We start from the raw sequence: 136,383 nt of genomic DNA, 5'->3' as shown, positions 1-136,383 counted from the left end.
GCCTTTATCTCAATGATTGAACCCACCAACATCAATTAAGCCCTTTCTGATGAGTTTTGGATCTTAGCCATACAGGACGAGTTGAACCAATTTATTAGGAATGATATTTGGGAGCTTGTAGAAAGACCTAAGGGACAAAGTATAGTTGGAACCAAGTGGGCCTTTAAGAATAAGATGAATGATTCTGGTTTGGTGGTTAGGAATAAGGCAAGATTGGTGGCTAAGGGGTACAACCAAATAGAAGGGATAGATTTTGAGGAGACCTTTGCCCCTGTAGCTAGATTGGAAGCCATTAGAGTGCTATTAGCCTTTATCTATTATAAGGGATTTAAGCTTTTCCAAACGGAAGTTAAGAGTGCCTTTTTAAATGGGGTAATAAAAGAGGATGTGTTTGTAGAACAACCCCCGAGTTTTGAGAGTTTCCAATTTTCAAATCATGTTTTTAAATTAAAAAATGCCTTATATGGATTAAAGCAGGCATCCAGAGCTTGGTATGATAGGCTTAGCACATTCTTACTAGAGAGGGAGTTTGTTAAGGGGACCGTAGACACCACCCTTTTTTTTTGAGAAAAGTAGGAGATGAGTTACTCATTATTCAGATCTATGTTGATGATATACTTTTTGGATCTTCTAAAAAAAAGCTATGTGGTGATTTTTCTAAAATAATGAGTAAGGAGTTTGAGATGAGTATGATGGGAGAGTTGTCCTATTTTTTGGGGTTTAGCATAAAATAATTGGATTATGGAACCTTTATAAGTCAATCAAAGTTCATTAAGGGCATCCTAAAGAAATATGAAATGGATAAAGCCAAGCCAATAAATACTCCCATGATTTCTAATATTCAGTTGGATAAGGACATTAGTGGAAAATCTGCTGATCAAAATAAATATAGAGGGATGATTGGATCTTTACTTTACCTGACTGCTAGTCGACCTGATATAACGTTTAGTGTTTGTCTTTGTGCTAGATTTCAAGCTGATCCTAAAGAATCCCACCTGACTGCAGTTCAGAGAATTCTTAGATATCTTTTGGGGACCCAAAACTTAGGAATCTGGTATCCTAGGTATAACACTTATTTTAAGATTATTGGATATTCTGATTTTGATTTTGTAGGATGTATGGTGGATAGAAATAGCACTTCTGGAACTTATCAATTCATAGGACAGTCTTTAGTCTCCTGGTTTAGTAGAAAACAAAACTCTATTGCACTTTCCACTGCTGAAGCTGAGCACATTGCCTTAGGAAGTTGTGTGGCCTAAGTCCTTTGGTTGAAGCAACAAATTCTAGATTTAGGATTACCTATAGACACAATTTCAATCCTTTGTGATAACACTAGTGCCCTCTGCATCTCTAAAAATCCTATACAACATTCAAGGATAAAGTACATTGACATAAGGCATCACTTTATTAGAGACCATGTGACCAAGGGACACATTGAGTTAAACCATGTGGCAACTGAGAATCAACTGGCTGACATCTTTACTAAATCACTGGCCTTCGACACTTTCAGCTCTTTAAGGACCATATTGGGTGTGATTAACATAAATTCATGAACTTGATTTATACTGATTTTTTATCTGTTATTTATTTTTTCCTTCTTGTTCTTTTCTTCTTCTGTTGTTTTATTTTTTGATAGTTTTTCTTTGTTTATTTTTGTTGGCTTTTTTTTGTTTTTCGCATGCTTTAATTTATTTTTCTAAATCATCGCTAAAGTAATATCGTATGTCTTGTTCTTATTTTTTAAAATTTGTCGTCAATGTTTTACATCTCTTAATCTGTTAAAGGGTAAAAATATACGGTTGATTGTGTCTCTTTCTCTAACCTATTTTAGTGGTGCAATTTTTTTTAAAACAAAAGTCTATCTCAAATTACAAACTGGATTATGAAATTGAGATCTTTTTAACCTTGCTATAGTAACTCTAGCTTATATTTATAATGATCAAAGTCTTTATGTCACTTCAAGATTTCTCTTTATCCTATCATTGCATTTTTCAAACAATTTTTTTATTCTGTTTTGTGGTTTATTCTTCCATATATTAGAGAGTGAGTTTTTCTTCTCTAATATCTATAATATATACTCAAAACCAAGATTATTTAAGAGTTTTTGAAAGAGAATCTAGCTTACAAAAATAAATAAAAAAAGTGGCCAATGATGCCAAAAACAAAAGATGAGCAATGATGCCAAATTAAAAAAAATACACAAAGTGTATCAAAAATCAAAAGATGCGCAAAGCATCATTCAATTGACAAGATGCATAAAAGGAGCCCACCAAAAGCAAGCTCTCCTCTCTTTTCAAAACTTTTAAAACTTAGAAGAATTCATGTATCACTTAAGAAAATCAAAGGCTTGATTTCGAATTTTGCGATTGTGACATATTACTTTGATACATTATTCTATAAGATATTTTTCTGAAACCAGTAGTGAATGGATCTCCTTTTCATATTCAATTAAAATTTTTGAGTTAGGTCTTTTGATTTCAAAATACAATTTTGCCCTGAGAAAAAGTCTGAGCTAAGGGTAAACATGATCGAATACTTTATCTCTTTTCGGATTTTTGACGTTGTTAACTCATTAACATATAAGTTTTTATAATCAATCACATGGAGACTATGTTATATTCATGCCATGATGAAAAAAAAAACTTTCTTTTAATTCATTTTTATGACTTTTTTGCTTTATTTTCCTCCTCCTTTTTGTGATGACAAAAGGGGGAGATGTTTGTAATATTTGTTCTAGTTTTTGATCCCTTACACGCTGCTTTGAACTATTGTCCATCATCAAAAAGAGGGAGATTGTTGCGAATCTATTTTCATGGATTATGATTTTGATGATAGCAAACACTCCTGTTTTTTCGACGACTGCCTTGCGTACTAACATTTCAGGACCACAAGACAAAGGGCAATCAGAATCAGCTCAAGATTGGGTAGACTAGGTCTGAGTCAGTTTGTAATATACTTTTTTCCTTTCTTGAGTCATTTATAATCTTTGAGGTGTCTGACGCTAAGTAACCCTACACACGCACACTTGAGTGATATTTTCTATCTGAATTTAGAGATTTCAAATTTTGCTCACATCGGTCGGGATGATATTTATATCGGCCGGGACGATCGGTTCAAAAATAAAAATTTTAATCAGGGCACCATGGTTAAGGCAGCCATCATTAAGCCGATCAGCCTAGACGATAGGCTCAAATCAGAAAGAATCTATCGCCATGATCTATTTAGGTATTCTTTATTTTAGGACATCGACTAGAATGATATACTATCGACCTGGACGATGTAGCACAATTATGCCTAAATTAATCTAATAATTAAAGAAAGTAATTAAGGTTGATTCCACGATCACATCGATCGTAACGATGGCATGGACGATTGACATCGGCCTACTTCAATTCAGGGTGATGTCCAGGACGATTTGGCTCGAATTTGAACTAATCGTCCAAGATGATATCCTATCAGCCTGGACGATGTGATCAAAATTACTCTAATTGTCCCAAACTGACCAGGTTTATTGAGCAAAATTTACGCTAATCGGCCAGGCCGATACCCCTATCGGCCTGGACGATAAAGTTAGTTTGTATAAAATAAGAGCTATTCCGAAACTCTTCTATTTAAGATCTCTTGCTCTACCATAGAGGAGATCTTTTGCTGCTGTCTTGACCTGAGAAAGCCTAGAGGAGAGGGAGAGAGAGGGGGAGAGAGAGAGGATTTTATGAGGGGGATCTTGTGAGGGGGATTCAAGCATTGTTCCACTTTTTCTTCCACTAGAGTCTCTTGTCCTTGGAAGGGTAGAGAGAGGTGAACTGCAGCAATCGATCAAGGTTCTCTGCCTGCTTCAGGAGGAAGCAAAAGGAGTTGGGTTCTCTGCCTTGCCAGGGTTGGCGGAAATGAGTTTTTGTGAGGGCTTCTCCGCCTTGCTGTGGGAGAAAAAAGAGAGTCACTTTTATAGTGCAATACTCTGAGGGTGCCTCTAGGGAGTGAACGTTGGTCGAGTTGACTAAACCACTATAAATTCTTGTGTTCTTTTTCTACTGCTTTTGCATTTAATTTTCTGCACTTTGATTTACGTTGTGGTGAATCTTGGTTTAAGTTTTGCATTTTGATTGTAAGAATTTTTAAAATACCAATTCACCCCCCCCCCTTCTTGGTTAGTCTTGGTCCGGTTCATAGGGCTTAACAAACTTTCAATCACCACCCTACTAATATTAAGGGCTAATGATAGTGCTCCACATCAAATTAGTGCCATAATAAAGACCCTCCAAAGTGGTATTAATGCTCAAGGAGATAATACTGATAGGCTAGTAAACCATTTGTACTATTTAATAAAAAAAAGAATGTTTTTAATTTTAAATTAACTTGTCTTTTTAAAAATTTACCTTTTGAAATTAGCAAGTGAATCAACGAACTAAGACCATACTCATTTATAGAAAAGTAGGTTACTCTGATGTATCTAACATGTTCCCATCAAAGAATATGATAAGAATCAAAATTGCACTTGCTAGAAGGATGTGAGAACTATATAGCAGTGGCTTGAACCAAATAATGGTCAAATTGCAACTTTCTTCTCCAATGATAGTATCATGAAGTCTTATCATTAGAGAATATATCAAGGATATAATTATTCTTGATGAGTTCTTTCATTGAACTCACCCTGTCCTATCCATATCATGAGGATCACTTGCCTTAATCAAACTAGCTCACTCATAGTAGCTACCTGTGACTAAGGCCATTCACCTATTATAAACATCCCCAATCATAGATTTGAAGCCCATAACTATGGATTTACTTAGGGGTGTCAAAAAATAACATGACATGAAAACTCGACTTGTTGCAACTCAGAAATCAAGATAGAGATTGTGATTTTTGATGATAGCAATATAATATTATCATGATGATTTTATTATTTCTCCTAACATATATTGGATATTTCTATTTGTTTTTGTGTGTACTAACATTTTAGAAAATTTATATAATACTCTATATTATTGAAGACTTAAAGACATGGTAGAATAAGATTTCATGTAATAGACTCTACATATCTTTATTTTTATTTCTTGAATCTGGCAAGTGTGATTGTAATTGAGTAACTGTATACACACATAGGGGGAGAGGTTAATTTTTTTAATTATGATCATAATGTATGATATATATTTATACTATATGATTTAACATACTTTTCTTCCAGAATGCAATTAATCAAAGCATAGCTTAAAATTTTTGATCTGTTCATACTGTATGATATCAAGTCATATAGATGACTATCAAATAAAAAAATTATATTCATACCAGATCATATTAAATAAATAAATTGATTTTTGAACTATTCAATTAGTAGGATGTCAGGTCGTACAAACAACTAATACTGTACAAAATTTATTTCATACTAGATCATACTAAATAAACTCATTCATTTTTAATTATTCATATAGTATAATGTCAAGTCATATAATTGATTGAAAGAGTACAAAATTAGGCTCGTACAAGATCATATCAAATAAACACATTTGTTATTGAACTATTCATACAATATGATCTGAATTCATACAGATGACTGATAGTGTATGAAACTATGTTCATCACAGTTCGTACCAAACAAAGCCATAATTTTGAACCATTCGTACCGTATGATTTATGATTGTACAATATGAATGTAAGCTAGTTCACTTGAAATTTTTTGGATGGTTTTTCATGTGTTTTCTATATATTGAGTAAAAAAAACTATCACTCAATCCTTTACTTCGAATTTCTCTTGAGATTTACTTTTTGAGAGTGTTTTTGGGAGAGATTTTGTGAGTGAAGAGTGAGAGATCAAGAGAAGGGAAGTTGCGAGGGATTCACAAGATTACCAAGAGGGATGATCTCTTTTCTTCTTCAAGTTTCTACCTAACATATTTGGAGTCTGTTGAGAGAAGATCTTCAAGACTGGATCAAGGTTCTCTACCATTACCAGAAGGGTGCAAAAGGAAATGGCAATTCTTTGCCTTCACCAGGAGGGTGAAAAAAGATGTGTAGGTACTCTGACTTCATTAGGAGGGTGAAAAAGAACAAAAAGGTATGATGCCATCACTTAGAGAGTGTAAAAGGTGACGGTTCTCTATCACACTAGGTTGGTGGAAGAGAGTTTGTAGGGAATTCTCTACCTTACTGTGGGGGAAAAAGAAAGTCACATGTGTTTAGTGTAATACCTGGAGAAGGAGCCTCTAAGCACTGGATGCAGGTCTAGTTGAACCAAACCACTATAAAATTTAGTGTTCTTCTATTACCTTTATTTTTCCTAATTTTTAATTTACTGTATTTAAATTTTGTGGTTAAAAAATATTTATGGTAATCATTTATATAAATAACTACATGTTTTAGGATTAGTGAATTAACATTCAAAAAAGATTTTAAAAAGTTTTCAAATATCCAAGAATTTTTATAATAACCAATTCCCCCCCCCCCCCCCTGTTTGGTTAGCCTTGGGACATTTCTATAAGGTTTAACAACCTACACGAACTTTCAAGTGGTATTAGCACAAATTTCAAAAATTAAGATTTTGAAAAGTTTTTAAAAAATAACCATGGCTAATTTTGGAAACTAGAATACTACTGAAGGTTATTCATTCACTAGACCACATTTATTTGATAATATTTCTTTTGATTTTTGGAAAATTCGCATGTCTACTTTTTTGCAATTACTTGACTATCGCATGTGGATATCAGTATAGAAAGATTATACTATACCTACTAGAATTATTGATGGCACTATAATTGAAACACCATTTATCGATTGAACTGTACAAGAAAGAGAATTAGCATAGTTAAATCAAAATGTTTAAACAAATTTTTATGTGCTTTGAAGTATGAGGATTATATGCGTGTTTCTACTTACAAAACTGGAAACGAAATTTAGGATAGACTCTACATAACTTATGTAGGAACAAATGAGGTAAAATAATTGAGGTTGAACATTTTATTACATGGCCATGAAATATTTCACATGAAATCGAATGAGTCAATTTTTGATATGTATACATCATTTACTCAAATTATTACCTCATTATATATTTTAGGTGGAGAACTTACAAATTAAGAAAAAGTTAATAAAATTTTATAATATTTACCTACTGCTTATGATACAAAGATAAATGCCATAATTGAGTCTAGCGATAGGCACCTAAGGCATGGTATGAAAGACTAAGCATTTTCCTACTAGAAAAATATTTTGTTAAAGGGAGTGTGGACGCCACTCTCTTCATAAAAAGTGTAGGAGATGACATTCTCATTGTTCAAATTTATATTGATGATATCTTAATTGTATCCACTAATAAGAATCTTTGTGATGAATTTTTAAATACAATGAGTAGGGAATTTGAAATGAGTTTGATGGGAGACTTGATTTACTTTCTTGGTTTTAGCATAAAGCAGAAAGAGGATGTCACCTTTCTTAGTCAATCAAAATAAATTAAGAACAACTTTAAGAAGTATGAAATGGACAAAGCTAAATCAATAAGTATTCCCATGAGTTTCTCATGTTAGTTAGATAAGGACTCTAAAGGAAAATCTATAGATAAAAATAAATTTAGAGAGAAGATTAGATCCTTATTTTATTTAACTATCAGCAGACCTGATATCATATTTAGTGCTTATTTTTTGCAAGATTTCTAGCTGATCCAAAATAATCGCATCTGACTGTTGTTAAAAGAATTCTTATATATCATTTAGGAACTCAAAACTTAGAAATTTGGTATCGCCTGACACTTTTTTTAAAATTATTGGATATTCTGATTCAAATTTTATAGGATATAGGGTTGATTGAAAAAGTACTTCAAGAATTTATTAATTCATTAGATACACTTTAGTCTTCTATTTTAGCAAAAAATATAACTCAGTAACTCTTTCTACTGCTGAAGTAGATAATATAGCCTTAAAAAGTAATGTGCCACAAATTCTTTGATTAAAATAATAACTTATAAGTTTAGGTTTTTCAATTGATACTATTCTAATTTTTTGTGATAATATAAATGTCATTTGCATTTCAAAGAATCCAATCCAATGTTTTAGGACCAAGCATATAGACATAAGGTATCACTTTATTATGGACCATGTCACTAAAGGAGAAATAGAGGTACTTTATATAGCTACTAAAAATCAACTTGCTAATATTTTCACAAAACCACTAGTTTTTTAAACTTTCAGCACCATAAGAACCATATTATGTGTTATTGATATTCATGCTTGAAAGTTATAATTTTTCAAATTATCTTTGTAGTATATTTCTTTTGTGTTTATGATTATACTATGGTTTCTATTTTTGGTTTATTTTTATTGTACTTCTATATTTTGTGATTAATTTTTTTTATTATTTTTTTAATTTTCTATTTCATGGATCTTGTTTGATTTGGTTTAGATAAGTATCTTAATCATCATGTAAATTTAAAATTCCTTTTCCATTCGTACTTTAAAAACCACCTTTCATATTGTACGAATTCTCTAGTTTTTATATGATTTCTTTTCTAAGATGGACAAAAAAATTGTTTTTTTATAATCGTATAATACGAACACATCATCATTTTTATGAAGTTAAATTTTTTTATCTATACGAATATGGCGGCCGTTCCTAAAATTAATTTATTATGATTTATGACGATAATTTTCAAAAATCATCACAGATGAATATCTATTCGTCTGTACGATCAGGTTTTATCAAAAGTCATACAAAATGACTCATCAGAAAGGAAACTTTATAAAAAAGATGTTTCACTATAGTAACTATTCTTGACCATTTTCATTCGTATGTACGAACTCAAGTTCATATTATATGAACTCAATTTTGTATTGTAGGAAATTATCTGATTTCTATAAATTGGAAGTTGTTCTTTGAATTTATTCAATCTATTCCACATTCATTCCCTTATAATCCTTATGTTCAATCCTTCTCAAATGGTAAGTGGTAGCAAACGATCACGTCCTGACAAGGGATGTTAATCTCATTTTGAATGAGATGATAACTTTCTTTCAAGCAAAAATGAACAAGCCTATGCTCGATTTGTTCAAGCTAAGATTGCTCCTCGTCTTCTTATTCAAGAAGATATCAACTTTTAAATTATGCCCCTCTTTAACTCCACTCAATTTTCATTCATTCTCACTTTGATCTACACTTTTAATTCTAACACCTTTTATTATTTTCTCACCATTTTGAGAATAAGAGAAAAGAAAACCATTATATCCTCATATGTCTTTCACCAACATGTTCAAATCACTAAAGAGGATTTTTCCACCTTTCTACATCTTAGAACTGAAGGAATTAGGGCTCACTCTATGATTTTTAGAAGTGATTTTGAGTGGAATATTATTAATCAAACTCTTAGGGGAACACCTTCAATCCAATACTTATCCCTTGTACAAACTTTGAATCAAATGTTAGGATCATCCAACATGTTTTAAGAACCTCTATTATTCTGAAAGCTGGTGATCGAATCAATATCACTCCTTTATTTAGTATAGTCATATATTATATCTTGTCAAACACTCCATTTGATGAAGCCTAATTGATTTTGGACTACATCAATAACCTTATTAAAATTAGACTCCCTACCACTAGAAGGAAGAAGAATGTGGTTTTGGGATACTTGTTTGCCTACATTCTTAAAAAGAAATACAATATTATTTGTCTTGATCCCCTATATAATCTTCATGTCTATGTTAATGATGCTTCATTTCATATTCTTTCCCATCGGGATCAAGGGGATGAGGGAGATGAATTTGATGAAGAAGGACCTACACCAACACTTGCTCCAACACCTGCACCTGCTCCTGCTCCTAGACTTGAGCACCATTTTTATCAAGGAATAATCCAAAAATTTAATCATCTTGAGTCTCGTTTTGATCAATGATTTGATCATATTAAGACTCGCTTGGATCAGCAGGATTTTATATACAATGAGGATATGAGCTGGGTGAGAGGACAGGTTGATTCAATTAATACTTAAGTAGCTACCATCAATAGCTACTTTACCTAATTCACTCCTCCATAGCCTCCTCTTGATCAAGATCCTTTAAGTTTTTAGTTTAGTTGTTGATTGTTCTACATTTTTGCTATTCAGTTCTTGTGATGTTGCATCTAGATGCTTTAGATTTTACATTATTATATTTTCTTTGTATTTGAGTCCATGTTTTTTTATATTAAAAAAATTTGGTTATTGCTATATTTTTTTCCATTCTTAAATTGTTTATGAGTTATTATTGACTAATCTAGAATGTTGATATAAAGGATGAACATTTTAAATTTTTTGTATTACAACGTTAATTCCTTAGAAAAGTTTTTTTCTCTCAAACTTTAAATCCAATTATAGTTAGATTTAAATGAAGGGATCATCTTCATGTTTCAATCGACATTTATCTTATAGATATAATTATTGCAAAAATTATGATTTTTTTTAATTTTCTTATTCAATGTGTTGATTTTATTATTAACTGTTAGATTTTATTTTATGATTTAATATTCCTTATATGAGAAAGTTTTTCTTTTATTTGGAAGATAATCACAAAAGCTAAGATTTGCTGATTTAGGTTGTGGAAAGAACAACATGTCAAAAGATGCACAAAATGTGCTAAATTTGAAAAGATGCACAAAATGAACTCAACCATAAAAGATGCATAAAGCATGCCAAATTTGAAAAGAAGCACAAAATGAGACCAATCAGGAAAATGCATAATGTTCGCAATTCTAGTCGATAAAGAGGCATAAAATGAGCCCACACTATATTTGGTTCATATATATATATATATATATATATATATAAGAAAAATCCATACATTAACTAATAATTTCAACTACTGAATTTGAAATTATTTGATTTTTATATAATTATTTTTGTGATAATTATTCTATTTGATATTTCTACCTTCTAGAATGAATCTTGAACATGATCACATATTTTTATCTTAGTTATTCCTTGAATTAAAAATGAGATTAAAAAGCGTTTTTTACATAAGGAATTTAATGTTGTTCTTACAAAATTTAAAATTATTTTCCTTATCAACTTTTAGTTTCATGCATAACATCCGACTTTTTTGGGGGATTTCTATATTTTTTATTTCGTTCTCTTCACTTTTTGCTAATGTCAAAAGGGCAAGGTATAATTTGTGGTTATTTGAAGTCTTCTTGGTCTCTATGTGTGTGTTGTGGTACTTTCTTTTGGTGTGTCTATGTTTATTATGTGTTTATCTTGTGTATTTCTTGCAAGAGAGTTTTGTGTTGTGTTTAATTTATAATAATAATTAAAAAAGGAGGATGAAAAATTTTTCCCAATGATTTCTATTTTTTCATTCATTGAGGGGGAGCTTAGGAGAGAAGAAATTTTTTTATTCAAATAATAATGATTTTTGCCATCATAAAAAAGGGGGAGATTGTTGCAAATCAGGAATCAAGATTGAGAATGTGATTTTTGATGATAGAAAAATATTATTATCCTGATGATTTTATTGTTTCTCCTTGCATATATTGGATATTTCTATTTGTTTTTTTTGTGTACTAATAATTCAGAAAAATCATATAATACTCCAAAATTCATGAAGACTTCAAGATATGGTAGAATAAGATTTCAAGTAATCGAGTACGTATATCTCTATTTTTTTCTTGAGTCTCAGTAAATATGATTGTAATTGGGTAGCCGTGCACACACACATAGGAGGAGAGTGGTAATTTTTTTTTTTAAGTATGATTGTATTGTACGGTATCCATTCGTACTGTATGATTTAGCATACTTTTTCTCCAGAATGCAATTAATCAAATCATGACTTGAATTTTTGGAACTATTCATACTATACGATATCAAGTGGTACTAATAACTCACAGATTATGAAACTATAATTATACTAGATCATACCAAATAAATAAATTGATTTTTGAATTATTCGTACAATATGATGTCAGGTCATATAGATGACTAATAGAGTATAAGATTTGTTTCGTACCAGATCGTACAAAACGAACTCATTTATTTTTGAACTATTCGTATAGTACGATGTCAAGTCATACAAATAACTAACAAAATATAAAATTAGGTTCATGCAAGATCGTATCAAACAAACACATTTGCTTTTAAATTATTCGTACAATACGATATAAATTCATACAGACGGCTAACAGTGTACAAAACTAAGTTCACCCAAGTTCGTACCAAACAAAACTTTAATTTTCTGAACTATTCGAACCGTACGATCGTACCATACGAATGTAAGTTGGTTCAATGAAAATTTCAATTTTAGGATAATTTTTCATTTGTTTTCTAGATATATAGTCCAAAAACTATCTTTCTATCATTTTCTTTGAATTTTTCTTAAGAGTTACTTTTTTATAGTGTATTTTGGAGAGATTTTATGAATGAAGAGTGAGAGATTAAGAGAAGTGAAGTTATGAGGGATTCCAAGGTTACCCAAAGCGAGGATTTCTTTGTCTTCTTCAAGTTTCTACCCAACATCTTTGGAGACTCTTGAGAGAAGATCTACAAGATTGGATTAAGGTTCTCTACCTTCATTAGGAGGATGAAAAAGTATGTAAAACTGTTATCTGCCTTCACCCGGAGGGTGAAAATGGACGTATAGGTACTATACCTTCACTAAGAGGGTGAAAAAAGATGTGAAGGTACACTACCATCACTTAGAGAGTGTAAGAGTCTACTGTTCCTGCCACACCAAATTGGTGGAAGATAATTTGTAAGGGCTTCTCCACCTTGTTGTGGGGGTAAAAGGACAGTCAATTGTGTTTAGTGTAACACATAGAGGAGTCTCTAAGGAGTGGATATAGATCTAGTTGGATGGAAACACTATAAAATTTGTTGTTTTTTGTTACCTTTATTTTTCTCGCATTTTTATTTTATTGCATTTAAATTTTGTGGTTAAAAATTATTTATAATAATCATTTATATAAACAACATGTTTAAAGATTAGCGATTTAACATCCAAAAAGTTTTTAAAAAGGTTTTCAAATATACAAGAATTTTTTTAATAATAACCAATTCACCCTCCCCCATCTTGGTTAGTCTTGGAATAGTTCTATAAGGTCTAAAAACCTACACGAACTTTTAGACTTCAACTCGACCCAAGTTTTTCGGGTTAGGGTTGTCTCTTTTAAAAAAATGGGTTATGTTCGAGTCCTTAATTCTAACAAGTTTCATTTTTTTGGGTTGGGTTCTGGTTAACTTGAAAACTCGATTGTGACCCAAAATGACCCGTGATGTCAATCGAGCTTGTTTACTTCCAACGCAACAGTGCTTTGTCACGGACCATTTCTTTTCTCGAACATCTCTTTCGATGGCGAGGATCTATGCATGCCATTGCAATGCCATTCAGGATGGGATTGAGCAGATTCGCTAGTGGAAGAAGCACAACGAGATTGTTAGATCGTGCTAATTTCCTTATATCCAAACAAAACCCCATTGGAGGAGGCTAATTGCGTTATGCCAAGAAGGCGCTAATTAAGATCCAACAAGGATTATGGCCACTTTCAATCCCTTTCATAGAGCATTTCTCAATTGTGGTTGCTGACTCATTGATTATTGCCCTCGCAGCAAGCGAGCACCTGTATTCACAGCCTATCACATTGACTTGTTGCAACTTACAATCCCACAGGAAGGAAAGTCGTTGTTGCATGAGGTGAGGAAGTCTTTTAAGTGCTAGTTAAAAGCCCTACCTCACATGACTAGTCGATGACCAAGCAACTCCGGGTTAGGTCGGGTTGACCTAAAATCGAATAAGTTTGGGTTAGGGTTAAGGAAATTGATCTAAAACTTTAATCAGGTCGGTTAGACCCACACCTGACCTTCAAACCCATTTTGACACCTCAAAATTTACTGATTAGACTCATCCATGAACTGTAGACATCATAGTTCAGTGGTATTCCCTCATTCTTGGAAATTGATTCTCGTTCAAAGGAACTTGCTTCTCACAAACTCATATTGTAGCTTAGATTCTAAAGGCTTATCCAAGATGGTCACCCTTCAAGACTCTCATAAGGTGCTCGCTTGAGGGGAGGGGCCATGTAAAAGGAAGGAATCCATTTATACATTATCCAACGAACCGATGAATTATTAGTATTAGTTTGCATCAGCCAAATCATGCACCATTTTTTTTCGTGAGTGTAGTCTTTCTTTTATTTTATTTTTAACCTTATAAATAAATGGCAAAGATGAGTATTTTAGATTTTTCAAGCTATTATGAAGACTCCTATAAATGCTATAGCTATCTTCTTACTCTCCATACTCCCTAGTGTCACTCACAAGTTATTTTTAGCTCTGGCTGCCAATAACACTCAAGTGAGAATGTGTGTCATTTATGAACAAATTTTAATTTAACACTAATTTTTTCTTATCTAATTGTGATACCATAAAATTAGAGATTATAGGAGACTTTCTCTGATTTCTTATTTTAAACTGTAAGAAAATTAAAAATTAAATTAATATGTAATAAATAATAAAAAATATAAATTAAGATAAAAAATTATTATTCAATTAATATAATTTTTTTTGGAACATTTAGGCCATTTAAGACAAAATCATACACACAACGCATATACATAGACTCGAATCCTGAACCTCTTAGTTGGAAGCCTAAGCTCTCAACCAACAGGATAAGGAGAGTTGTATAATTAATATAATTAAATCACACAATTTACAAAAATCCGAGAGGGGCGAGCGCGAGCGGCTCGGACGTCGGGAAACTGCTATCCTCAGCTTTAACACAAACGGGTCGACCCGTGCCCTTACCACCACGTGTCCTCAAACCATGCTCTGCCCGTAGGATGGATAATATTTCTCTCCTCCAGGCCTCTATATGTAGAGACCTCCTATATGTATACTCCTCACGTTCTGTTGATCCTCTGATAGCCATAAACTCTTATCCTTTGGGAGAGATGGATCACGCTGCAGACGCTCATCGGACGGACCTGATGACGATTACCAGATTCGTGCTTAACGAGCAGTCTAAGCACCCGGATAGCAAGGGCGACTTTTCCATTCTTCTCAACAATATCGTTCTCGGCTGCAAGTTTGTTTGTTCCGCCGTCAACAAGGTCGGATAGCTGTTTTCCTCGCGCTTTGCCCTCTATTATGAATTTGTATCCTACCGTTATTCGAGTGCTAAATCAACTATTGCCCCTCATCTGTCAAAAATTGTTTTTGTTTTCTAGTTGATATTGTTGTTTCTTATATTTAGCTTGTGTGATTGGCCTATTCGGCTAAATGGTTCTGCTTTTTTATTAAAATAACTAGAGATCATAGCAAGTTCGACGTCCAATATGAATTACTCGATTTAGTCGTTTGATGTTCAAACATTAATAATCTCCTTTTTCTTTGAGGTTTTTATTAAGTTCGAGGTTTAATGATTTTTAACAAAAATGCACGCATTTTATAATTTCTGATTGATTTCAATCCCTCGTTCTATTTTAGGCACTCTCCCAATTTGACCAATGATTTGATTAACTGACTTTGCTGTTTCCATGAAGGAAAGGAGCTTTCCAATTTGAAAAATAAAATGACTAATTACCAGTAAAAAACGAATGATTACTTAGGGGTCTTACTATTTTAAATTTTGTCACACATGCTCAACTTAATAAACCCAACTAAATTGCTAATTAAATCATAAGGGTTTTGGATTTCTTTGTTGATTTTGTATATTCACATATGGCTTTATAAGTATTCAGTAAATAACCTGACACCTTATAGCAGGAACTTGCTCACAGGTTGTGTTGAATCCAAATTTGTCTTTTGGATGATACCCGACTTTACTAGCTGATTAACTTAGTGAGTTTTAAACCTGTTAGTGAGAATGGAGAGTAAAGTGGATAGAGAGGAGGTAAGTAAGCTTGTAGAATCTCCACTATCTTAATAAAAAAATAGAGTCAAAGATCCAAAGTCTCTAATCAAAAGTGAGAAAGAGTTTAGAAAAAGGTCCTAGACTGCTCCTTGTCACCTTCTATTTATAAGATTTGTAGGGCTACAACAACAGATACATTGAGAAAAATAAAAGAATGCTACACGCTAATCTAAGTTATGTGTCCTCTCTTGATTAGCTAAAAAAGGGTGGACTCAATGGCTGGGTGAGATCTCTCGTTGGGCTAGTTTGAGAGGGTTGAGTAGACGTAGGGTGAGTTTGTGGGCGATTTTGAGAGGAGATGGATTTGAAGTTGGTGAATCATCTTGCTGGATCAGCATCTGTCGTAGGAGGTTCGGGGTCACCTTGTCATGAAAGGTGAACATAAATTCTTGCGAGGATAAAGAGTCTTTGAGCCTAAAAGTTGCAGCTTTGTGGAATGTGAAGTCTCTGGGGTTGGCACTTCCTTGTAGTCGAGTATAGTGAGTTGTGAGGATTTTCTTGGTTGCCATCATTTGGGTGAGCTTCTTGGTGTGGATAGGCAAGCGACTCCTGTCATTCTCATTGGGTAAGTTCATCTGCTGGTCAAGGAAGATCCTTTGAGGGATTTGCTCTCAAGAGGGGAAACCCTTATCACGACCAGATCGTTATATGTCAAAACACCAGAGAAGGCAATCATAGATTCACTCAGCCCTTTGATAAATGAGTGACAAAAAAGGCGAGAGAATGAATATTAAATTCGGCTACCTAATATAAAAATTGAGAAATAAATGCGAATTTATTATAGTCTCGAGGACCAAGTTGATATTGCATTGATGACGTTAACATGGCATCACACTGTACCGAGGCTTCTTTATAAATTTGAAGCTGGTGTTGAGGGAAGTTTATTTTCTTGCTCATTGTAATCAGTGAACCTGTGAGTACTTTGAGATATAAACCTTATCATTGCGGCTCAATACCATAGCCAAGCATCTAGGTTGACCACGTTTCACCAAGGAGAATTGACCTTTACCGAACACCAAGTAGATGGTTGCAGACTTTTTGACAACCTCTTCAAGTAAGGAAGTTGACAAGGAGGAGGCTTGACAAAGAATTATTTAAGAGCCAAATTGACTTGTAGATATAGTCAAGGCAGAGAATCATTAATGCACAAAGTTCTTTTCCCTAAATATGGTTCAATTTTTGATGAAGAGGCTTCGGTAAAAACAGGTTCTGCTGCTTGGAAATTAATTTATAATGGAGGGGAATTTCTTAAACCTATTGTCAAATGGAGAATTGTCAATGGAAAATTAGTTGATGTCTTCAAAGATACTTGGTTAATGGATAAAAGAATTCAAAGATGGCCAACCTTTGTGCAGTCGATGGAGAGCATGAATTCATTGGTGGATATGTTCATTTGCAAAGGTTGCTGGGATGTCAGGAAGCTTAAAAGATACTTTGGTTAAGAACTTGTAAATCTTATTACAAGTATACAAATTTCATCTGATTGTTCATAATACCAATTGGAATTCATTCTTAGGAATTCTAGTAAGTCAATTTCGGCTTTGGCATCTGATGCTTAGGAACACTATAACAATTATTTTACTGGTCGGACCTGGTTTAAAAAATCAAAGCTCATTCCTAGAGTGGAAACATTTTGATGGAGAGTACTCAACAAAGCAATTCCAATAAACCAATTTTTATGTTATAGAAGATTACAAGGGAATGACGATGCCCAAGGAGATGTGATGGTGTTGAAGATATTGAGCACATTATTACTAAATGCAGGAAGCTAAAGGACGTTCAACAATTAAACAATTGGGGATTCAGTATTCCTTATTTCACTTCTTTTGATATATGCTGTAAATGGTTGGATAATCAAAATCATTGGCTGGTTAACCTATTTTGTAACACGGTATACTTATTGTTGAAAGCTAGGAATGAGTTTGTTCATGGTGGATTAGTGACGAGCCCATTAGTGATTGCAACCAATGCTGCGAGTTTTGCTGCTGTTTCAAATTCTTTTAATTGTTTTAAATCAGGTATCTGGGATGTTAATCAACCTGTCAGATTGTTGGATAATCATTGGCATCCCCTCCACCCTATTGGTTCAAAGTTAATGTAGATGCTTCCCTATTAAGGCCCTACAAGGCTGGGATTGGTGGTATGACTACAAGAGGAGATTCTTGTTGGCATTTGGTAATGATTGTGTTCATTCGGGCATAACTAGGTTGGAGCTTTTAGCTATTCAATCTATCAAGGATGTGGCTAAAGATTGGATGTTGCTTACAAGGGACTAATCATCGAAGGAGATAGCAAAAACATTATCAGATTCATTCAGACAACCGTTAGGAAAGCCAGTCAGGATTTGGGAGATATCTCTTTTATTAAAGATTTTAATTATGTTATTTTTAATTGTGTAAATAGGGAAGACAAGTTAGCTAATCTTTGTGCTAACTAAGCTATTTTTAGTTCTTTTATTTAGGAAGATAGTCATGAATAAGGTTCCTCCTTTTATTAAATTGTTGAAGGAGGAATCAGATGCTATTAGGTTGTAGTCTATTTTTCTTTCTTTAGTTATTAATGAAGCTATTTGCTTTTCTCTAAAAAAAGGAGGCTCGACAGCTGGCTGAGCCAGTTGAACTCCGTGCCTCCTTACAAAGAAAGCTAAAAAAAAAGTTAAAATAAAAGCTGGGGAGGCAACCATTGTTGCGGGGGAGCAGATTGCTACAATTGTCAGTGAGTCGCCTATTGTTGTTGTCCCTGTTGTCTTAGTAGGGGTAATCACAATGGAAGATGAAGATGATGAAGCTTTTCTAACTTGGGTGAAGAGGCGAGCAACCTTTCGGGCAATGTTTAAAATTGCGTAATCAGGTATTGAGGTGTTTTTCGTTCGTGAGGCGAGGCGTAAGCCTCAAGGCGTTTTTGAGGCGTAAGCCTCAAAATCAAAATATTGCGTAAATATAAAATGATAAATTATGTATATACTAATGAGTAAATAATATATAAAACATAAAAATGCATAAAATATGAAGTGAAATCAAAATATCTCAATAATAAGACAACATGAAATATAGTTCAACTCAAACTCCATCCTTTATGAGAAGAATATATTAGTGCAATATATTAAACCCCTAAACATAACAATTACTACTTAAAATAATGAATACAACAATATACCGGTCTGCCGGGGATCCAAGGGGGCGCTGCCCCTTGGTGGGGTTCGACCTGCTTGTTTTTAAAGTTCGTAAGTTGTTTATATGGAAAGATACTGAGCGGTACCGAGCATGTACCGAGCATATACCTGCTCGGTACCACTCAGTATCGAGCATATACCTAGTGGTACTGAGTATGTACCACTCAGTACCGAGCATATACCTGCTCGGTACTGAGCGATATTGGCTCGGTACCGAGCATGTACCTCGTGGTACCGAGCATGTATCTAGTTTAACTTTTTTTTTTTTTTTATAAATTTTTAGAGGCGAACGCCTCTCAAACATGAGGTGAGAGGCGCGCCTCAGTAAACTTGAGGCATACGCCTCAAATCTTGAACTCATTGCATAGACTTTGAGGCTTAAAGGGGCGAAATTGCGATGAGGCGCGCCTCTTATTGCGTAATTTTAAACCATGCTTTCGGGGACCAGCATTGGAGGCTGTTAGGGAGATAACTCCACCAGTGGCCATTTCGCGGGAATCACTTCATATGGAAGATAAGTCTAAAAATGACAAGTTTGGTCATTTAAAGATTGTGATGCCAGGAAAGGAAGTACCTGCTATGAGGGAGCCAGTAGCATGTGTGTCATCGAGTGAGCTATTGCAGTGTTTGCCAAATGGATAAGAGATGAAAGCTCTGGTGTTGTGGACAAACTTCAAGTATTGCAGGAGAAATGCATCATGGGATAAACTTTTTTATGTTCCCATGCAACTCCTAGACTAAACTTCTGATGAAACATCTAGTTGTTGATTTTGGCGCCGACTTTGGAGGAGCCCCAAGATGTGGGACATTTGGCTAAGCCTCTAGCTGTTTTATCATGGTCGGTGGAGTATAAGAGGTTGACGTGAAAAAAGATGTAGTTGGTGATGCAGCTTTGGCGATGACAGAGGTGCAAAATGTGGCATTATCAGTTGAGCAGATGGAAAGCGAGTTTGTTGGGATGCACGTAGATGCTCGTGATGTCATTCTCCTTTGGACAAAATGCTGACTTCTTTTCTCTCCTAAGATCAATCTCTTTGGAGGAGGTTGTTGGGAGGCTGGCAACTAAAGAAAATGATGAACCTCAAAGTGTTGGCGAGCCTAATACTCGTCAAGGAGAACTACTAGGAAGAATTTTGAAAATTATCTAAGCTTTTTTTCGCGACAGGTGAATGAGAGAGCGATCGTGGGACGAGTGCTAATGAATGATATGAGGGCGAGTGTTGGTAGCGAATATGATTAGGCCTTATTGCCAATGTTTGGTGTTGATCACTCAAATAGGTTGCCATGGTGATTTATTATAGAATAAAATGTCTTGGCAAATTATTACTAGACTTCTTGAATCACTAAGAATTGCGTTGATTTGCTTTAGCTTCTACAAATTAGCTTTAATGCTAATAAGAGCTAGATCGTTGCTTTTTTTGTGAAGTTGTTTTAGGCGGGCCTTGCTTTACACTGGACTCTTGATCTTCACGGGGGTATCCACTCACAATTGCCAATTATGGAGGAATTGCATGCTACTCATTGCAGATCTTATCGCAAAAGGGAGTTGACACGTACTTATCATCGCCTTTAGTACCAGAGCATTATAGGGGGCGTCATATTGAACGGCTATGCTGTATCCAATAATTGTTTGTGAAGTGTGCAACTTACATGTATAATTTAATAAATGATATAAGACGGGATAGCAAAGTAAGGGTAAAACATTGCGAGTGGATAGATATTGAACCCTGTTACCAAATACTTGGTTGGGAGAGTAAATGCATAACTACCAATTTGCTTTGTAATGTCGGCATAATTATTGCCTCTTTCACTCAAAGTGACTACATGGTTCCTGCCTGGTCAATTATTGTGTTTTAATGTATCCTTAATGACTACACGATCTGTGAGGGCTTGATTATTGTCCCCTTTTTACTATAGCATTGGGGTAGGCATATGTACAACATTAATGAAGGTTGAACTAAACGCTCATTTTAGTTCTTCAATAAATATGGTGGCGGTTGCTTGAGATGGACTCAAACTTCCTATTCTCATGACTCCAAGTAATAGTGGAGAGAGAGAGAGAATATATTTGCATTTAACACTTATTTGATGGCTGCCTCAATTGTTGCATATAGTACATCTGCTATAAATAGGAGAGGTTGACCCATTGGGCGAGACTCTTGCTTGAACTTTCTGCTCGCTCTACTTTCCCGGCCACTTGCGACTTCAGCGTATTTCATGGCCGCTCTCTGGAAATATGCAAGCAAGTTTGGTGGGTAGGAAGACATGCCGAGATCATGGCTAATTGATGAGTACGTCGAATTTGTCTTCAAGATGTATTATTACTTGCACAGTAACTTTACAATGATGTCGGTGACTTGTAGTTAGCTAATCAATACATTCTTCGAGGATAAGCTCGTCATCCTTCTTAATAACTTCGAGTTGTGGCTACGATTCCCTCCTTGGGTCGAGCTTGAAGAAGTATTTTATTATTATAGAGCGTCCCCACACAGGTACATCCAAACTTAATAATGACGGTGGTATCCTTTGCATTATACCTATGCGAGCACGACCTTATGTGGTCGCTCTGCTTATTCTAAAATGTCTTCACAGTGAAGGCGTTCCAGGATGGTTGTGTGCAAATCCCATCGATTATGATGAAGACAGTCAGCTTGGAAAATAAGGTGCGAGACTAGAAGGTAAAGTTCATTGTCATTCAGAGCATAGTTCCCTGGATGGTGCTGGCTTGCTCAGCTGTGTTCACTAAGAAAAGGCGATAGTGCTTGCTATGACTACGGAGGAGAGCACACTTGCAATCCCCAAGGCCGAATTACTAGTCATCCTTTGTTGCAACTTGATTTTTATAACTTTGTTTTTATATCATGTATGTTTTTTATGATTCCAAAATATTATTGTATTGATTACTGTTTCTCCTAATATATATTGAAAATATTACTTTTGTTATTTTTATGTACTAATGTTTCAAGAAAATCATACTCGAGACAGTTGAAGACTTCAAGTCAGATTAGATTAAGGTTTATTGTTTTTTTGAAATATGTATTTTTATACTTTCTTAAGTTTATGAGAGTATGATTGTAATTGGGTAACCATGCACACACACACGGGGAGTAAAAATTTATAAATTTTTCAAAACTAATCGTACTATACAAATTTAGATCGTACGGGATGCTTTGATCTAAGGGTTCCTCCAAAAAGCAGTTAATCGAACCAGGTAGGAAAATTTTCTAAGTCTTGTTCGTATTATATGAAGTTACCTTCGTACAGACGACTTCTAGAGTATGAAATAGATACGTACAAGTTCATCCCTTTACTCCTAATTTTTTTTTGAACTGTTCATACTCTAGAAGTCATCTGTACAATGTTTCGTTTGGTATGAAAATGGATGCAAACATTTCTTACTCTAGAAGTCATCTGTACGATCCTAGGATGTACAGTACGAACTGTTTAAAAAATTTACCAGTTCATATGGACAAAAAGATAAGTAACCATTTCGTACTCTGAACGTCGTCTGTACGATATGGATTTTGTACATTATGTTATCCAGTGTTTGAAATTGGTTCGTACTAAATCATAACAGGCGAAACTGTTCAATTTTGAACTGATCGTACTGTACAACGACAGTTCGTACACAGGTAAATCAGAGTACGAAATCAGTTCGTACTTGATCGTACGAGCAAATTTTGAAGTGTTCGTACATACGATTGTCGATCATACTGTACGATCATGGACAGTCAAATTGAAAATTTTAATTTTTTGGACGATTTTTCGTGCCTTTTATTTATATAGTCCTAAAAACGGACTGTGGTTGTATGCTTCTTCATTTTTTCTTTAAGAGCAAGTGTGAGAATGCTTTGGGAGAGTGTTTAAGAGTGTGGAGAGAGATCTTACAAGTGGAATTTGTGGAGGGTTTAGAAGGTTGCCCAATGGTGAGGATCTCTTTATAAGTCTTCTCAAATCTCTTCTTTGCTTCTTTGAAATTGCTTGAGAAAAGATCTTTGGAGAAGATTCAGTTCTTTGCCGACACCAAAAGTGTGTGAAAGGATGATGGTTCTCTACAGACATCAGGAGGGTGTGAAAGGACGACAGTTCTCTGCCAACACTTGGAGAGTGTGAAAGGATGATAGTTCTCTATCGACACGTGGAGAGTATGAAAGGACGATGGTACTCTACCGCACCGAGGATTGGTGGAATAGAGGTGTTTTGTAAAGGCTTCTCCTCCTTGCTGTTGGAGCAAAAGGAGAGTCACTTTGGTACTACTGCAATACCTGAAGAGGGAGTCTTCAGGGAGTGGACATAGGTCTAGTTGGACCGAACCACTATAAATTTCTGTGTTTTTATTTTTTCACAATTTTATTTTTCTGCATATTTTAATTTTTGTGGTTGAAAAGTTTTTTAGTTTGATAAAAATTTAAATTGTACAAAAAGGATAAAATTGTTTTCTACAAAATTTTTAAGAGGTTTTTTAAATTACCAATTCACCCCCCTCTCTTGATTAGCATTAGGACAATTGCGTTAGATCTAACAACCTATACGGACTTTCATCCTCCACTATGCCACGTACCATAAAGTATATTAAAGTTTTTATGGTTAGTCTCTTGATTTTTTGAGATATTTTGTTTAACGTTGAATTCACATTAACATAGTCATTTTCTTATTCCGTAGAGAAAATAATGGGTTGTGATTTTTCGCATGACCTGACGACTTTGGGGATTGTCTTCGAGTCCGCGGTAAAATCCACTGAAAGGAAGCGAGCAGCGTCCTATGAAGGGCGTGCAGAGCTTGCGTGAGGAGATGCACCTCCTTCTAAGAAGGCAAAGATGGACTCCGAGGAGGCGAGTTCATAACTGCCTTTGGTTAAGAAGCCGCAGGCACGTATAGAGTAATGAGATCCACTGATGAAGGGCATCACAATAGTTTAGGCTGCCACAAAAGCGAAAAACGCATAAAGAGTTTGCGTTACCATTGTGGCTAGCAAGGGTAGAGGCCTGCCAAGCCATTCGAATCCTCTGAGAAGTCAAGTGACTCATTACAACAAGGTGAGTCAAGCTCGTCTGAGGGTGATGAGGAGGATGAGGGGTTGCCTGGCAGTGCTGTGACTAGGGGCAATTTTTCTTTGAAGAAGTCTTGAACTTGCTTATGCGAAAACTTAGTCCTCAGAATGTCAGCTAATCTGCGATGAACTTGTTGGGTCATGCATGGTAGAGTATGTTCTTACTTTCTCACTAGCAGACCCATTATGTGGGGCAAGCCGAGTCTCTGGATAGAATCTATAAAGAGGCTAAGAGATGCTTAGAGGAAGAGCGAGTATTGAAGGTCGACTATGCTAAAAAGTGGCACTCACCTTTACTTCCTTCTTACTTTTAAATTCGTTCTATTACATATTTGCATGGTTATAAGGGGCACTTGCCCTTCAATAAGGTAAAATAGGGGCATCTCCCCCCGGGAACTTTTAAGATAGAGCGAGTTAGTAGTATATATTGGTAAATATAGTGTAAATAGAAGGAACTAAAATAGTATGAATCGAGGAACCGAAAATAAAGTTGTATGTGTACTCGTTCGTGGGGAATGAGAACAGTTAAAATAAAATTAGGGGTGTTTGTCCAATAGTTAAATAAGAAATTGCCATGTTTTTGACTCAGCGAAGTAAACTGTATGAAGTAATTTCATATGTACCTTGGTTCAGGGCTTGAGCGAATTTCAATGCTTGATTGGTATCCTAGTAAATGCGTCATCATGTGTGAGTTCTTTTTGGATACGTTATCTTCATATTCACCACATACATGATTCAAAATAGATAGTTTAAATATTGGGCCGACCAAGTGTACTTAAACACACCAATTATTATATGCATGCTACATAGGTTATTATTTAGGTCACCTGATGAGTGATGAAGAGGCTTACGATATTTTGTGCGAGTGAGTCTTTTTCTCGTTGATTTGATGTAGTGTAGATTTTGAGGTAGCCTAGTTGGCTATGACTCTAAAGAGAGTGATCTTGTCGCTTTATGCGAAGTTGCCTTTGGTGGGCTCACCTTACATCACACTCTTGGTCTTCATGAGGTATCCACCAAGACTCATTGGCTATAGGAGACTCATGCTCTACTCATTTATTAATCATGTTGCAAAAGGAGTCTTCCTATAGGGTTGATTGCTTGGGTATTGGCCATCTACAAAGGACTTGCATGCTACTCATTATGATTCTTGTCGCAATGGAGGAAGTCAGCTTGTAGTGGCTAAGCAGTTTTGTAATGAAGTTTGACGACAAGTTTATTTTGTGGAGGTACCTATGGAAGTGCGAATAAGTGCCTTTATAAAATTTGGTTTGATAGTTATTATTTTTATAAAAAAATTTCTTTTTCTTTTTTTATTCTTTTTGTTGAAGCGGCCTAGCTTATTAAGATAATTTTTTAGATTGAAATGTTACTCACCTTAGGTACTTAGTAGAGAATAAGAAGCAGATCTCACCCAAGCGGCGACTTACCATTGCTTTGGGGCTTTTAGTCCCTCTGTAGTTTTTCAATGCCTGGGGGCTGCGACTCTCTTATAGGGAGTAGTTCAGCTCGAACTTCAGCTTGAGCTTGGGTGGGAACTTGGAGCTTGCCCAAGACGAGAGTGGCCTGCTCATTTGTCCTTGTCGTCTCGATTTTCTCGAGTATTAGGGCGACTCTCCTACATGGGTGAGCCCTTCTTCTATTTAGGCCTCAAGGTACATGAGTTTCCCAAGTTTTATTATTAAGGATTTCTTTTTAAGTATATTTGTTTTTTTTTTGGAAAGGACCAGCTTACATATGAGAATGAAAGTAAAATAAAGGAATCTTTTATTGCTTGTTTGAAAAAGAATACAAGTAATGTCATATAAGGGTGTGGACAAATTTAAAATCAATATCACACAAGATTTTCTTTAAATTATATTTAGGTTTCTTTAGACAAATTTGCATAGATTGACATTATACCATCTCGAAGTGGTATATGCAAGTAGCACGAGGAAGTTCCTCTTCCCTTGGTGCTAGTGTCCTTGCTATGCTGAAGAGCCTTGGTTGCACGGGTGTCCTATGTTGCTCAGGGTGCTAGAGAATAGCGATAACACAATGAGTTTGGTTTTCTGTTCTCATATCCTTGGGACAAATTCTTTCCTGCTCTCTTCCTTGGCGAGGATCTTTCCTTCGGGCAACTTCTTGATGGCGAGTGGCCAAGGAAGATTTACCTACCATATTATACTCATCATTTACATGATTGTTATCCAACTTCATTAGTTAGGCTAGTGTTCTCGGATGCCGTAGATCAAGTGCATATTTAAAATGATCTTCTTGTAGTCTCTTAGTCAAGGCCTTGTGTACTTGTAGTCTCTAAATCCTTCACGTCCATCATCTCCTTTTAGAACCTCATGATGAAGCTCCCTAGTGACTCGCCAAGCTCTTGCCTCTTCTTTAGCAAAGCCTGCGAGTTCTTTTGGTGTTTTTGGGTGCTAGCGAATTTCATGAAGAACAATTGCTTGAATTTAGGAGAGGAGGTGATCATCACCAGGCGCAGGCGAATGAACTATCTTAGCACCGACTCCTTAAGTGCCATGAAGAAGAGGCAACACTTGAGGGCATCGTCTATATCTAGTAACAAGGCCATAGATCCACAGGTTTTCACATGATCTGTGGGATCTGTCTTGCCTCGATACAACGCCAAGTGAGGCACATTGAATTTAGGAAACATTCTTGATTTGGCGATTGCCTTAGAGATGATAGTGGTCTTGGTCGGTGGGCTTTCTTCTTTATCACTCGCCTTGGTGCGAATGCGAGTATAATCAGGGATTGGCATGGGGGAAAGCGCTTTCTCTGAACGTCTTGGGTGAGCTGTCGAGTCAAAGGATCCCTCAGGCAAGCTATTAGCTCATGCTTGTCCTTGGAGACAATTCAATACACCCTGAATCGTCTTTGTTAGTTTTCCATTTCTTGCAGGTTATGACAAATGTTGAATTTGGCATTCTCCATGTTTACTGTGAGCTTATGTTGAGGTCGCTCATTAAATTGAGTTTGTGTTCTTATCATTGGTATTGATCCATGCTTATCGCACCTAGGAGGATATTGAATCTGAATTTGTTAGTTGGATGATACATGACTTCTCCAGTAGGCCAATTTAGTGAGCTGAGAACCTTTTAGTGATAATGGAGAGCAGAGAAGTAGAGAGGAAGAAAGAAAGTTATTAGAATCTCCCTATCTCAATCTAAGATTGTAGAGAAAAGGCCAGAGATCCAAAATCTCTAGCCAAATGTGAGAAAGTGATTAAAAAAAGGTCCTTTATTGTTCCTCATCACCTTTTATTTATAGTTTTGAGAGCTACAAAAAAGACTACTTAGAGAAAAATATAAATACAAGCTATATTGAATACCCATATAACCTACATATTAATCTTAGACATATGTCGCCTCCTATAATGGATACCTTTACAATGATCTGACGAGCTCGAGAGGGGTTTGTAAGCGTAGAGTGAGTCTGTGGGTGAGTCCAAGAGGAGATAAATATGTGGCGGATGAATTGTATTACTAGATCAATCACTATCGTAATTGGCTTGAGGTTGCCTTCTCATGAAAGGCGAGTAAAATTATTCAGGGATAAGAAGTCTTTGAGCATGATAGTAGTAGCTGAATGAAATGTGGTCGATTGGGTAAGCTCTTCCCTGTAGTAGAGTGGTGAGCTAGAGTGGAGGATCTTATTAAGATGAGTAGTATTGCGGCAAATTGTGAGGAACTTGGTCACTCAGCATGGGGTGTGCTCCTTGGCGAAGGTGGGTTAGTGATGCCCATCCTTGTCCTTGGGTAAGTTTCTCTACTAGTTTCGGGTGGGACTTTAGAGGGATATACTCCTAAGAGGTGATACCATTATCACAATCAGGTTGTTACTTATCAGATACATGAGAAGGTGATCATGGATACACAGGTAGAATTTGCCTAGATGATATGGATGATCGCCAGCCTGAAACTCATAGGAATACTCGCCTAGGCCTACTAAGGAACTCACCCAACACAAGGTGGACCAAGACCCCCATGTCAACTACTCATCACCCACCACATGCTAAGTAGCCACATGCACCAGTTACTTCCTCCAGAGCAAGCATCCTTCATCCAAACTTAGTTACAGGATAATGCCTTTTCAAGGAGCCCTCAACTTGCCCTATCATGATCGCCCAATCTCCAAACCTGCCTTATTCACAACCATAAATCACTCGCTTTCTTATTTAAGCGATCCAGGACTCAGGTTAGGGCCCTAGCACTTCTAGAGCATTCAAGCATGTTCTCCTCAGGAATTGCTTGTAGGCTTCCTCACGCCTACCGATACTACCAAACTCGCCCAAACAATGAAGCTGATATAGTGCACACTTGGTACCACCATGCTCACTTTGATACAAATTGAGAGAATTATACAACCCTCGCCTCCTCAGCCAATTAGGAGGCAAAACGTGTCTAGGCTAGTGTGTATTATTTTATGGGGGGTCTATGTAGCATTGTAATTTTTACTTTTCTCTATATTGCCTTTGTTGTAGTCCTTATAGTCTTGTTAATAAGGGGTTATGAGGAACAATTTAGGGCACTTTTAATTGATAATATAATGGATACTCTGCTAGTTTTTTTATCATTCCACAGATTGTTTTCTTTTCTCTTAGGCCTACTAGTAAGGTCTGATGTCTTCCTTGGACATATTTGGATTCAACAGATTTATTGAACAATACATTGATGCTTAGATATGGGTTTTCAAAAATGCTATTTTTTCTAGGAAAATGCTTGTCTTGCCATCTTCAACAATCACTAATAGTGGTGGGTGACCTTTTGCGAGGATAGGTTGATGGAAATGACTATATATGTTTAATTTAAGGCATGAGAATATAATTTGGAGTTTATGGTTAAAGGTTTGGTGTTTAAAGGGGTCTCGTGTGAGGAATGTCGAGACTAGTTTGGCTTGGGTTAGTTTGGGTTTATTTGGAATATCACTTTAGAGAATTGGTTTTAAGTGGTGTAAAATGCTAAAATTTATAGTGAATGACTAGCTTAAGGATGTTAACTTGTAATCAAAAGTAGATGATAAGATTTTGTTTAGGTTAAGAGGGTATCAAAGTGTAGGGATCAATACTTGGTTTTTATTTTTGTTTGTCAAGAAGTTGAAGGTAGGGATTGGGTTGGATGTAAGGTTTTTGTTTGTTTGTTTGTTTGTCTTGGCAGATGCTTATGAAGTGGAGAAAGAGATATTCAGAGTTTAGAGTGGGGGATAGAGATGATTAACACATGCACTTGAATCCACGAAGCACAAAGAAAATGAGAAGATGTTTTCTTCATCAAATATCTTATTCAAAGTTAAAATATTAAAATTCATATCAGTTCTCTTGTATCGGCTTTACAAGAGTTTCAAACTCCCCTCATTTCAAACAAAGAGGAAGGAAAGTTTTCGAGGAAAAAGTATAGAATCCGACTACTTAATGAAGAAGGAATTTGAATAAAAAGTGATTATATATTTTTTCATTTCAACAAAGTCTCTGTATGTTGAAGTCCAAGCTTTATCCCATGATGGAAATAAATTTTCAACATTTATAAGTTGAAGTTACATTAAGATTTTTCATGATTGGGCACTTGCAAGGGTCCTTGATTGTACTCTTTCTCTTTGTTCTTGCAATTGGACCGTAGCTGATTTAGTCATTTAAATGAGCCCATCCATTCAACTTTCGAATTGTAATCCAATATTCTCAAGTATTTACATATTTCCCTTTTATGATTATTTTTGAGAATGAGCTCATATTCTGCATCAATCACACTCCTTAGCTATGTATAATTTTCTGCATTTTTTCTTAACAGGCAGGCCTAGCAAAACTCATAGGACTTGCTGGGGATACAAATGTGCAGGTAAGTTTTAGGTTGAATAGGTGCTTAATTAACAAGTACTATTCTAATAAACAATTTACTTTCAAATAGAGATTTCTTTATTTTTGATTCACATAACTAATTCTTGCTTGACTTTTGAAGCTTAGGGTGAAGAACAGAAGAAATTAGATGTTCTTTCAAATGAAGTTTTTGTTAAGGCTTTGATAAGTAGTGGGCGTACGGTAAGTCTGTAATCTTTGTAATTAGTTTTGTACCATTTTATTTACATATCTATCTTTTTTTTTTCATGCTAGTCTTGTATAATTTCCGGCAGTGCATTCTTGTTTCAGAAGAAGATGAGGAGGCAACATTTGTTAGTCCACCATTGCGTGGAAAGTATACACTAATCTCATTGCTTGATTATTTTTAGTTTACATAATAAAAAATATACAACTACAATTTTTTTTTGTGATAATGCAGATATTGTGTGGTTTTTGATCCACTGGATGGTTCCTCTAACATAGATTGTGGTGTTTCAATCGGAACAGTATGTTGCTCTTCATTTATATTTTTGTAAATGAAGTCAAAATCCTTATCCGTTGTCCAAAATTTCATTCTTTGGTAAAACTTCGCATAACTATTCTTGGATGGAAATATTGATATGCTCTACAATTTATCTTAGATCTATAAATTCTATCTTTAGTCATGTCTTTTTGTTTGTTTCTAGATTTTTGGGATCTACCTAGTGAATGACTTAGAGGCAACAATAGATGATGCTTTGCAACCAGGGAAAAACATGCTAGCAGCTGGTTATTGCATGTATGGAAGTTCTTGCATGGTAAACTTATTACTCTTGCTTGGTGTACGTCTTTCCCATAACAATAGAAACCTTGAAATTCAGTGAAAATTACATAACAGAGCAGTAAGCACGTTTCTTATTATTTTTTACAATGTATATTTTCCTATCCTTGTGTTCATCTAATTCTATTTTATTCAGTTGTGATTTTACAGATAATTCTATTTTATTAAGTTGCAATTTTACTAAACCTTGAAATCTCACCTACAGCTTGTGCTAAGTACTGGGAATGGTGTAAATGGTTTCACCCTAGATCCATCTCTAGGGGAGTTTATACTGACCCATCCAGATATTAAGGTAAGGTTGTTCACATGAATAAATCATTTGTCCATCTAACAAGCTGAATATTTGTTGGCTCTGTACTACCCTTGTTAATTCAACTTAAACAAAATAAGCAAAAACCTCAGTGTAATGTAAACTTTGGATTTGGAATAAGAATCTTTACAGCATTATTTTATATTCGGTATAGTGCATGCTCATTTTCTGAAGTTCATGCACCTCTCCGTTAACTACCTATTGCTAGTCTTGGAATACATAATTGTTTATTAAATTTTTTAAGTAAGATAACATCTTGAAGCCTTGATGCATGAAACATTATCCACGCATCTTTTTTTAACTGAGAGGTGACTTTTGTTTTTATTCTGCAGATACCAAAGACAGGAAAAATATATTCAGTAAATGAAGGAAATGCCAAAAACTGGGATGGACCAACGGCAAAGTTTGTGAACATAAGCTAAATGATCTTGCTTATTAGACGTTTATACTGCTTTCTTATTAGATACTGGCTGATAGGTACATAGAAAATTGCAAGTTCCCTAAGGATGGTTCATCACCGAAATCTCTTCGTTATGTTGGAAGGTGATTGCATTTGTTGACATTTAATTTTTACAATTTTGAAAAGTACTTTTTTACATTATTTAAATGTTATGTTTATGGAATTCTTCCTTTGTGTCACGATCCGGCCTAGTGAGCTCGCAAAAGGGCGAGGCAGGAACGAAAGTCGGACAGTATGAATTAAAACATTTACATAACTTTATTAACATGTCTCCAAACATAAAGAAAACATGCTCAACATAATGAAAGAGCCGCTAAAGAACTCAAAGTAAAATTTTTTCGTTTCATTCATCAATCAAAATCAACATATACATGAAGATTCATTTCAAAATGAAGGTGTTCAAAACAAAACTAACCATCAAAATTATCATATACATCCATCTATAACAAAACAACAAAAACTCAAAAAGGAACCTGCCGCCCGTCGTCTCCCTACGACGGTAAGTATGCGGTGGTTGGTCCGCCATTAATGATTTGCAGGATCTCCTGAAAATTTCCCACAACATGGGTGAGCCATAACTCAATAGGTAAATGCTTTTCGATTAAATTTCAAAAAATAAGGTAAAAAGGTAACATGTATGCCAATGCTTCTAGTGTAGGAACAATAAACATGTCATAATATTTAGCTAGCATGCCTCTAAGTCATCAATTAAGTCTCTTTCCTTGGATAAGCTTGCAATCAATTTTCTTATACATTGCATGATTTATTTTCATGATTCATGTGATGCTTCTTATATATATATATAATATAATATAATACATAATTTATAATCACTCGTCTTGGAAGTATATTTGTACTGATCAGGTACACATTAATTGGCCATTCCTTTACCATTTGGTTCAAAAGACCCCATTTATCATTTGGCTCAAAAGAGCCCCATTATCATTGCTCAAAAGAGCTCCTTTACCATTGATACTTCCGCGTCAACATGAACATGCATATATTCTTTACTTAGTTATAAAAAGAACTTTAGCATCTCCTTAATGTAGATAGTCTATTGTTCCATAAGGTGCTACATGATTACATAGTTTCATGAGAAAAGAGACACGAGCTATGTACTTTCTTTAATCATCACATAAGAAGGATACAATTGCATTACAAACTACCACATGAGAAGGGCACCTGCATTGTAAATTATCACACAAGTAAAACATGTGCATTATAGTAGGCATATGGTCAAGTGTCTCTAAATCTTTATACATGAGTACATATTATTAAGCTAATCATAAGAGCATGTTGTATGACATTTAGGAGCATGTTAGGATGTAGAAGATAAATACAATTGCAATAATGCTAAGAATTGTTGGAGAATTTTTGTATCCTCTAACGGATTGCATATTTTACAATCGAGTACGGCATAAGAACATGATATATTACCGCGAAGGGTAAAAAATATCATTTATTTATGGACTCAACTATAAAATTTACAATTATTAACAGAGATTCCCCCACTCGATGTTTGATCGAGTGGGGTTTATTTATTTCTGGGGTACAGACGTCCCATAAGGGCAAGCCCCTATGGTTAATTACATCCTAAGTTTTGCTTTGGAAAAACTTTTGATTAAACTAGTGGGTTTCTTTCTTTTTGAATTCATTTAAACATTAGCTATGATTTGATTTTTGAAATCCATGAAAGTCTTAGTTAAAGGATTTGACCTTTAAAAATTTCAAGGAAAATTTGATCAACTTAGAGTCAAATTTTGGAATGAGAGGTAAAGGAGGTGAGGTAGGAGCACTTGATTCTGAGGGAAACTCAGAGGTGCTCAAACTATCCTATGTTGGGCTTTACATTTTAGCAATCTAATTTTGGTTTAAATTGACATTTTTTATTAGAAAGTTGGGGCTTACATTCCTTTAACATATGTTGTAAGAATTGCCCGAAAGGTGAGGGCTTATAGGGTGATTTGGAATCAACCCATGCCTCGGACCCTAAGACTAAGGTGAGGACTACCGATAGGTAGCGCCTCAAACCTAAATCTAACGAGTGCAAAAGAGACTTACAAATTACACCTCACATGAGGCATAATTTGCCTAACCTTTGGATTTACTGTCCCGCCTAGAAGGGACTACCAGCTAGACCCACCTAGTCGCTTTTAAAACTATGCCATCCGGTCTCAATGAAAATGAAGAGTGGGAAGGCTATTTTTCTATTTAGAATGTAGGATTTATAGCTTAGCTTTGAGGCTAAGATGCCTAAGTATGTGGGTATGCATATGTTGACTCACAAAAAGAGAATTTTTTGTTAACTAGTCCTTAAGTGGATGCATTCTACATATGACACACTTTGGCTATGCATGATTATTTTAAGTTTTAGAAAAACTCAGCTCTTTGAAAGAGAGCCATGCAAATTTTTTTTATTAGAAAATCATGGAGCCTAATTTTATTTTTAGGTTGCTTACATTTTAAGAGGGTAGAAAATTTATTTTATCTTAAGAGCCTAACGCAACAGAGTCCAGGCCACACCCAAATAAAGAAAAGAAAGAAACTTAGGAGAAAGATGCATTTCTATTGTGCACCTAGTAAACAAACAACGCATGCTTTTGTATATAAATAAAATACAATAAGTGTAGATAGAGTCCAAGTTATTACAAGTATGTTTGGCAGCTGAGTTGCCTGCCATTATACAACCCAGTCAAATTAATAGACTCTACTTGTGGGGGTCTTCAAGCTTTAACATTCAGAGAGGTCTTTGGACTTCATCTCCAAAATAGTACATTCTCCTTCGATCCTCCCTTCTTTTTAATCAAGCCTCACAAGTGTTACATCCTAGATCTAATCAAATACTTGATATGAAATAGAAAAAGACTCAAATCTGCAAAACAGAGTTAGGAGGCAGTTTATATAATAAGCACATAATCATTCCAAAATTGGCCTAGCACTTAGAGTGCTAAGTGCTAGGCCCCTGCTTCTACCCTATTGGCCATGCCTCTTGGGGGGTTTTAAGCAGTGCCTGCAAGCAAATAGCATTATGATAATCATGATTTAATTTACCCCCTTTTGTACATGACCACCTGCACAGAAAAGCATGTATATCTTTCTATACTAACCACTTAAGGGCAAGTGCCCACAACGCAGACAATCCAAAAGTCAATCACTCCATAACATCAATCACATGCACACACAAAGAAAAATCCTAATCCTAGTGTGCCTAAGGGGTTGTGCACCTAAGTGTGTGAGGCTTGTGTGGTATGTCACACTAAGGATTCTCCTAGAGTTTGTGTCTAAGGGAGAAGCGTCCAACATATGAATTTTGAGCTTAATGTTGGAGGGATTCTCTTCCTAACTTTTGGAGCTAGGAGAAGAGTGAATTATTTTAGCTTTGAGGCTAAAGAATGGGAAGAAAGAGAATCTAACACATAGCTTTTGGGCTAAGTGTTGGAAGAATTCTCCTTAGCTTTTGGGGCTAAGAAGAGAAAGGAGGAATCTAACATTTAGCTTTTGAGCTAAATGTTAGAGATCTCTCTCTAGCTTTTGGAGCTAAAGAGAAGGGAAATCTCCTTCAACTTTGGAGTTGGGAGGAGAGTTAGGAACAAGCTAGGAGTTTGACTCCTTTGCTTAACATATAATTATTTTGTTGAGTTTGGTTCAATAAGTAAATGATTTTGGATTAGAATACTTGTTGGTTTTGTTTCAATAAATAGATGATTTTTAAGTGTCTAATCACACAACGTGGGTTGAATGAATGAGATTTTCATACACCTTTTAAGTTGTAGAAAGAAAGGAAATTCCTCTACAAATTTTTGTTTGTAGAGAGAAGAGGGAGAAATGCAACTTGAAGGTTGCAATGTGGAAGGTTTTCCTTGAACATTTGATGTTCAAAGAAAGAGACTCACATTCACTTAATTTAGGCTAAGTAAATGGAGAGATTCCCTACACATTTTGTTTGGTAGAAGAATGGAATGTGCAACTTAGAGGTTGCAATTCATGAATGTCCTTGAACACTTGGTGCTCAAAGGGGGATTCATCCTCCCAACTTGGGTTTGAGAGCATGAAGAAAGGTTTAAATGCTCTCATACAATCTTAGCTTGTAGGAAAGGGAGAGGGAAATGCAACTTAGAAGTTGCAAATTATAGAAATCCTTTGAACATGTGGTGTTCCAAAAGAGATGGGTACATTCTCCTAATTTTGAGTTTTAGGAGGATGATAGGGTTTTCCTACAACTTTTGGGTTGTGGAAAGGGGGAAATAATGTGCAACTAATAGATTTCACATTCATGAGTGCCCTTGAACTTGGACATTTTGTATCCAAAGAGAGGTTATCATCCACTTAAGTTAGGCTAAGTGAATGGAGGACCTAGATTTAAATACCAAATTTAGAGGATTCATTGGTTTTGCGTTCCATTGAATGAGTGATTTGCTAGGCTCCTTATAACTTTGGGGTTAAAGGAGAGAGATGTGACTTTGAAGTTACAAAATCTCATGAATGCTCTTTGAGTACTTGATACTCAAGGGGAAGGTCATTCACTTGGTTGAACTCGAGTGAACAGGGATAGATGCTCATTTGTTAATTTTATGACTCAACAAATAAAGGAGATAGCTTAGGATTTGTTTCTAGGACATAGAGCCATGTAACGACACTGTTTGGAGCCTTTGGAGACTCCAAGTCATTCATGGGGGAATGTGTGTTGGTATTATGTTCCAACAACAAGGTGGGAAAACTTGGACGTTGGTTCCAAGTTGGAGAGAATTTATGCAATACCGTATTTGGAGCCTAGGGGTGCTCCAAATGTTGTTACATAAGAGATGCAATTTGTAGTTTTTTGAACTACAAATTAGGAGGGTCATCTACCTGCATAGATTAGACAAATGAGGTAGGCTAGATTTAGGATCCTAAGCCTAAGAAGGGAATTCTTTTATTGATCTTTGTGTCTCAACTGAAAGAAAGAGGTAGCTTAGATTTTTGGTTCTAAGCTACAAGACTTTCATATAATGATAGGTTGGAATTTAGAGAGTTCCAAATCATCACATATGAGAGAAGTGCTCGTGTGCTAATTTCGTATTATTAGCAAACAGAGAGGAGACCTAGGATTTGTTTCCTAAAATCTTGATTCATGGACTATAATAATTGAGACTTAGAGGACACCCCAACTACTAAGCATGAAGGACATGCACATAAGGAAGGGAAAAATTGTTGGTTGATCTTGTCTCAACAAACAAGAGGTAGATGACTTAGAATTTGTTTCTAAGATTTGACCACCATGTAATGACGTTTGATTGGAATCTTTGGGGATTCCAAATTATCATACATGAGAGAGAGGAGCATTCATTTGTCAATTTTATGTCTTAACAAACGAAGGGAAAGAAAAGATTAGTTGGTTTATGTTCCAACACAAGGGTTGATAGCCTAGAGTTGGGTTCCAAACTACAAAGATTCATGTGTGGGTACACTTGAAGACTTGAGGGACTTCAATTCATCTTACATGAGAGGATGCTTGTTGGTTTTGGGGTTTCAACAATAGATGTAAGAAAACTTGGATTTTGGCTCTAAGTTTCTAAAGATTGTAACATGATGCATTAAGGATTTTTAGGAAAATTCATAATGCAAGGCATGACAAAGGTTGATGATAACTCCTAAGATATGTTAGGAGTCAAATGATAAAACATTTGGAGCATTGAGGGTGCTCCAAAAGTCATGCAATGATATGTGTTTAGGGCCTTGAGAAGGTTCCAATCACCATGCTTTTGGAGAGATGGGTGAGTGCTTGTAGAATTTGTATCTACAAGCAAAGAGAGTTGAACTTAGGATTTTTGGGATCCTAGGTTAAGATTTATTCATGCAATAGAAAATGGACGCTTTGAGATGCTCCAAATTTTCATACATGAGGAAGGGAAGACTACTAGAGAGCTTCTAACTCAATGAAAAAGATTTCCAAATCAATTTTGGCATGATTTGGATAGAAAGATTGATACATACAACTTGAAATTTGAAGATAACCTATAATATTATCAAAGCTCTACAAGAAGGTGGTTTTCCCTAAATAGTACCTAATATAATTCGGAAATTTGAGAGCTTTTATTTGACCATATTATCGTGCAAATTAAGAAAAATGAGTTTAAATAATCCCTTAATATGATGGAGCATTGATCATGGGCCTTTGAGGTCCATGAAATGTTCCAAACCAAGTTTAGCAATATTTAGGATTAAATGAGCGCATTTGTAAATATTTACAAACTAATACTCATTAATCTAAGTAATAAATACATAACATATGGCTTGAATCTCAATGGAGTGTGAAACATGCATTTGAAAATCTTATGGATCAAATTACTTTTGTCATGATTTGATTCATTAAGAGTATAAAGATGAGTTTTCCAAGCTTTGAAAGACTTGCACAACAAAAGTAACTAGCCATAAATTTTTATCACAAGCTATACAACACATCCAAAAGCTAGGTTGCTCAAACACACTTGTTCTAGGATTTTTTTTGAATTGATATTTTGAGGTTCATATTAAATCCCATAAAAAGTCATCACAAATATTTTGAATATGTTGTAGAGATTATGACAAACTTCACATGCTCCACTAAATTTCTAGATCATATATCTACTTCGCGCATGACACTAGTGTTGTATAAATACATGTACACAATGTGAGATTTGAGTGGATATGCAAGCTACACGCTCAATTTGGCTACGAAAAGTAATATAACCTAGGCTTGAATGTGGGTGAAGGTTATGCCATACGATATGAGTGCAAAATCATTCATTTGAGGGGGGTTGGACGCCAATCCAACATCTCTATGCGCATTAAAATCTTCTTGGGGTTCTCACATGAGAATCCACAAATGAAAATTACCAAATTTTCATTGATTTACAAAGAGGATAGCCGAAAGGGGGTTTTGGGAGAGCTAAAATTGAAGTTTCTAAGGTCCTAAGGTTCGGGGGCATCAACCACACAACAATTGGCCTTGGGGGACCCTAGGTTTCACTAAGTTTTAGTGGTATACCTCTCTCGGTTTGTGCTAGCGCTCCAAATTTCTATCCAAGGTCCGCTCCAAGCTCCAATGTCACTCCAAGCTCCGATTCAAGCTCCAAAGTCGCTGTCCAAGCCGCTTCGGAACTCGCCGCTGCTGTCCAAGGCGCTTTGAAGGCCCCAAATCGCTGTTTGGGAAATTTAGGAACCTTCTTTTGCTATTTGGAAGTCTCCGACAGCTTCCAACTTTCTACGAATTCGCCGGAGTTGAGAGAGGAAGGAAGAAAAAAGTCATTAACTTCGTTGATTTTTGAGAAAGAAAGTGAATGGCTGTTTCAACTTTTGATTTGCTTCCTTGGAGTGAGAAGAAGGGCTCAGTTTCTCAACTCCACCTCTTCCTTCACTTAAGAGAGCCGCACACCTGCGGCTTTGGCTCGCTGGAAGAAGGGTGACAGGCAGCAGAGAAAGCGACGGCACCACCTGGAGGTTTGGCTGAAGGTGTCGCGTGCAAGGGTCGAGCCGAATGAAGGCCTGGGTGCGAAAATCCCCCGTCTCCCGCTCTTTACCTCTCTCTCTCTCTATCGCTCGTTTCTTCTGGATCGGGATGGGCGAACTAACGAAAAACAACGGGGAGCCTAATGCCGCTCCTCCCATCTATTTCGTTCACTTGGAGACGCACGCCTACCACGTAGAGCTGCCCAAATTGTCCCATCTCCCCTCGTTGCAAGAAACGAGAGAAAAATCTACTTGAGTAAATTTTCTACTCAATTGATTTGAAATTGGGTGGGATTTGGAGCTCAATCTTAGCCCTAGATCTCAAAAAGATGTTTTGAAAGTCAAATTCAGCCTAAATTAACAAATTAAGGCTGAAATTGAGTTTGAATCGAACCCGACTTGGATCGATTTGGGTTCGATCGAGTTAATTTGATGAAATTGAACTGGAATCGGCGTCGAAATGTATCGAATTGCGTCGAATTGGGCTCGACGGTGTTCGATTTAGTTTGATTTGATTTTAATTGAATTAAATTTGATTTAATTTGAGTCGATTTTGCCTCGACGACGGTCAATTGGGTCGATCGACACGATCGAGCCTAGTCGGGCTCGATCGAGGTCGGGTCGACACGAAAAAAAAACATCAACAAAAGGACCCCCAATATGTGTGGTGAACGAATAGAAGTACGCCACACATATTGGCGTTGACCAAAGAATGATCAAACGAGATCTTCCAAATCAAATTGAGTATGATTTGGAAGGGAAAGAGAGATCTATGAGAGTCTAAACTTAAATTTAGACGAGATCTACGAAAATAAGGGGATTTCTATATATCACCTTAAGAAAAGAGTTTTAGATTACTCTTGGAAGAGAATTTAGAAGTATTTTGGCAACTTCTAAATTGGTTTCTAAAGATATTTGGTATATTTAGAAATAATTTGATTTGGTCATAATACATTTGATAACTTTTAAAAGAACTTAGGGATATCTTTCTATCACCTAAAGGCTAGGGGTATTTTAGCTACCACTATAAGATTTTCAAGGATATTTTGGCTATCACTTGAAAAGAAATTAGAGGCATTTGGTGTCTCTGTAGGGTCTTAGGGATATCTTGCTATCTCCTAAAGGTTAGGGGTATCTTGGCTACCACCTATAGAGTTCTCAATGATATTTTCACTATCACTTGAGAAGCGTTAGGAACATTTGTTGTTTCCTAAAGGTCAAAAGGCATTTGACACCTATTTGGAAAGCTCTAAGAGGTATTTTGGCAACCACCTAGAGGTAAAGTTTATCTTATTTTGGTAAGATAAAACTCAAAAGGCTAAGGTTAAGAGTGTTTTGACTACTACTTAAACCTTAAATGTATTTGGTGTAAGATCATCTATTTTTGACTAGATAAATCTTAACGTTTGGGAAGACTAAAGGGTATTTTGGCAACCACTAAAAGTCTATATTTGGGTAGATCTATGATGTTCAATTTGGGTAGAACAAGATCTAAAGGAATGAGCTAGGAGAGACCTTAGAAGGTTTGAATTCTACCTAAACTCATAATTAATATGAAGACTCCTATTTGGGAATCTGCACTTAGCATTTGACACTAAGATTTGAATTTGACTTTCATTTGGAGAAAGATAAATTTAAACTTCCCTTCATTTGAAGAAAGAAATAGATGAACTTTCTTTTGAACTTTCACTTGGAGAAAGACGAACTTGATTTTTCATTTAAAGAAAGTCGTATTCTCTCTTCCTTTTGGGAAACATTCATTCATAGAAATTAAAATTTGCATACAATCAATTGTAATATTTCTTGAGGTAACGCCCATTGATAGGCAACATAGGACGTTCACCATTACAATCAATCAACTGATAAGATCCACCTTGACAGGCATTCTCTACTACAAAAGAGCCTTCCCAAGTAGGTTCGAACTTGCCACCTATTTTGCGGTAGGCTATAATCGGTCTGCGAAGAACTAGGACCAAGTCGTCAACCCTAAAAGTCCTAAGACGGACCAATTTATCATGAGCTTGAGCCATGCGGGCTTGGTACAACTCGAGGTTCTGTTGAGCAAGCAAACGCTTCTCATCTAAACCATCGAGTTCCTCCAACCTTAGTTGGGCATTTTGTTCACTTGTAACTTCATTGTTTATTGCAATTCTAAGAGATTAGAGTTGTAACTCCAAAGGGAGAACCGCCTCCGCTCCATAGACTAGAGCAAACGGAGTGGCCTATGTTAGAGTTCTATATGTGGTCCGATAGGCCCACAACGCCTCAACCAACTTTTCATGCCATTGACGTTTGTTCTCATCTAAGGTTTTCTTTAACAACTGAACTAATATCTTATTGAAAGCTTCAGCCAATTCATTAGCTCGAGGATAGTATATCGTACTATACCTCCAATCAATGCTATGTTTGTTAACAAATTGATTAAGCTTGGTACTTTTAAAAGCAGGATCATTATCGGATATGATTCGACGAGGAACGCCAAACCTGCATACAATATGGTCCTTCAAAAAATTGTAGTACATGGCTAGTTTTGACTTCTCTTAGTGGTATGGCTTCAGCCCACTTTGAGAAGTAGTTGGTAGCAGCAAGTATAAACCTATGACCCTTAGAGGAAGGAGGATTTATAGGTCCAACAATATCAGTTCCCCAGCTTTCAAAAGGCCAAGAGGCTATTTTTGGGTGCAAAACATTTGGTGGTTGATGCAAAACTACCCCATGTACTTGACATTGATGACATCTTCGTGCTATTTCAACACAATCTTTAATCATTGATGGCCAATAGTACCCAAGCCTCTTAATTTTCAATTTCATTTTGGGGCCTGATTGGTGGGCGCCACACAACCCTGCATGTACCTCGGTCACTATCTTGTGGGCTTCATCCTTCGAAAGACATCTCAACCACATTTGGTCAAATGTTCGCCGAGACAAGGTGTTGTTAATTAGTGAAAATAAAAATGCTCTATTCTTTATTTGGTGAGAAATAGACTTCTCCTTCGGTAGTTTACCATTTTGGAGATATTCAATGAAAGGTTGGCGCCAATCATCCTCATCATCTACCACAAATGAAAACTCACCAAAGGAAGAAGGTTCATTCAAATTTTCAAAGTCAATAGGAGACAAAATTTGGCGATTTTGAACTTCTATTTGGACTGAACCCTTTTCAGGGCATGATATTTCCTTAGCAAGCTTTGCTAGAACGTCTATCATAGCATTTTGACTATGCGATATCTAACCAAAGTTGCATTAGGAATTTTCTCAAACAGCTTCATGGAATATGAGTGGTATTTAAGCAAGTTGAGTTTTAAAACTTTGTAGGTTCCCGCAACTTGATTAATTACCAACTGTGAATCACCATAAATTTTGATTTTTTTAATTTCCATTGATATTGCTAATTCTAAACCAATTATCAGAGCTTCATATTCTGCCTTGTTATTTGTACAAGGGTCCGATAAACTGTAAGAATATCGCAATAAGGCTATATCAGGTGTTATGAATATCAAACCAACTCCAGCCTTACCTGGGAGGAGACTTTGTGGTTCAATACCTCTTTGGAAAGAGGCCAGACCATCAAAATCCAACTCCCAAGCAGGGCTTTCATGGTCATCCAAACTCATTATTTGTTCATCAGGAAGATCGTCATTCAGGGGAGATCCAGCCGGTATTGGGTGTGCTGCTAGGAAATCAGCAAGAGCTTGCCCTTTGACAGCACGTTGGGGAGTGAAAGTAATATCGAATTATAGTATCATGGCCCATCTGGCTAAGCATCCTGAGAGTGTTGAACGGGTCATGAGGTACTGAAGGGGATTGACTTTAGATATCAGATTTACTTTATGAGAGAGCATGTAATGCCTAAGCTGTTTTGAACAGCAAAGATGAGGCATAAGCAATGCTTCTCAATGGAAGAATAATTCATTTCAGTAGGTATTAGAGGTCTGTTCAAGTAGTATAAGGCATTCTCTTTTCCTTCATTGTTGGTTTGAGCCAACAAAGCTCCAAGAGACTCATCTGAAGCTGCAGTGTAAAGGATCAATGGCCTCACCGAAATGGGAGCGGCCAAAACTAGAGGGGACAAGAGATAGCGTTTTATGCTATCAAAGTCTTTTTGACAGCTATCGTCCCAATAGAATTTTGAATCTTTCTTTGAAAGGGCTGCAAAGGGTTGGCATCTACCAGACAAATTGGATATAAAGCGTCTTAGATATGCCAACCTACCTTGGAAATATCTTAGTTGAGTGAGACTTCTAGGAGGTTTCATTTCCAATATTGTCTTGATTTTAGTAGGGTCAATTTCAATGCCACTGTGTCGAACAACAAACCCAAGAAACTTCCCTGAAGTCACCCCAAAAGCACACTTCAAGGGATTCATCTTGAGGTCATATCGACGAAGCCGTTCAAATACAACCCTTAAATCAAACAAGTGATCATCTCTTTCTTTGCTTTTGACCACGAGATCATCGATGTAGCATTCAACTTTATCATGAATGAGTTCATCAAAGATTCTGGTCATTGCATGCTGGTAGGTTGCACCAGCATTTTTAAGGCCAAAAGGCATAGCCTTATAGCAGTATATTCCAATAGGTGTTCTAAAAACAGTATATTGCTTGCCCTCCGGGGCCATTTTGATTTGGTTGTACCCCGAAGACCCATCCATAAAAGAAAAGAGACAATGAGAAGAAGCAATGTCAATCATGAGTTCAGGGATAAGTAATGGGAACTCATCTTTGGGACACATTCTATGCAAGTCTCTAAAATCAACGCATACGCGAATCTGTCCATTCATTTTCTTAACAGGGACAACGCTGGCCAACCAAGAGGGGTATTTCTCCTCTCGAATAAAACCAACCTCAATTATTTTTTTCACTTCTTCAATCACTTGTTGTTCAATCTCCAAACGCATCCTTCTAGGAGCTTGTTTGACTGGAACAACATTTGGTTGAATGGCAAGTTTGTGGACTGGTATGTCTGGATTTAATCCTGGAATTTCATTATAACTCCTGTTGACGAATATTTTCGCATCGACTGGACCTTGATCTAGCCCGACTAGGCTCAATCGCACTCGATCAACTTAATCGATCATCGTCGAAGCAAAATCAGCTCAAATTAAACCCCGATTTGATTAAATTAAAGTTGTTTTAGTCAAATTAAATTCGATTTAATTTAATTAAAATCAAATCAAACCCAATCGAGCCCCGTCGAGTGTCGTCGAGTTCAATTCGACGCAATTCGGCACATTTCGGCTTCGATCCGAGCCCAATTTCGTAAAATTGGCTCGATTTGACCCATTTCAGTCCGAATCGACTCTAATCGATTCAAATTGGGTCCAATGCAAACCCAATTTTAGCCCAATTCATCAAGTCTTAGCTCAATTCAAATCTCAAATCAAGATTTGAATCAAACGGCTTAGATTTCCTCTTAAATCCCGCTGCTCTGTTTTCTGTCAAATCCCCTGGTTTCAGCGGCTACAGCAAAAGATCCACTCGAGTGCGAACTTTTCGCGTGTAGGAGCGGGAGAGATAGAGGAGACGAGGGATTCGACTCCTTCGTGCTTTTGTTATGTTCGTCCGTCCCGATAGAGAGAAGAGGAGAACGGAAGAGATAGAGGAGACGGAGCCCTACCCCGCATGCAAAAGCCCCGTCTAGCCTCCTCTCCATGCGGAAGTCGCGTCCGAGCCCCTTCTCGCGTGCAGCGGCCCCGTCCGGCTCCTTGTGCGCGAAGTGCCGGGCCGATCCAGCCAGGACCTTCGGCCGAACCTCCTGGAGGATTCGGCTGCCTCTCTGCTACCCTTTGCCCTTCTTCCAACGAGTCAAGCCGCAAGTGTGCGGCTCTCCTAAGTGAAGGAGGATATCAACAAAGTTAGTGGCTTTTCTTCCTTCCTCCAACTCCGGCGACTTCGCGGCAACAAGGAAGCTGTTGGAGATTTCCGAGCAGCAAAAGAGGGCTTCGAAACTCTTCAAACAGCAGTTTGGAGCCTTCAAATCGCTTTGGACAGTGGTGGTGACGTCCGTAACGCCTTGGACAGAAATTTGGAGCGCTAGGACAAACCGGGAGAGGTATACCACTAAAACTTAGTGAAACCTAGGGTCCCCCAAGGCCAATTGTTGTGTGGTTGACGCCCCCGAACCTTGGGACCTTAGAAATTTCAATTTTTGCTCTCCCAAAATCTCCCGTCGGCTGTCCTCTTCGTAAATCAATGAAAATTTGGTTATTTTCATTTGTGGATTCTCATGCGAGAACCCTAAGAGGATTTTAGTGCGCATAGAGGTGTTGGATTGGTGTCCAACCCCCTTCAAAAGCATGATTTTGCACTCATATCGTATGACATAGCCTTCACCCACATTCAAGCCTAGGTAGGTTATGTTACTTTTCATAGCCAAATTGAGGGTGTAGCTTGCATATCCACTCAAACTTCATATTGTGAACATGTACTTATTTAACACTAGTGTCATGATCAAATGGAAGTATGATTTTGGAATTTTGTGGAGCTTGTAGAGTTGTCATAAGTCTTGCAATATATTCAAAATAATTGTGATGACTTGTTGTAGGATCTAGTGTGAATCTCAAAGATTCACTTCAAAAAAAAAATCCTAGAATAAGTGTGCTTGATTAACCTAGCTTTTGGATGTGTTGCATGGCTTATGATAAAAATTTATGGCTAGTAATCTTTATTATGCAAATCTTTCAAGAGTTTGGGAACTCATCTTTATGTCCTTAATGAATCAAATCATGACAAAAGTGATTTGATCCCTTAAAGGCTTTAAGATACATGTTTCCCTACTAAATCATGATTCAAGCTATATGTTATTTATTCCTTGCATAAATTAGTGAATGTATTAACTTGTAAATTTTTATAAATGTGCTCACTTAATCCTAAGTGTTGGTGAGATTGATTTGGAGCGTTTCATGGATCCCAAAGGCCCATGATCAATGCTCCATCATGCTAAGGGATTACTGAAGCTCATTTCTCCTAATTTGCAAAATAATATGGCTAGATGCAAGCTTTCAAATTTTCAAATCATATTAGGGTCAATTTAAGGAAAGTCACATTCTTGTAAGAGCTTTGATAATATTATAGGTTGTCTTCCAATTTCAAGTTGTAGAATCAATCTTTCTACCCAAATCATGCCAAAATTGATTTGGAAACCTTTTCATTGAGTTGGAAGCTCTCTAGTAGTCACCCCTTCCTCATGTATGAAAATTTGGAGCATCTCAAAGCGTCAAATATTTCATTTGCATGAACAATCTTAACCTAGGATCCCAAAAATTCTAAGTTCAACTCTCTTTACTTGTAGATACAAATTCCAGAAGCAATTCATCCATTCATCCGATGCATGGTAGTTGGGACCTTCTTAAGGCCCCAAAACATGTATCATTCATGACATTTGGAGCATCCTCAATGCTCCAAATATTTTGTCATTTGACTCCTAGCATATCTTGGGAGTTATCATCAATACTTATCGTGCCTTGCATTATGGATTTTCCTAAAAGATCCTTAATGCATCATGTTACAAACTTTAGGAACTTGGAGCCAAAATCCAAGTTTTCTTACATCTCTTGTTGGAACCCCAAAACCAACAAGTATCCTCTCATGTAAGATAAATTGAAGTCCCTCAAGTCTTCAAGTGCACCTATACATGAATCTTTGTAGTTTGGAACCAAACTTTAAACTATCAACCGTTGTGTTGGAACATAGAACCAACCAATCTTTTTTTTTTCTCTTCATTTGTTAAGTCATAAAATTGACAAGTGAATACTCCTCTCCCTCATGTATGATAATTTGGAATCTCCAAAGACTCCAATCAAACAACATTACATGGTGATCAAATCTTATAAACAAATTCTAAGCCATCCATCTCTTGTTTGTTGAAACAAGATCAACAAACAATTTTCCTCTCCTTTTGTGCATGACGTTTGACGCCTTTTCAAAACTTCAAATGCCTCATTGCACGTCTCTTAGCCTATCTTAGGAGCCATCACCCACTTTCATCATGTGTTGTTTTATGGATTTCCCTAGATCCTAAAATACATCATGCCTTAAACTTTTTATCTTAGAAGCAAACTGTAAGTTTATCCCATTTGTTGGAACACAAGAAATCAACATATTTCTTCTCATGCAAGATATTCTAAAGTATCATTGCATATGTCCTTTAACCTTAGGACCAAATCTTAGGTTCCTGCCCCCCTCTTGTTTGTTGGTACAAAATCAACAAGTTAATGATATTCTTCTTTCAATCCCTAAGTTGTAGGAAATCTATCAAACCATTTATTCATTGGAACACTAAACCAATGAATGATTTATCGGTCTTAGGATTCAAATCCTAATCCCCTTTCTCTTACGACTCAAAATTGTAGGAAAATATCTAATCCCCCTCATTCTCCTAACCCATGTTAGGTGAGTGAATCCTTTTCTTTGGGCACCTAAAAGCCTAATGAATTCTCATGAATGTGTATTATCTAAGTTGCACATGATTTCCCCCCTTCCACAACCCAAAAGTTGTAGGAAAATCATCTCATTCCCCTAAAACTCTAAGTTAGGAGAACGTGTACATCTCTTTTGGACACCAAGTGTTCAAAGAATGTTCTTAACTTGCAACCAAGAGTTGCATTTCGCTCTCTCTTTCCTATAAGCCAAAATTGTAGGGGAGCTTCCAAATCGTCTACTTGTCGAGTCGAAATCAACAAATAGTTCAATCCAAAATCATTTATTTGTTGAACCAAATTCAACAAATAATCCAAACTCCTAGCTTTCTTCTATTCTCCTAACCTAGATTAGGTGGTTGTTCCACTCTTTGGACACTCAAAAGTCCAAAGAATTCTATATTTGTAGGCCAAACCTATACATAATTCTTTATATTTGCTTATTCTAAACCTAGCAAACTAAATACTCTTTATTAAACGTAAAAGTTCAATGATAATCCCTCCCGATTTGTAACCTCAAAGTTACAAATCCCCTTTCTCTTCTATAGACTCCAAAAGTCTTAGAAAATTTCTTACCTTAGCTCAAAGCCATAGATTCTTTCACTTTCTTTTCCCTTCTGCTCTCCTAAACCCGAGTTAGGAGAGTATACTCCTCTCTTTGGACACCAAATGTCCAAAGGAGTACTCGGAAGGTTGCAACCCATGAGTTGCACCTTACTCTCTTCTTTACAAACCAAAAAAAAAATGTAAAGAAATTCATCCTTCCTACAACTCAAAAGTTGTATGGAACCCTCTTGCACTCAACTCATGTTGAGTTGTCCAATCTTGTTCCAAATTATCTTATTTGTTGAGCCAAAAGCAACAAGTAATCTCACCCCAAACATAGGATTCAAAGTCCTATTTTTCTCCATCCTTCCAACTCAAGTTGGATGGATGCAATTCTCTTTTTGGACACCAAAGTGTCCAAAGACTTTTATGAATTTGCAACCCAAAAGTTGCATTTTCCCCTAATCCTCCTCCAACTCTAAAGTTGTAGGAGAGTTCTCCTCTCTTTAGCTCCAAAAGCTAGAGAGAGCTCTCCAGCATTTAGCTCAAAAGCTAAATGTTAGATTCTTACCCTCTTTTCTTAGCTCCAAATGCTAAGGAAAAATCCCTCAATATGTGGGTCCAAATGCTACATGTTGGACACTTCTTCCTTAGACCCAAACTCTAGGAGGACCCTTAGTGTGACATACCACACAAGCCTCACACACTTAGGTGCACAATCCCTTAGGCATATTAGGATTAGGATTTTTCTTTGTGTGCGCATATGATTGATGTTGTGGAGTGATTGACTTTTGGATTGTCTGCGTTGTGGGCACTTGCCCTTAAGTGGTTAGTGTAGAAAGATATAAATGCTTTTCTGTGCAGGTGGCCATGTCCAAGAAGGGGATAAATGTCATGATTATGTTAATGCTATTTGCTTGTAGGTGCTGCTTAAAACCCCCCAAGAGACATGGCCAATAGGGTAGAAGCAGGGGCCTAGTGCTTAACACTCTAAGTGCTTGGCCAATTTTGGGATGCTCATATTTATGTTATATAAATTACCCCCTGACTCTGTTTTGCAGATTTGAGTCTTTTTCTATTTTTGCACCATATATTTGATTAGATTTAGGGTGTAAAACTTGTGGGGTTTGGATTAGAAAGCAAGGAGAATCAAAGGAGAAAGTACCTTTTTGGAGATAAAGCTTGAAGATCTCACAAGTAGAGTCTGTAATTAATTTAACTGGGTTGTATAATGGCACGAAACTCAGCTGCCAAATCTGGTTGTAATAAATTGGACTTTATCTACATTTCATGCACTTTATTTATAAATAAAAGCATGCGTTGTTTGTTTATTGAGTGTGCAATAGAATAACATGTCTTTCTTAAGTTTTTTTTTCTCTTGTTTATTTGGGTGTGGCCTGGACGCTACTACGTTAGGCTCTTAGGATAAAAAATTATATAAGTTTTCTACCCTCTTAAAATGTAAACAACCTAAAATGAAAATTAGGCTCCATGTTTTCTAATAAAAAAAAGAAACTTGCATGGCTCTCTTCAAGGGGCCAAGTTTTCAAAATTAAAAGAATTATGCATAGCCCAAAGCATGTTGCATATAGAATGCCTTCACTTAAGGAGTAGATAACAAAACCTTTCTTTTTGTGAGTCAGCATTTGCATACCCACATATATAGGCATCTTGGCCTCAAAGCCAAGTTATAAGCCATACCTTCTAAATAAAAAAAAAACAGCCTTTCCACTCTACATTTGCATTAAGACCGGATTGTATGGTTTTAAAAGCGACTAGGTGGGTCTAGCTGGTAGTCCCTTCCAGACGGGACAGTAAATCCAGAGGTCGGACAGGCTATACCTCTTATGAGGTGTAGTTCGTAAGACCCTTTGCACTCGTTAGATTTAGGTTCGAGGCACTACCTATCGGTAGTCCTCACCTCACCTTAGTCTTAGGGTCCGAGATATGGGTTGATCCCAAATCACCCTGCAAGTCCTCATTTTTCGGGCAATTCCTCCAACATGTTTTGAAGAAATGTAAGCTCCAATCTTCTAATAAAAATATCAACTTAAACAAAAGTTAGTTTCTAAAATGTAAAGCCCAATATAGGATAGTTTGAGCATCTCTGAGTGTCCCTCAAAATCAAGTGCTCCTACTTCACCTTCCCTTGGACTTCACTCCAAAAATCTGATTTTAAGTTGATCAATTTCTCCTTGAAATTCCTAAAGGGCCAAAACTTTTAAACAAGACTTACTTGGATTTCAAACAATTAAAATTTTAGCCAATGCTTAAATGACTTCGAAAACAAGCAAAATCACTAGTTTAATCAAAAGTCTTCCTAAGCCAAAACTTGGGATGTAATTAACAATAGGGGCTTGCCCCTATGGGATGTCTGTACCCCAGAAATTAATAAACCCCACTCAACCAAACATTAAGTGGGGGAATCTCTATTTTAAATTGTAAATTTTATTATTGAGTCCATAAGGAATTGATATTTTTACCATTCGGGATAATATATCATGTTCTTATGTCGTACTCGATTATAAAATATGCAATCCATTTGAGGATACAAAAATTCTCCAACAGATTTTCTGGCAACTCCGCTGGGGAGGATGTCTCTTTTCATCTAAACTAGTGGTTTTCATTTAGTTATTTTAAATGTTGGCTAAATGGCATTTGCAAAAAAAAAATCAAATTTTGTATTGTATGCCTCTCCCTTAACAAATTTGGGTTGAGTGCAAATCAAGTTGAATTTTTCAAATCATTTTTAAATTGAGAAAGATGAACTTTGGTTTTCAAAATTAATCATTTAAAAAAAAAATTAACATTCTAAAATTCCCATTTCAAAATCTCATCTCTTCACCATTATTGTTGTGGTTGTATGAATCTACAACCAAACAATATCAAATGGTGTGAGGTTTCAAATTCAAATAAATTCTTTCATCATCCGTTAAATTCGAGTCACTGTTGTGAGTGGTCAGTAATTCAAGTCAGTGGTCAGAAAATCCAGAAAAAGTGCAATGATTGGTTGATGTCATGATAATTGGGTTCAAAGAGATACAACAGAGGGATTGATGTCAGAAATTTTAATTTTCAGGATATCTGTTGGGATTCAGTTGCTTGGGAATTCAGTAGAGCAGAAATGGAAGACAGACTGATTTTTAAGTTTGGTGATCAGTTACAGTTGTCTTTTGATCAATCCCGCTTTGCTCTCAGGGATATGATCAAATTTGATCAAGGTTTTGAGGATATGGAGATTATTTTTCAAGGTCCTACACCATCAGAAGCTAGGACTTTGGAAAACCAACCTTCATCTGAAAAGGTGTTGTAAATAAACATGCCCACTAGGGAGAGGTCACCTACTCAGGATAGTAAGAAGAGGGTGGCTTAGCTGTCTCCCAAAGCTTTAGCCTCTCGACCTTCTATTTTTAATAGGTTGACCTTCCCTAAGGTCCTGAAATCAGATGAAAGACAAACAGCTTTGACTCCAATGTTGCATAAGCAGAAGTTTTTTAAGAAAGTACCTGAGCTAGTTCAGCCTTTAGTAGTTGTCCCAGATGTCTCAGAGCCTAAGGGTCCTTTTCAGTTCAGTTAGTATGAGGAAGGGGGCAGTTCTACTTATTTCCAACTAAATCTCAAAAAAGAAATAAATATAGAAGATCTAAAAAGATGATGGAAAAGCAAGAGAAAGCTGAGCGGAATGCTGAGATGATGGACCTTTCTCCATGAGGGGTGTAGGTTTTATTCTCTTTCTTTGTTTAGGGGAGAGGAGGATGTTAAGAAGATAGTTGCAACACCCCCTAAGCCTCCATCTAGAACTTCTGAAAGTACTCCTGATGAGATGAAAAATAAGTAGGAGAAGGGTATAAGAAGAATTTTTCAAACGGTGGCTGATCACATGCACACCGCAAAAGAAAAAGTGATTAAAGCCATGAAAAACACAATCACTAAGGATTTTGCTAAGTTACTTCTAAAAGAGGTTAGAGATCCTGAGGATAGCAGACTGATTGTAGAACCGACCCAAAGGGATAGGCGCCGATTTTCTAGGCAGCCAGCAGTGTCTGCTTTGACAGATGGGTATAGTTCTGGGCCCCGTCAGGAGAGAGCAGTTGATGAGCAGATTGTTTTGGTTGATTACTCAGCACCACCGCCTGAGATCCGTGTCAGACCAAAGGTTTATCACCCTAATCGCCGAGTGGTCCCTCGGACTTCTCTTTCCAGATCTGTTAAATTCGATGTTCCCACTAGGTTTAGGAGGTCTCTAGAAGAAGACCGACCTCCTACTCCTCTTGATGAGCCACACTCTGGGGGTCGCATTCAAACTCCACCTTTAGATGGGGTAAATGTGGGACAGAATAAACCCCACACCTCCTCATCTGGGGTGAAGGAATAATGGAGACCCAAGGTGGTGGCTCCATCAAAAGTACACTCTTCCTCCACTCATGTTGATCCTAATGATAAAGGGAAAGCACCAATGGAAGTGAATAGTTATGAGAGTACCACCCTTCTCATGTCAACCCTTCGATGGGCAAAACTATTGAAGAAATGTTGGAATATTTAAAGGATAGCCTTAGAAAGATTGATGGGGAGGAGAAGAGGGAAAAAGAGGAAGAAGAGCATAGAAAATTGATTGAAAATTTTAATCCTGATGAGGATGATCTTATGGATGAGGAAGATATCTATGTTCTCCACTATAGCAGAAGAGGATCCTCTCTTCCAGGAGACCCTCATACAGATGAGTTGTTGGAAGTGCAAGTAGAGGAGGAAGGGAGTGAAAATCCCCAGATCCGTGCCTTACTTCAGCAGTTGAAAGATAAGGATACTCAGCTCAGTGATATGGCTAAGAGATTAGATGAGATGACTTCTGCCATGACTGCCCTTACTACTCAGCTCTTGGGTCCCCAAAAGGTCCCAAATATAATTGATAGACCTTCCACTAGTGCAGAAAAGGCTAAGGAGGTAGTACAAGTTGATGAGGATATTGAGAGTCAAGAGAAGAATGAACCTGGGCAGTGAATCTCCAACCTTCAAAGGAAGATTTGAAGGATTTCATCAGTCAGTAGATTAAGGAGTCTATGGCACATGGGAAAGGAGGTCACTCTATTCAAAGAGGAAGACTTTATCCCGAGGAGTTTGATTCAGTACAGTACGCCAAAGGTTTTGTTGCCCATTCCTTCAAACTTTTTGATGGCGTGGAAAACCCACGTCAGCATTTAGCTCACTTTAGAGCTGGGTGTTGTAATGTGGGTGGCAGTGATGCCCTTCTCTTCTGATAGTTTGTGAGCAGTCTTTCTTGGGTAGCTTTTGATTGGTATGCTGAGTTACCAAATGGCTCAGTGAAGACTTTTGCAGAGTTGGAGTCCTTATTTGTGAAAAGATTTGCTGGGGCCCAACACCACATTACAGTGGGAGACCTTGTAGTGGAGAAGCAGAAGCCAAATGAGGGGTTGGTGGATTACATTCTTAGGTGGAGGAATCTTAGCCTAAAATGTGAACCACAACTCCAAGAACAATATGCCATAGAGATCTTACTAAGGAACATTCATGGTCCAATAGCACTTATCCTTAAAGGGTTCGCTATTAGGACATTTGAGAAATTACTTAGTAAGGCATGTAGTCTTCAATCTGAGGCAGCTCAATTGTCATTCCTTAGAGATAGCAATAGTGGTGATCATGCTAAGAAATTCAAGCAGAAAATAGTTGAAAGAAAAGGCAGTGTGTCAGCATTATATTTTCAAAAGGGGAAACAGATTCAGATTATTGAGCAGCAGCAACCTAGAAAGATCACTGAGCAGCAACCTAGAAAGGATAAGGAGAGGGTAGTCAAAAAGCCCGATCATAGGGGATTGACAGAAAAGATCAACCCACAGTATTCTTTTAGGAGAGATGCTACAAAGAAAATCTTCAAGTCCTTGACTCAAGATGACAATTTTCAACTCCCTAAACCCAAAAGACCAGCAAATATTGATAAGAGCAATGAGTTAAACTATTGCCCTTATCGTAGGATGCTGGGTCATATTTTAGAAAATTGCTATGTCTTTAAAGATTGGGTTGAAAATGAGTACAAAACTGATAGGATGAGTATTCCTAATGTATACTTAGCAAACCTATCACAAGGGTCTGCTAAGGTTATTCATGTGGAGGTCATCCCTACCAAGGGGCAGAAAACAACATCAACCACTACAATTTCCCCTCCTAGTGTTCAACCAGAAAGGCAGTGTTGAGTTGCTTACAACTGCAGAGGGTTGACAGTTATTCTTGTCCAAATCTTCCATGAAAATGCTAAACAAGTTACCTAACACCTCATTGAAGTTTCCAAAAAGAAAATGCCCATACAAAAGGCATTTGGAGTTCCTCCGAATAACTCAATGGAGGGAAAGGATCCTCCACCTTTGAAACTTCTTAAAGAGAGTTTCAATGGTAAAGGGAAAGGAAAAAGAAGAACCATTTTCCAAAATCAAGCAAGTTATTCCTCCAAATGGCAAGGGGAAATCCCCCAAGCCTCTTACCCTTTCTGATTTCATGTATGTTCCAAAGGGTGTTAGTGAAATGAACAATCCTTTCGCGTATGCGCTATCTGTCCATTCTGAATCTGAAAATGAACAATCTATAGCTGAATCTTCTCAATTGCCTGAATCAAGTGAATCTAGTTTTGATGATGATCTACACATGTACAAAATGCAGGGAGTAAAGATTATCATTGAGCCTGAGTCACCTGATTTATAGACAAATCAAGTGAAAGAAGAATCAGATTCTGAGGTTTTGGTTGATGTGACCTCAACTTCTGAGCCTGAAAAGATAACAGAAATTAGTCTCAGAAGTAGTCATGTTGTACCATCTCCAATGGCATCTAAGAAAGATAAATGAAAAGAACTTATCAACTAAAATGAGGGCGTGGTTCCACCAACACTTGCTCCACAAGAGAAAGTGGGTGGTGGACCACCAAAAGTGGATTATAATGTGCTAGCTCATCTTAGGAAACTCCCTTCGAGATTGAGTATATATGATGCTCTCGTGCTTTCTCCTAAAATGTGAGAGGCTTTGGTCAAGGCTCTACTTGATCCTGAAATTTGTTTGGCTCAACTCGCAGAGTGTTCCTTTGAGGAGGTTTACACTTCAAAGAAATACCTGGAGTAATCTTTTCTGATGAGGATTTACTTCTAGGTACTTCAGATCACAATCACCCACTTTACATAACTGTTGATGTTGATAACTTCAAGTTGAATATAGTGCTTGTTGATTCGGGTGCATCGGTCAACATAATGAGCCTAAGAACTTTAGCCCATCTCAATGTTGACACGCAAAAATTAAGCTCCGACAAAATGATGTTGCGTGGCTTCAATGAAAAGGGGCAAAGGGTTTTAGGCTTCGTCAATATTTCACTTTTGATAGGGGATTTGAGAACTGAAGCTAAATTCCATATCGTTGATTCTGAAACTTCATTTAAAGCACTTCTTGGTAGGCCTTGGCTTCATGAATACAAAGTGGTTCCTTCCTCTCTACACCAATGTATGAAATATGAGAGGAATGGTGTAGAACAATGTTTAAAATTTTGTATTCGGGTATTGAGGCGTTTTTCATTCGTGAGGCGAGGCGTAAGCCTCAAGGCGTTTTGAGGCGTAAGCCTCAAAATCAAAAGATTGCGTAAACATAAAATGATAAATTTTTTATATACTAATGAGCGAATAATATAAAACATAAAAAATCATAAGATATGAAGTGAAATCAAAATATCCCAATAATAAGACAACATGAAATATAGTTCAACTCAAAATTCTATCTTTCCCAAATCTCAGTACTTTTCATTAACATATAATTTCAATTTCCAAAAACAAATAGCAATGACATATCACATAAGAACTCATAAGTGATCAACACTGTCATCACTAAGGAGTTCTTCATTTGAATCATCATTATGATGAACTGCTCTCTCTCTCTCCCCTTTCTTCTCTCCTATAGAGTCCAATGTTGGGCATTTACTTTATGATTTATGTAAGTTTTAATATATATAGCGTGAGGCGTAAGCCTCATGTCAGTGAGGCGAGGCTTGCCTCAAGGCGGGCCTCAACCAAGTTGAGGCGTAAGCCTCATAAAAAAAACTCGAGGTGTAAGCATCGAGGCGTTTTTTACTGGAATTGCACAAAGGCGGGCCTCAAGGCGAGCCTCATATTGCGCAATTTTAAACCATGGTGTAGAACACTGCATAAAGGGAGATTTGAAACAATTTAGTGTGCATGAAGTTGGGAAATACAAAGATGCTTCTTACTTTGTTCCAAAGAGGCTATCAGTATTTTTTAGATCTGTGGTACCAACTGAAGATCAAGTGGGAATCAGTGCACCTAAGGAAAAGTCTCCAACTGTCCAAGAGCACCCTCAAGAGGAGCTTGAGGAAAAGATTAGATGGAATTCTGCCCCTCCTTCAACACAACGAGGAGCTAGGATGGCTCAATGTGCTCGTGGGAGAGATCGTGGTAGAGGAGGTAGAAGTTAAGATGGGTGGAGGATGAAGGCCACCAAAGCCTCATCTCCACCACCTACTCCTAGAAGGCCTATCATCCATGTAGGCTCAGGGTCCAATACAAAAGCTGAGTCAAATGTGATGGGTAGTTCAAAAGATGCTGCTTCAAAATGGGTTATCACTGAAAAACCTATTTGGAACATTAAAGAAAATTTCCCATGTGATGAGGACAACTCTTAGAAAGAGGTGTCCGATTTCACTACATATGAAAAACTGAATGAGTTTGTGAAGACTAGCTTCTTTGTCTGAAAGTACAATAGAAGATTTAAATGTATGTGTTGCACCTAAGTTAGAAGAAGAGGTGGGGAAGAAGCGTGTTTTCTATAAAGCACATCAACCCTCAAGTTCAGAAGTGGGTGTAGAACTTGAGGATCTTTCTTTGAATGAAATTGTATAACTACCTTTTGATTGATATCCTGCTAGTGTTAAAAGTTTAATTTAAAGAGGTTTTGCCCCTTCTATGTGGTCCAAAAGTGAAGCCCAACAACATGAAAATATATGGAATCCAAAATACAAATTGAAGAAAAATAAATATGGTGTTGGCTTTGGTACTGTCGGACCAATAGATGATGATGACTACTATTTGGTTGATACCAACAATCTGGAATTTGATATGATCTTTACAGAAACCTACAACGCTGTTGGGAGGTTATGTTTAGAGGCTAGCAATGACCCAGATTACCCTCAAATTAGGGATGTACCTCCTGAATTTGAGGAAGAAATCAAATCAATAATTGATGAACTTAAAGAAATCAATTTGGGTACTGAAGAAAATCCATGCCCCACTTTCATAAGTGCTTTGTTAAATGAAACTGATGCCAAGGATATGGTACAACTCCTGACAGAGTTTAAGGACTGTTTTCTTGGAGTTATGATGAAATGCCAGGCTTAAATCCAAATATAGCAGTCCACAAACTTGCCATTCAACCAAATGTTGTTCCAGTCAAACAAGCTCCTAGAAGGATGCGTTTGGAGATTGAACAACAAGTAATTGAAGAAGTACAACAATAACATCAAGCCTTTATCCCATTACGTGGGGTCGACTACATGAATCCTTTTTCTCAATTGAAGAAATGAAAAAATTAATTGAAGCTGGTTTTATCCGAGAGGAAAAATACCCCTCTTGGTTGGTTAGCGTTGTCCCCGTTAAGAAAAAGAATGGACAGATTTGCGTATGTGTCGACTTTAGAGACTTGAATAAAGCGTGTCCCAAAGATGAGTTCCCATTACCTATTCCTGAACTCATGATTGACATTGCTTCTTCTCATGGTCTCTTTCCTTTATGGATGGGTCCTCGGGATATAATCAAATCAAAATAGCCTGGGAGGATGAGCAATATACTGCTTTTAGAATACCCATTGGAATATACTATTATAAGTTCATGCCTTTTTGCCTTAAAAATACTGGTGCAACCTACCAGCGTGCAATGACCAGAATATTTGATGAACTCATTCATGACAAAGTTGAATGTTACATTGATGATCTCGTGGTCAAAAGCAAAGAAAGAGAGGATCACTTGTTTGATTTAAGGGTTGTATTTGAACGGTTTTGTCGGTACGACCTCAAGATGAATCCCTTGAAATGTGCTTTTGGGATGATTTCAAGGAAGTTTCTTGGGTTTGTTGTTCGACACTGTGGCATTGAAATTGACCATACTAAAATCAAAGCAATATTATAAATGAAACCTCCTAGAAGTCTTACTCAACTAAGATCTTTCCAAGGTAGGTTGACATATTTGAGACGCTTTATATCCAATTTGTCTGGGACGATAGCTGCCAAAAAGCCTTTGATAGTATAAAACGCTATCTCTTGTCCCCTCCAGTTTTGGTCACTCACATTCCAGGGAGGCCATTGATCCTTTTACACTGCAGCTTCAGATGAATCTCTTGGTGCTTGTTGGCCCAAATCAACAATGAATGAAAAGAGAATGCCTTATACTACTTGAGCAGACGTCTAATTCCTACTAAAATGAATTATCCTTCCATTGAGAAGCATTGATTATGCCTTATGTTTGCCGTTCAAAAGCTTAGACATTACATGCTTTCTCATAAAGTCAATCTGATATCTAAAGTCAATCCCCTTCAGTACCTCATGACCCGTCCAACACTCTCAGGACGTTTAGCCAGATGGGCCATGATACTACTTCAATTCGACATCACTTTCACTCCCCAACGTGATGTAAAAGGGCAAGCTCTTGCCGATTTCTTAGCAGCACACCCAATTCCAGCAGGATCTCCCTTGAACGACGATCTTCCTGATGAACAAATAATGAATTTAGATGACCATGAAAGCCCAGCTTGGGAGTTGTATTTTGATGGTGCGGCCTCTTTCCAAAGAGGTATTGAACCACAAAGTCTCCTCCCCGGTAAGGCTGGAGTTGGTTTGATATTCATAACACCTGATAAAGCCTTATTGCGATATTCTTACAGTTTATCGGACCCTTGTACAAACAACGAGGCGGAATATGAAGCTCTGATAACTAGTTTAGAATTAACAATATCAATGAAAATTAAAAATATCAAAATTTATGGCGATTCACAGTTTGTAATTAACCAAGTTACGGGAACCTACAAAGTTTTAAAACCCAACTTGCTTAAATACCACTCATATGCCATGAAGCTGTTTGAGCAAATTCCTAATGCAATTTTGGTTAGAATATCGCGTGGTCAAAATGCTACGGCGGACGTTCTAGCAAAGCTTGCTAAGGAATTGTCATTTCCTGAAAAGGGTTCAATCCAAATAGAAGTTCAAAATCGCTAAATTTTGTCTCCTATTGACTTTGAAAATTTGAATGAACCTCCTTCCTTTGGTGAGTTTTCATTTGTGATAGATGATGAGGATGATTGGCGCCAATCATTTATTGATTATCTCCAAAATGATAAACTACCAAAGGAGAAGTCTGTTGCTCACCAAATAAAGAATAGAGCATTGTCATTTTCATTGATCAACAACACCTTGTATCGACGGTCATTTGACCAAATGTGGTTGCGATGTCTTGCAAAAGATGAAGCCCACAAAATAGTGACCGAGGTACATGCGGGGTTGTGTGGCGCCCACCAATCGGACCCCAAAATGAAATTGAAAATTAAAAGGCTTGGGTACTATTGGTCTTCAATGATTAAAGATTGTGTTGAAATAGCGCGAAAATGCCACCAATGCCAAGTACATGGGGTAGTTTTGCATCAGCCACCAAATGTTTTGTACCAAACAATAGCCTCTTTGCCTTTTGAAAGCTGGGGAACTGATATTGTTGAGCCTATAGATCCTCCTTTCTCTAAGGGTCATAGGTTTATACTTGCTGCTACCGACTACTTCTCAAAGTGGGCTGAAGCCATACAACTGAGAGAAGTCAAAACTAGCCATGTACTACAATTTTTTACGGACCATATTGTATACAGGTTTGGCGTTCCTCGTCGAATCATATCCGATAATGGTCCTGATTTTAAAAGTACCAAGCTTAATCAATTTGTTAACAAACATAGCATTGATTAGAGGTATAGTACGATATACTATCCTCGAGCTAATGGATTGGCTGAAGCTTTCAATAAGACATTAGTTCAGCTGTTAAAGAAAACCTTAAAAGAGAACAAACGTCAAGTTGAGGCGTTGTGGGCCTATCAGACCACATATAGAACCCCAACACAGGCCACTCCGTTTGCCCTAGTCTATGGAGCGGAGGTGGTTCTCGCTTTGGAGTTACAGCTCCCATCTCTTAGAATTGCAATAAACAATGAAGTTACAAGTGAACAAAATGCCCAACTAAGGTTGGAGGAACTTGATGGTTTAGATGAGAAGCGTTTGCTTGCTCAACAGAACCTCAAGTTGTACCGAGCCCGCATGGCTCAAGCTCATGATAAATTGGTCTGTCCTAGGACTTTCGAGGTTGGCGACTTGGTCCTATTTCTTCGCAGACCGATTATAGCCCACCTTAAAATAGGTGGCAAGTTCGAACATACTTGGGAAGGCTCTTTTGTAGTAGAGAAGGCCTATCAAGGTGGATCTTATCAGTTGATTGATTGTAATGGTGAACGTCCTATGTTGCCTATCAATGGGCGTTACCTCAAGAAATATTACAATTGATTGTATGCAAATTTTAATTTTAATGAATGAATGTTTCTTTCAAGTGGAAATGTTCTTTTCATCTGGTTGTGGACTGGGTCCGGATTATCAAAATCTCGGTCCAAACTTTCAAATCTTTCATCTTTTTCCCAAAAGAAAAAAAAATCACCTTTCCCTAAAAGGAAAGAAAATCCAATTTTCTCTAAAAGGAAAATCAAGTTCATCATTCTCCAAGTGAAAGTTCATCTTGTCTTTCCCTCAAAGGAAAGTTCAAATTTATCTTTCACCAAATGAAAGTCAAACTCAAATCTTAGTACCAAATGCTAAGTGTAGACATCCCCAAATAGGAGTCTTCTTATCAATTTCTAAGTTTAGGTAGAATTCAAACCTTCTAAGGTCTCTCCTAGCTCATTCCTTTAGATCTTGTTCTATCCAAACTGAACATCATAGATCTACCCAAATATAGACTTTTAGTGGTTGCCAAAATGCCCTTTAGTCTTCCCAAACGTTAAGATTTATCTAGTCAAAATGGATGATCTTACCCCAATTACCTTTAAGGCTTAAGTAGTAATCAAAATACTCTTAGCCTTAGCTCTTTGAGCTTTATCTTACCAAAAGAAGGTAAACTCTACCCCTAGGCGGTTACCAAAATACCTCTTAGAGCTTGCCAATAGGTGCCAAATGCCTTTTGACATTTAGGAAACTACAAATGTTCCTAACCCTTCTCAAGTGATAGTGAAAATGTCCTTGAGAATCCTTTAGGTGGTAACCAAAAAACCCCTAACTTTTAGGAGATAGCAAGATATCCCTAAATCCCTCCTAGAGACACCAAATGCCTCTAATCTCTTTTCAAGTGATAGCCAAAACATCCTTGAAAGCCTTGTAGGTGGTAGCTGACATACCCCTAGCCTTTAGGTGATAGAATGATATCCCTAAGCTCTTTTAGAAGTTATCAAATTTCTTGTAATCAAATCAAATTCTCTCTAAAGGTATCAAATATCTTTGAAATCTCTTATACAAGTTGTCAAAATGCTTCTAATTGATCCAAAATCTTTTTGGAGATACCTAATATCTCTAGAAGCCTCTTAGAAGCTGCCAAAATACTTCTATTCCAATCAAACCCTCTCTAAAGATACAAAATGTCTTTAGAAACCTCTTTAGAAATTACCAAAATACTTCTGAACTATCTTTTAAGAGTAATCTAAAACTCTTTCTTTAAGGTGATAGATACAAATCTTCTTACATTTGTAGATCTTGCCTAAATCCATGTTTAGGCTTTCATAGATCTCTCTTCCTCTTTCAAATCATACCCTATTTGATTTGGAAGATCTCGTTTGATCATTATTTGGTCAATGCCAAAATGTGTGGCGTACTTCTATTCGTTCACCACACATATTAGTGGTCCTTTTGTTGATGAATATTTTCAACAAAGCACTTATGAAAGTGGGGCGTGGATTTTCTTCAGTACCCAAATTAATTTCTTTCAGTTCATCAATTGTTGATTTGATTTATTCCTCAAATTAAGTGGGCGCATCCCTAATTTGAGGGTAATCTGAGTCGTTGCTAACCTCTAAACATAACCTCCCAACAACGTTCTAGGTTTCTGTAAAGATCATATCAACTTCCAAATTATTGGTAATAACCAAATAGTAATCGTCATCATCTATTGATCCGACAGTACTAAAGCCAACACCATATTTATTTTTCTTCAATTTGTATTTGGGATTCCATAGATTTTCATGTTGTTGGGCTTCGCCTTTGGACCACATAGAAGGGGCAAAACCTCTTTTAATTAAACTTTTGACAGCAGCAGGATACCAGTAAAAAGGTAGTTCTACCATTTCATTCAAAGAAAGATCCTCAAGTTCTACACCCACTTCTGAACTTGAGGGTTGATATGCTTTATAGAAGTCACACTTCTTCCCCACCTCTTCCTCTAACTTAGGTGCAACACATACATTCAAATCTTCTACTGTACTTTCAGACAAAGAAGTTAAAGTCTTTACAAACTCATTCAGCTTTTCATATGTAGTGAAATCGGACACCTCTTTCTGAGAGTTGTCCTCATCACATGAGAAATTTTCTTTAATGTTCCAAATAGGCTTTTCAGTGATAACCCATTTTGAAGCAACATCTTTTGAACTACCCATCACATTTGACTCAGCTTTTGTATTGGACCCTGAGCCTACATGGGTGATGGGCCTTCTAGGAGTAAGTGGTGGAGATGAGGCTTTGGTGGCCTTCATCCTCCACCCATCTTGGCTTCTACCTCCTCTGCCATGATCCCTCCCACGAGTACGCTATGCCATCCTACCTCCTCGTTGTGTTGAAGGAGGGGTAGGATTCCATCTAATCTTTTCCTCAAGCTCCTCTTGAGGGTGTTCTTGGACAGTTGGAGATTTTTCTTTAGGTGCACTGGTTCCTACTTGATCTTCAGTTGGTACCACAGATCTAGAAAACCCTGATAGCCTCTTTGGAATATAGTAAGAAGTATCTTCATATTTCCCAACTTCATACACACTAAATGGTTTCAAATCTCCCTTTATGCAGTGTTCTACACCATTCCTTTCATATTTCTTGCATTGGTGTAGAGAATAAGGAACCATTTTGTATTCATGAAGTCAAGGCCTACCAAGAAGTGTTTTAAATGAAGTTTCAGAATCGATGATATGAAATTTAGCTTCAGTTCTCAAATCCCCTATCAAAAGTGAAAGAGTGACAGAGCCTAAAGCCCTTTGCCCCTTTTCATTGAAGCCACCCAACATCATTTTGTCGGAGCTTAATTTTTGCGTGTCAACATTTAGATGGGCTAAAGTTCTTAGGCTCATTATGTTGACCGATGCATCAGGATCAACAATCACTCTATTCAACTTGAAGTTATCAACATCAACAATTATGTAAAGTGGACGATTGTGATCTGAAGTACCTAGAAGTAATTCATCATCAGAAAAGGTTACTCCAAGTATTTTTTTGAAGTGTAAAGCCTCCTGAAAGGATCACTCTGCGAGTTGAGCCAAACAAATTTCAAGATCAAGTAGAGCCTTGATCAAAGCTTCTCGCATTTCAGGATAAAGCACGAGAGCATCATATATACTCAATCTCGCAGGGAGTTTCCTAAGGTGAGCAAGCACATTATAATCCACTTTTGGTGGTCCACCACAAACTTTTATTTGGTCCGGTGAACGTACGCAACTCTACGTTCGGCTGCCAGTACAAACGCTCAATGCGTTTTCAATATTTACCGCGCGCCCAGACAACCTGACCCAGAACGGACCCAAGATTGCTCAGTATTGCTCGGTATTACTAGGTATTGATCGATTTTGCTCGGCAATAACCTATACCGAGCAAATACCTAGCAATACCGAGCAAATACTGAGTTGTACCGAGTTGTACCTAATTTTTTCTAGCAATACCGAGCAAATCCCTAGCAATACCAAGCAAATCCTGAGCAAATACTGAGTTGTACCGAGTTGTACCGAGTTGTAGGAAAACTCGGTACAACTCGGTATTTGCATGGTATTGGTCTTCACAGAGCGGTATTTCTCATTTTTGCAAAGCAATACCGAGCAAATACCGAGCAATACTGAGAAAATCGTGAACATAGCATTCCCGGGTTCCGGTCCGGGTCAAGTCGTTGGGCCGCACGATAAAGAGTAATAGCACGTGGAGACATGTTATTGGCGGCCGAGCGTAGCTCTACATTCGGTCAGAGGACGTAATAATTGTTCGGTCCACCACCCACTTGTTCTCGTGGAATATGTGTTGGTGGAACCACGCCCTCATTTTATTTGATAGGTTGTTTTCCCTTATCTTTCTTAGATGCCATTGGAGATGGTACAACACAATCACTTCTGAGATTAATTTCTGTTATCTCTTCAGGCTCGGAAGTTGAGGTCATATCAATCAAAATCTCAGAATTTGATTTTTCTTTCACTTGATTTGTCTCTAAATCAGGTGACTCGGGCTCAATGCCAATCATGACTCCCTGCATTTTGTACACGGGTAGATCATCATCAGAACTAGATTCACTTGATTCAGGCAATTAAGAAGATTCAGCTATAGACTATTCATTTTCAGATTCAGAATGGACAGATAGCACGTACGCGGAATGATTGTTTATTTCACTAATACCCTTTGGAACATACTTGAAATCAGAAAGGGTAAGAGGCTGGGGATTTCCCCTTGCCATTTAATGGAATAACTTGCTTGATTTTGGAAAATGGTTCTTCTTTTTTCTTTCCCTTTACCATTGAAACTCTCTTTTTAAGAAGTTTCAAAGGTGAATGACCCTTTCCCTCCATTGAGTTATTTGGAGGAACTCCAAATGCCTTTTTTTATGGGCATTTGAGTTCCGTTTGGAAACTCCAATGGGGTGTTGGGTAACTTGTTTAGCATTTTCATGAAAGATTTGGACAAGGATAACTGCCAACCCTCTGCATCTGTAAGTAAATCAACATTGCCTTTTTGGTTGAATACTGTTGGAGGGGAAACTGTAGTGGTTGACTCTGTTTTCTTCCCCTTGGTAGGGATGACCTCCACATGAATAACCTTAGCAAACTCTTGTGATGGGTTTGCTAAGTATGCATTAGGAATACTCATCCTACCAGCTTTGTACTCACTTTCAGCCCAATCTTTAAAGACGTAGCAATCTTCTAAAACATGACCCAACATCCTATGATAAGGGCAATAGTTTGGCTCATTGCTCTTATCAACATCTGCTGGTCTTTTGGGTTTAGGGAGTTGAAAATTATCATCTTGAATCAAGAACTTGAAGATTTTCTTTGTAGCATCTCTCCTAAAAGAATACTGTTGGTTGATTTTTTCTGTCAATCTCCTAGGATCGGGCTTTTTGACTACCCTCTCCTTATCCTTTCTAGGTTGCTGCTCAGTGATCTTTCTAGGTTGCTGCTGCTCAGTAATCTGAATCTATTTTCCCTTTTGGAAAGATAATGCTGACACACTGCCTTTTCTTTCAACTGTTTTCTGCTTGAATTTCTTAGCATGGTCACCAATATTGTTATCTCTAAGGAATGACAACTGAGCTGCTTCAGATTAAAGATTAGAAGCCTTACTAAGTAATTTTTCAAATGTTTTAATAGTGAACCCCTTAAGGATGAGTGCTATTGGATCATAGATATTCCTTAGTAAGATCTCTATGACATATTGTTCTTGGAGTTGTGGTTCACATTTTAGGCTAAGGTTCCTCTATCTAAGAATGTATAATCCACCAACCCCTCATTTGGCTTTTGTTTCTCCACTATAAGGTCTCCAACTGTAATGTGGTGTTGGGCTCCAGCAAACCTTTTCACAAACAAGGACTGTAGCTCTGTACAAGTCTTCACCGAGCCATTTGGTAACTCAGCATACCAATCAAAAGCTACCCCAGAAAGACTGCTCACAAACTGTCTGAAGAGAAGGGCATCACTGCCACCCACATTACAACACCCAGCTCTAAAGTGAGCTAAATGCTGACGTGGGTTTCCTACGCCATCAAAAAGTTTGAAGGAAGGGGCAACAAAACCTTTGTGGTACTGTATTGAATCAAACTCCTCGGGATAAGGTCTTCCTCTTTGAATAGAGTGACCTTCTTTCTCATGTGCCATAGACTCCTTAATCTGCTGACTGATGAAATCCTTCAAATCTTCCTTTGAAGGTTGGAGATTCACTGACCCAGATTCATTCTTCTCTTGACTCCCAATATTCTCATCAACTTGTACTACCTCCTTAGCCTTTTCTGCACTAGTGGAAGGTCTATCAGTTGTATTTGGGGCCTTTTGGGGACCCAAGAGCTGAGTAGTAAGGGCAGTCATGGCAGAAGCCATCTCATCTAATCTCTTAGCCATATCACTGAGCTGAGTATCCTTATCTTTCAACTGCTGAAGCAAGGCACGAATCTGGGGATTTTCACTCCCTTCCATCTCTACTTGCACTTCCAACAACTCATCTGTATGAGGGTCTCCTGGAAGAGAGGATCCTCTTCTGCTATAGTGGAGAACATAGATATCTTCCTCATCCATAAGATCATCCTCATCAGGATTAAAGTTTTCAATCAATTTTCTATGCTCTTTTTCCTCTTTTTCCTCTTTTTCCCTCTTCTCTTCCTCATCAATTTTTCTAAGGAAATCTTTTAAATATTCCATCATTTATTCAATAGTTTTACCCATCAAAGGGTTGACATGAGAAGGGTGGTACTCTTCATAACTATTCACTTCCATTGGTGATTTTGCTTTATCATTAGGATCAACATGAGTTGAAGATGAAGAGTGTACCTTTGATGGAGCCACCACCTTGGGTCTCCATTCTTCCTTCACCTCAGATAAGGAGATGTGGGGTTTTTTGTGTCCCACATTTACCCCATCTAAAGGTGGTTTGAATGCGACCCCCAGAGTGTGGCTCATCATAAGGAGTAGGAGGTCGGTCTTCTTTTGGAGACCTCCTAAACCTAGTGGGTATATCAGATCTAACAGAACTGGAAAGGGAAGTCCGAGGGACCACTCAGCGATCAGGGTGATCAACCTTTGGCCTGCCACGGACCTCAGGCGGTGGTGCTGAGTAATCAACCAAAACAATCTGCTCATCAACTGCTCTCTCCTGACGGGGCCCAGAACTATACCCATCTGTCAAAGCAGACACTGCTGGCTGCCTAAAAAATCAACGCCTATCCCTTTGGGTCGGTTCTACAATCAGTCTGCTATCCTCAGGATCTCTATCCTCTTTCAGAAGTAACTTAGCAAAATCCTTAGTGATTGTGTTTTTCATGGCTTTAATCACTTCTTCTTTTGTGGTGTGCATGTGATCAGTCACCCTTTGAAAAATTCTTCTTATACTTTTCTCCCACTTCTTTTTCATCTCATCAGGAGTACTTTCAGAAGTTCTAGATGGAGGCCTAGGGGGTGGTGCAACTATCTTCTTAACATCCTCCTCTCCCCTAGATAAAGAAAGAGGATAAAACCTACTCCCCTCAGCTAATGGAGAGAGGTCCATCATCTCAGCATCACGCTCAGCTTTCTCTCGTTTTTCCATCATCTTTTTAAATCTTCTATATTTATTTCTTTTCTAAGATTTAGTTGGAACATAAGTAGAACTGTCTCCTTCCTCATACTGACTGAATTGAAAAGGACCCTTAGACTCTAGGACAACTGAGACAACTACTAAAGGCTGAACTGGCTCAAGTACTTTCTTAACAAACTTCTGTTTATGCAACATTGGAGTCAAAGCTGTTTGTCTTTCATCTGATTTCAGGACCTTAGGGAAGGTCAACCTATTAAAAACAGAAGGTCGAGAGGCTAAAGCTTTGGGAGACAGCTCAGCCACCCTCTTCCTACTATTCTGAGTAGGTGACCTCTCCCTAGTGGGCAGGTTTATTTCCAACACCTTTTTCATATGAAGGTTGGTTTTCTAAAGTCTTAGCCTTAGATGGTGTAGGACCTTGGAAAATGACCTCCATATCCTCAAAACCCTGCCCAAATTTGATCATCTCCAAGAGCAAATCGTGATTGATCAAAAGACAACTGTAATTGATCACCAAACTTAAAAATCAATCTGACTTCCATTTCTGTTCTACTGAATTCCCAAGCATCTGAATCTCAAAAGATATCCTGAAAATCAAAATTTCTGACATCAATCTCTCTATTGTATCTCTTTTTGAACCCAATTATTATGACATCAATCAATCACTGCATTTTCTAGGTTTTCTTACCACTGACTTGAATCATTGACTACACATAATTGTCACTTGAATTTAACGGATGATGAAAGAATTTGTTTGAGTTTGAAATCTCACACCATTTGATATTGTTTGGTTGTAGATTCATACAATCACAACAATTATGGAGAAGGGGAGATTTTGGAATTGGATATTTGAGAATGTAAATTTTTTCTTTGAAAACGATTGATTTGGAAAATCAAAGTTCCTCTTTCTCACTTTTTTTTTGAAAACAATTTGGAAAGTTCATTTTGATTTGCATTTGTTTGTATTGACATCACTCAACCCAAATTTGCTAAGGGAGAGGCATACAATACAAATTTGATTTTGCAAATGCCATTTAGCCAACATTTAAAATGACTAAATGAAAACCACTAGTTTAGATGAAAAGAGACATCCTCCCCAGTGGAGTCGGCAGAAAATCTGTTGTAGAATTTTTGTATCCTCAAACGGATTGCATATTTTACAATCGAGTACGACATAAGAACATGATATATTACCTCGAAGGGTAAAAAAATATCATTTTCTTATAGACTCAACTATAAAATTTACAATTATTAACAGAGATTCCTCCACTAGTTTATTTCTGGGGTACGGACGTTCCATAAGGGCAAGCCCCTATGGTTAATTACATCCCAAGTTTTGCTTTGGGAAATTTTTTTATTAAACTAGTGGGTTTCTTTTTTTTTTAAGTCATTTAAACATTGACTAAGATTTGATTTTTGAAATCCATGAAGGTCTTAGTTAAAGGATTTGACCTTTAGGAATTTCAAGAAAGATTTGATCAACTTAGAGTCAGATTTTGGAATGAGAGCCAGGAGGTGAGGTATGAGCACTTGATTCTGAAGGAAAGTCAGAGGTGCTCAAACTATCCTATGTTGGGCTTTACATTTTAGCAATTTAATTTTGATTTAAGTTGACATTTTTTATTAGAAAGTTGGGGCTTACATTCCTTCAACATATATTGTAAGAATTGCCCGAAAGATGAGGCTTATAGGGTGATTTGGAATCAACCCATGCCTCGGACCTTAAGATTAAGGTGAGAACTACCGATAGGTAGCGCCTCCAACCTAAATCTAACGAGTGCAAAAGGGACTTATAAATTACACCTCACATGAGGCATAATTTACCCGACATCTGAATTTACTGTCCCGCCTGAAAGGGACTACCAGCTAGGCACACCTAGTCGCTTTTAAAACAATGCCATCTGGTCTCAATGCACATGTAGAGTGGGAAGGTTATTTTTAATTTAGAATGTAGGACTTATAACTTAGCTTTGAGGCTAAGATGCGTTAGTATGTGGGTGTGCATATGTTGACTCACATTATGATAATCATGATTTAATTTACCCCCTTTTGGACATAGCCACCTGCACAGAATATCATGTATATCTTTCTATACTATCCACTTAAGGGCAAGTGCCCACAACGCAGACAATCCAAAAGTCAATTACTCCACAACATCAATCATATGTGCACACAAAGAAAAATCCTAATCCTAGTATGCCTAAGGGGTTGTGCACCTAAGTATGTGAGGCTTGTGTGATATGTCACACTAAAGATTCTCCTAGAGTTTAGGTCTAAGGGAGAAGTGTCCAACATATGACTTTTGAGCTTAATGTTGGAGGGATTCTCTTCCTAACTTTTGGGGTTAGGAGAAGACTGAATTCTTTTAGCTTTGAGGCTAAAGAATGGGAAGAAAGAGAATCCATCACATAGCTTTTGGGCTAAGTGTTGGAAGAATTCTCCTTAGCTTTTTGGGCTAAGAAGAAAAATGAGGAATCTAGCATTTAGCTTTTGAGCTAAATGTTGGAGATCTCTCTCTAGCTTTTGGAGCTAAAGAGAAGAGAAATCTCCTTCAACTTTGGAGTTGGGAGGAGAGTTAGGAACAAGCTAGAAGTTTGACTCCTTGGCTTAACATAGAATTATTTGTTGAGTTTGGTTCAACAAGTAAATGATTTTGGATTAGACTACTTGTTGGTTTTGTTTCAACAAATAGATGATTTTTAAGCGTCTAATTCACTCAACGTGGGTTTAATGAATGAGATTTTCATACAACTTTTAAGATGTAGAAAGAAAGGAAACTCCTCTACAAATTTGGTTTGTAGAGAGAAGAGGGAGAAATACAACTTGAAGGTTGCAAAGTGGAAGGTTTTCCTTGAACATTTGATGTTCAAAGAAAGAGACTCGCATTCACTTAATTTAGGCTAAGTGAATGGAGAGATTCCCTACACATTTTGTTTGGTAGAAGAATGGAATGTGCAACTTAGAGGTTGCAATTCATGAATGTCCTTGAACACTTAGTGCTCAAAGGGGGATTCATCCTCCCAACTTAGGTTTGAGAGCATGAAGAAAGGCTTAAATGCTCTCCTACAATCTTAGATTGTAGGAAATTGAGAGGGAAATGCAACTTAGAAGTTACAAATCATAGAAATCCTTTGAACATGTGGTGTTCCAAAAGAGATGGGTACATTCTCCTAATTTTGAGTTTTAGGAGGATGATACGGTTTTCCTACAACTTATTCATTCAACTTAGAGAGTTACAAAATTTCATAGGATGCCTTTTAATATTTGGTATTCAAAGAGGGGTGATCATTCACTTAATTTCGGGTTAAGTGAATGATGAGGAAAGACTAGGTCTTAGATCCTAAGCCTTGGCAGGATGTTCAATTGTTAAACTTAAGTTCAAACAATTTGAGAGAAAGAACTTAGATTTAGGTTCTAAGTTCGATAACCTCATGTAATAGTAAATAGAAGTTTAAGAGAAGCTTCAAACTATTATACATGGAGGGAGGAAAATTGTTTATTGATTTTGTCTCGACAAACAAAATGTGGGTGACTTTTGATTTGTTTTTAAGACTTAGAGCCATATAATGATACTGGTTGGGGCCTTTGGAGGCTTCAAGTCATCATTCATGGGGGAATGTGTGTTGGTGTTATGCTCCAACAGACAAGGTGGGAGAACTTGGAAGTTGATCCCAAGTTAGAAAGAATTTATGCAATGACATATTTGAAGCTTGGGGTGCTCCAAATATCATTGCATAAAAGTTGTAATTTGTAGTTTTTGAACTACAAATTAAGAGGGTTATCTACCCGTGTAGATTAGGCAAATGAGATAGGCTAGATTTAGGATCCTAAGCCTAAGAAGGGAATTCTTTTATTGATCTTTGTGTCTCAATTGAAAGAAATAGGTAGTTTAAAATTTTGGTTCTAAGCTACAAGACTTTCATATAATGATAGGTTGGAATTTAGAGAGTTCCAAATCATCATATAAGAGAGTTGAACTTAGGATTTTTGGGATCCTAGGTTAAGATTTGTTCATGCAATGGAAAATGGATGCTTTGAGATGCTCCAAATTTTCATACATGAGGAAGGGAAGACTACTAAAGAGCTTTCAACTCAATGAAAAGATTTCCAAATCAATTTTGGCATGATTTGGGTAGAAAGATTGGTCCTACAACTTGAAATTGGAAGACAACCTATAATATTATCAAAGCTTTACAAGAAGGTGGTTTTCCCTAAATCGTACCTAATATGATTCTGAAATTTGAGAGCTTGTATTTGGCCATATTATGTTGCAAATTAAGAAAAATGAGCTTAAATAATCCCTTAATATGATGGAGCATTGATCATGGGTCTTTGGGGTCCATGAAATGTTCCAATCCAACATTTGCAATATTTAGGATTAAATGAACGCATTTGTAAAAATTTGCAAACTAATACTCATTAATCTAAGTAATAAATACATAACATATGACTTGAATGTCAATGGAGTGGGAAACATGCATTTGAAAATTTTAAGGGATCAAATCACTTTTGTCATGATTTGATTCATTAAGAGCATAAAGATGAGTTTCCCAAGCTTTGAAAGACTTGCACAACAAAAGTAACTAGGCATAAATTTTTATCACAAGCTATACAACACATCCAAAAGCTAAGTTGCTCAAACACACTTGTTCTAGGATTTTTTTTTGAAGTGATATTTTGAGGTTCAAATTAAATCCCACAACAAGTCTGTGGGCTCTGAAAATTCAGCCCCGGCCTCCACTCGCTTTTCTTTATTCGGCGAGGGAGTTTTAACGAACTAAGTTCCGAGGTAAATTTTGGAAGACAGATGGGTTTGTAGATAAGACACTACCCAGAGATTTCGCCCTCATTTTGTGAGGACTTTATGATCCGAGTTCTGGTTTCCTATAGGCGCAAGCCCCTATAGTTAATCACCCCTCTCAATCATGAGAGAGAACTTTCGATTAAGGCTAGTCATCAATCAGATACGTAGAATATACGTGTTATCTGGCATATAGTAGCAGCAATTGGATTTAGGTATTGGTAGAAATTGGGTTTGGAAATTGGGTTTGGATTTGAGAATTGAGTTTGGAAAATGGTTGGAGAATTGAATATTTAAAAAATAGAAATTTGCACCATCTTGCACTTAAAGCGGATGATGGGGGAATGAATGATGGGCCGATCAAGATCCCATGGTTCCGTCGTCCCGGGCCATCGTGGTCCCTGGTCTACTTAGTCAGAGGAGGTTGTCGACCCAACCTGACAGAAGGATCCTTGTCGGCAGCCATGGGTTGCTTCGTCCAAGGGGACCTTGTAGACCTGGGTTGGATGTTTGCTTAAGGGGACAAATTTGAATCCACCTTAGCTTACAGAGGGCTTTGTGCCCTATCGATCATATCCTATTGATTCATATCTCAAGGATTTAACGCCATTAAGGAGCGTAATGGCTCTGACTATAATCGCTATCTGTGGTGGCGGCAAAACCACTCGGTTCAGAGGACCCCGGGTCGTAACCGTTTATCCTGCGGTGCCATTTGGCGGCAAACCGCCGGTTAGAGGACACGTACCACGTCCTTACTGGCAAGAGATTGTTTGAGAATGGATCCTAGTGATATTTTCGACTAGGCATTTGGCTCTTTGTGAGCTAGAGTTTATTTGAATTTGTCCACCCCGGCAGACTGTTGCGGAGGGTGGATGGATTTTGCTTTAAGATATTGATGATTTGATTTCAGTTTTAAATATCTTGAAATTTGGAGTTTGTAGAGTTTGGATTCTGATAGACATTTGAGTGGAATTTGAAATATTTATGGACCCCTCCGGTTGAGATCTTTGTTCAACAATTAATTATAATTAATTAATATTAATTAACTTTTAATAAATAATAATTAATTAAAATTAATTAATGATAGTTAATTCTATAAATTATAATTAATTAAAATTAATTCTAATTAAAATTTATTATAATTAATTAAATTAATTATAATAATTTAATTAAAATTAAACATAATTAATTATAATAATTATAATTAATTAAAATCGAACAGCTACGAAGGAGGCGGGGAAGTCGCACGCAAGGGAGAAAGTTATTTTCACAGTGAGCGAGCGCCTGTTGTTGCTCCGATCAAATTGTCGTAACTTCCGGTCCGACAGCAGGGGAACGTCGTTGAACTGGCGAAGTCGAACAGCAATGGAGGCGCCGGAGAAGCCACGTGAAAGGGAGAAATTTGCCTTCCACAGCAAGCGAGCGCTTGTTCTTGCTCCCGATCAAATGTCCGACTACCGATTCAACAGGAAGGAAACGTCGTCGAAGCAGCGAAGTCGAACAGCAGGAGGAGCCGAAGAGGCGTGCGAAGGGAGAAAGTTGTCTTCACGGCCGGCGAGCTCCCTGTTGTGGCCTCCGATCAAAATGCTGTACTTCCGATCCGACAGCCAGGGAAAGTCGTCGAGAAGAAGCGAAGTCCGACAGCAATGAAGAAGCCGGAGAAGCGCGTGTGAGGAAGAAAGTTATCTTCACTTCCAACGAGCTCCTATAATATGCTTCCGATCAAAGCGTTGTAATGTCCGATCCGTAGGAAGGGACGGTCATTGGAGGAAGCCGAGTTAGGCAGCCCTGGCCGAGTCGGAGAATGGGCGAGCTTCCGTTGTTGATCCGACCAAAATGTCGTGGCTTCCGATCGGACAGAAAGGGAACGTCGTCGGAGGGGGCAGAGGAGCGCGCGAAAAGGGAGAAAATTAACTTCACAGCAATCGAGCTCCAGTTCTTGCCTCCGATCGAAATGTCGTTGATGGAGCGGAGTCGAACAGAGACAAGAGAGGGAGAATCGGGAGAGTAAGAGCGGGAATGAGAGCGAGAGTGATCGTTTCTTCGACACTTAACGCGATAGAGAGGTGGGCGTGGGAGAATTGACGGGTCGCTAGATTTACGGGATTTGAGCGGCGACGACGTGCGATCGTCGTGCAGATGTCGGGCAGGTACACGAAATGAATTTTTTTTTGTTTTCTTTAAACTGCCGTATACAGGTCAACAAAGTCATCACAAATATTTTAAATATGTTGTAGGGGTCATGACAAACTTCACAAGCTCCACCAAATTTCTAGATCATATATCTACTTTGCGCATGACACTAGTGTTGTATAAATACATGTACACAATGTGAGATTTGAGTGGATATGCAAGCTACACGCTAAATTTGGCTACGAAAAGTAAAATAACCTAGGCTTGAATGTGGGTGAAGGCTATGTCATACAATATGAGTGCAAAATCATTCATTTGAGGGGGGTTGGACACCAATCCAACACCTCTATGCGCATTAAAATCCTCTTGAGGTTCTCACATGAGAATCCACAAATGAAAATTACCAAATTTTCATTGATTTACAAAGAGGACAGCCGACGGGGGGTTTTGGGAGAGCGAAAATTGAAGTTTATAAGGTCCTAAGGTTCGGTGGCGTCAACTACACAACAATTGGCCTTGGGGGACCCTAAGTTTCGCTAAGTTTTAGTGGTATACCTTTCCCGGATTGTCCTAGCGCTCCAAATTTCTGTCCAAGCTGCTGTCCAATCCATCAAGGTTCTCTCCAAGCTCAAAAGTCGCTCCAAGCTCCGATTAAAGCTCCAAAGTCGCTGTCCAAGCCGCTCAGGAACTCGCCGCTGTTGTCCAAGGCGCTTTGAAGGCCCCAAATCGCTGTTTGGGAGATTTAGGAACCTTCTTTTGCTGTTTGCTTCCAACTTTCTACGAATTCGCCGGAGTTGAGAGAGGAAGGAAGAAAAAAGTCATTAACTTCGTTGATTTTTGAGAAAGAAAGTGAATGGCTGTTTCAACTTTTGATTTGCTTCCTTGGAGTGAGAAGAAGGGCTCAGATTCTCAACTCCACCTCTTCCTTCACTTAAGAGAGCCGCACACTTGCGGCTTTGGCTCGCTGGAAGAAGGGTGACAGGCAGCAGAGAGAGCGACGGCACCACCTGGAGGTTTGGCTGAAGGTGTCGCGTGCAAGGGTCGAGCCGAACGAAGGCCTGGGTGCGAAAATCCCCCGTCTCCCACTCTTTACCTCTCTCTCTCTATCGCTCGTTTCTTCTGGATCGGGATGGGCGAACTAACGAAAAACAACGGGGGAGCCTAATGCCGCTCCCCCCATCTGTTTCGTTCACTTGGAGACGCATGCTTACCGCGTAGAGCTACCCAAATTGTCCCATCTCCCCTCGTTGTGAGAAACGAGAGAAAAATCTACTTGAGTAGATTTTCTGCTCAATTGATTTGAAATTGGGTGGGATTTGGAGCTCAATCTCAGCCCTAGATCTCAAAAAATTGTTTTGAAAGTCAAATTCAGTCTAAATTAACAAATTAAGGTTGAAATTGAGTCCGAATCGAACCCGACTTGGATCGATTTGGGCTCGATTTGGGTCCGATCGAGTTAATTTGATGAAATTGAACTCGAATCGGCGCCAAAACGTGTCAAATTGCGTCAAATTGGGCTCGACGACGCTCGATAGTGTTCGCTTTAGTTTGATTTGATTTTAATTGAATTAAATTTGATTTAATTTGACTAAAACAAATTTAATTTAATCATATCGTGGTCCAATTTGAGTCGATTTGCCTCGATGACGGTCAATTTGGTCGATCGAGCACAATCGAGCCTAGTCGGGTTCGATCAAGGTCGGGTCGACAATAAAATAAGCGTCAACAAGAATCCCATAATAATACAAGAACATGCTATCATGGAAAGAAAAGAATTTTCTTATTCTAAATTTAAAATAGTCACATTTTGCCTACCTCAACTTGTGCACAATCTTCCAATTGTCCGATCAAATCCTTCCCTCCACGCGTTAAATATCTAAAAGAGACATACATATCGTGTAAATATCACTAGTCCCCATATAAGCTTCCTAAATTCTTAATCTATGATAATAAAGAACTCATCCCTATGCTATGTCCATGCTCTCAAATTAAATCCCTTAACCATTTCATAACATATCTCATTCCTATTTTCTCTAAATTAGGATTTAGTTATAATCTTAAATTTTTATGCATGCAAACATCATTCCCTATAGTCAAATAGTAATTAAAATATAGTTAATTTTCGAAATATTTTAAATCAAGATTTAGAAAAAATAGTTTTTATGCAAAAATCATAAATTTGTCTCTAAAAACCATCCCAAATCCATTTAGAACCATAAAGCTAAAAAATTTCATGATTAGGGAAAAACCCTAGTTTTTAAAATCCACATTTTTCATTAAATCAACTCATATTTGGGTTTAGAAACACCCCCCTATCCTTTCCTAAACTCATCTCAAAGAAACCTTGCAGTTTTACAAAACCCTTGATTTCTTCCCTTAGTGAAAACTCCATGAAAGAAAAGGAAACTCTTGCAAACAACATACCTTAACCTTCCTTACAAGTTTCCTTTAATTTCTCTCGCAAACAGTCGCCGGAAACCGCCTCTAGGATCTCCCGTCGCCGCTCCTACCCGATGCCCGCTCCTCCTTTCTCGCCGGAAACCGCTTTATGAGTGGGGTCCTCTCATTAAATACCTAACTACCTAAAAGCACGAAGGGATGGGGACCAAAACATTTTGGTCCCCTATTTAGAGTGGGGTCCTCTCATTAAATACCTAACTACCTAAAAGCCCTCACTTAAAAATCATATTTATTCAAAAGTCATTAAGGGAAAAACCGTCATAAAGAGATTTCCAAAATTTTTAACTCCCAAAATACTTAAAATCCAATATGGACTCTATACATCAATTCGCTCAGAATTTTGTGCACTATTTTATAAAATTTATTGCACCGAATTTCGACGACTTCAAAAAATTCACTTAAAACTCGCCGCGACGCATCGAAAAGTGTGCGAGGTCTAAAATGACATTTTGCAGGTTTTACAATTCTCCCTCCCTTATAAAAATTTGGTCCTCGAAATTTAAGACAAGCTTAAGAAATCATACCTTAGTCGAATAGGCGTGGGTAGCTTTCTCTCTTCTTTGATTCCTTCTCCCAAGTGGCATCTTTTTTAGATCCATGCTTCCAAAGGACTTTAACATAAGGAATCTCTCTACTTCGAAGCTACTTAACATCATAATCTATGATCTTCTCAGGTTCATCTACGAATGTCAGATCTGGTTGAATATCCACTGATTCAGCATTAATCTTCTTAGCTTCCTCTGCAATGTATTTCCTCAAAGAAGAGATGTGTAATACATTATGTACTCCATTCAGATGAGATGACAAAAATAATCTATAGGCCACACTTTCAATTCTTTCTACTATTTTAAAAAAATAAACATATCTTGAACTCAGTTTTCCCACTTTGCCAAATCTCTTCACACCTTTCATAAGACTAATTTTGATGAATACAAACTTTCCAACATCAAACTCAATTAATCTATATTTATCATCATAGTGTTTTTTCTGTCTATCTTGCACAACTTTCAATCTATCACGGACCAGTCTTATCTTTTCTGTAGCATCATCTACTAAATCAACTCCAATGATCTTTCTTTCTCCTGCTTCAGCCCAACATAAGGGAGTTTGACACTTTCTTCCATACAAAGTTTCATAAGGTGCCATGCCTATACTTGATTGGAAACTATTGTTATAAGAAAATTCAATCGGTGGTATGTGTGTCTCCCATTTGCCACCAAAATCTAGTACACATAATATGAGTAAATCCTCTAATATCTGAATAGTCCTTTCTGATTGACCATCTGTTTGAGGGTGGAAGACTGTACTGAAAGTAAGTCTGGTGCTCATTGCCTCTTGAACCTTACTCCACAATATAGAGGTGAATCTCCCATCTCTATATGATACTATCGATCTTGATACACTATGAAGTCTTACAATCTCATTAACATACACACTTGCCAACTTCTCAACATCATCATATTATTTGATAGGTAAAAAGTGCGCCGATTTGGTTAATCTATCTATTATCACTCATATAGCATCATGACCATTTCTGGAGCTCGGTAAACCAACTACAAAATCCATGGCTATGTCTTCCCACTTCCATTCCGGTATAGGTAAGGACTGCAATAAACCCGAGTCTTTTGATATTCTATTTTAACCATTTGGCAGACAATACACTTTGGTACCACTTCAGCTACACTTCTCTTCATCCATGGCCACCAAAAATATTCTTTTAAATCTTGATACATCTTGTTACTACCTAGGTGAATGGTATAAATTGAATAGTGAGCTTCTTGAAGAATGTCCTTTCTTAAGTCTCCAACATCAGGGATGCAAATTTTGCCTCTATACCATAGTAGATCATCCTCATCAAGCTCATATTCCTCCCCATGACCTACCTTCAACATATTTAGGACTTTATCAAATTTTGCATCTTGTGGCAAAGCTTCTCTTATCCTGTCCTTCAATGTTGACTGGATGATCATTTGATTCAAAGCCACAAACTCTGCATCATTGGGCTGGACTATTGAAATATCTAACTTATCAAAATCTCTTATCAACTCATGCTATTGTGTAATCATCCAATTGACACTATTAGAAGTCTTCCTGCTTAAGGCATCTGCAACCACATTTGTTTTACCTATATGATATTGGATATCCAAATCATAGTTCTTAATAAGCTCCAACCATCTCCTCTACATCAAATTCAACTCTTTCTATATAAAGATGTATTTTAAACTTTGGTGATATGTAAATACTTCACACTTAACCTTATACAAGTAATGTCAACATATCTTCAAAGAAAAAACCACTGCAGCTAACTCCAGATCATGGGTTGGATAGTTTCTTTCATGATTTTTTAGTTTCTTTGAAGCATAGGCAATGACTCTTCCATTCTGCATCAGTACACAACCCAATCCTTTGTGTGAGGCATCACTATAAAGATGAAATTCATTCGTTCCTGAAGGAATAGTAAGCACTGGAACAGTCATCAAACACTATTTCAGTCTTTGAAATGCCTCTTCACATTGAACTGACCATTCAAACTTCACTGTCTTTTGGGTCAATCTAGATAATGGCATCGCTATTCGTGAAAACCCCTCAACAAATCTTCTATTGTAACCAGCTAAACCTACAAAACTCCTAATTTCCATCACTATAGCTGGTCGAGGCCAATTTGCTATATCTTATACCTTATGCTGATCCACAGATATCTCTCCATTACTGATCACATTCCCCAAAAAGTTCGCTCTTCAGCCAAAATTCACATTTGAAGAACTTAGCATACAGTTCATTTTCTTTCAATGCATGTAACACCATCCTTAAGTGATTTGCATGTATCTCTTCATTTGAAAAAAACACCAGTATATCATCTATGAATACTATCACAAATAGATCCATAAATGGCTTAAAGATCCTATTCATGAGTTTCATAAACACAGCAAGGGCATTCGTCAAACCAAAAGACATACTACAAACTCATAATGCCTGTATCTAGTACTGGAAGCAGCCTTTGTCCTCTTCTCTAATCTCAAACCAAAAGTCTATCTTGGAAAACACAGAGGCACCCTCTAACTGATCAAACAAATCATCAATTCTCAGAAGAGGATATTTATTCTTTATAGTCAGCTTGTTCAATTCTCTGTAGTCTATATAAAGCCTTAAACTTCCATCTTTCTTCTTCACAAAAAGCACATGAGCACCCCATGAAGAAGTGTTAGGTCTGGTGAGTCATTTATTAAGCAACTCTTGTAATTGATCTTTCAATTCCTTCAACTCTTTTATTGTCATCTGATAAGGGGCTTTAGCAACAGGATCTGCTCCACTAACTAGCTCAATAGTAAAATCAATCTCCCTACTTGGAGGCAAGCCACGTAATTCATCAGCAAATACTTCTAGATACTCTTGCACAATAGGTATCTCCTCTAATCCCTTCTCTTCTTTCTTCTCCTCCTTAACATAGGATAAAAAGCCTTAATATCATTTCCTCAACAATTTATATGCCACCAAGGAAGAGACTAACATGGAAGTTATGCTTTTTTCCCCAATGAATTTAAATTCTTTCTCTCATGGCATACAAAATTTAAGTTCTTTTTTGTTACAGTCTTTTGTCCCAAAGTGGCAAGACAACCAATCCATACCTAGGATTATATCAAATTCCAATAATGGCAAAAATATAAGATCTGTTTCTAAGTTTTTATCACCTACAGTCAATTCCACATGACACTTATTGTTGGTTTCCAACTGATTCCTATTGGGAATTAAAACTGATAAGGGTTTGAGCATAATTGAAGGAGACAGGTCAACTGATTTAATAAACTCCTCAGAAATGAAAGAATACAATGCTGCTGTATCAAACAACACCTTAACAAGCTTGTTACACACAAAGATTGTTCTTAAATACCATGCATATAATATAACATAATGATTATCTTACTCATACATCATAAAGGAAATCATTGACATTAAATTAAGCCCATACCTGTAATAACATCAGGAGAGTCTTTAGCTTCTCGTTGGGATAGACCATATACTCTTGGTTGAATAGGCTGACGAGCTTGGCCTTGAGATGGAGTTGATGTTGTAGACTCCACCATCCATGGCCTTCCAACTGTCCTCTTAGGAGCATTACCTGTTCTGGCCTATGGGGTAGACCTCTGTTCCAAGATATGACAAGATTTTGCCATGTGCCCTAGTTGATGATACTAGAAATATGTATTGGTGCCAGTAAGGCACTCTATCTTATGAGCCCTCCCACACTTATTTCATATAATAGAAGTGCTGCTCTCAGAAGTGTTGGGCTTGGGCTTCTTCTAATTGGGTCTTCCAGACTAAAAAGATTGGGTAGACTTTGATCTATCTTCATTCATTCTCTTATGAAAATCTCTTCTTCTCTAAGTACTCTGGAAATCACTCTCAATTCTTCTTCCGCTCTCAACCAATGTAGCATAATCCTTAATGCCAAAAGGGATTAATGGTTGTCTAATGGTATCTTTTAATCCACTTGAAAGCAATGACATTTTTCTTCAGCATTTGAGATTAAATGAGAGGCATACCTAGAGAGCATTGTGAACTCAGCTTCATACTGTGTAATGGTTCTATCGCCCTATACCAATCTATTGAATATGTCTTGTATTTGTCCTCTAGTAGACATTGGTACATACCAGTCTCTAAATACCCTGACAAACTTATCCCAGGTCACTTGGCTGCTAAGTCTTCGTCCAAAAGTCTCTTGTAATTGACTTCTCCACCATCTATATGCTTTCCCATTGAAGACATAGGCAGCTAAGATAATCCTTCTATCTTGAGGGCATAACATTCCTTCCAATATCTTCTCTATTCTCATTAACCAGTCTTCCGCCTCTGTGTGTCCACCTCCTATGAATGATGGATGCTTCATGTCTTGGAATAATTTCAAGTTTTTGTCCATTACAGTGCTTCCACTGCCTCCAGCCTAGGTCTGAGTACTCTTTATCATTTGGGTCATGGCTGCTATCATCTATGTGAAAGCATGGTTTAAAATTGCGCAATATGAGGCTCGCCTTTGCGCAATTCCAGTAAAAAACGCCTCGATGCTTACGCCTCAAGTTCTTTTTATGAGGCTTGCGCCTCAGCTTGAAGCCCGCCTCGCCTCATTGGCATGAGGCTTACGCCTCACGCTATATATATTAAAACTTACATAAATCTTGAAGTAAATGTCCGACATTGGACTTTATAGAAGAGGAGGAAGGGGAGAGTGAAATTCACCATAATGATGATTCAAATGAAGAACCCCTTAGTGAGTTAGTGATTACAGTGCTGATGAATTATGAGTTCTTATGTGATATGTCATTGCTATTTATTTTTGGAAATTGGAATTATACGTTAATGAAAAAAATAATGGGATTTGGGAAAGATAGAATTTTGAGTTGAACTATATTTCATGTTGTCTTATTATTGAGATATCTTGATTTCACTTCATATCTTATGTTTTTTTATATTTTATATTATTCACTCATTTGTATATAAAAAAATTATCATTTTATATTTACGCAATCTTTTGATTTTGAGGCTTACGCCTCGCCTCACGAATGAAAAACGCCTCAATACCCGAATACGCAATTTTAAACATCAGTGAAAGAATATATAGTAGCATTAATGCTACTATTTTGAGGCTCCGCTACTGTTGGCAGATCCCTCATAACCTCTCCAGTATTTCCATCAGTTGCATTAGTTTCAGGTTCCACAATCCTGAGACATAATGCAACAAAATAATTTAAACAAACTATAGCACATGCATCTTACACATACTCTAACCTATACGATCATCCTATTGGATCTTTTATATTAATCAATATTCTTAAATCCTTTTGCTCTGATACTACTCTTTGTCACGACCCGGCCCGATAAGCTCACAAAAGGGCGAGATGAGAATGAAAGTCGGACAGTAGGAATTAAAACATTTATATAACTTTATTAACATGTCTCCAAACATAAAGAAAACATTATCAACATAATGAAAGAGCCGCTAAAGAACTCCATTTATACGAAAATAACAAAAACTCAAAAAGGAACCTGTCGCCCGTCGTCTCCCTACGATGGTAGGTATGCGGTGGTTGGTCCGTCATTAATGATTTGCTGGATCTCCTGAAAATTTTCCACAACATGAGTGAGTCATAACTCAGTAGATAAATGCTTTTCAATTAAATTTCAAAAAAGAAGGTAAAAAGGTAACATGTATGCCAATGCTTTTAGTGTAGGAACAATAAACATGTCATAACATTTAGCTAGCATGACTCTAAGTCATCAATTAAGTCTCTTTCCTTGGATAAGCTTGCAACCAATTTCCTTATACATTGCATGATTTAATTTCATGATTCATGTGATGGTTCTTATGCATATAATATAATACATAATTTATAATCATCCGTCTCGGAAATATTATTTGTACTGATCAGGTACACATTAATTGACCATTTCTTTACTATTTGGTTCAAAAGAATCCCTTTACCATTTGGGTCAAAAGAGCCCCATCACCATTGTCCAGAAGAGCTCATTTACCATTGATACTTCCGTGTCAACATGCACATCCATATATTCTTTACTTAATCATAAAAAGAACTTTGGCATATCCTTCATGCATATGGTCTATTGTTCGATGGTGCTACATGATTACATGGTTTCATGAGAAAAGAGACATGAGCTATGTACTTTCTTTAATCATCACATGAGAAGGATACAATTGCATTACAAACTACCACATGAGAAAGACACTTGCATTGTAAACTATCACACAAGTAAAACATGTGCATTATAGTAGACATATGGTCAAGTGTCTCTAAATCTTTCTACATAAGTACATATTATTAAGCTAATCATAAGAGCGTGTTGCATGACATTTAGGAGCATGTTAGGATGTAGAAGAAAAATACAATTGCAATAATACTAAGAATCCCATAACAATATAAGAACATGCTATCATGGAAAGAAAAGAGTTTTATTTTTCTAAATTTAAAAGAGCCACATTTTACCTACCTCAATTTGTGCACAAACTTTCGATTGTCTGATCAAATCCTTCTCTCCACGTGTTTAGTATCTAAAAGAGACATACATATCGTGTAAATATGACTAATCCTATATAAGCTTCCTAAATTCTTAATCTATGATAATAAAGAACTCATCCCTATGCTATGTACATGCTCTCAAAATTTAATTATGATATTATCAAGGCCTATATTATACTTGATGCATATGAGGATTTTGTTTACAGAGATCTCAAAATGTCTCCTCAACTTCTACTGACTTATAGTTTTCTAAGTTTTGTATGGATTGCAACTGATAGAAGAATAGACTTCCTTAGTCTAAAACTTCAAAGAATTCTAAAGCATATGCTACCACTATCCATAAGAGCTATTCAAATAAAAATAGATTCCTCTCCACCTGAATGGATTGAAGACAGAACTGAATCAAGCAGACATCTTTACAAAACCCTTAACCATTTCATGACATATTACATTCCTATTTTCTTTAAATTAGGATTTAGTTATAATCTTAAATTTTTATGCATGCAAACATCATTCCCTACACTCAAATAGTAATTAAAATATAATTAGAATATAATTAATTTTTGGAAAATTTTAAATCAAGATTTAGAAAAACTATTATTTTATGCAGAAGCCCTAAATTTGCCTCTAAAAACCTTCCCAAATTCATTTAGAACCAAAAGCTCAAAATTTTCATGATTAGGGAAAAACCCTAATTTTTAAAATCCACATTTTTCATGAAATCAACTCATATTTGGGTTTAGAAACATCCCCCTACCCTTCCCTATCTCAAAGAGAACTTGCATTTCTACAAAACCCTAGATTTCTTCCCTTAGTGAAAACTCTATGAAAAGAAAATGAAACTCTTGCAATTCCTTCAATTTCCCTCGCAAACCGTCGCCGGAAACCGCCTCTAGGACCTCCCGTCGCCGCTCCTACGTGACGCCCCCTTCTCCTTTCTCCGCTCGGTTCGGAATGCACGAAGGAATGGGGACCGAAACATTTTGGTCCCCTATTTAGAGTGGGATCATCTCATTAAATGCTTAACTACCTAAAAACCCTCATCCAGAGCAAAACCATCATAAAGAGATTTACAGAATTTTAACTCCCAAAATACTTAAAATCTAATATGGGTTCTATAAATCTATTTGCTCAGAATTTTGCGCACTATTTTATAAAATTTATTTCGTTGAATTCTAACGACTTCGAAAAATTCACTTAAAACTCGTGCGACGCATCGAAAAATGTGCGAGGTCTAAAATGACATTTTACGAGTTTTACACTTTGCTTGTCAAATTCATATTTCTAGTAAAGATAACAATTTGGTAGTGACAGTTTTTCAAAATATTTCTGTGTTGGGAGGGTTTGTTTTCCTTTTCTTAGAATTTACATTTATTTTAACTAAAATAGTCGGAGTTAAACGTTTATTACTAATTCACATTTTGATTGAATTGATTGTTGTTCAATGCCCCATAGTATGGTTGCTGATGTCCATCGAACTCTGCTTTATGGTGGGATATTTTTGTACCCTGCGGACAGGAAGAGTCCCAATGGAAAATTAAGGTGTGTATTGCGATCTCTCTTGAATTTGTGCTCTTAATTTGTCGTTTAGACTATCAAAGCAGACATCTCAGATGCTTCTTCTTTAACAGGGTTCTCTATGAAGTGTTCCCAATGTCATTCTTGATAGAGCAAGCAGGAGGTCAGGCCTTCACCGGAAAGATAAGGGTATAAGAATCATGCTTTTTCTCCCCTTTTCTCTCATGTAAATTTAACATTTATATCAACTTGTGCATCAATTCATTTTTCCTGATACTAAGATCACAAATAGGATCACAAGTTCCAATTGATGCTCTTCTCATCTGAAATCTTAAATTAGTGCTTTGGAAAAAAATTATCTTCTCAGTGTTGGCCTTTTGGATTTCTCCAAGCTTGACTTAGTATGCATTATTTACTAATTAGTACTATTACTTTTGAACATAATTTCTTTCACAGCCATCTGTAGATTGTCTGATAAAAAGGGTTGTAGTATTTTGAAAATGGATCTCTCCCTTTTGATGTTATATGGGAAGGGATGGTGAAAAAGTTTTCAAAGGTTTGTGGGGGTTATTTCTTGAGGATAGGCTACACGGGATTTCTTGAGGAGTCCTAGAGGTGTAGAGAGGGATTATTTCCTAATGGAGCTAAAGGTGGACGAGGGCTAGGGTTTGTGAATTGTGTGATAGGCCGAATGTTGGGGTAATTTATTAAAGTTTAGGTAGTGTGGGGGAGGCTTGTGAAAGATTTATGGAGATGATGAATTGTGAATTAGAGCTTATAAAACAGGCCAAAATTATGAGGTTTTGCCTTGAGGTTTTCTACTACATGGCTAAGAGCTATGCTTTGGTTTAAGGGGTTGTTTTTAACTATGCGTAGGTTTAAAGTTTTATCTCTATCTTTCTTAATATAGGTTAGATTTAAACCATCTACTCTCTCAAACGTGTCATTGGAAGGCCGAAGTTTTTTGTGACCAAGCCATCTTGGAGCTACTCCGATCATATCATGTATATTCTCATTTTTTATTCTGTCTCTAAGTGTAAAGCCACTCATCCACCTTAGCATCCTCATCATTGCAACTCTTAACTTTTTTTTATGCTTCTCTTCTAATGTCCAGCACTACTTTTTCCAAGTCTCAAGTCCTGGGTGAGAACAGTGGAGGATTTCATTAGGTAGTTGATAGCTATTATAAAATTTGTCCAATATTCATAACATGAATCTTTTAATATATATATATATACATATATATATATATATATATATATATATAGTGGTTATTATCATGTTTTGAACTGCAAGTAGACTTGAACCAAGATAACTAAATCTAACAATTCCATCATGACATAAAATTAATGTGATAATATGTTCATGCCTTGAGACAAATAATTGTAAGACTATGTTCATGCCCTGAGTCAAATTCAACCTTAATTATGTTGATTTACTAAAATTTCCTTGAGAATGTACCAATCTTTTATCAAAATTCCTGTCAATTCTCAGTTGTTAAATGCTTAATATAAACATTAGTAAACCAGTTATATATTTTAAATCATGAAAATGAGCACCTCAAATTAGGGGTTCATGTGATTAACAATCCGTCTTTATTATGATAACCAACTTGATGTGGCACAAACATGTGAAGATCTTTTATCGAAATTCCTGTCAATTCTCAGTTGTTAAATGCTTAATATAAACATTAGTAAACCAGTTATATATTTTAAATCATGAAAATGAGCACCTCAAATTAGGGGTTCATGTGATTAACACTCCGTCTTTATTATGATAACCAACTTGATATGGCACAAACATGTGAAGATGAGTTGCTTAAGGAAATTTACACGCTTAATATGTCGAGAACATTATTAATTAAAACTTATGCTGATTTAAGCGCTAAGAGAAGGCAATAAGTTGATAAAACAAGCTTAGGCTAAATCACATACATAGGAGTTAAGGTCGTAAAACATTCAATTAATCTAACATTGCGTATGAGGTTGATTTTCAACGATAATCCCAAAACTAACAATGAGATTAGTCACTAAGAGATATCTCTCACTCAACTTTCTAATATACTAGACTTTAGCGCGGAGTAATTAACAAGCTTCTTCTGAATCAATTAAATCACATAGTAGGATAACTATGAAGATAAGAGACTAGGGAAAGAGTTCACCAATATCGAGCATTAGGCAGTAGTTGGAAGCTTCAGACCAGCAACCTCCTTAGTCTCCAAAGTTAGGACAACAATCTGGAATGACTAGGGAGTTTTGGACAGCAATTGGGGCACTATACTTTCCTGGAATGTCCTGAATAGCAAGCCAAAATCTCTGGACAGCACCCTAAGGAAGTCTGAGCAGCAGGTTTTGAGTCCTAGTAGTCTTGAACGGCAACTCGTGACGTCCGGACAGTACCCAAGGAAGTCTGGACAGCACGTTGCAAGGCTGGAGATCATTGGACGGCGTGCAGGATTTGTCTAGAAATTCAAGAAAGCAACTTGACTTTGTCCAGAAATCTGGACAGCCACTTGGGGAGATGAATTTCAGCCGTTTCCTCCTACTAGGTGCACGTGAGCATGAAAGGGAGGGTGGGAAATTGTGTGGACAGCAATGGAGGAGAGCTGGAGTTAATTCCCTTTAATTTAGGCCTTGGTTTGGAAGGAAAATTAATTGGAGAGGAGGGGCATGTGGCCGGCCAAGAGAGAGAGAGAGGAGGGAAAATTGTGTCTAGGTTCAATGTATGTGAGTTATGGAGTAATTAATTAATTAATTTTATGATTGATTAATTGATTGAATGAAGGCGGTTTCCAAATATGTGTAATTAAATATGAATGATTTGAAATTCAAACTTGATTAATTTGAATTCGAATTTCTTTCTAAATTGAAAACAATCCAAATTAGGAAGGAAGGGGTTTTGGGGGGAAGTGGAGTTTGGGATGAGATAAATCCTTCCAACCCAATTTAAAATTAAATTGGGTTAGATTCAAGACTTGTCTAATATGGCTTTGTAATTTAGGAAACTATTTGAAATTCAAAATTTGAATTTCAAATTGTTGAGATTAATTTCCCAAATCACTTAGGCTATTTTAGGCAAGTATTAATGATGATTTAATTCATCATTCAAGGAGAGGGAAAGCATGTGGCCGGTGGTCAAGCTTGGGGGGGAGTTTGGTATGGAATTGGGAGTGGAGTTAAGATGGTGAAGTTGGGCCGGGTGGAGGGGAAGAAACAACTAAGGGAGGCCGACGAGTCTGGAGTTGGTGGTCGGGTAGGGGAAAATGAGGGTGGTGGGAATGGGGGCAAGCCGGCGGCGGGTGGGGGGAAGAGAGTGGAGCGGATGGAGGAGATGCGAGGAACAAAAAGTAGAGCTGCGAATCTTGGACCCTTCCAAAGGTTCACAGGTATTGCGATTGCCCACACCTTGGGTCTTCCTTCTTCTCTCAAACACTCAACATTGATGGAGACAAAGAAAACTCATAATTTTATTAATCAATCAGCATCCCAAAATACAAGAGAACTAGCCTATAAGTAGGCCTCATGAAAAGAAAAGAAACAATGACTAAAATGCCCTTCGGGCTACAACGCCACATGACCACCCCTAGGGGTAAAATGGGTAAAACAGAAAAAAAAAATCAAATCGTAGCTGCTGATCTCTGCTAATGTTGGACAAATAAATGGATTGGGATGAAATTGAATTATTTCCTGAATATATCAAGTTAACCATAATTTATTTAAAATATGTGGATAGCTCCCCTGAATTAATGTACTATTCTAAACAAGGATATATCAATATACATCATTATCTCTAAGTATGTATGCATAGATTTGTGAATAATCATAGGCATCCATATTATCAATCATCACACTACTTTTGACATCATCAAGAAGGTTAACCCCTTAAGCGCAAAAACTACTATACTGAGAAAATAAACAGAAAGCGAAACTATTACGAAAGAATAGAGTTGAACGACAACTAGGAATAATCCAGGTTACAAAAAGAAACAGCTGAGAGTCCCAAAAAGAGAACTGAAAAGTACACATAATCCTCACTTTTGACTGTATGAGTCACTGTTTGTATACGTCATCTTGCATCGAAAAATGGTGAAGTTAGGGAGCGAGCCTGGACATGGTCAATATTGTCAAACTCAATCTACTTGCCACAACAATATATCAAGCCACGCTGCTGGTATGCTTGATGAATAAATTCTCTAAATGGCAGCATCCTGTGCAAATTTCGATTATTGGAATCCTTCAGCCTAAAATGTCTCTAATTACTGGAACATTCTTCCATTAGTTGAGAATGCAATTACTTGGTACTGGAACCCTTTCTAATTTATATTAAACTCCCATGAATGTAATTGTTTGGTTTGCCACATTATGCCACTAGGTTCTGCTACTTCTTCCAACTGTCATTTACCACTTGTTAAAATATTTGTTGTTCAAACACCTCAACAGGAACACTTGGAGTGCCAGTTACTATAAACCAGCTCTAGGCCTGTCCTTGGAAATCATGCATAGTATCTTTGGGAAATGATCAATTTTCATATGCTGGCTTAGCAATTCATAGTTAAAATCGGAGGATAGTTTTACAATTGACCTCAGAAACTAATTTCTCTATTTCCTTGCATAGGCCCTCGACCTGGTTCCCAAGAAAATCCACGAACGGTCTCCCATTTTTCTTGGCAGTTATGAAGATGTTGAGGAGATCAAAGAACTCTACGCAGCTGCCCAAAACCAAATCTGATGTCGAGAGATCATGAGCTTTAAATTCTGCTTCAGGATTGCATGTATTTGCTTCTTAAAATTTCTCAAATGTTCGAACTGCAGTTTTTATTTAAGCATGTACTAAATGTATGTTTTATTGTATGTCTCTGTTGTAAATATTCAATCCAATATTATCTTTTATAAAAAAAAATGATACTTAAGTAAAGCGAGATATTCGTACTTTCTCACTGCCTCCTATGGCTCGGGGTCCACATAATGAACATTTCAACGATGAGCATTATGAAGGATATGGAAGGATCTTTTTGATAGAAGATTGGAATATGTTTGGGTGGTGCGGGGAATTGAAGATTGTATTTGGATTTCATAACAAAGGCAATGAGACGACCTAATGTAAGATTTGGCTCTCTTTTTTTTAGGGTCTCTAATGAAGGTAAGGTTTTAAATGTATCGAATAATTAGATTTGTTGCTTTCAAATCAATTTCAGTAATGATGAAGTAGGTAGTGAGGTATAGAAGATGTGTGATGTTTATTCGATCACCAGATTTTGGAATGGCTGAATTTCGAAGGATGTGTTGAAAGATTTAGGCATCTTGAACTAAGGTGTTAACATGAAGAATATGATAATTTATTAAAGACTCCCTAAGAGTGGTGTTGACAGAGATCCAATTATAGTCAGGGAGAAAAGCTAAAGAATAACCTTTTCACTGGTGCTAGAAATGTGCAGGATTTGGTCATAGTCTTGATAGGTGATCTCTACGGGCCTTCTATTGACATAAAATTGAAAGATAGTGACCTCACTGTTGATTTAAGGCTAGCGAAAAATTCAAAAAAGAAGCTTATTGTTGAATGGAAATGCGAGATTAAGAATGAATTGAAGGGTGGTGCAAGCAAATAGATTGAGTATCTGGAAGTTCAGGACTTCCTAATTTATGACTTTGGAAGAGGTGATCATAGCAGCCTTATAACAATGATATGCTTCTTTATCATCTGCTTTAGAGAAATGGGGATCAATACGACGTTTAGAAGAGCTTCGTACGAGAGCCCATGAGCCCTTTCCATTGGCCATTGCAAAGAATAGGAACTTAGATAGGAAGGGAGAAAGATTGAGAGGAAGGATTAGAGTGGGGAGAATGCTTGTGATTCCTCCCTTAAAATAGAAATCATGCATATCATATAGTACGATGTGCTATCGTATAGTACGATAAAGGGAATTTAATTATTCTAGTCTATTTAGTGAAAAAGATTGGTCTTATCGTACAATATGATCATAATCAAACTGGACGATCATTGTTAAGATGGTTATCTCGAGACATTAGCCTGGACAATTATTGACTAGTCATACCATACAGTATAAACAGGTGTTCGTACAGTATAATACAATAGTTAATATCGTACTGATTGAATTCAATTCATCTAATGACGAGTTATACATGTATCGTACAATACTAAATGGGTGTTCATACAGTACGATCACCAATAATTAATCAATAATAGTTATTGGACGTGCTGTGAGCAGTGATATGATATTTTATAAAGATCGTACTGTATGTAGGTTATTGTATAATACAATGTGAACAATTTTTGAATTTGTGCAAGATGATTAAGAAAAACTTCATGAAATGAAAAAAAAAAAAAAATTCACACAAAATAGATCACAAACATAAATAACAAACATGACAATCACAAAATAAATTACATAAAAGCTTACAAACATTTATGCTTTCAATTTCAAATTCATCCTAATTCAAGCATGAATGTCAATGACACCTAGTTTAGTCCTCATGGTACTAACAATTTTATAGGCACGGGGTTTTGTAAAGATGTATGCCAGTTGATTTTCAGTAGCCATATAATGTAATTTTAATTCTCCTTATATTACATGATCTCTAATGAAATGGTGTTTAATATCTGTGTTTAGTCTGGGAGTGTTGGGTTAGATTTTTTGAGATACAGAAGACACAAGTGTTATCACACGTGATTACAATAGTGCCGATAAGGAGTCCAGGTTTAAGGATTTTTTGTTTAAATAGGACATAAGCAACACATCTTCCTACAGCTATGTATTATGCTTTAGCGATAAATAGGGCTACAAAATTTTATTTTCTCGTGACCAGGAGACTAATGATGATTCTATGAATTAATAGGTTCTAGAGGTACTTTTCTATCAATCTTATATCCTACAAAGTTTGAATTAGAATATCATATAATTCTAAAATATGAGCTATGTCTAGGATACAAGATTCACATGTTTTTGGTTCCTAGAAGATATCTTATAATTCTCTTAATAGCACTCTTATGGGATTCTTTGGGACCAACGTGAAATATAGTACAAAGATATAAACTAGACATAACATCAGGTCTACTAGTAGTTAAATAAAAAATTGTATAATAATATATTTATATTTCTTCTGATCAACTTATTTTCCATTTGGATCTTATTTAATTAAATGGTAGAGCTCATGGGAGTATTGATTGCCTTAACAATATACATTCTATATTTTTTAAGGATATATTTGATTTTTTTGTTGGCTAAGAAAGGTTTCATCATCCTTTTACTTCAGACTAAATCCAAGGAAATTGGTAAGCTCCCCATCATGCTTATCTTAATTTCCTCTCTAATTATTTTTGAAGATTCATCACAAAGATTCTTATTTATTGATATAAAAAATACATCAACAACATAAATTTTAATAATGAGTATATATATTCTCTTACTTTCTTAAGGAATAGGATGGTGTATGCAATACCCTTCACAAATATTCTTTATAGGAGTAATGTACTCAACCTCTCATACTAAGCTCTAGGTATTTTCTTCAATCCATATAATGCTTTCTTTAATTTAAAAACATGATTGACAAAATTAAGAGTTCTCAAAACCTGAGGGTTGCTTAATATATACGTCTTCCTTTATCACCACATTTAGGAAGACACTCTTAACATCCATTTGATATAACTTGAATTTTTTGAACTAAAATAATGGCTAATAGTAATCTAACGACCTCTAACCTAGCTATAGGGGAAAAGGTATATTTAAAGTCAATTCTTTCAATTTGATTGTGTTGTAAATCTGAGTTTATGGATTAGACTTTTGATGATAGAAAACATTCATAATTGAATGCGACTGCCCTGCCTACTAACTTTTCAGGTCCGCAAGATCGAGTGCAACTCAAGCTAGCTCAAGATTGGGTAGATTAAGTTTGAGTCAGTCTGTATTTTTTTTTTCTTTCTTGAGTCCATTATAAAAGTGGTTCCTGATGCTAAGTAATCTTACACACACACATTTGAGGATTTTTTTGTTGTTTTCTGTTTTGGGTACATTTGTCTGGACGATGTCCATATTGGCCAGGATGATTCGACTAAGAACAAAAACCCTAATTAGGGCATCCAGGTTAAGACGGCCGTCATTAAGCACATCGTCCTGGATGATCATTATATTAGCCAGGAAGATAGGCTCAAATCAGAAAGAATAAGCCGCTATATCTATTTTGGTAAGATTTATTTTTGGATATCGGTCAGGCCGAGCCATTACATCAACCTGGTCGATTTAACACAATTATGCCTAAATTAATATGGTAATTAAGGAAAAAATTAAGGTTTGATTAATACGATCACATCGTCCTGGACGATCGCAGGATCGTCCGGGATGATCAGTTCAAAAATCATTGGTTGCTCCTAGACGATTAACATCGGCCAGCTCTTATTCAGAGTGATTTTCTGGTTGATTTTCCTCGGTTTTGAACTAATCATTCGGGATGATCGTTCGATCGGCCCGGACGATCAAGCTAATTTTGGATCGTCCAGATCTCCCTTTAGAGTGATTGTCTGGTAGATAATCTGTGATTTGAATTAATCTTACATTGCCTTGGATGATATGAACAAATTTCTTCAGTTCATCCCGGCTGATTAGGCTTAAATTGCAATGATCATACAAGATGATATTTATATCGTCATGGGCGATAAAGTCGACAAGTTGCAATTAATGAGCTATTCCAAAGCTCCTCTATTTAAGAGCTCTTGTTCTTCACTTTGTAAGATTTTTTACTGCTGTCTTGACCTAAGAGAGCCAAGAGGAGAGGGAGAGAGAGAGAGGGGGGGAGTTTGTAAGTGGGATTCACAAAGGTTGCTCTAAGCAAGGTTCTAAGGTGTCTTCTCCAATCTTCGTCCTTCGTTCTTGGGGGTTTAAGGGAGGTCTTCTTCAGTAATTGGTCGAGATTCTCTGCCTTCTTCAGGAGGAAGAAAAATGAGTTGGGTCTTGTTGGGGTTGGCAGAAAGGAGTTTTTGTAAGGCTTCTCCGCCTTGCTGTGTGAGCAAAAGGAGAATCACGTTTGTACTGCAATACCCGGAGGGCGCCTCTAGGGAGTGGACATAGGTCGAGTTAACCGAACCACTATAAATTCTATATGTTATTTTCTTACTACGTTGCACATTTATTTTTTTGCACGTTGATTTCTTTGTGGTGATATTGGTTTGATTTTTATTTGTGTTTTGCTTAAGAAAATTTTTAAAATACCAATTCACCCCCCTCTTGGTTAACCTCGATCTAGTTCTTAAGGGCTTAACATCCCTAACGAACTTTCAAGTGGTATCCTAGCGAGATTCATAAAAACTAAGTTTGAAAACTTTTAGAATTTTGATCCATGGCTAACAACAGAAATCGTAATACTGCGGAAGGATATTCTATTACCCGATCACCTTTATTTGATAATATCCCTTTTGATTTTTAGAAAACTTGCATGTCTATATTTTTACAATCAATTGATTATCGCATGTGGATGCTTGTTAAGGATGGTTATACACCTCTAACTGGAAAATTGAATGGCGTTACTGTGCCACTTCCTTTTACTGAATGGACTCTCGATGATAGGGATTTAGTAAAATTAAATGTAAAATATTTGAATTATTTTTTATGTGCTTTGAAATCGGAATATTACATGCGTGTTTCTACTTGCACTACTGGTAAAGAAATTTGGGATAAATTATGTATCACATATGAATGTACCAATGAAGTTAAGCAATCCCGTTTGAATATTTTCTTGCATGATTACGAATTTTTTTGTATGATGCATTTTGAATCAATTTCTGAAATGTATATAAGATTTACTCAGATTGTTACTTTTTTGCATGCCTTAGGAAGAGAACTAACTAACTATGAAAAAATTAATAAAATGTTGAGATGCATGCCTTGCTCTTTTGATGCTAAAATCACTGCAATTATCGAATCTAAAGATTTGAATACCTATTCGATTGACAACTTACTTGGCTCACTTATTGCTTATGAGCAAGGGGTGAATCAAATAAATCTTGATGCACATGAGAAAAAGAAGGAGAAAATTGTGGCATTGAAGGCCAACGACATGGACTCTGATTCTTCTGGGTCTGAAAGCGATGATGTTGCCTTAATCACAAGGCAATTCGAAAACTTTCTAATGAAGAAGCAAAAGAACCATCAAAAGTGGAATAAAGGTAAAAGGAAACAAAAATTTTAAGAGTTCTAATGATATGATTTGCTTTGAATGAAGGAAGCCAAGACACGTTAAAGCTTGTTACCCTACACTTAAGTCTCATCCAAGCAAGGAGAAGGGTGAGGAGAAACTCAAGTTTAGGAAGGACAAGAAAAGATTTCAAAAGGCGTTCTGGGTGGATTCTACATCGGATTCATCTAAGACTGAACCTAAAGAGGAGACAACAAACTTGTCCTTAATGGCAGACGATCATCTTAATCAAGGTGACCAAGAAGAGATATGTGAACTAACCTATGAGCAACAACTTGAAGTTTCTAAAAGAATTTATGCATCATATTGGAAGCTTAAGAAAATTCATGCTAGTTTGAAATTAGAATTTTTAAATTTACAAAAAGAGCATAAAATTCTTCTTAAATATCATTCTACAATTGATATTAATCATATGGCTTTACTTGATGAGTTTGATGCATTAAACTAAAAACATGCTGAGTTATCTGATGCTCATAATTCTCTAAAATCTTCCCATACTTATTTAGAAAAAGAAAATAAAAAATTAGAAAATCTAAAAGCTTTTGAAAATAAAAAATATTCATTTCATGCATCACATAAAAGGCATCACTTTATATTAGTGCATCCTTTTTCTAGAATTAGATGTTTTTCATGTGGCATGCTAGGACATATTGAACATACTTGCACCATTCATCGTAGTCCACATTGGGTTTGGAAAGCCAAATTGCATAATCCACAGCATAACACACTTGTATTGCATTCCATTTTTCATAAGAAGGGACCCAAACCTGTTTGGGATCTTAAATCTGACATTTGATGATTTTGTAGGCAAGCTTTCACAAAAGGCCTCGTGAGAGTATGTGGTACCTAGACAGCGGATGCTCTTGACATATGACTGGCGATGCCAATCAATTCATTTTGCTGGAGATCAGGATAGGAGGTAAGGTTACTCTTGGAGACAACACCACCAGGAAGGTGGTAGGCTCAGGTATAATTGGTATTTTCAAGAACCTTTTGATTGAAAATATTTTACTTGTAGATGGACTGAAACACAATTTGCTCAGTATCAGTCAATATTGCGACAAGGGCTTTATCATAATTTTTTTTTTCAAATTCATGCATTATCAGCTTAAATAATAACACTATTTTACAGGGAAAGCGGATCAACAACTTTTACATGCTTGATTTAAATAACATTGAATGTGCTGCTTTATTTTGCTTAAAACTACTGTTGATGATTCATGGTTGTGGCATAGGAGATTATATCATGCTAGTATGAAAACACTTAGAAAAGTGACCCAAAAAGACCTAGTTAGAGGATTCCCCAAGCTTAAGTTTTCAAAAGACCACCTTTGTGATGCCTCATAATTAGGAAAGCAAGTCCACTCTACTTTTCACCCCTTTAAGTATATTATCATCTCTAGATCTTTAGAAGTCCTTCACAAGAATTTGTTTGGATCCATTAGCACTGTCTGCTTGGGAGGAAAAGTCTTTGATTTTGTGATTGTCGATGACTACTCGAGGTTCACTTGGATTAGATTTCTGTCACACAAAAATGAGTCTTTTGACGAGTTTAGAGCTTTCTTCACTTGGATTCAAAAAAAGCTAGGTTGTGAGATCTTGACCATCCATAGTGACCATGGGGAAGAGTTTGAAAATGAGAGATTTGGAGATTTTTGTGAGGACAAGGGGATTAGCCACAACTTCTCAGCTCCTAGGCGCCTTAGCAGAACGGACTAGCTGAAAGAAAGAACCATACCTTAGTGGAAGTCGCTAGAGTTATGCTTGTGAAGTATTCACTTCCAAAATACTTTTGGGCTGAAGTAGTTAACACAGTTTATTATTTGTTGAATAGGGTGAATGTTAGAGCCAAATTAGATAAGACACCTTATGAGATCCTTAAGGGTAGGACACCCAATCTTTCTCATCTTCATTCATAACAATAGGAAGTCTCACTTAGGAAAATTTGACCCAAAATCTAATGGAGTGTTCTTAGGATATTCTAGTGTTGGAAAGTCTTTTAGGGTGTTTAATAAGAGGACTTTGGTGGTGGAGAAAATTACTCATGTAGTGTTTGATGAGTCTGATCCTAGAAAGCCTAGAGTTGAGGATGATGATTATGTTGGAGAGATTACCACTGGGGTAAAAAATTTAGAGAAGAGGGTAGAGCACCCAAACATTGAAGGAGTAGGAGATGTTATCCAAGGAGTAGAAAATGTAGATCTGGAGGAAAGGGTTGAACCTTCACACACTTTGCTTAGAGATTGGAGATACTCTTCGAGTCACCCTAAAGATCTGATCTTAGGAAATCCTTTTGATGGAGTTAGGACTAAACTTGGACTTAGGAAGGAAGTGAACCACTCTGCCTTTATCTCAATGACTGAACCCACCAACATAAACCAAGCCATTTCTGATGAGTTTTGGATCTTAGCCTTGCAGGAGGAATTGAACAAATTTGTTAGGAATGATGTTTGGGAGCTTGTAGAAAGTCCTAAGGGACAAAGTGTAGTTAGAACCAAGTGGATCTTTATGAATAAGGTGAATGATTCTGGAGTGGCGGTTAGAAATAAGGCAAGATTGGTGGCTAAGGGATACAATCAAATAGAAGGGATAAATTTTGAAGAGACCTTTGCCCCTGTAGCTAGATTGGAAGCCATTAGAGTGTTATTATCCTTTGCCTATTATAAGGGATTTAAGCTTTTTCAAATGAACGTTAAGAGTGCCATTTTAAATGGGGTAAGAAAAGAGGTTGTGTTTGTAGAACAATCCCCAAGTTTTGAGAGTTCTCAATTTTCAAATCATGTTTTCAAATTTAAAGGCCTTATATGGATTAAAGCAGGCACCCAGAGCTTGGTATGAGAGGCTTAGCACATTTTTACTAGAGAGGGAGTTTGTTATGGGGAGCGTAGACACCATCCTTTTTTTGAAAAAAAAATAGAAAATAATTTACTCATTGTTTAGATTTATGTTGATGATATACTTTTTGAATCTTTTGATAAGAGATTATGTGATGAGTTTTCTAAAATAATAAGTAGAGAGTTTGAGATGAGTATGATGGGAGAGTTGTCCTATTTTTTAGGGTTTAATATAAGATAATTAGATGATAGAACCTTTCTAAATCAATCAAAATACATAAAGGAGTATACAATAGATAAAGCCAAGCCAATTAATAGTTCTATGACCTCCAGTGTTCAGTTAGATAAGGACCCAAGTAGAAAATTTGTTGATCAGAAGAAATTTAGAGGGATGATTGTATCTTTACTTTACCTAACTGCTAGCCGACCTGATATAATATTTAGTATTTGTCTTTGTGCTAGATTTCAAGCTGACCCTAAGAAATCCCACCTAACTGCAGTTAAGAGAATTCTTATATACCTTTTAGGGACCCAAAATTTAGGAATCTGATACCCTAGGCATAACACTTCCTTTGAGATTATTGGATGTTCTGATTCTGATTTTGAAGGATGTAAGGTGAATAGAAAAAGCACTTCTGAAACTTACCAATTCATAGGACAGTTTTTAGTCTTCTGGTCTAGTAGAAAATAAAACTCTGTTACACTTTTCACTGCTGAAGTTGAGTACATTACTTTAGGAAGTTGTGTGGCCCAAGTCCTTTGATTAAAACAGTAGATATTGGATTTAAGATTATCTGTAGGCACCATCTCAATTCTTTGTGACAACATTAGTGTCATCTGCATTTTTAAGAATCCTATTCAACATTCAAGGACTAAGCACATTGATATTAGGCATCACTTTGTTAGAGACCATGTGACTAAGAGAGACATTGAGTTACACCATGTGGCGACTGAGAATCAACTGGCTAACATATTTACTAAACCATTGGCCTTCGACACTTTCAGCACTTTAAGGACCAGATTGGGTGTGATTGACATTAATGCATGAACTTGATTTCTACTATTTTTTGATCTGTTATATGCTGATTACTTTGCTTTATTCTTTGTAATTTTTTTTTTATTTATATTTTTTGTTTTGCTGTTTTTCTTTGTTTTTACTTTATTTTTTGTATACCTTAATCTGTTTTCTTTTTTATATTATCGTTGAATTGATATCTTATACCTTATTTTTATCTTTTTGAAAATTTATAATCAATGTTTTACATCTTTTAATCTGTTAAAGAGTAAAAACACTGTGATTGTGTCTCTTTCTCTAACATATTTTAGTGATTAAATTTTTTTTTCTAAACAAAAGTCTATCTCAAATTAACAACTGTATTTTACAATTGAGATCTTTTCTACCTTGCTACAGTAATCTAGCATATATATATACATACATTGTGTATCAAAAATTAAAAGATGCGTAAAGTGCTTCATTCAATGGACAAGAGGCATAAAATGAGCCCATCAAAAAGCAAGCTATCTTCCTTTCTTTCAACTCTTAAAATTTAGAAGTATTCATATATCACTTGAAATTTTCAAGGACTCGATTTCAAATTTTGCGATTGTAACAAACTACTTTGATACATTATTCTATAAGATATTTTTTTGAAACCAAGTTTTGATCGGATCTCTTTTTCTTATCCAATTAATTTTTCTAAGTTAAGCCTTTTGATTTTAAAAGACAATTTTGCCCTAAAAGAAGTCCGAGCTTAGGGTTAACATGATCAGATATTTAACTTTTTTTTTTGGATTTTTGATGTTGTTAACTTATTAACTTATTAATTTTTAAAATCAATCACTAGAGACTATATTATGTTCATGCCTTGATTAAAAAAAACTGTTTCTTTGCTAGTTTTTATGCCTTTTTTGTGTTTTATCATTATTGTTTTTAGTTGATTTTATTATTTTTGGGCATTCTCTGATCATCTCCATCCATCCTCTGATTTAAAATTTTTGTTACATTATCATGGAAGATATTTATATCGTCCTGGACGATCTGCTCATCTTTCTTCAAAAACTCCATCTGTTGAATATTTTGTCTTTTCTGTTCTTCATCGTCCTGGACGATCCATTATCGTCCTGGACGATCCATTATCGTCCTGGACGATATGATCGTCCTCTGCAACAATCATCTTGATCGTCCTGGCTGATACATTTTTGTCCTGGATGATGCGTTTGTTGGAAATCGTCTCAACCGATACACCTATTCGTCCTGGATGATACAGCACGTTTAAAATCTATAAGTTCACCTGAGATGATCCATTTTTGGACAATCGTCCTGGACGATCCACTGTTCGTCCTAGACGATACATGTGGCATTTGATTTAAAATGTTTTAAATTCGACCGGTACGATCCATTCTTGAACATCATCATAGAGATCCACATAATCGTTCTGAACGATCTGCTTTTTCAACGATTGTCTGGCCTGACTCCTCGGGACGATCGTCTGTGTCTTATCATTCCGGATGATATCTAATCGTCTCGGACTATCAGACCACCTTTTTGACCAATCGTACAATTGTAATAATTTCACCGGATCGACCTGGACGATCCTGCGATCATCCTCGACGATCCGGCCGATTCTTTAAATTAAGGCCAAATTCAGCCATTTTTCTTCACACCTCTCCTTCCCTTTGCTTCCTTCTATTCCTTGCTTTTTTTGCTAATGGTTGGCCGCAAGCATTCTCTTCACACACCTGGAAGCTCCTCGAGGGCCATGCTGGACCCTCAATTTCGGGAGGCAAACGATCAGGCTTCCTACCACCAATACAAGACGTGCAGCGTTACTCTCCCGATCAATCAATCCAAACCACCACTCCTATCCGGTACTCAACCTATTCACTCAAACCTCTCTATGTTTTATTCTCACTCTCATAATCCTTTTTAATTCAAAAATTCTCTTTGAGTTGTATGCCAACCTCCGAATCAATTCTTGCTACACTGCTCTCACCTCGTATGCAAATCGACGCTCTGTTGAGATCACATACAAGGATTGTGCAGAATTGCTACAGCTTTCCACCACTAGGGATAAGCTGCATACCCTAGTTTCTGATCTTGATTTTAACTGGGCTACAACCAATCATTTTCTTCTCCACACCAATGCCCACTTTTATGTTGGAGAGACTGACTCTTTACTTAAAGATGCTATGACAATTCAGCACGTCTTTCGCACCTCTGTGATTTCCAAAGCTGGAGACCAAATTCGTATCACTCCCATTCTTTCACTCAACACTTTTTCAATAATGGACAATCGTGAATTCAATGCAACTGACCTGATCTTTCTCTACATCGACCATTTAACTATAATTCAAGATCTAGGTCATAGAAGGAAGCCTAATCTTACTTTAGAACACATAATTACATATGTTCTAAAATCCAAATACAATCTTTATTATCCTGCTACTCTCAACCTTCAGCCACCCTTCTACTCAAACAGTTCCTTCAACATCCTTCACAGTACTCGTCTCCACCCAGGGGATGGGGAAACTCAAGGGGCCGAGGAGGAGGAGGCTACTGTTCCTAATCCTGCACCTGTTCCTCTCCGCCAGCACTCTCAGCTGGATCCGTTGGTGGAGAGTTTTGATCAGTGGGAGACCTATTTTGAGGCCTACGTTGCTACATAGGAGCAACAACATATTGCGGACATCATTTGCATGCAGCACCAGCACAACCAGGACATGGCCTTGTTTGGATTTCAGTTTGCCACATTGACCAGTTACTTTCAACCACCACAACCATCACCTCCTCCGTTTGATAATCAGTATCCCTCATTTTACTAATTTTTTATTATGTTGTTTTTCTATAGTTTGTTTTTCTTATGGTTATTTTAGTTTCTGTTCTATTTTTTAGTTTTCTCCTTTTTGTGATATCAAAAGGGGGATTAATCTGCTGTAACTTGTACTTTTAATTCTGGAATTTAGTTAACTATTTTTTGTTACATTATTTTCATTAGACTGCCACAACTGCTTAGATTTTTCTTATTGTGTTTGCTATCATAAAAAAAAGAGGAGATTGTTGCAAATCTGAGTTTATGGATCAGACTTTTGATGATAGCAAACATTCATAATTGTATGTGACTGCCCTGCCTACCAACTTTTCAGGTCCACAAGATTGAGTGCAACTCAAGCCAGCTCAAGATTGGATAAATTAAGTTTGAGTCAGTATATATATTTTTTTTCTTGCTTGAGTCTATTATAAAATTGATTCATGATGCTAAACAACCTTACACACACACACTTGAGGGGTTTTTTTGCTATTTTATGTTTTGAGTACATCGGCCTGGACGATGTCCATATCGGCTAGGACGATTCGACTAAGAATAGAAACCCTAATTAGGGCATCCTGATTAAGGCGACCTTCATTAAGCACATCGTCCTGGACGATCCTTGTATCGGCCAGGACGATAGGCTCAAATCAGAAAGAATTAGCTGCCAGATCTATTTAGATAAAATTTATTTTTGGATATCAGCTAGGCCGATCCATTATATCGGCCTGAACGATTTAACATAATTATTCCTAATTTAATTTGGTAATTAAGAAAAGAAATTAAGGCTTGATTGATATATTCACATCGTTCTGGACGATCGCAGGATCGTCCGGGACGATTAATTCATAAATCCTTGGTTGCTCTTGGACGATCAAAATCGTCCAGTCTTATTAAGAGCGATGTTTTGGATGATTTTCATCGATTTTGAACTAATTGTCCAGGATGATCATGAGATCGGCCCGGAAGATCAAGCTAATTTTGGATCGTCCAAACCTCCTTTCAAAGCAATTGTCTGGCCGATAATTTGTGATTTGAACTAATCTACAGGATGATATGTTATCATCCTAGATGATATGAACAAATTTCTTCTATTTGTCCTAGATCTTCTCGGCTGATTAGGATTAAATTGCACTGATCGTACAGGACGATAAAGTCGACAAGTTGCAATTAATGAGCTATTCCGAAGCTCTTCTATTTAAGAGCTCTTGTTTTTCACTTTGTAAGATCTTTTGATGCTGTCTTGACCTGAGAGAGCCAAGAGGAGAGGGAGAGATTGGGAGAGAGAGGGAGGAACTTGTGAGGGGGAGTTTGTGAGAGGGATTCACAAAGGTTGCTCCAAGCAAGATTCCAAGGTGTCTTCTTCAGTCTTCGTCCTTCATCCTTGGGGGTTCAAGGGAGGTCTTCTTCAGCAATTGGTTGAAATTCTCTGCCAGCTTCAGGAGGAAGCAAAAGGAGTTGGGTTCTCTGCCTCGTCAGGGTTGGTGGAAAGGAGTTTTTGTAAGGGCTTCTCCACCTTGTTGTGGGAGCAAAAGGAAAGTTATGTTTGTAATGCAATACCTGGAGGGTGCCTCTGGGGAGTGGACATAGGTCGAGTTAACTGAACCACTATAAATTCTCTGTATTCTTTTCTTACTATGTTCCGCATTTATTTTTTCGCACGTTGATTTCTTTGTGGTGATATTGGTTTGATTTTTATTTGTGCTTTGCTTAAGAAAATTTTTAAAATATCAATTCACCCCTTTTGGTTAGCCTCGGGCTAGTTCTTAAGGGCTTAACATTCCTAACGATCTTTCAGATTGTACCTTTTTGCTACTAATTTTTCCTTATTTCTGATCACTATGCCAGAGTGATTCATTTTATTCTTGAAAATCAACTTAGTTCCTACTTTACTTTGGTTCTTAGGTTTGCTAACCAACTACCAAACATCATTTCTAACAAATTGATTCAATTATTCTTGCATGGCTCAGATCCATAATTTATCAGAAAAGGCTTGATCTATATTTGAGGGTTCTACATAGAGATTAAAGACAAGTGGCTAATCTCATTTTTAAGTCCATGCCTAGTTCTTACTCATACAAATGGATCTCCTAGGATGAGCTCCTTAGGATAACTAGATGAATACCTCCAATCTTTAGGCAATGCGTCTTGAGTCTCTACTCTATTTTCTATATAAATAAATTTGACTCTTTGGGTTACTTCAACCACTTCTTGTTCTTCTGACTTAGGAGTTGCAAATCTGATTTTATGGAATAGAATTTTGATGATAGCAAATATTCTTATTTTTTCTACGTCTGTCTTGCTTACTAATATTTCAGGTCCACAAGATTGAGTGCAGCTCAAGCTAGCTTAAGATTAAGTAGACTAGGTCTGAGTCAGTTTATAAATTTTTGTCCTTTCTTGAGTCTATTGTAAACGATGTGGTTCCTGATGTTAAGTAACCTTGCACACACACACACACTTGGGGGAATTTTTCAGTCTGACTTAGAGTTTTCTGTTTTTATTCATATCATCTAGGATGATACCAAAATCAGCTTGGACAATAAGTTAAAACAAAAAATTTAATTAGGACATCCTGGTTAAAGAAGCCGTCATTAAGCTCATCATCCTAGATGATATTTGTATTGGCCGAGATGATAGGCTCAAATAAAAAAGAATCAACCGTTAGATCTATTTAAGTATTATTTATTTTTAAACATCGTCTAGGACATCATCCTGTACGATGCATTACAATTATGACTAAATTAACCTTGTAATTAAGGAAAACAATTAAGTTTTGATTGCTCGATCATATCGTCCTGGACAATCGTAAGATTAGTCGTGATGATCATTTGAAAAACCTTAGTTGTTCCTAGATGATCACACATCGGCCAGCTGCTATTTAGAGCGATGCTTTGGATGATTTTCAGGGATTTGAACTAATCATCTGGGACGATCGTGAGATCGGCCTGCGCGATCAAGCTATTTTTCCATTGTCCAGACATCCTTTCATTGCGATTATCTGGATGATATTCAACGATTTTTACTAATTGTACAGGATGATATCCTATCATCTTGGATGATATCCTATCGTCCTGGACGATATGAACAAAATTCTTCTGATAGTCCCAGATCGTCTTAGCTGATTGAGCTAAAATTATACTGATCGTACAGGACGATCTCTAGATCGTCTTGGATGATAAGGTCGGTTTGTTACAATTAAGAGCTATCCCGAAGCTCTTCTATATAAGATCTCTTGTATCACCCATGAGGGCTTCTTTTGCTGCTATCTTTACCTGAGAGAGCTTAGAGGAGACGAAGAGAGAGAGAGAGAGAGAGAGAGAGAGAGAGAGAGAGAGAGAGAGAGAGGATCTTGTGAGGCGGAGTTTGTGAGGGGTTTCATAAAGGTTGCTCCAAGCTTTGATCCACGTCATCTTCTTCGGTCGTAGTCCCTTATGCTTGGAGGGTTGAGAGAGGTCCACTTCAATAATCGATAATGTTCTCTGTCTGATTCAGGATGAAGCAAAAGGAGTTGGGTTATCTATCTCACCGGTGTCTATGGAAAGGAAATTTTGTAAAGGCTTCTCCGCCTTGCTATGGGAGCAAAAGGAGAGTTCACTGAGTTTAGTGCAATACTAGGAGGGCGCCTCTGGGAGTGGACGTAGGTCGAGTTGACCGAACCACTATAAATCTCTGTGTTATTTACTACTGGTTTTTCCGCATTTAATTTTTGCACCTTTAAATTTCTTTTGAACTTTAGTTTAAGTTTTGCTTTTAATTGAAAGATGTTTAAAATACTAATTCACCGTTCCTCTTGGTTAGCCTTGGGCTAGTTCATAAGGGTTTAACATCTCTAATGAACTTTCAAGTTGTATCAGAGCAGGATTCATAAAATCTAGTTTTTGAAAACTTTTGAATTTTGATCCATGGCTAACTCTGGTAATCGTAATACTGCGGAAGGGTATTTTATTACCCAACCACCTTTGTTTGATAATATTTCATTTGATTTTTGTAAAATTCGCATGTTTATATTTTTGTAATAAATTGATTATCACATGTGAATGCTTGTTAAAGAAGATTATTCACCTCTGTTACATGAAATTAATGGCATTAAACTAAACTTTCTTTTAATGAATGGACTTTTAATGATAGAGATTTAGCATAACTTAATGCAAAATGTTTGAACTGTTTTTTCTGTGCTTTAAAATCTTAAGACTACATATGTGTTTCAACTTGTGCTACTGGTAAAAAGATTTGAGATAGATTATGTATTACTTATGAAGGAACAAATGAAGGTAAACAATCTCGATTGAATATTTTATAACATGATTATGAACTTTTTTGTATGAAATATTCTGAATCAATTTATGAAATATATACAATATTTACTCAAATTGTTACCTCTTTGTATGCCTTATGATGAGAACTCACTAACTATAAAAAAGTGAATAAAATTCTAAGATGCTTGCCTTCCTCTTTTGATGTTAAGATTACTGTAATTACTGAATCTAAAGATTTAAATACTTATTCGATTGATAACATATTTGGATCACTCATTGCTTACGAGCAAGGGGTGAATCAAAGAAATCTTAATACATATGAGAAAAAGAAGGAGAAAACTGTGATACTGAAGGCCAACAAAACGAACACCGATTCTTCTAGATCTGAAAATGATGGTGTTGCCTTCCTTACTAGGCAATTTAAAAGCTTTTTAAGGAAGAAATACAAGTATCATCAGAAATGGAAAAGAGGTAAGAATTTAAAAAATTAAAAAAGTTCTTTTGATGTTGTTTATTTTGAATGCAGGAAGCCTGTATATGTTAAAATTGATTATCGTACACTTAAGGAACACTCAAGCAAGGAGAAGGTTGAGGCGAAACTCAAATACAGGAAGGACAAGAAACAATACCAAAAAAGCTTTCTAGGCGGATTCTGCATCCGACTCATCTAAGATTGAAGCTAAAGAGGAGATAACAAACTTTTGTTTAATGGGAGATCATCTTAGACAATCTGATCAAGAAGAGTTATGTGAACCAACCTATAATTAATTACTTGAAATTTGTGAGAAAATTCATGCATCATATAAAAATTTAAGAAACTACATGCTAGTTTGAAACTGTAGGTTTTTAATTTGCAAAAAAAGCATGAAAGTTTAAGTAAAGATCACTTTTCTTGATAGCAATCACATGTCTTTACTAAATAAATTTGATGATTTAAATAAAAAGCATTCATATTTGATTATTGAGCATTATTCTTTGAAAGCATCCGACACCTCACTTGAATTTGATTTTAAAACTTATATTGAGGAATTTGAGCATAAAAAGCACTATTTGAATATTGATAATGCAATTTTAGAAAGTGCTAACTTGAGGTTTAATGCTAAATTGAATACACTTGAGAGAAATTGGAATACATCAACTCTTATTATAAAGCCAAAACCTAATAAGAGGCCTCTTTATAACCCAAATAGATTAGTAAATCTTTTTCCTGTAGTTAGATATTTTTCAAGTTATATATTAGGACACATCTCACACACTTGCACTATTCACCGTAGTACACATTAGTTGTGGAGACCCAAATTGCATGAATAATATTATAACATATATGCATTGCATTCTTCTTTTTATAAGAAGAGACCTAAACTTATTTGGGTTCTTAAATCCGACAGTTGATGATTTTTGTAGGTGTGCTCTTACCAAAGACCTCGTGGGAGTATATGATACTTGGATAGCGGAGGCTCGTAGCTCATAATTGCATAAATTTGCTGCTTAATAAATCTTGAATTGCAAGTTTACTACTATGTTGATTGTTGTTACTTTCTGTTTTAGTTTTCTTTTATATAGTTGTTACATCTCTGATGTTTTTGGTTTTCCTTTTTAATTAAAATGATATTTTACCTTGTGTTTTTTTTTGGAAATTTATAGGCAATGTCAAAACATTCCTAAATCAGTTAAAAGGAGAAACACCGTTGATTGTTTTCCTCCCTCTAACATCTTTTAGTGGTGATTTTTTTTCTAAATAAGTCTATCTTATGTCTAAACATTTCTAAATCAGTTAAAGGGAGAAACCGTTGATTGTTTTCCTCCCTCTAATATCTTTTAGTGTTATAATTTTCTTTTCTAAATAAAAGTCTATCTCATATTAACAACTAAACTTTGCTATTAAAATCTTTTCTATCTTGTTATAGTTATCTACCTTATATATATATATATATATAATGTTTGAAGTCTTTATATTACTTTCAAGTTCTTTGAAATCTTGTTGTTGTATTTATCATATGATTTTGATTCTGTTTTGTGATTTGTTCTTCCCTTTATTAGAGAATGAGTTTTTTTCCTATAATATTTAGAATATATACCCACAACTTAGAATATTTAAGAGTTTTGAAAAGGGATTTAGCTTACAAAAATAATAAAAAATTGACTAATGACGCTAAACCAAAAAATACGCAATGACGCCAAATTGAAAAATATACACAAAGTGTATCAAAAATCAAAAGATGCACAAAATGCGCCATTCAATTGACAAGAGACATAAAATAAGCTCACCAAAAGCAAGTTCTAATCTCTTTTCAAACTTTTAAATCTTAGAAGAATTCATGTATCACTTGAAATTTTTAAAGGCTTGATTTCGAATTTTGCATTTGTGACAAATTACTTTGATAAATTATTCTATAAGATATTTTTCTGGAATCAAGTTTTGAACGGATATCTTTTTCTTATCCTATTGATTTGTTCTGAGTTAGATCTCTTGTTTTCAAAAGACGATTTTGCCCTGAGAGAAGTCCGAGCTAAGGTTAGCAGGTTCGGATATTCTATCATTTTTGGATTTCGACGATGTTAGCTCATTGGTCTTACAAGTCCTTAAATTTAATCACTTAGAAAATTTATCATTTTCGTGTCTTTAAAAGAAAATTAAAAAAATAAATAAAAAAATTGTTTTCATTTCATTTTTATCTTTTCTTTTCTATCTTTTTTGTATTTTAAATCTTTCTTTTACTTGTGTTTTTTGGGCCTACTTTGATCATCTCCATCCATTCTTTGATTTTAAACCTTTTTTTTTCACATCATCCTGGACTATCGGTTCAATTCACTCTTTAAAATTTCATCTGATGATTGTTTTAAATTTTTTGCTGCTTCTGATCGATTTGCGTCCCGGACGATCTGATTGTCCCTGACAATCCTTTATCATCCCAGACGATCTAATCGCCCCTGAAAATCCATTATCATCCCAGACGATCTAATCATCTTTTGCTTCAATCATTTGTGTTTGTCCTGGATGATCCTCTTCATCCTGGATGATGCTCTTACTCTTTGCTCAATTATTGGTAATCGTCCCGTACGAACCACTTGTTCGTCCTGGACGATACACATGACAATGCATTTAAATTTTTAAATTTTGCCGGTACGATCAATTATTGGTGATCGTCTCGGGCGATCCACCTGTTTGTCCTGGATGATAAACGTGGCAATGCTTTTAAACATTTTAAATTCAGCCGGTACGATCCATTATTATGTATCATCCTAGACGATCCACCTCATCATCCCAGATGATCTGCTTTTTTAACGGTCGTCCAGATTGTCTCCTCAGGACGATCCCATGTGTCTTATCATCCCGGACGATATCTGATCATCTTGGATGTTATTACCGCCTTTTTGATCAATCGTCCTGGACATAATTATTTCACTTGATCATCCTGGACAATTCTGCGATCATCCTTGATGATTCTGCGATCGTCCAATTTCACTTGATCATCATGGACGATTCTGCGATCATCCTGGACGATTCTGCGATCGTCCTGGATGATCGATCTGATTCTTTTTAAACTAAGCCATTCAATCATATTATTACCAAATCCTTCTCAACCCTTCTTGTGCTCTTCCCAACTCTTTATTTTTCTGATTATGGCCAGCGGAAAGAGGTCTTGCCATCCTTCTAGAAGTTCCTCAAGGGCGAATCTAAACCCTCACTTCACCGAGGAAAGTGACCAAGCTGCCTATTTGAGGTACAAAATAGCCGTGATTACTGTATTCCGGTTTGTTAGCCTATATTTTATGTCCTATCCTATCCTAGATTTGTTTGCGTACATTTCCTTGACCTTCCTTCTCACTCTAACTGTCCCATTCAACTTCAAGCTTCTTTTTGAATTTTTCACTAGCCTCCGCATAAATTCCTCTTTCATGCTCTCGGGTCTTATGAGAATCGATGTCCCATTGAAATCATATATCAGGGTTGTCAAGAGCTTTTACAACTTTCTATTACAGGGGACAAACTCCACACCCTGTGTTCTGATCCTGACTACGATTGGGATCCGGCCAACCACTTTCTAAGAAACACTAATGCTCACTTTCATATTGGAGAGTCTAGCACCTTACTCAAAGATGCTAGGACAATCCAGCATGTCCTTCACACCTCAATACTTTCAAAAGCTGGTGATCATGTTTATATCACTCTTCTTTCGATAATCACTTTTTACATTTTGGCCCGTCGTGAATTCAATACCATATATTTTATTTTTTGTTATATTGAGCATCTGACTAGTATTCGAAATTCAGGACATAGGAGGAAGCCCAATCTTTCCATAGGACATATCATTTCCTATGCCTTAGAATCAAAATACAGCCTCCAATATCTTGCCCCTCCAAATTTTTAATCTGCCTTTTACTCAAACAACTCCTTTCACATTCTTCACAGTACTCATCTCCACCCGGGGCACGAGAAAGTTGAGGGAGCTGAGGAGGTACCTCCTACACCTGTTCCTGCACCTGCTCCACTCCGCTAGTACTCATAGCTGGATCAACTGGTGGAGCATTTTGACCAGTAGGAGACACAGTTCGAGTCCTACGTTGTTGTATAGGGGCAACAACATGCTAAGGATGTTGCTCATATTAACTCTTATGTGGCTCAGTAGCAGCACCAACACGACCAGGATATGGCCTAGTTTGGAGAGCAGTTCGCCAATCTGTCTAGTTACTTTCACAAGCCACTACCACCACCACCACCTCCTTTAGATGATCAGGAGTCATCGTTCATTTAGTCTTTTTTTATGTTATTTTTTTATTATAGTTTGATTATGTTTGGTAGTCTCTGCTTTATTTCTTTTCTAATTTTCTTCTTTTTTGTTACGTCTAAAGGGGAAGTAGTTAGATGTACTGTTTGTTCCATAATTTGATTATGTTATTGGATAATTGATCTGTGTTTATTTCTTCACACTATTTCCATTAAATTACCTTGAACTGCTTGGATTATTTTTTGTGTTTGTCATCATAAAAAAGGGAGAGATTATTGAAAATATAATTTCATGGAATAGAATTTTGATGATAGCAAACATTCCTATTTTTTCTACGACTGTCTTTCCTACTAATATTTCAGATCCACAAGATCGAGTGCAACTCAAGCCAGCTCAAGATTGGGTAGACTAGGTCTGAGTTAGTTTGTAAATTTTTTTCTTTCTTGAGTCTATTCTAAATGATGTGGTTCAGGATGCTAAGTAATCTTGCACAAACACTTGGGGGAATTTTTTCAATCTGATTTATAGTTTTCTATTTTTACTCACATCATCTAGGACGATACCCAAATCTGCCTGGACGATTAGTTAAAAATAGAAACCCTAATTAGGGTATCTTGGTTAAGGCAGCCGTCGTCATCGTCCTGTACGATATTTATATCGGCCAGGACGATAGACTCAAATCAGAAAGAATCAGCCGCCATATCTATTTAGATATTATTTATTTTTGGACATCATCTGGGACATCGTCCTAGACAATGTAACACAATTATACCTAAATTAATATGGTAATTAAGGAAAGCAATTATGGTTTGATTGCTCGATCATATCGTCCTGAATAATCACAGGATCGATTAAGACGATCTGATCAAAAACCTTAGTTGTTCCTGGATGATCACACATCGACAAGCTGCTATTTAGGGTGATGCTCCGAACGATTTTCACGTGTTTGAACTAATCATTCGGGACGATCATTAAATCGGCCTGGATGATCAAGCTATTTTTCCATCATCCAAACATCCTTTCGATTATCTAGATGATATTCAATAATTTGTACTAATCGTACATGACGATATCCTATCATCCTGAACGATATGAACAAAATTCTTCTGATCATCCTAGATCATCCTAGCGGATTGAGTTAAAATTCTACTAATCATACAAGATGATCTCCAGATCGTCCTGGATGATAATGTCGATTTATTGCAATTAAAAACTATTCCAAAGCTCTTTTATATAAGATATCTTATATCACCCATGAGGGCATCTTTTGCTGCTGTCTTGACCTGAGAGTTCCAAGAGGAGAGGGAGAGAGAGAGGATCTTATGAGGGGAAATTTGTGAGGGGTTTCACAAAGGTTGCTCCAAGCTTTGATCCATATAGTCTTTACCAATCGTAGTCCCTTATCCTTAGAGGGTTGAGCCAGGTCCACTTTAGCAATTGATCAAGGTTCTCTGCCTGCTTCAGGAGGAAGCAAAAGGAGTTGGGTTCTTTACCTCACTGGTGTCGGTGGAAAGGAGGTTTTATAAAGGCTTTTTTTGCCTTGCTGTAGTAGCAAAATGAGAGTGACTTAGTTTAGTGTAATACTCAGAACGCGCCTCTGGGAGTCCACTCCTTGGAGGCACCCTCCAAGTATTGCACTAAACTAAGTGTCTCTCCTTTAGCCCCCATAACTAGGCGGAGAAGTTCTTACAAAATCACTTCCACCTTCCCCGGTGCGGCGGAGTCACCGGGTCCTTTGATACCAAATAGATCTTCTTCTTATGTGAACTTTCCTCAATATGAGCCTTGAATTCGATGGTATTAAGGTGCAAGCCTGCCGGAGCAACCGTGTGGAATCCTCCTCCACACTCCCTTAAGTTCTCCCTCATAGGATCTTCTCCCTCTCTCAAGCTTCACCAGTTCTTTACTCCCTTTCAAGCTCTTTATTCAAGTTTCCCCCAAAAGAACAAAGCTACAATGGCTGCCAAAGGCACTTACATAAGTGCATTGTCAAAAGCTTAAATAGAAGATCTCAAAATGAGCTCATTAATACAACTTGCTGACTTTATCGTCCAGGCTGATAGGATTATCGTCCTGGCCGATAAGTGCAAATTAAGCTCAATCAGCCCAGGATGATTTGATACGATCAGAAGAAAATTGGTTACATCATCTTGACCAATGTTATATCATCCTGGCCGATTAGTTTAAAATCGAGTATAATCATTCTGATCATCGCCCTGAATCGAAGCTGACAGATGTCAATTGTCCACGACATCATCCCAGCTGATCCTACGATAGTCCCAGATGATGTGATCGAATAAATCAGCCTTTATTGCTTTCCAAAGATATTAGATTAATTTAGACATAATTGAGTTAGATCGTCCTAGACGATGTGGATATCGTCCTGGCCGATTTTTTGAAATAAAGAATACCTAAACTGATCATGGCGGCTAATTCTTTCTTAATTAAGCCTACCGCCCTGGCCGATACAAGTATCATCCAGGTCGATTGACTTAATGATGGCTACCTTAGTGAGGATGCCCTAATTAGGATTTCTGCTTTTGAACCGATCATCCAGGCCGATATAAATATCGTCCCGGACGATGTTACAAAAAATAGTAAACTTTAAGAAATAGTCAGCAAATCTTCCACGGTGCGTGTGTGCAAAGTTACATAGCTTTAGGAGCTACACCAATTATAAAAGACTCAAGAAAGGAAAAAGGGTACCAACTGACTCAGACCTAGTCTACCCAATCTTGAGCTGATTCCAAATTGTAGTATTGATCTTGTGAACTTGAAATGTTAGTAGATAAGGCAGTCATAGAGAAATAAGAGTGTTTGCTATCATCAAAATCATAAATCATGAAAACAGATCCGCAACAATCTCCCCCTTTTTGATGATGACAAATATTACTATTTGAATTTGTAAAAAAGAAAACATTTTCTCCTAATCTCTCCTCACTAAAATAAAGCTTTAAAAATAAGGGACAATTTTTTTTTTAATTTTCTTGAAAAAAATACAAATAAAAGAATTCAAATTTAATAGTACGTTCTTCCCCTTTGACATTATCAAAAAGAGAAGGGGCACAAACAACAAAATGATTAAAAGATAAAAATAATCCCTGATCTAGTGAACAAACTAAATATTATTAGAAAGAGAAAGTTACCTCTTGATTTTAATCAAAAACTTAGTAGAATTGTATTGACAACGCATAGCCCAGAAAAGGTTAGAAATTCAGAATTTGATAATCCAAACTCTAGTTCTTTTAAAGGGGTCAAAAACTTTTTAATTTAATATATAAATCAAGGAATAAATTAAAGAATGAAACAATCATTTTTCAAAACTCCTTCCATAAAATATATCTAATAGAAGATTAATGCACAAACTGTTAAATCAGGAATCATGATTTTCAAACTCAAGTATCGAAAGTATCAAGGGTTTTCTTAAGCTTTAAGAAGTACATGAATGGTAAGCATTAAATTTTGTGGGCTCATTTTATGCCTATTGACAATTGGTTGGTGCACCGCGCATCTTTTGATTTTTGATACATTTTGTGTACTCTTTTTTTTTTTTCAATTTGGCATCTTTGCACATCTTTTATTTTTGGCATCATTAGCCAATTTTTGGAATATGCTACCTTTCCAAAATCTTAAAAACAAAAGTAAACACATCCTATTGACAAAGCAAATTTTTTGATTAAGAAAACTATGAGTTAGATTCAACAATTTGCAAAAGATTCCTATGCGATAAATAAAATGTAGGGAGATAGAAAATATTAGTTTCAAAAACTAATTTAAATTATGAAAAAGATTTTAAATCAAATGTAGAATATCCTCTTTTAGAAAATATAGATTGAGAATAAAAAATATAAGTTTCCTTGCTTTGACTGTTTTTAGAGAAGTCAAACATAATTTTTATAAGAATTTTTTTAAAAAATAGGTGGTAGATTTTTCATTTTTAGAAAGGTGAACGTGTGTGTTGATCAGAGAAAACACATGAAAAGAAAATTAAAGACTAAGATAAAAGAAAAGAAAAAAATTATAAATAAAATAGAAAATCACATAAACAAAAATGAACAAACAAAAACATGTAAATATAAAAAGTATACACAAAATAATTTAAGTATCATCTTTCTCCTGATCAGATGGTTCAGAAGCAAGATCTACCCAAGAAATTTTTTGCTTTTCATTATTTTTCCAGTTTATAATTTGCTTTGCTTTACCCTTTTCTTTTGCAGGAACAATTCTCAAATTAGGGCACTAATTTTTCATATGTTCAGGCTTCCTACATACAAAGCAAATAACGTCAGAAGAAATATTAACATTCTTATCATTTTTACCTTTATTCTACTTTTGTTTTTGGTTATGATTTGGTAAGCCTTTTGATTTGCTTGTCAAGTCATTGCTTTCGTCACCAACTAAGCTACCTTTTTCGTATCTTTAGCTTTTAACACTATCATTTCACCTGCATCCAAAAGTCTTTGACCCAAACTTTGCTTGTAGGCAATGAGTGAGCCAATCAAATTATCAAAAAAACATTCATTCATATCTTTTGATTCACAAATGACAACAACTTTAGCATCAAACTTATTTAGTAGACAACAAAGAATTTTATTGGCTTTTTCAAAATTTGAAAATTCTTTACCTAAAGCATGCAATGATGTCACAATTTGAATAAACCTAGTATACATGTTTAAGATTGTTTTATAAGGTTTTGTGGAAAACATTTCATAATCATGCATAAACATATTCAACTTGAATTGCTTAATTTCACTAGTGCCTTCGTATATGGTGTGTAGTTTTTCCCAAATTTCCTTACTAGTAGTGCACGTGGATACTAACATAAATTTTTAGAATTTAAAGCATAGAAAAAGCAATTTAAAGATTTTGCTTTCAATTGAGAATTGATTTGTTCTTCCCTATTCCATTGATTAAAAGGATTATTAGTTTTAACTCCACCTAAAACCCGTGACGGTAATGAATAATCAGTTTAAATCATATGCCACATCTGAAAATCAATTGATTGCAAGAAAGTAGACATACGAATTTTCCAAAAATTAAATTAATATTTTCAAATAAAGGTGGTCTGGTGATTGAATAACCTTCCGCAATATTACGATTATCAAAATTAGCCATGGATCAAAGTTCAAAAAGTTTTCAAACTTAATTTTTATAAATCCTGCTCTGATATCACTTGAAATTTTGTTAGGGATGTTAGGCCCCTTATGAACTGGCCCAAGGCTAACTAAGAGAGAGGTGAATTGGTATTTTAAATATCTTTAAAACCAAAACCAAACCAAATAAAAATTCACCAGAAAGAAAATGCAATGTGGAAAAAATAAATGCAGAAATAATAAATGAAAGAACACACAAGAGTTATAGTGGTTCGGTCAAACCCTGACCTATGTCCATTCCTTGGAGGCACCCTCCAAGTATTGCATTAAACTAAGTGTCTCTCCTTTAGCCCCCACAACTAGGTAGAGAAGCCCTTACAAAATTACTTCCACCTTCCCTAATGTGGCGAAGTCACCGGGTCTTTTGACACAAAAAATATCTTCTTCTTCTGTGAACTTCCCTTAAGACGAGCATTGAATCTGACGGTATTAAGGTGCAAGCCTGCCGGAGCAACCATGTGAAATCCTCCTCCACACTCCCTTGAGTTCCCCCTCACAGTATCTTCTGCCTCTCTCAAGCTTCACCCATTCCTCACTCCCTTTCAAGCTCTCACTTGAAATTTCCCCCAAAAGAACGAAGCTATAATGGCTGCAAAAGATACTTATAAAAATGCCTTGTCAAAAGCTTAAATAGAGGATCTCAAAACGAGTTCATTAATATAACTTGCCGACTTTATCGTCCAGGCCGATAGGAATATCATCCTGGCCGATCAGTACAAATTAAGCTCAATCAGTCTGGGATGATTTGGGACGATCAGAAGAAAATTGGTTACATCGTCTTGGCCGATGCAATATCGTCCTGGCCGATTTCCTAAAATAAAGAATACCTAAACTGATCATGACGGCTGATTCTTTCTTAATTGAGCTTATCGTCCTGTCCAATACAAGTATCGTCCAGGCCGATCGACTTAATGATGGCTGCCTTAATGAGGATGCCCTAATTAGGATTTCTGCTTTTGAACCGATCGTCCAAGCCGATATAAATATTGTCCCAGACGATGTAACCAAAAATAGTAAACTCTAAGAAACAGTCAGAAAACCTTCCAAGGTGCATGTGTGCAAAGTTACATAGCTTCAGGAGCCACACCAATTACAAAAGGCTCAATAAAGGAAAAAGGGTACAAACTAACTCAAACATAGTCTACCCAATCTTGAGCTGATTCCAAATTATAGTTTTAATCTTGTAAATCTGAGATGTCAGTAGTTAAGGCAGTCGTAGAGAAATAAGAGTGTTTGTTATTATCAAAATCATAAATCATAAAAACAGATCCGCAACAAGAACACCTTATAACAAAAAATAAGAAGGTGATATAGATTAGGTGTCTTTGTTTAAGTAATTCATATGGTCTCTAATTGCATTTGGATCTGACATTAACATTATTTAGAAAATAGTAAGAAGTATTTATTACTTTAGTCTAGAAATATTTAGGAAGTGAATAGTCAGCTAGCATAACTCTAGTCACTTCTACTAAGGTACTATTCTTTCTTTAAACAACCCCATTCTTCTAAGGTTTTAGGAGCTAAAAATTATGTTATATTCCTAGCTCCTTATAGAATGATTCAAACTTATCATTTTTAAAATTCCCACTATAATCACAATAAATAGTGAGAATTTTATAACCTAGTTTCTTTTGAATTCATTTGGAGAACGTCCTAAATTCCTAGAATAATTTATTTTTATCTAATAAAAATCTAATCTAAGTAAATCTTGAGTAATCATAAACTATAACATATTCATATATTTTCCCACCTAAGCTGGCAATGCTAACTAGTCCAAAGAAATCCATGTGAAAGATTTCTAAATGTCTACTAGTGGTGTTATCCTTATTCAGTGAAAGAAAGTTATGATTTTCATTCCTAGTTATTAGGCATCTTAAAGGTGGTCCTTAGAGAATTTTAGTTTGGATATGCCTCTAATTAGCTCATTTTGGGTTATTTTTCTATGAGTTTTCATACTTACATGACAGTTACCTAAGCCATAGCCAGGATTTATAATCGATTACTTTTAAACATAAGGAATTATTATATTCAATACAATTTAAGTCAACCATGTAAACAATAATAATCATCTTTCCTTCTTAAATAATGTGTCCATTAAAAATGATCACACAACTAGTATATAAGAATTTAATATGAAAACCTTTGTGACATAATTGACTCAAACTAAGCAAGTTATATTTCATACCATCTATTAATAAAATGTTTTCATTAATTAAATTCTTAGAATTACCAATTATACCTAAACCTACCACTATGGTAGTGGTATTGTATCCAAGTGTAACATTGCCTCATGTTCTGACCTCCAGTGTGATGAACTACTTGATGTCTCTAGTCATATTCCTTGAGCATCTACTATCCATGCATCACATGCTCTCATTAGGTCTCTTGTGAGAGCACTCTTATAAAGTCAATTAGTTTTTAGATTTGGGAATCCAAGTGAGTTTGGGTAGTACCTTAGACTTTGATAAATGACTTGTATGTTATGTTGTGATGTGTGCACTTTCGGCCTCCACACTAAATGTGTCCATCAGTGTATTATGCAAGTGCATGTTATGTGACATAGCATGTGAAATAAATAACACCTAGCACTTGGAAAAGGATTCACTAATCTATGTGGGGTGTGATGCCTCTTCATTGGGGTATGATGCATGTAGTGATGAAGGGTTTTACCATTGTGTCAATTTTGGTGATGGTTTATTATTTTTGAGTTCATTGACTTTTATTTTAAGAATTAATTTTTCAAAGCTTGCTACTTCCAATTTCAATACATGCTCATTATAATTTAATTCACTTGCAAATGCTTCTTATTATTTGTATGAATCATCTAACTCAAGATACTTCGATTTCAAGGATTTATATGCATTAGTTAGATCAACATGTTTCTAATTTAATGCATCATACTCATTAAGTAAAGACATATGACATTTATCTAGTGCAGAATGTTCTACTCTAAGGATATCATTCTCTTTTTTGAAACTTGAGAATTCAAAGTTTAAACTAGTATATGTTTTCTTAAGCTTTCTATATGCATTGTACTTTTTTTTAAAAAAAAATTGCAAATAATTCATCCTATGAAAGCTCACATATTTCCTCTTGATCAAAATGATCAAGACTATTATCTGTCATATGGTACAGATTAATTACCTCCTCTTCCATTTTCAGTTTCGATGAGTCTGAAGCGAAGTCTGCCCAAAATGCCTTTTTTGTCCTTTGCTTCACCTTTTTTGCTTTAATCTTCTGCTCACCCTTCTCCTTGATTGGGTGAGCTTTTAGATTAGGGAAATTTATTCTCAAGTGGCATAGTTTCTTGCATTGTTTAAAGTAGATATTATCAGATGATGCTTTAAAATATTTGTTTGATTTACCTTTATTCCACTATTGATGATGTTTTTATTTTTTCTTCAAAAAGTTTCTGAATTGACCTGTCATAAGTGATATGTCATTATCATCCTTAGTTGTAGAGCTTCCACTTTCTGATTAGTGCCACCACATTATCCTTTCTCTTATCTCCTGCATCTTGTAATATGTGACTCACTCCTTCCTCATAAGCAATAAGTGAGCTTAGAAAGTTATCTGTAAATTGAACATTAAGATCTTTTGATTCACAAATGCTAGTAACCTTAACATCATAATTACTAAATAGACTTCAAAGAATTTTGTTCTTTTTTATCAAAATTTGAAAACTCTCTACTTAAAGCATGCATGGATGTCATGGTTTCAGTAAACTTGGGGTACATGTCTGAGATGGTGTCATTAGATTACATGCAAAAAATTTCATAATTATACAATAAGATATTCAACCTAGAATTTTTAACCTCGCTTGTCCATTTCATATGTAATGCATAATTTATCCCAAATGTCCTTGCCAGTGCTACAGGTAGAAACTCTCATGTAATCTTCAAAGTTAATAGCACAAAAAAAATAGTTTAAACATTTTACATTTAGTGAGTTTATATCCTCATTGATCCAATCATTAAATGGTATTTCAATTTTGATACCATTAGTAAAATGAGATGATGAAGAATAACCTTAAAGGCTTAGAAGAGAAGAATTTATTAGCTTAATTAAACCTCGAGTTATGTATAACAAAAAATCATTCAAGCACATGACAAGCTAGTTCTTCCAAGAACTTTCCCTATAAGTTTGAACCAACTTGGGAAGGTTCATTCATGATAAAGAAAGCATATTTAGGGGGATCTTATCATTTGCTTGATTATGAAGGAGATCATCCAATGTTACATATAAATGGATGGTATCTTAAGTGCTATTATGTTGGATAGTGTTAAAGGAGACTTTTATAATAAATAAAATCTTCTCGCCATTTCTTTTTGGTGTTAAAGATAACATTATAAGTCAACAAGATAAGGTAGGATCAGAAGTTCATGCTAAAGTTTATAAGTTTTAAATTCTCTGAATATCATTAATCTATAAATTATGATATATTATAAGCTTAATTATATTTTAATTCCATGTATTTGAGAGCCACTATCTAATTAATTGCTCAATCTTTCTTGTCTAAGAGATACTATCCTATTCAAGTTTAAGTGCATATGTTTGAGAGTCACTATCTCATTCAGATTTCAATCTTTCTTTTCTAGAAGACACTATCATAGTAAATTTCAAATCCATCTTTTTGAGAGCTGTTATCTCATTCATATTTTAAACTTTCTTATTTAGGAGATACTTATTGCAACTTAGTTTTCTTAACTATATTTTCATATTACGTGTATTTTTGATGATTTTAAAATATTATTATATTGACTATGATTTCTCCTAATATATATTGAAAACATTGCTTTTATTAATTATGTGTACTAACAGTTTAGAAAAAATATACTCCAGATAATTGAAGACTTCAAGTCAGATTAGATTAGGGATTACTATTTTTTAAGTCAATACTTTTTATACTTTTTTTTGAGTGTTAGAGAGTGTGATTGTAATTGGGTAACCATACACATACAGATTGGGGGAGTGTAATAATTTATAAATTTTTTTAAACTACTCATGCAGCATGATTTTGGATCGTACTGGATGATTTGGCTTGAGTGTTCCTATAGAAAGCAGTTAATTAAACCAAGGCAGGAAAATTTTCTAAGTCTTGTTCATACTGTATGAAGTTAGTTTCATATATACACCTTCCAGAGTACGAAATAAATACGTACAAGTTTGTCCCAATGAACTTTTGATTTTTTCTGAACTGTTCATACTGTATAATCTTAGGTTCATATAAATGATGTCCATGGTATGAAATGGTTGCGTATCTTTTCACCAATACGAATAGGTATATTTTTTGAACTGTTCGTACTATACGATCATAGGATCGTACAAACGACTCCAGAGTACGAAATGGTTGAGTCCATTTTTGTACCAAATGAAACATGGTTTGATTAAAATAGATCGTACTGTACGATAAGGATTTTGTACCATAAAATTTTCAGAGTACAAAATTATTTTGTACTGAATCATACCAGACGATTCTGTTTAATTTTCAAATAATCGCACTATACAATGTCAGTTCATATCCAGGTCAATCAGAGTATAAAATTGGTTCATACTGGATCATACGAGCAAATTTTGAACTGTTAGTACATATAATTGTCGATCGTACCATACGATGGTGGATAGTTCAAATTGAAAATTTTAATTTTCTGGACGGTTTTTCATATCTTTCATATATAAGGTCCTATAAACTAACTGTGGATAAAATCCTTCTTCGTATTTCCTTTGAGAACAAGTATAAGAATGATTTGGGGGAGTGTTTGAGAATGTGGCGAGAGATCTTGCAAGTAGAAATTATGAAGGGTTCAGTAGGTTGCCCAAAGGTGAGGATTTCTTTGTAAGTCTTATCGAACCTCTTCCTTCTTTGGAGTTGCTCGTGAGAAGATCTTTGGAAAAGATTTGGTTCTCTCCTGACACCAGGAGAGTGTAAAAGGATGATAGATCTCTATCGACACTTGGAGAAGTGTTAAAGGATGTCAATTATATGCCAACACTTAGAGAAGTGTGGAAGGACGTCGATTCTTTTCTAACACTTGGAGAGTGTGAAAGGATGATGTTACTCTGCCACATTGAGGATTGGTTGAAGAGAGGTGTTTTGTAAAGGCTTCTCCATCTTGTTGTGGAAGTAAAAAGAGAGTCACTTTGATAATAATATAATACATGAAGAGAGAGTCTTCAAAGAGTGGATGTAGGTCTTGTTGGACTCAATCACTATAAATTTTTGTGTCTTATTTTACTGCATTTTTACTTTTTTGTGCATTTAAATATTTATCGTTAAAAATTTTTTAAATTGATAAAAATTTTAATTATGGAAAAATTAGAAATTGATTTTCTATAAAATTTTTAGGAGATTTTTAAAATAATCAATTCACCCCACCTCTTGATTAGCCTTGGGGCAATTGTATTAGGTCTAACAACCTATATTAACTTTTCAAGTAGTATCGGAGCCTGCTTTTAAAAACTAAGGTTTAGATAACTTTTTAAAAATAATTATGGCTACTTTTGAAAATAGTAACATACCTGAAGGGTATTCGATCATTAGATACCCATTATTTGATAACATCCCTTTCATTTTTTGGAAAAAAAAAACATATATCTACTATTCTTCAATCGCTTGAATATCGCATATAGATTTTAATACATTAAGCATAAAATTGGCCAATTAGACTTGTAGATGGCTTATAATTGAAACATCGTTTGCTGTCTGGACTGTAAAGGAATGAGACTTAGCTTAGTTAAATGTTAAATATTTGAATAGTTTTTTTTGTGCATTTAAATCAGAAGACTACATGTGTGTTTTTACCTGTAAAAGTGAAAAAGAAAATTGGGATAGACTTTATATCACTTATGAAGGGACTAATAAAGTGAAACAATCTAGATTGAACATTTTGCTACATGATTATGATTTATTTCTCATGAAACTAAATGAATCAATTACTGACATGTATACACATTTCACACTAATATTTACCTCCTTGCATGCTTTAGGTAGGGAACTAACAAATTCTGAGTAAGTAAATAAAATACTTTGTTGGTTGCCTACTACTTTTAATGCAAAAATAACTAATATTACAAAGTCTAAAGATTTAACTATTTATTCTATTGACAATCTTCTTGGATCACTAATTGCTTATGAGTAAGGAGTGACCTAAATAGAGATTGATGCATATGAGAAGCAAAATGAGAAGAATGTAGCATTGAAAGTGGATGACTCAGCGAGTGATTAGTCTTAACCTAAGGATGAAGATGACATTGCCTTGGTGATAAGGCAATTCAAGAGTTTTCTAAAAAGGAAGCAAATGAGACATAAGTAGTTGAATAAGGGTAAGTTCCACAAAAATGTTAAGGCTTCTAATGATGTTATTTACTATGAATGTAAGAAGCCTAGACACATCAAATATGATTGCCTGAATCTTAAAACCAATCCTAATAAAGAGAAGGTGGAGGAGAAAACAAATGTAAAAAAGGGCATGAGAAAATTATAGAGAGCATTTTGAGTAGTCTCAGCTTCAGATTCCTCAAAAATAGAAGCCGAGAAGGAAGTCACCAACCTGTGTTTGATGACCAACAAGCTTGATCAGTCAGATCAAGAAGAGCTATATGACTTAATCTATGAAGAGTTATTTGATATTTTTGAAAAAATTCATAGAACATATAAAAAAGTCAAAAAGATGCATGCTAGGTTGAATTTAGATTTTATTGAATTATAAAAAAACATAAAATTCTTAGAAACGATCACACATAGATTGATAACAATCACATGAAATTATTAGATTAATTTGATGAATTGAACAAATAGCATGAACTATTAAAATCATCCCATACTAAATTTGAGAAAGATTTTAAAACTTTTATGAATGAATCTAATAATAGAGAGCAATATTTGAAAGTTGATAATACTGTGTTAGAAAGTGCAAACTCATTTTTTAAAGCACAATTAAAAGCACTTGAGGAAAATATAATTCCACCCATACCTAAACAATTTTTTAATCCCGATAAGAAACCAAAAATTTTAAAATCTTGGAAAAGACAATTTTACTCATTTATATTAAAAAATTCTTTTTATGGATTTCAATATTTTTCTTGCGGAATGATTGGTCATATATCTCAAACTTGCACTATTCAAAGTAAATCATATATAGTGTGGAAATTAAAGATATATAAAACAATACATATCAAACATGCATCTAGATTAATTTTTCCAAGATGAGAACCCAAACTTATTTGAGTTCCCAAGACAAACGTTTGATTATCTTATATAAAAGCTCTCATATAGGACCTCGTGAGAGTATTTAGTACATGGATAGTGGATGTTCAAAGTATATGACTGAAGGTACTGCATAATTCATATCGCTTGAAGCCAAAAATAGAGGCAAGGTTACACTAAGAGAAAATCCCACTAGAAAAGTGGTTGACATAGGTATGATTGAAAATTTGAATAATTTTTTATTAATAATGTTTTACTTATAGAAGGCTTAAAGTATAATCTATTGAGTATTAGTCAGCTATGTGATAAGGGTTATTGTGTAAACATTTTTCCTTGTAGCTGCATAATAAGCCAAAATAGAATTGATGTTTTTAATGGAATTAGGGTAAATGATATGTACATGCTTGATTTGAATTTTATTAAATTTCATAATACTTTTTGTTTAAAAATATTTTCTGATGAATCATGATTATGCCATAGGAGACTTTGTTACACTAGCATAAAGAACCTTAGGAAAATTATCCAAAAAAACTTGTTAGAGGAAAGCCTAAACTAGACTTTATTAAGGATGACCTATGTGATGCATGTCAACTAAGAAAATAGGTGTAGTACTCCTTTGATTCCATTAAGTATTTTAGAACTAACATATTATTAGAAATTATTCATATGGATCTTTTTGGACTGATTAGCACTATAAGTCAAGGACATAAAATATTTGGATTCGTGATTGTTGATGATTTTTCTTAATTACTTGGGTTAAATTTTTATTTCATAAGAATGAATCATTTGAGGAATTTAGAAGTTTTTCAAGATGGATTCATAGAAAATTAGGATGAGAGAATTTATCAATTCAAAATGATCATGGAGGTGAATTTGAAAATGAAATATTTGATGATTTTTATAAAGTGAAATGAATAAATCATTATTTTTCAGCACCTAAGACACCTCAGTAGAATGGGATAGTTAAAAGAAAGAACATAATATTAATTGAAGCCGCTAGAGCCATATTGGCAGAATATTCACTTCCAAAGTATTTTAGGATAGAAGCAGTCTGTACAACTTATTATATTATGAATAGAGTGAACATTAGATCCAATTTGAATAAGACACCCTATGAACTTCTTAAGGGAAGAACCTCAAATTTATCACATTTGCATATTTTTGGATATAAGGTGTTCATTCATAATAATGGGAAAACTCCTTTAGTAAAATTTGATCCAAATTTTGATGAAGGAATTTTTCTTGGATATTATATTATTGGAAAATCTTATAGAGTTTTTAATAAGAGAACTTTGATAGTTGAGGAGACTACACATATTGTATTTAATGAATCTAATATTTTAAAAGATCTAAGGTTGGAAGAGAATTATATTGAAAATAACTCCGAAGGAATTGAAAAGATAAATTTAGAAGAAAATGGGAGTAAAGAAAACCTTTGCTTAAAGAATAGAATTTTTCTAATAATCACACTAAAGAATTAATTTTGGGTGAACCTAGTAAGGGTGTTAGGATAAGACATGAACTTAGCAAAGATGTGAAGTATTCTACTTTTATATGGATGATTGAACCCACAAATATAAATCAAGTACTTTCTAATGAATTTTGAATTTTGGCATTGCAAGAAGGGTTGATTTAATTCATAAGAAATAATGTTTGAGAATGGATTGAAATGCCAAATGATCAAAGTATTGTTTGAATTAAGTGGGTATTGAAAAATAAAATGAATGATTCAGGAGTTATGATAAAAAAAGAAATAAGATTGATGGCTATGGAGTATAATCAAATAGAAGGGATTGATTTTAAAAGACTTTTGCCCTTATAGCAAAACTTGAAGCAATTAGAGTTTTGTTATCCTTTACCCATTTTAAAGATTTTAAATTATATCAAATGGAAATCAAGAGTACATTTCTGAATGTGATGATATAAGAGGATATTTATATTGAGCAACCTCTAAGTTTTGAAAATTCTAAATTCCATAATAATGTGTTTAAATTGAAAAAGATATTATATGGATTGAAATATGTACCTATGACTTGATATGAGGTGTTAAGCATTTTCCTATTAGAGAGATCTTTTGTGAAAAAAAGTGTGGATACCAGTCCCTTTTAAAGAAAATAGAAGATGATATACTCATTATTCAAATATATGTTGATGATATTATATTTGGATCTACAAATAAAGATCTTTATAATAATTTTTAAAAAATAATGAGTGTGAATTTGAGATGAGTATGATAGGAGATTTGAGTTATTTTCTTTATTTTAATATAAGGCAAAATGAGAAAGGAACTTTTCTTAGTCAGTCAAAGTATGTTAATGAGATCCTCAAGAAATATGAAATAAATAATGCTAAACTAGTGTCTACACCAATGATTACCTCAGTTCAGTTGGATAAGGACCTTAAGAGCAATCAGTTGATCAAAAAAAATTTAGAGGAATAATTGGATCATTACTTTACTTGATTGCTAATAGACTAGATATAATATTCATTATTTATTTATGTGCTAGATTTCAATCTGATCCAAAAGAATCACATTTGACGGCAGTAAAAAGAATTATGAGATTTCTTTTAAAAACTCAAATCTTAGGGAATTGGTATCTTAAGTGTAGCTCTTTATTTGAAATTGTTGAATATTCTGATTTAAATTTTGCAGGTAATAGGACTGATAAAAAAAGTACATAAGAAACTTGTCAATTCATAGGAAACAGTTTAGTTTCTTGGTCTAGTAGAAAGCAAAATTTTGTAGCGCTATCTAATGCTAAAGCAAAATACATTAGCTTAGGAAGTTGTGTGGTACCAGTTCTTTGGTTAAAACAATAATGAATTGATTTAGGATTTTTAATTGGCACAATTCCAATCTTTTGTGATAATACTAGTGCCATATATATTTCAAAGAATCCTTTCAATATTATAGAATCAAATATATAGAAATAAGTCATCATTTCATTAGAGAGAATGTAGCTCAGGGAGAGATTTAATTGAATCACATCACTTCAGAAAATCAACTTATATATATTTTTCTCAAAACCATGGGCCTTTGACACCTTTAGCAGCTTAAGAACTAGGTTAGGTGTGATTGATCTTAATGCTTAAATTAAAATTTATACAAACTTGATGTGTTGCATATATTTGTATGTTTAGTTTATCTCTATTTATTTGTTTTTTTTTTTGTTTAATTTTGTATTTTTATTATTTAGCATGTCACTTGATGATAAATGATTATTTTTGGGAAAATTTTTAGATTATCATGACTTATTTTCTAAGTGTTATGTTCGTAATATACAATTTTTTTTTATCCCGTATGAATTCTGTAGCATGTGCATGATAGGTTTCAGAGTTGAGGATGTGAAACTTAGTTTTTCAAAAGGGTTCATATTATATAATGACATCATCATACTGTACGATTTGCATAATTTTGTCTATACACGTGGGGACAATTTTTCAATTAGAGTCAGTTATTTATTAATGATCGTATGTATGAAATGTTATTTTGTATGTACGATCTAATTATCGATTTTTATGGGGGACGAACATAACCATCTTTAAAATAATCTTTAATATTCTGATCATGCTGAACGAATACATGTTCTTCTGTATGATTGCTTGGTCAAAAAGCCTATACAAAAGGATGCCTCAAAAATGGCATTTTAGAAAAAGCTATTTCATTTTTTGTTTGTACGTACGAAAGTACGTTTGTCCTATATGATTTTAAAATTATACAAACTAATCAAGTTTTGTACTGTACGATAGGTCATTTTTCCTTTAAATATAAGGGTGTTTCAAATCATTTTCATTTACTTTTTTATCCATTTCAAATCCCTCTAGATCCCTCGTCTTAGGAATGACTAGTTCTAGCATGCGACCCCGTCTTTCTAAGGGTTCCTCTTATAGAAGCAGTGGAGATGACAACTTCCTATCTAAGGCAAATGAGGATGCCTATTTTAGGCATTATGTTGCCAAGATCACCCCTTCTAGACTTTTACTCAGGGTGATCTTTACTTTTCTATTATGCCCTTGTTTGTGTCTACTCAATTCTCTTATATTCTTACTCTCATTTATGCCTACCATAAAGAAAATTTCCAATACTTCTTGGCCAACATGAGATTTAATGAAGACCACTCTAAGATTTGTTCTTATGTTCAGAAATAGTGAGTAAAGATTACTAAGGAAGACTTAGGCAACTTTCTTCGTTTGAGAACCCAAGGCATTCAAGCCCACACTTTGGCTTCTAGGGTTGATTTTGATTGGACTGAAATTATTAAAACTCTTAGAGGTGTATCCCAAGTGTGCAATTGTCTAGGGTTTACACTATACATCAAAATTCCTAGGTCATCTAGCATGTTTTTAGAACTTTAATTACCCCAAAAATTGGTGATCGAATAAATATGATTCCACTTTTATCCATAGTCACCTATCTGATTATGACTGAAAAACTCTTTAATGAAGCCCAACTCAACATGGATTATATTTATAATCTTTCTGAAATTGGGCATCTACACATAAGTGGAAGAAAAATGTGGCTTTAGAATATTTAGTTGCTTACATTCTAGAAATGAAGTAAAACCTGATCCATCCTGATCCTCCCACAAAACTTCCAATTTACTTCCTTAATGCCTATTTTCACGCACTTTTTAGGCGAGATCAGAGTTCAAAGAGTGATAATTTTGAGGAAGAAGGGGGAGCTCTTCCTCTAGCACATGCACCTAGACCTGACCAAAAATACTACCAGGAAATGGTCCAGCACTTTGATTGATTGGACACTCATTTTGATCAACGCTTTAATCAAATTGAGACTCACCTTAACTAGTGGATGCACGGTATAATGAAGATATGAGGTGGATTCAAGGATAGTATGACTCGGGGAACATGAATGTAGCTGCTATTAGTAATTATTTTATAATGTTCAATCCACCGACTCCTCCAAACTAGGGCTCCTCAGATTTTTAGATGTACTTCTATTCTGTCGATGCTTATGAGTTTTTGTATTTACTGTTGTTATATTGCTTCTTGAGTTTAGTATTTTTCATGTTTTGTGTTGATGTTGTCTTGATGATGTGATGTGAGATGTTATGATGAGATGATATGTTTTGAGAATATGTTTGTATGTGTTCTTAATATTAATGGAAAGCTGAAATATTTTGTTTACTTATATTGAATTGTATCTCTTGAAATTTTTATGTTTTTAATGGACAAATCTTTTATAGTTGATAATTGGAATGGATTCTTAATTATATTTCTCTATAGATTAATTTCTATACAAAATTTAATCTTTCAAAAAACTAAAATTAAAATTATAACTGAATTTAGATAAGGAGATTAATTTCATATTCTTTTAAACAAACATATCTAAGCTATAATTATTGCAAGATTGATATCCTGTTATTTTTTTTTCAATATGTTTACTTTTGTTATTAGTGAAATTTGCTTTTTAGATTGTTGATATTAGAAAGACTCAGAGTATAAAAAAATATGCACAAAGCGTGCACAAATAGAAAAGATGCGTAATGGTTTGCAAAGTGAAAAGAGTCACAAAATTAACTCAAATAGAAAGGATGCTCAAAGTGTGCTAAAAATATTTGAAAAGATGCGCAATATCGCCAATTTGATTTTTTTTTATTGTGTTCTTTCCACTATCATTCAATATATAATCCAAATCTATATAAATAGCAATCATATATATTATTGATTTCGAAGTTAACTAATCTTCATTTCATTATTTTTACAATAATCATTTTTATTTAAATTGTCTAGATTGAATAATGACTTTAATTAACTTTTCTTATCTTAGTTATTCTTTAATCTAAAATTTTCAAATTTTATTTTTAGTATTCAAAATTAATATTGTATTTGTAATTTATTTAAAATCCTTTTCTCCTTCATCTCTATTGATTTATCAGTAAAAACCTTTCATTTCAAGATGTACTTCCCTTTTGTTGTTGTTAAAAGGGGAGTCAGAGTATTGTTTGATGATTGATGTATGTGTATAATGTGTATTCTAAATATTTGTTTGAATGTTCATTATGCATGTGGATGTTTGTTTGAATGTCCATTTGTGTTCATGTTTTTATTCGTTTATGTTGTGTTTTTGTTCAAGTTTGTGTTTTTGTCTGAGTTATTTTTGTTTTGGTGTCTTTTTTATTTTTAGGTTTGTTGTTTTTTATTATTATGGAAATCTCTTATTATTTAATTTGTCATCCATTTAGGGGGAGCTAAGGAGAAAAAATTATTTTGAGTGTTAATTCAAATAATAATTATTTTGTCATCATCAAAATGGGGGAGATTGTTGCAACTTAATTTTTATAACTATATGTTCATATCATTTATATTTTTGATAATTCCAGAATATTAATGTTTTAACTACTGTTTCTCCTAATATATATTATAAATATTTTTTTATTATTTGTGTGTACTAACATTTCATGAAAATCATACTTCAAATAATTGAAGACTTCAAGTCAGATTAGATTATGGTTTACTATTTTTGAAGTCTATACTTTTTATATATTTTTTAAGTCTGATAGAGTGTGATTGTAATTGGATAAATGTGTACACACATACTTTGGATCATACGGGATGATTTGGCTTGAGCGTTCATCCAGAAAGTAGTTAATCGAACCATTACAGGAAAATTTTGTCTTGTTCCTACTGTACGAAGTTAGCTTCATACGTACCCCTTCTAGAGTATGAAATATATAAGTACAAGTTCATCTCAATGAACTTTTAATTGTTTATGAATTGTTTGTACTGTACGATCTTAGGTTCATACAGACGATGTCCAGCGTATGAAACGATTGTGCATATTTTCATCCATACAAATAAGTAAATATTTTGAAGTATTCATACTATATGATCACAGATTCGTATAGATAACTTCTAGAGTACAAAATGGTTGAGTCCATTTTCATACCAAATGAAACATGGTTTGATTAAAATATATCGTACTATACGACATGGATTTTGTAAAGTAAGTTTTTCAGAGTATGAAATAGATTCATACTGAATCGTACTGGATGAATCTATTCAATTTTGAACTGATCATAATGTATGATGTCAGTTCATACCCAGATCAACCAAAGTATAAAATTAATTTGTACTGGAACATATGAGAAAATTTTGAATTATTCGTATGTATAATCACCTATCATACTATATGATCATGGTCGATTAAAATAAAAAATTTTAGTTTTTTGGACGATTTTTTTGTCTTTCATATATAAGGTCCTATAAACTAATTGTGGATGAAATCCTTCTTCGTATTTTCTTTGAGAGCAAGTGTAAAAATGATTTGGGAGAATGTTTGACAGTGTGGTGAGAGATCATGCAAGTGGAAATTGTGAAGGGTTCACAAGGTTGCCTAAAGGTGAGGATCTCTTTGTAAGTCTTGTCAAATCTCTTCCTTACTTCTTTGAAGTTTCTTGTGAGAAGATCTTTGGAGAAGATTCGGTTCTCTACTGACCCCTGGAGGGTGTGAAAGGACGATGGTTCTCAGCTGACACTTGGAGAAGTGTAAAAGGACACTAATTCTCTACCAACACTTCGAGAAGTGTGAAAGGATTACAGTTCTCTATCGGCATCTAGAGAGTGTGAAAGGATGATGGTACTTTGTCACACTAGGGATTGGTGGAAGAGATGTATTTTATAAATGCTTCTCTGTCTTATTTTGGGAGCAAAAGGAGAGTAAATTTGGTAATAGTGTAATACCTGAAGAGGGAGTCTTCAGAGAGTGGATGTTGGTCTACCTGGACCAAACAGCTATAAATTTATGTGTTCTTCTTTTACTACATTTTTACTTTTCTATGCATTTAAATTTTTGTGGTTGAAAATTTTTTAAATTGATAAAAATTTTAATTGTGCAAAAATTAGAAATCAGTTTTCTATAAAAATTTGCAAGAGATTTTTAAAATAACCAATTCACCCCCTCCTCCTCTTGGTTAGCCTTGGGACAATTGCATTATGTCTAGCAACCTCTATAGGCTTTTCAAAACTATCCTAGTCAAGTTTAAATTTATCAAATTTAGAGCCACTATATCATTCAGATTTCATTCTTTCTTGTTTAGGAGATTATGTCCTAGTCAAGTTAAAATCTATCTATATGAGAGCTACTCTCTTATATAGATTTAAATCTTACTTGTCTAGGAGATACAGTCCTAGTTAGATGTAAATTTAATATGTTTGAGAGCCACTATCTCATTCAGATTTCAATCTCTCTTATCTTGGAATGCTATTATAGTCAAGTTCAAATTCAAAAGTTTAAGAGCTATTATCTCATTCAAATTTTAATCTCTCTTATCTAGGAGATGATATCTTAGTCAAGTATAAATCTATTTATTTGAGGGCAAGTATCTCATTCATATTTCAATCTTTCTTATCTAGGATATGCAATCCTAACCAAGTTTAAATCAATCTATTTGAACGCTGCTATCTCATTTAGATTTCTATCTTTCTTATCTAGGAGATGCTATTCTAGTCAAGCTCAAAATGAACTATTTGAGAGTCGCTATCTTATTTAGATTTCAATCTCATTTGTCTAGGTGATGCGATCCTAGTTAGGTGTAAATTTCATCTATTGAGACCCATTATCTCATTCATATTTCAATCTTTCTTTGTTCAAATCCATCTATTTGAGAGCTACTATCTCACTCAAATTTTAATCTTTTTTTTTCTGGGAAACTCTATCCTAGTCAAGTTCAAATCCATCTATTTGATGGTTACTATCTAATTCAGATTTCAATATATCTTATCTTGGATATGCTAACCTAGTCAAGTATAAATCTATCTATTTGAGTGTTACTATCTCATTTAGACTTTAATCTTTCTTTTCTAAAAGATACTATCCAAGTCAAGTCCAAATCTATTTATTTGAAAGCTGCTATCTCATTTAGATTTTAATCTTTCTTATTTAGGAGATGCTATCCTAGTCATGTTCAAATCTATCTATTTAGAAGCTACTATCTCTTTCAAAATTCAATCTCACTTATATAAAAGATGCTATCCTAATCAGGTATAAATTTCATATGTTTGAGAGTCGTTATCTCATTCAACTTTCAATGTATGTTTGTTCAAATCTATTTGTTTGAGAGCTTCTATCACATTTAGATTTTAATCTTTATTTTATAAGAGTTGCTATCCATGTCGAGTTCAAGTATATCTATTTAACAACTGCTATCACTTTTTAATTTCTATTAATTTGAATAGGAGATGCTATCTTACCAAAATAAAAATCTCATATTTTTGAGAGCTACTATCTCATTTATATTCTAGATTTCTTTTATTCAATTGATCTCTTCGGTCAATACCAAAAAGTGCAATTTACTTTTGTAGTTCATCACACCTATTGCGGGTCAATTTGCTGACCTCATTTTTTGATAAGGTCATTGATTTAAATAAAAATTTAAACTCTAGGATTCGGTAATTAAACCATACTTTAAACTCTATAATGTGCATTGGCATAGTGTCTTTATCATTGACAAATAAATCATCACTTAATAATCACTAAATAATTGTCAGGAATATGATCATTGCAAAATTAAAATTCCCTTAATAATTGATCTTAATTGATCAATTCAAACATAAATAAAACTAAAACTAAATCCATTAGTTGATTGTCCCTAATGATAATAAGCTGATCACATACTCAATCATTGATGATCATCCATGATTGTCAATGGTCTGAACATTTCAAAACACTAAAGATTCCCAAGCCATTGCCTAAATCAAACCAAAGTCCAATCTAGTGATTAAATCCATTGTAAACTTAAAACTCCAAAATTTAGTGTTTAAAGATAGCCAAAAACTACTTGGTCCATAACCTTTTTTTGGAGAAATTTTGGTAACTTCAAAACCAAACAAAATGACCATTGAGTTATGATATATCAGTTGCATATTGACTATGCATGTGCCTAAGGTCAACCACATAAATTTGAAAGCATTTGAAGGCACATAACTCCACAAACTAAAAGCATTTCTACTATCTGCAAAACCTTCAAATATTTTTTGCTCATGCTGCTAAACATACCATATTGTAAAATTTGACTTTGGAACCTTCACCAAACCCATTGAACATCACCAATGACCTAAATATAATGCATTAGATAAACATTGAGCCTAGGTTGACCTTGCAAGGCCATGGTTGAGTGCAAAACTCTAAAACCCTAAATTCTTAAAAACTTAATTTTTCTTAAACTTCAACATAACTTGGAAAAACCAAGCCCTGCAGCCTTCTCCAAACATATCCAAAATATGATTTGGAATCCATTGAATGAAACCCCAATCATTGGTCAAACCAATTTGACTAAGTAAAATTAGGTTGACCAAATTGCCCTTTTGCCTTTTAAACTATATTATATGCATAGAGATACAACAAAATCTTTGGACCACCACTAACAAATTTAGATTGATATTTAAAAAGCATTGAACCAAGTTCCAAGCCTTGGTCAACCATTGCTAACCAAGTCAACCATGTTTGACCAAATAGCCCCTTGAGTGCTAAAAATTGCATTTTGAGCCAGATGACCTCACAAATGGATGGGACCATTTCCAACATGTCAAAAAACATCATTTAGAATGAGTTAGACTTACCTTTGACCTCAGGTTAAATATATTGGATCAAGTCAATCATGATTGACCAAAATCACAACATATACTTAAGAAGTTTATTTCTCAAGAATTTGACAAAATCATTGAACCAAAGTCATGAGGAGTGTTTATGTGGTAAACATGAGTCTCTTAAAATTTTTTAAAGACTTAGACTCACATGGTTTGACAAATAGGGCTTAACCATGTGCCAAAAATGGGATTTTCTTACTCTAAATCACCACTCTTATCAAAATAAATTCTAGTAATTATTGCAGCAATTGAGAATTAACCCCAAGAACACACCCAAAATATTTGTACACATGATATAATCTGGTTTAAAAGTATGGGTTGAACCGAGCTTTTTAAAACCTATGTTTTTGAATCAATGACCAACCTAGCCCAACTTGAACCCAACCAATGCATTGAATATAATCTAGAACATTCCTACATCAATTAAGGTCAAGCCCATACTACCTAAGCAACTGAGGTGGCAAGATTGGCTAAAATAATCTCCCTCCAATGATTGGTTTAACCATCACTTCCCAAAAAAAAAACCAAGTACCTTTAAACTCTCCGGAATATTCCTAGAGCCCCTATTGATCAATCTAAAACTTATGTGGAAGTGGGCCATAGTTTAGGTTACAAGATGTTGGCCATTGGTCTTATTTGTTTTCTCCTAAAAATACCCCATCTTCCCTTGAAGTAAGTACTGATTAAATTGATTCCTTAGCCCCTTATCAAGTCCCTTAATTTTCTAATAGCTTATCCAAACCTCCTCCAATTCAAGAAACCCCACTCTAGGAAGAGAGATAAAAAAAGAAAGAATGAGAAATAATAACCCATAAGTAATTTCCAATCCAATTTGATCCATCCCTTGAGGTCTTCAAAAAAGTTTAAGAGGAACTCAATACCTTTATAACAAGCCCAAGGTCTTGCATTTCGATCAATAGGTTAGAAAATTACATCAATTTTAATATTTATATTCAAACTTTATTTTGTCCTAAATTTCAATGCATGGAGTCTTGAAACTCCATTGATTGAAAGATTATATTATATTGATCTTAGTTTTCAAATTTTATCAAATTTGATAGTTTGGATCAAAATTTATAAGAAAATAATGTTTTTGTTCAAATTTAAACTTAGTTCAGATGGATCGATCTAACCATCTTATCATGCGATGCATGGT

The 136,383-nt window shown here is 35.7% G+C and overlaps 1 protein-coding gene across 1 annotated transcript; it reads left to right on the top strand.

The window, feature by feature from the left end:
- The first annotated feature begins 14,826 nt into the window (after positions 1–14,826).
- LOC110101208 (fructose-1,6-bisphosphatase, cytosolic) lies at positions 14,827–90,346 on the top strand. The gene is made up of 12 exons (XM_020829007.2): positions 14,827–15,051; positions 29,857–29,904; positions 30,030–30,104; positions 30,197–30,258; positions 30,343–30,409; positions 30,590–30,700; positions 30,929–31,015; positions 31,366–31,436; positions 31,511–31,576; positions 85,370–85,456; positions 85,546–85,621; positions 90,047–90,346. The coding sequence occupies exons 1-12, from the start codon at positions 14,893–14,895 to the stop codon at positions 90,158–90,160; spliced, it is 1,023 nt and encodes a 340-aa protein (XP_020684666.1). The 5' UTR covers positions 14,827–14,892; the 3' UTR covers positions 90,161–90,346.
- The last annotated feature ends 46,037 nt before the right edge of the window (positions 90,347–136,383 follow it).

The sequence above is a fragment of the Dendrobium catenatum genome, unplaced genomic scaffold, assembly GCF_001605985.2.
Source record: "Dendrobium catenatum unplaced genomic scaffold, ASM160598v2 fragScaff_scaffold_1316, whole genome shotgun sequence".
Classification (NCBI taxonomy): Eukaryota; Viridiplantae; Streptophyta; class Magnoliopsida; order Asparagales; family Orchidaceae; genus Dendrobium; species Dendrobium catenatum.
Note: the sequence above shows the minus strand (reverse complement) of the source record. Positions and strands in the feature narration are given on the sequence as shown.

What these genes read in the sequence shown, in the direction of transcription:
- LOC110101208 (XM_020829007.2), top strand. Translation starts at nt 14,893, where the DNA reads ATGGATCACGCTGCAGACGCTCATCGGACGGACCTGATGACGATTACC. An exon ending in TGACCCATCCAGATATTAAG is followed by an intron (nt 31,016 to 31,365) that starts GTAAGGTTGTTC and finishes TTTATTCTGCAG; the next exon opens with ATACCAAAGACAGGAAAAAT. An exon ending in CCTTCACCGGAAAGATAAGG is followed by an intron (nt 85,622 to 90,046) that starts GTATAAGAATCA and finishes TTCCTTGCATAG; the next exon opens with GCCCTCGACCTGGTTCCCAA.